The following is a 128,238-nucleotide window of genomic DNA, read 5'->3' as shown; positions in this document are numbered from 1 at the left end:
TGCCTGAATGGGCGGTTGGAGGCTGAAAAATACATTTTATGTATTTGTATGTATGTATGTATGCATCTATCTCTCTCTCTCTCTCTCTCTCTCTCTCTCTCTCTCTATATATATATATATATATATATATATATATATATATATATATATATATATATATATATATATATAGACATGCATATATAATTATGTACACTACTCAAAAAACAAAAGGAACACTTAAACAACACAATGTAACTCCAAGTCAACCACACTTCTGTCTAATGGAACTGTCCACTTAGGAAGCAACACTGATTGACAATCAATTTCACATGCTGTTGTGCAAATGGAATAGACAACATGTGGAAAGTATAGGCAATTGGCAATACACACCCAATAAAAGAGTGGTTCTGCAGGTGGTGACCACAGACAACATCCTCCAGCATGACCGGTTTGGCATCGGGTCAGTAATTGGTGTGGGGTGGCATTTCTTTGGAGGGCCGCACAGCCCTCCATGTGCTTGCCAGAGGTAGCCTGACTGCCATTAGGTACCGAGATGAGATCCGCAGACCCCTTGTGAGACCATATGCGGGTGTGGTTGGCCCTGGGTTCCTCCTAATGAAAGACAATGTGGCTGGAGTGTGTCAGCAGTTCCTGCAACACAAAGGCATTGATGTTATGGACTGGTCCGCCCGTTCCCCAGACCTGAATCCAATTGAGCACATCTGGGACATCATGTCTCGCTCCATCCACCAACGCCAAGTTTCACCACAGACTGTCCAGGAGTTGGCGGATGTTTTAGTCCAGGTCTGGGAGGAGATCCCTCAGGATAACATCTGCCACCTCATCAGGAGCATGCTCAGGTGTTGTAGGGAGGTCTTACAGGCACGCGGAGGCCACACACACTACTGAGCCTCATTTTGACTTGTTTAAAGGACATTACATCAAAGTTGGATCATCCTGTAGTGTGTTTTTCCACTTTCATTTGGAGTATAACTCCAAATCCAGACCCATAACAGATTTTATAGTATAGTTTGCTGAATTTTTAATCACTGGAAACAGCTTAAAAAAATATTTACCATTTGTTTCAGTACACCTGCCTTTATTAACACTGTTTTGAAGTTCAGTTTTGTTGCCCATATATATCAAAATGCCAGCAATATCCATGGGATGTACTTGCCCAGGATGCAACCTTCAGTTAATGTTGAGATTCATGACATTTGCACATAGCAACCGTTGTTAAAGGCATGATGACAGGCTGTCTCCTGCTTTCAGGGAGAGAGAGAGACTCAAGCAGGAATGAGATTGTAAGGGCTGAAGACAGAACGCTGTGATGAGTATTTGCACTGCAGTTAGGGATGACGTGTTGAGAGGGGCCTTGCAGAACCCCACCACCATCACCTCCCTCCTCCCCCGCCTCACAGGGCTTCTTTGGCCTGTGTATAATTGATGAGTAGAGTGAATAAGAGATGAGTTTGTGACTGTCAGTCAGCCTGATGGGGACAGACAGAGCTCAAGTTTGGCTCTCCTCATCTGGCTGATGATGACAATGATGGTGACGATGATGCCTGTTCTTCTTCCTGGCCTGCCCTGCACCGTGCATCATCATTATCGTCACTGCCACCTCTTTTGGATGGCAACACATAGACAGAGGGATGTGCCAGGAAAAAAGGAGAGAGAGGAAAAAGGGCAAGTAGAGGAGAGGAAGATAAAGAGTGCAAGAGTAGGAGGTAGATTAAAGGACAGAGGGCAGAAGATCGGAGTGGGGGATGGTCCAGCAGAATCTGCGCCAAAGTATGGCGAAAATGACTTTACAGAAATAATGACTGATGACTATAGCAGTCATCTAAAGCTTTTCATTAAAGTTCTGAGGAGGTGGAAACCGTGTATAATAGAACGCTCCGCCAGGATAAACCTTTACGTAAAATGATCAAATTAAGCAGACAAAAGTTTTCTCGTTTACATTTTTTTCATTAAAAAACAATCTCACATCTGAGACAACATGCACATTTGGTTGGAAGCTTGTGGGATGATTAAAGGTAAATACATCTTTGAGGATTCTTCCATTAGAGTCAGGCTGCCAGAGTCTTTGGGATTTAGTTTGTTATAAGCCCCTAAAACCCACGCTTTGATGGGATAGTTATTAGACTCATCGTTGGTCTAGTACACTGCAGGGGTTATGACCTCCACTTTGCTGCCACACTAAGCTGATCTCCCCGAGAGATTGAGATGTATGTCAGAACCTATAGATAGGAGCAGGGAAGTAGAAACAGCCAGTATTTGCCCCTCATATCCAAGTCATTGTTTGCAAATGAGATGGGGGGGGGTTTCCTTCAGAAAACTGTGCTGCTTTTAAAAAAAGGTGGCTAAAGTGACAAAAGCTTCTCGTGGTTTGTGTTGGCTTGAAAGATTAATATATATTGAAAATAAAGACACCAACAATTTAATGTGATTATTTGCAGATTAGCTTAAGATTTCCTGGCTATTTTTTTTTTCTTAAAAATGCATATGCATAGTTACTGAATGCGTGCTAGAAGTATTCCAGTTGTAAATGAGGGCAGAGGCACATCGTACTCCTTTAACTGCTAAATATGTGTCGCTCGTAGTGATCCAGTAATGACTGCAAACATGCAGGTGACCGTGTGTTACCTGTGTGGACAGTGGCGCGCTGCCTTGGTATGAATATATCACTGGGCTCGTCCCTGAATCATTTTAAATCCGTCTCCCCTTTTAATAACCAGCCTGCCATTCTGAGACAACGATTTACATATCAATGTGTTCTTTCGGAGAAGGATTACTAACAGAGATTGGACTTGTTACAGATTTAATAGGAAGAGGCGTTTTGCAAACGACTTATGGAGGAATGTGCTTTCTGTCTCTGACTACTGATGCGTTGTTGTCAGTGTAGTGTCCAAGAAGCTTCGTTCAGCTACAAGACAGGGTTTAAACATCTGTCAAAACATAATCGGAGCAACACTGCATTATGTTATCAATGTTTAGTTTGAATATCCTCTTTTTAAATATATGAAAAAAAAACCATTTGGACGACTTAAAGTTTGTTTGTTACATATAAAAAGGCACCAGTCAGCTTTTGACAAGATGTAATTTTCCAGTTTCAAGATCCTGTTTAGTTTTCTCTGTGTGAAATGGGCCACAGTCAGATTAAAAAAAACAATGATGCAAGGAAGCAAGATGCAGCTAAATAACTGTTTTCTAATGAAAATGTTTATTTGTGGATTACACCTAATACATAAATGAGGATATGCAAATTAAGCTGATGTTTGCACGGATAGTTTATGGAAGCTTTTGGTACATTAGATGAGTCTAAAGCTGCGGTGAAATAATTGCAGCCTGCCTTGTCTGTGTGCATGTGTTTTATGTGAGAAAGTTTTGCCATGTCTACTGTTTTATTGTAACAGCTTGCATGCATGCGGCTGCCCTCTTGGCCAGGTCTCGCTTGGAAAAGAAATCTTTAATCTCAATGAGACAAACTTGGTTAAATAAAGGCTGGTGATTAATAGAGAAATACTTGTCACCTTCTGTGGTTTTTCAGTAGCTGTAAAGAACACAGACTTATCCACAAATACTTGAATGTTTCCATTTATTTATTTATTTTACTGTATTTCCACACTGTCTACTCAGAATGGAAAACTTGATGTAAAATCTGCTGCCCATGAATTGAAAGTGAAGCCATATGGAGCCAAGAAATAGTTTCCAACAAGCAATATATTTAAAATGTTAAATTTGTTGTTTAATTGCATGTAAACCAAACTGAAATGAGTAATATACCAGGTACAAATCAATACAGTAGACAATACGTTACCTTTCTTCCAGTGTAAGTCCTGTGGAACAAGGCTTTAAGAAACAAGACTGTTTCTCTCTAAATATACTAGCATCCTGTACCAGTGGCGGATCTATAAACTTTTAATAATAATAATGCATTTTATTTAAAAGTGCCTTTCAAGTCACTCAAGGACACTATACAATGAAAACAGGCATTAAAACAATAAGAAACAATAAAAACAACATAGAACTGTGGGACAGGGTGATTACAGGGAGTATGCTTTCTTGAACAAGTGTGTTTTGAGGATGGATTCGAACAGATGTAAACAGTCAGTGTTACGGATGTCTGGTGGGAGGGCATTCCAGAGGTGGGGAGCTGAGCAACTGAATTCTCTCCTTCCCATGGTACTGAGACGGCTGGAGGGAACAGTGAGGTGGATGGAGAAGGATGACCTGAGGGAGCGGGAGAGGGGTTGACAATATGAATGAGGTCTGACAGACAAGGAGGGGGGGTGGCCTTGAAACTGTGCAGAAGAATTTTGAATTCTATTCTTGATTTAACAGGTAGCCAGTGCAGTTGCTGTAGGATAGGGGTGATGTGGTGAAAAGAGGGAGTTTTGGTGATGATGCGTGCAGTGAATTGCAATGGTCAATATGGGAAGTAACAAGACTGTGGACAAGAACAGAAGTAGTACAGGGGGTGAGTGAAGGTCGGAAACGAGAAATGTTCCATAAAAGGAAATATGCAAAATGAGTGATGTTACTGATGTGGGCATGAAATGGTAATGTGCTGTCGAGAATGACACCCAGGCTCTTAACTTTGAGGGAGGGGGACACAGGGATGTTGTCAATACACAAGGAGAAACTTTGAAAGTGTAGATTTTGTTCCAATGAGAAGAATTTCTGTTTTATCGGTGTTTAATTTAGGAAATTGGAGGTTAAACCAGGATTTAATTTCAGATAGGCAAGTAGTGAGGAAAGAGGGAGGGAGTGTGGAGTTTGGTTTGCTAGAGAGGTAGAGCTGGGTGTCATCCGCGAAGCAGTGAAAATGAATATTAAATTTATGGAAAATATTACCAAGAGGAAGGAAATAGATGATGAAAAGAAGCAGCCCCAGGACTGAACCCTGGGGCACACCTGATAAAATGGGTGAAGGATAAGACCTGAGGGTCTTGATTTGGATGAACTGAGTGCGGCCTGAAAGATAAGAATGAAACCAGTTGTGTGGGAAAGGCCGATAGAAGACAATCGGTTTTGGAGAGTAGAGTGAGAAATTGTGCCACACTCAGATCAAGAAGGATAAGAATACTGAGAAGACCAGAATCAGCATCCATGTGGAGGTCACTGGTGATTTTGATAAAAGCTGTTTCAGTACTGTGGCGGGGGTGGAAACCTGATTGGAACTGCTCATACAGGGAGTTTTGGGTCAAGTGGGTGTGGAGTTGAGCAGCAACTACTTTTTCAAGAATTTTAGAAATGAAGGGAAGATTAGAAATGGGACGGAGGTTATTTTAATTGGTGGGATCTAAACCAGTTTTTTTTTTTTTTTTTAAATAACAGAGTAATGGTTGCAGTTTTAAAGAGAGAGGGAATAGTTCCAGTGGTTAGTAGGAGTGAATGATGGCAGCGATCAGGGGGAGAAGAGAGAAAATGCAGGATGAGAAATCAGGAATAAGATGTTGATGGATCTTGAAAATTTTCTCATTGAAAAAAAACGAGGGATGAATGAATTTCAGTCGAACCGAGAGAGGTTAAAACCTTTCCACAATCTAATCTACAAGAAAACAAGCATGTCTGCTGTTGTTCTGTAGGCTCCTGAGATGCATGCTGTTTCTGATTATGCTTAAATCAAGCTGAGGTCAGATGACATGAAGGGATTCAGTAAAGATTGTTCAGGTAGATATTTGACCACAATAAACAAACCTTTTGTTGTCTTTTTCTTTTAAATCAATTCATATTTCCTGTATTTAAAGTGACACAATCAAACTAAATCTTTCCATCATGTAAATACACAATGAAACATGTCCATGTAAACATGTCAGCTGGAATCTCTCAGACTGATCTCAGAAATATCTGTCCATGTAAACATGGCTAGAGATCATCCTTGGTGTAGGATGTAAATATGTCAGCATCTCTGTTAGGAAAACTGAAGATGGCAGCAATGGCGCTGCACAACAAAACATCTCACAAACATAAAAATGTAGAACTTTTACTGTTCTGAGAACAGTTAAAGCTCAAGTGGTGACAACATTGCTTGAATGTTCTTTAATGAAAAAGTATGTTCCTACCAAGTTTTCCACATAGCCATCTCAGCACTGTTAATATTTTTCTGTGTACTGTCACATTTTCTTGCCAAAAACGCATAAAAAGAAACAAAGTAAACCCCTGACGAGTTTGCACTGCAAGGTTGTGACGTTGCAGATAGATGGTGGAAGTGGCTGGCAACTGGCTGGGATGTCATACAAAGTGGTGAGTTGGCCAGCAGTGATCAATCGTCACTATTTGAAAGGCTCACAGACACATCCCAGTCCTCGAATGAACATTAACAGTGGGGAATCCAACAGGGGTGGAGTTGGTGAGTGAGGAGCTACAGCCAATGAGAAGACAAGACATCGGGCTGGGGGCACAACCGGATGAGTCTTGGATGAGGAAAATAACGAACAAGCACAACCAGCAGGAGAGGAGGGCCGTCTACCCAAGCAACTAAACTGAACTTGGTCAGAATAGTATAAAGCTCTTACAGCTTGTTGTCCTGCCACAGATTAGAGCACAAGAGAATTCTGTTTGCTGGTGTGAAGAATCCAACAAACCTACACTGCTGAGATGTTGCAGGTTACAGTTTGGCATAAATTGCAGAGAGAATTTATCTTTACCATAAAGCTGCTGCTACAAAGAATAAATGAGGAAGGTGCTGATTACGTGGCAAAGTGGTGCAACCAGGAACTACGGAGTCCACAGCCTTTAGACTATATATTTAGTGCTTGGCATAACTGTCTCACGATTACAAGTTAAATAAATAGTTATGATGTCAAAGTGCAGTTAGAGGTGTCCCGCTACTCATTCCTGTAATAAGATAAAGATCTGCATCCTCTGGTATGAAAGTGAGCAACTGACCAAAAAAACTATACAATTGTGCAGCTTGTTTATTTAGTAAGGCTGTAATACTCTGAAATACTTTTTTTGGAAGAAACTCAGTTATTTACTTTTCAAACTACTTGCAGTAATTCCTTAATTTAGTGTGGCAAATATTTATAGTAACTAATGAAGCAAAGGAAGAAAAAAGTTTTTTGACAGAATAAGGTGCCTGATAAGTCAGGATAGTTTCTGTATAAATTAGAGAGAATCAAAATCCTAACAACTAAAATAAATGCAAGTTGAGTGGTCTGGCTAAATATAAGTCATAAAAAATCCTGGGATTTTTGGAATTTTAATGCTCAAAAACTTGTCTAAACAATTATGATCTGGCTTCTTCAATCTGCAATAGCATTGTGGTAACAGGACTATCCCAGGACTGCAATGAGGTGGTCCACAGAGAATGTTCCCTGAATATTGTTTTATGACCCTCATGACTTTTACAGCTGCTGTAAAAAGGCTAACTGTCACGTTTGCCTTTTCCTGCTTTCTTTACCAGGAACCTTCCAGCGTGCTTATTGTACATCAGCCCTTATAATATTCTACAGTGCTGAGAAAATGTGGTTCCATTTTCAGCATAAGCATATGGATTGCACAAGTAGTAACCTTTTATTGTGCTGCAACGTTGGTCCACATAACTGATGCGACATCTGCAGCAGTGAACCAGAAAAGACAATATTGCTCGTGAAGTCACAAATTGTTAAAGAGGCAAAGTTGCAAACTGCTTTTCTTTGCATAGATTAGTAAAGTCTCTGTGGATTGCCAAATGTTTTGCAAGAATTTTTTTTTTTTTTTCCAGTTTTAGTCTCCCAGCATACAAATGTATTAGTTTAAGCCCTCAACCACCGGGGTCCATCCCAGGTCCTTACGGAGACGATGACACGGTCCTCTGTAAAAATGTTTTTTTTTTTTTTGTTTTTGTTTTTGTGTGTGTGTTTTAAAGTCCCTGATGAGAGGTCTCTCACGGCCCTTGTGGATAATAAACAGATACGGTTAATATACATTGATATTTAATTAGAAAGCATTGATCCCTTCACTGATAGCATAACATTGAATTAAAAACATATTTCAAAGTAAAGTGTGAGCAAACAAACATTTTAACAATTTTGACGTTGAACAGGAAAATCACAAAAGCTTCCACTGAACCAAAATTACAGAACACTTCCACCAAGCCAAACACCCAAACAGGTGTAAAAACCACTTTGCTCAGCATATAAATACAATACCAAGTAGTTTTCTAAGCTTTGGGTAATTTTCAAGATGGTAACACAGCAAATAATAAATGTTTAAACACTGCGGATAACCCAGGAAAAAAGATGCCATTGGCTCTTCGAAGTAAAACTGGAAACTCTGTCCAGTTTTTGCTCTTTGGTGCTCCACCAGTTGTTTAACATATCCCACTGGTGTAAAGAGGTTTTCAGTCTCATCACATCCACAGCTTGAATTTGTTGTCAAGCTGAGGAGGCCAAGAAAGATAACAAAGCAAATACACGAGCAACACAAGTCACAACGTATCAGCAGAGATCATTTCGGAATGTTCCAAAACTCAGACAGGAAATTTGCAATAACTCATTTTTACATGAGAAAAAAAACTTATCGTTTCCAGCTTCCCACAACTCATATCACCCAATTAAATATCTGAACTGGAAAAAAAGATCATACGAGAAGAGTTGAAGAAAGCGTTTGTATAAGTTGCTCAGTATAAACCTTTGTCATTACTGACAGCGTCTCCAGACTCTAACAAAGTTAAGCCAAACAAAATCAACACAGCGCAGCACAAGATAACAGAAGCGTTATGACTAACTACCAGCAACAACACAGCTTAATCTGCAGCTGTCTTGCATCTTTTCTTCTAAACTCCAGACATCACAACTGTGAACTACTCAGCACTTCGAGGGTGTTGCCAGTGATGAGCCTTAAAATATTCGTGTACTTTCAAATCTTCTGCATATATTCATTCATTCATTTTCCTAAACGCCTAATCCAATTCAGGGTCGCGGGGAAGCTGGAGCCTATCCCAGCAGTTTTTGTTCAAAAAGCGGGGTATGCCCTGGACAACCCTCCAGTCCATTGCAGGTCCTTCTGCATATATGTAAAGGATATTATCAACAGCCCTTTGTTTAACTTCAGGAGAATAAAACGGAGACATGCTATGGGACCTACTGATTGTTGTTGTTGGTGTCATGCACGTCTGCCCTTTGCACAACCTCTGGGACTGGGTGACTGACATTTCTGCTAATGCCATCACATGGATTGTGCCATTTCTGTGAAGACATGGACAGATGCCACCCTGCACTCACACCACTCTGACCACCACAGGAAACTCAATGTCTGTCCGTGTTTCCCAGTGAAAGCCTGTGTGGGTAGATTTTCCCTCGTCCTCTGTGGACCTTGAATGTGAAATATTGAATTATTCAAATGATCAATGAGTTCAGGTGACTTCATAGTACATACGACTGTACCGCATGGCTACACCAAGCATCAAACAGATTTTACCCGTTTCATTTTCCTTGGATTCAGATGGAGCGCAGACACGGCACGTTGCGTGTCAGAGTGTCATTTACAGCTAACATTATGCAACGCCTTGATTTCACACAAATCCCGTTCGTTAACAATACATGATCCTTTTACAGCAGTCCTGGTGGTGGAAGGAATGAGAGCTTGCAGAGCTCAAGGACTCTCTCTGCTCTCTGATACACTGCATTCTCCCTCTTTGGGGGGAAGGTGGTAGTTGGATATGAAGCAGGCGATTCGGCAAGCAGTTTAGTGAGGGGGTGGGGGGGGGGCTGAGTTTCAGCTGAGTGCAGCGTTTTCTCTCCACTCCCTGATGGGTCCCAGATGTTTTTTAAAGCCAACGCTCTCTGCGTTTGTTCCCCTATTATGCCCCTCCCTTGCCCCCCTTTCAGTCCCTTCTTTCACAAATTCTGTCCTCCTTCTGTCTATACTTCCAGTTTTCCCTCTCTTCAGAGATCGCACCCCTGACAAAAGTGCTTGCTTCACCCTGTCTGATCGTAATCACCCTTCATCAAATAAACAACTCTTCTACACACTCTTTCTCGAGTGTTTCTCCACCTTTCCCTCCCCCTGTATTCCCTCTCCTCCTCTCTCCTCTCATCTTTCATCAATCTTCTGGTCTGTTTCGAGGGAAAGGAAACGGCATGCTCCTACTTTTGCTATAATACACAGGTCTTATGTTTCTCTTTTGTCAATATTTAAACACGGAGTGAAACACCTTTCCTGTTGAAATGTGTTCCCCATGAAGAAACTGTGTCATTTCTGCACTCCTGCTCTTGTATGATCCATTCATCTGGCCAACTAATCCAGAGCAAGGCAGAGGGTGACTCCAGACATTGTGTTTGAGAAATGGAGAAAAGAAAAAGCAGTTTGGGTTGACTTTAAAGAGCTTTATTTGAACCGCTCCTTCACAGGACTGAAAGAGATCAGCCATATTTGTGTGATTGCACTTTAAAACTTTTCACGCTTCAACTATACAACACACATTTAGTTGCATGCGCATCTTCATGTCAGTCATTTTTCTTTTTCTTACCTGCTTCTTCTGTACACACGAAGAAACAGGAAGCAGTTACTCACTGATGATCTGCAGTAAAAGGTGCAGCAGGAATAGTGGACAATTTTAAAGAACATAATAAATGTCTAATAATCTAATATTTAGCGTAAACCTCAGGCCAATGAATGCAGGATGTAATGTGCATGCCATCTCATCAACTGTGGTTGCTATTTGTCCAAACTGTTTACATTTTATGAGGAGAATGAAGAAGTCATGAAACCCACAGAAAAGATAAACCATGAAACGACCAAACTTTGGCTCAAGGTTTTTTTCATTATCAATTACGTCTGAAGCTGGGGTTTTTTTTTTTTTTTTTTTTTTTGTCAAAATTAAAGTGATATTTGTAAAATTTGACAAACAAAAAATGTGATTTGCAGGTGTTTCCATTGAACATTGTTTAGGGCTTAAGCCTCAGTTCTTTCAAAATCTTGTCCGAATCCTGAGATTTTATGAGAACTGCAGATTATGCAAGGTATCTACGTAACGTTACTTTGGGGTTTTTGCTGCGGAGAATTGTCTTGGGCTGTTCGAAGCTTTTCTCCCTCATTTCCTTTCAAAAACTCTGAAATTTGCTGTTGTTTGTTCCGCACCGCTCAATCTTTTCAGGAAATGAACTGGCCATGACCCCTCCCCCACGTCACGTCCAGGGTCACGTAAATGCAAAAAAAGTGCTTCCATTACACTTTTGCAATATATTTCACTACTGAAACGTAATGAGAGCTTAAAACCTTTTTAACGACATTTGAGACTTTTATTTTCTAAATGTAGGTGTTTCCATTCACGTTCTATTTTTTTTTTTTTTTTTTTTTTTTTTTTTTAACATTTATTAGATTTAAAGATGCAACACTGTTATATTTAGTTTTTGAGCAGTTCTACATGTAATGGCAACACAGTTTATGCGTGGGTGCAGCTGTGACAAGAGATATTTACCATGCAGGACCATCCTGAGTTTACAATTACTGATAAATATATCTCCACAGACTTTTTCTTTTTAACTAGTTTTACTCTGTTTTAGACCACTGAAGTTTCATAATCATATATTTACATGTGCCGCTCTTTCACAGGCCCATGTCCCTGCCTGACCCCCCACCATCCAAAAGACTTCTAGATTCAACTCTGACTATTGTCTTTTATATGGTGACCCTGAAGTGCGAAACTCTACGATAAAGCAGAAAACCCACAAGACAAATTTAAAAGAAGACAGCGGAAAAAAAATACTAAACCTAAACCACAATAACTAAACAAATAACACATTCGTAAAAGTCAAAACACATTACATTTCAGAACAAAACAGCAACACAGCAATTAAAAGTCACAAGCATGTTGGAAAAAATGCAATATTTAAGAAAACACAACAGCAAAATTAAAACAGTTTTCCCAACAGAGTCCATATTGAAGAAAATGCAAGGAGTAAGAAACATTAATAAATAGATTTAAACACACACACACACACACACACACACACACATGCTGTATTTACTTTTCTTTGTTGTCGTTTTTCTTCTATTTGGGGACTCTGCACCTTTAAGGATTTTGTTTACAGTTGACACGGTTGTCTCAACACATCGCTGTAACAAAATGACATGAGGGACGTCTGTGACAAACTGTACAACTTGGAGCTCTTCCTCTCTTTCTCTGTCTCAGTACAGGTTCCGTGAGCGTTCGCTGACAGACAGCAAAGTTGACTGTAAACACTGATCTGCTTTGATGACGCACGACTTATCGATATGGAGAGGAAACTGAACGCAGCAGCTGCCTCACAAGCAAATACATGCCTGTGATACAAATACACAGTCAGCCACATTGAATTTAACCCTTTAAAGCTCGACCTAAGAACAACTGGGCAGATAAGTCCAATTTTTAAAATCAGAAGTCTTTATTTGACCCTGTAACAAAAGACATTTCCCATCACTTTATGGTAGAAAGTTTGCTGAAAACCCTGTTGTACACGGTATGATACTGGCAAAAACCACAAAAAGCAAAAAATGATAATACTTTTGACAAATCCCATGGTAAATGTCTCAGAAACGGTATGCATCAAATAAGATACATTTAGCTTTATAGTGTTAACATAAATCCAGATGCATCAATGCAAGCCCAGCCATCATTCAACTCACTGCTTCTTGCTGTACATCCTTTCCTTTATTTCCCGTTCCTCTTAAATTCCTTTCAGTTTTTTTGTTTATGTAACATTTAACCCCCCAAAACAAAAATGAAAGAGAGCAATGCGATGGAAGAATTCTACAGGGAAAATTTTCCTCTCCAAGAGTCGGGTATGAATCTAATTATTGTACAATGGCGCCTAATTAAGCTCCAGCACTTCCCCACTGCCACGAACATTCCTCCAGATTCTTTGAATCATTTTTGTTTACTATAGAAATGCTAATTATCATGCGATGAACTGTGGACCTGCCTCTTTCTGCACCTACATGCATAATTTGTCTGTCTCCGCAGACAGCCCCCTTCTTCCTCTATTACCTTTTCTATTCTTTGTAAAGACGTTTGCCTTGCTGTTTCGGTGTCTTCTTACTCTCGCTGATCACCACTTGCTGTAAAGAGCCCTTCCCATTATGTCCTTTCTCTGCTCTCTCTTCCATCTGTATTTTTTCCTGTTCTCTTTAGTGTCACCCTGGCACTGGTCCCACTTTCCTCCACTAAATGATCCGAAGCACCTCTAGTCCTTTCCCTCATTCCTCTCCCTGTCCTCCCTCTCCATCTCCATCCTGCTCTCCCTTCCTCTGGCTCAGCACAAGCCGAGTGACGTACGGCACTGCTGTTGGGAAGAGATAGCAACCTGGACTTCAGCTGCGATGTAACAAGGTTATTCCAAGCTCTTTGTATGCAGAACTCCGACCTGCTTCTTGCAGACACACGTGAGCTCGCAGAAATTTGCAGCAGCTGCAGCTTCCTGCACAGAAACACAGAAAAACAGCTACCTTGCTTTTACATGGAGAGGTGCCATGCATGTGTTTTTATTCTTCATGCTTCTAAACACTCGAACCTGTCATCAGTGTGTACATCTTGGCATGTGCCTGCTATGTACAGGTTAAATGGCTTACATACACAGTTTATACACATCTGTAATAATTCTGAAAGTGAATAACAGAATCATAGCTGAGTATTTTGTCTTTGTACAGCAGTTGTAAATTTTATGATTCACTTAATAGTTTGAACTCTTTCTTGAATAATTGTGTATATTGAACGTTGCACAGTTGTGGAAATGAAATCCAGTTTTTCTACCTTAAACTGTACGCTGTCCAACGCGGTTTCACTCCTGAACCCGAAGCCTCTTATACACCAAAACCAACAACAGTCAGGAGAGGTGTCCTGTTGGATCTCCCTGCATTGCTAGGGTCTGAACAAAATAATGAAAAAAAAAAAAACAGCACATAACAAACAAAAAACAGGACCTCAAATTGTCCTCAAAGAGCAGAATAACTGGCAACAGCTGAAGACTACGTAGATGAAAAAAATGGAAACCCATGTGCTTTGTATTGTCAAACCGAAGTTCATTCATTCTCCTGACCACTTAGTCCAATGAGGGGTCACGGGGAAGCAGTCTTCTGGGCAACACCTCACCAGCCTGTTGGAGGGCCACACAGAGACAAACAATCTTCATAGGGAGAATACACAGGGAGAACATGCAAACTCCACACAGAAAGGCCACTTTGTGTTCTTAATGTTCTTGGCTACCAAGCCCCCAAGCTGAGGATCGAACCAGTGACGTTCTTATTGTGAGGCCTTCACAACATTGCCATGTTTGTAAAGTGTTGCTTCTTTTGGAGAACTTAAAATGGTGAATGAGAAGAGTGTCTTTTCCACCTGCACACTCATTTGAAAGCTGATCCTTTAAGTCAAATCAGTCGTAAAAAGAGCTAATGGTGGTGACTATGCACAATGAAAAAGTCCCCCAGCACTCCAGACGTTGCTCAAAGCTGGTTGCCGGTTTGGGTTTACAGCATATAATAGCTCTGCAGGTCATGGACGAAATAAAGAACTTTAACAAATAAACAGTCAAAAATGGTAAAGATTACAAATTTTTCGGACTCAATATAATATTTCTACATCTGTCTTCTTCAGTCAACATGCTCACATTCAGCATGAAGTGAGACTGTCAATTAAGTGACTTCACATTGTTTATGTTGTTCAAAATTTTACTGTCAGTCTCGGCTGGTTGTTGAAAAGAATAAATAAAACACAAAAAGCTTGCTGATTAGCATGACACTGCAGGTATTCTGCCATCATCAAACAAACGTAATGTAAAATATCATCTCACAATTTTAATTCGATATTTGGATACATGGAACAACTTCACATTTTCAAGACTTTTTTTTAATATGGCAAAATTGCTTTTGTTATATGGAGCACTTTTAAGTTATAAGTGTTTAATAAATAGCTTTTCATTTGAATTCATGTGCTGGGATGTCAAACAAAAACAAAACATACTTTACTCACCTCCTACAGTGTGGTTTAAAAAGCTTCAGGTTTTAGTTTGAATAAATTACTCAAGCGTTTAATCGGTTTTCGTGATGGTTTCTGATTCAGTTTATTTTCTGCTGCTTTACCTCCGGTATCAAATCACTGATTCTTAAATCTCTGACACAGAACAATAAAAGACAACTAAAGCAATCAGTAGTAAAACTGTATTCACCCGACTGTGATGCAGTGAACCATGAGGGAGTGAGTGAAGCTCAGTCACAGAGACAGATAATGGAGAAATATCCCAGCTGTCAAACCATTAGTGGGGTTAATTTGGAACCAGGGAGCACCACTGCTTCACAGTCTGCAGTAATGAGAGCAGAGATGTGCTGTGTTGTTTTCACATGTGGGCAGTGGACCCAGATTATCCATGATGGATGATTAGGGAGGCACCGACTCGTGGACATTTATTTGATCAGGACTGTCAGCGGGTTCTTTTCTTTATCATTGTGTTTTCTTCATCCTTCTGTCATTCTTTCTTTTTTTAACTTTATGATTCACTTTTTTTGTCTTTTTTTTCCAGGTGTTGTACACAGAGTCTGTGGGTGTGCACATGTGCCTGTGTGTGTGTTTCTGTGGTTGGGTGGTAGGTGGGAGATAGAGAAGGGGTGGGTTTGTCTGTTTTTAAATGTGTAAAGCACTTTGTGCTATATGAAAAGTGTTAAATAAAGTTCAAATTTAACTGAATTACTGTGTCATGTCCTGTCCAGGTTAATATTTATATCTTTTAATACAAAGGTAAACTTTTATTTTTTTTTATCTTTCCCCCTGAGGTGCAGTCAGAAGTACACCACCTCTACAGGAAGCTCAATAGGAAGAACTTTTCTTTCTTTTTCTTTCTTTTTTTTTTCCAAATGAAAACTTTAATCCCCGATTTCACATTCATGGTCACTCACAGAGGGAACCAGAGTCCCAGACTGATTAGAACTTTAACAACCAAGCAGAAAAAAGGGGGAACTGGTTCAAAATCCCTTTGAAGTGTAAAACCAGGGAATGGTGAAGTTCATTGGGTGTGGGTGGGATGACATGAATAAAATTGGACAGCCCCCTTTTTTTTCCTTTCTATTGAATTCAAATGAGGCCAGCTCTTAGATGTGTCGCAGAATTTGGCATCGCCACTGATGGCAGAGACAGCTGTATTGAATAGCCTCCTTCTTCATTAGAACTAGAAAATGTACCCAACCAGAGTGTTTTGATCATCCTGTTCTGTATTATAATTGATTCTTCTCTTTCATCAGTTTAATTTTCACCACGTCTTTCTTTGATGAGTAAAAGCCATCCTCATTTTGCTCAGGATGCTGTATGCAATTAAACTAGGCTATATAGATCTAGCATCTTCCCAGAAGTAGGACAGCCAGATGCAGGGAGATGTTTAGGCTGGTGCGTAGGTCTGAGTACATACAGTATCCGAGGACAATAGAGACAACAAGATGCGCTTCCCAGACGTACTACAGCAGAGTGCTGGAACTGATGCAGCTCCTGCTGTTTCCTTTGTGTTTGCTAGCTTACGTCAGGCAGCCATGATGCAAGATGGCAAAGGACAGGAAGGTCATAACAGATATTGCATTACTGCCGAACACTACTTTGAACATGAAATTTGTTTATGTCTTGACACATAAAGCCTGTCAGGATACTTGGATTCTTTTGAATCTGTGACCATTTAATCACTCTGTCCTCTTCCCTTGCTGTGGGTTCAGTCTGAGTTCTGTGGGAAAGGGGGGAGTTGTATGATTTAGAAATGCTGAACGCAGAAGAAGTACATACAACTGACGGCATTAGCGTACATCTAGCTATCTTAATCGACAGGCATGGTTTGAAAAGTTAGAAATAACAAACATGTAAAGACGGAGATCTTTATACTGTGAGTTTCTGTGTTTATATTTTAGTTCTGTGTTCCCTTTTTGTGTCCAAGCAGCAGGAACATTGAACAAGTTTGGTTCACAGAGCCGCTTCTACAGAGTCTTAAATGTTATTTATTGAACTTATGTGTGAAACACCAGAAACTGTCATGACAAAAGATAAAAAACAACAACTTTCAAGCACTGAACAAAGTGGGTTGTAAAAGCAACCTTCTTCATTGCTGGCAGTGAAGCCTGCAGAGCAGTGTGTGTGATTTTCACTCTTCTGCCAACCAGTCGGTCATGACAAGGCTTCAGTCTTCGTGTCCGTGGTGTGAATACCTCTTTGGTGGTAACAATGATGTAGCGTTCACACCACAAAAGACAAAAAGACCTTAAAAATACATTCTCCTGCAGGGAGACCCATTGCTCCCATAAATCTCAGAGAGTCCCTAAAACGATTTGGTCTAAGCTCCAAATCAAGTTTAATTGTTAATAGACTCAGGACTATTTAGTAGATAATGATGACTTACCAGAGAATAGTCTTTTAGGGTCTTTACCAATCACCAGGTAATTTAAAAATAACAACGTATGGCAAACTATAGCAACTACTCAGTATTGTGCGAGACCGTTTTATGGTTATCTTGTAATACACAAGTAAATTTCTTTCCAGATATAAAACATCCACAAGGTTCTGGGTGTATGCTCTTCTTTGGCAAGACACTTTTCATTAACCCAGTCATAATATATAAATCTATGTGTTATGCACAAATATACACTACTGTCTATTAACATTATCAATCAGCAATCCAGTAATAACTTGGAAAATGTTTGGAAAACACTTGAGAAGGCCGAGAAGTAGGAGACATGGAGATGAGTTCCTGAAAATAGACTTTTGCTCTTTTTATTAATTAACGGCTGACCTCCACAGTTCATCTTCACTTAATACAACCCTGTCAGAAGAGATTTGAGAAATTTTCGTAGGACGAAAGCCAATCTAAAGAATAGCTGAAATTTAATCACCTAAACAGGAAGTTCTTCTTGGAGTTAAATGGTGTTTTTTTCTTTCTTTCTTTTAATGATCTTATTATCCTGTCACATCTTATAGTCTGTGGTACACCTTGATGTTGCTGAAAGCGTATCTTAATTCTGGTTCAGATGCAAGTTATGTACAAATTAGCTAAATCTGCATTCATACGTGAGCCTGAATAAGTTGCTGCCTGCTCCATGTCAGCTGGAAGAGAACAAAACAAACTGAACGACTGGATTGGCAGGAATTGTAATCGCGTCAAAAAGTAAATTTTGAATATTTCAAAGGTTCCTCTTCCTGGATCTTCCTCACAGTGATGTATTACCAGGAAGCAGAGTCACGTGGCAGAGCAGCATATAGGCAAAGCGCAGTCAAAACATTTGCTTGTTTTTTGGGATCTTGCACGTGCAACCACGGTCACATGACTCACCACTCATCCAACCGTAAGTGAAAAGTGAAGAGAAAGCAAGGACAGGGACGCTGACCACAAGCCCTCAGCGGATGCGCCAGCAAGTCTATAATTTCCTGCTTTCAGCGATAAGTTTGAAACGAGTGATTCGAGTTATTCTCCAGGGATCCACGCTGTTAACCTCATGGGGGAGGGGGGGGGAGGGGATGGGGGGAGAGTGAAACTTTGGTACTTTACTGTGATCAGAGGAGTCTGTGGCTGCACAGGCAGAGCCAGAGCTGGGAGAACGATGTCTTCATTTGCTGCACATCAAAAGAATGTTTCTGTCTGACTCTAAAGAGGACAGGAGAGATTAGTAAGGCTCATAACATAGAAGAGACGATCATGTTCTCAGTTTTCTTTGGATCCCTAACTGCCTGATAAAAGGCTGTGAACTAAAGAGACCTCCCAGTTTTAGTCTGTCATCTATCACTGATGTCTGAGCTCCTTCCCAACTTTGTGTATTGAATGAACATTCATGAATTTCACACTAATTTTTCTTTTCTTCTTGCAACAGTAGAGCCAAAAGGGTATGTAGGCCTCCTGTTCTGACAGCAGATTAATACTCCATGTTGTGTGGGCGACTGATGTTTCTACAACAATATGATCTGTTTGTTGACCTGTGCATTTTCATCTTGCATTACAGATTGTTATGCAAATTATGAACGTGATGCAAATACTGATGTAACTGATTAGAGTTAGAGTCCGAATTATGAAAAACACCACAAGGCTCTATATGCTAACAGGTAGAAGGGTTTATATGTGCTCCATATGGGCGAGGGCGACAAGCCCCCTGTCACAGGGAGAAGTGAAACACAGTGCAAGCAGCGATTCATACATCTGGATAAGCTGATCCACGTTGGAGCCATCAGCCTGGAAAGGGTTGTTCAGACCTGCAGACTTCTCAGCCTTGTTCAACTGAGCAAATGGTGCACAGCATGGGAGCACTGGTGTGACTCTTTCATGTAGTTTTAGAGAATAAAGAAATTCCTCCTCTTTGCGTATAAACCATGGGAAGAAGTCTGAAGTCTCCAAACGCTGGTAAAAAAAAAAAAGTCTGATAAGCTTCAGGTTGAGGCATGTTACCACTATCAGTCACATCTGGGACTTTAAATGTCGAATAGGCCTAAAAACCTGACTGCTGTGGTGCATGGACAAAACCAGTTTTCCTACATCCAAATTCATTTTATGCACCGCTTCTATAAATACATGGAATACTTCAGTGTATCATTTTGTCAATTCTTAAATGATACACAAATAAAATTGCTAGAAGGAAATATTATGATAAATTCTTTTTATGTTTCCAGCTTTTGTCTCTTCTTCTTCCCTATATTTGACTTTCTAATTGGCTGCCACCCGCCAGGTTATCAGTGATGGTGTAGTTAACCTTCTGGTGTTGTTGGCATGACAGTAGAAGGCCAAACCCAGCAGTATCTGTGACAGATTATTGCTGTGCCCTCAGCACTGTTTATCAGGCTGCTTCTTTTTTACTGCCTGCATCTGTCAGCTGCACAGTAGTTAAATACTAAAGATAAAAGCACACATTGCAGGGCCCATGTAGAAACAGCGGCACAATAGATTTATTATCCTCCACCAAAGATATGTGATTCTCAGCACAATGCCACATGCCTTCACATGGTGTTGAGTTGTATGTATCCTGGTGAAACAGCTGTGTCACGTCTCTGATATTGTTCAGGATCTTCACCTGGTCAGCCGACGTTGCGGACTGTAACACATGTTGCTCCGCTGTTAAATGGGCCGCTGCTGCTTCTTGCTCATTGTCATTACGTGTTATGCTGTTAGGGAGTAAATCTCATCTGTCCTGCCTGCAGTAAATCTGTAGCTGACACCATCGTAGCTTCTTTAAAATGTAGAGCCAGCAGTTCCTTTCTCTGTTTGACTGACATTTAGAGATAACAGCCGCTGACGGAGGACATGTTTGCGCCCAACTGCAGAGAAGGAGGCTGGAGAGCCGAGAATAAGAGAAGGCACAAAGATAGACTAAAGAGATAGCGAGAAAATGGGAGAGCAAAGAATCTTAAAACTGTGATAACCTTAATACCTTCTCTGATGACATGCGCGCCTATCTCTGACTGGGTTGATTAGGGTGACAGCATCTTTTGCTCATCTGAGTCCAGCTCCTACTTGCATGTCTCTAAGACTCTGAACTAGGAGCATATAAAGAAGAATTTCTGGTTATATCAGTGTTTTGGGACAATATCTTTTAAACAGCTTCAACAAGTTTAGATATTTATTTGGTAAATTTCAGTTGAGATTACTCATTATAGAAAATAATCTGCCTTAGTAGACAAGTTGAAGTCAATGCAAGTGAACTAAATCACTTATAATAGAGGAGAGAAGATAGAAAAATGATGTATTTGTGGAATCAATGTGCAGAGAAGATTTTTTTTTGGTCTTTTCTCTGAGCTGTCACAAATCATATTAACACATTTTAACTGTCTGTATATTCACAGGAGTTCAGGAGCAGTGTTCGTCATGTGCTTGATGTCGTATCAGTGACGTTCATCCGGTCCTTGCCTGTGACCACAGTCTTTGATGCCAATGATTTGGCTAATGAATGGCTGCAGTTAGAAAAGCTGTAAGTGGCAACATGTTAAACAAAACTCCAGATAGAAATGAAATATTCTGTCATTGTCATGACCAGTGAAGGCTTTAACATTAATTTTAACATCATGTTGTAGCTGAACATCTATGAAGGCTTGTGGCTCTATTGTGAAACCTTTTCGGGTACATTCACATCAGCCTTTCTGATCCGCGTCCGTTTGCTCGGAAAATCCACTTAGTTTGGGGAAATGGAAATGTGTCAAACTCATTCGGATTCAGACCAAAAAAAGCGGACTCAGTCTGCCTATAAACGCAGGTCTTGGTCAAGCGGACCAATTAAAGGCAGTGGACTAGCAAAAAAGTAACTTCTTGAACTGGCCGTACCATTGCATTGTGGGTAAATACATAGCGATGGCATTAAGGGTCCTCCGCCTTGTTTGTAGTTCATACTGCGCCCATTGTTGCTGTGGATCTCTGCAGGATAAAACAAACTAAAAAACCCAAAACAGCGATAGTTTCATGCTTTATGTTTCACTCACAACAGTTTTCTTCTTCACGCGGGTCTTAGACTCTCGCCAAATAGCAGTACAACGTAAACTTATGGTGAGAATAGGGATATACTATTCTAATGGTTTGGCTCGTTTCACCAAAGTGCAGCATGAACACACTTTGTACAAAAGTCACTTCAAGTTTTACTACACTGATACAAAAGCATAGATGTGTTTGGAGGGATTACTTTTACAGCCTGCCTGGTTGGGCTGTTTTAAAGTTTAAAGTTTAAAATGGAGGGTTAAGAGAGTGTTATATTTATTATTCAAAACCAACCATTGTCAAACCTCTAAGCAACACAAAACAAACAGCATGCAGCATCACTGCAATCCAAAGCAGGCACACTTTATGCACAATCAACTGGTGCGACTAATGAAACCAGAAGGAATGATTACACCCATGCATCACCCAAAGACTTCTGCTGACCCGCCAAGGTCAGTGAGGAGGTGGGGCGTTGCACCACCAACTCAAATACTCTGACATAACACAACCCTGGCACTTTGGTTGCTCTAAGGTTAGAAAACAAGTCATTCAGTGAGCTGGTCACATTTCATGGATATTTACCCTTTACATGTTTATCTGCAGACTAAACTTTAAATCATGATACATTTTCTGTCTTTCAGAAGTTGGAACTGCAGCCCATTTTTTTTCTCTGCTATTTGTACAATTTCTCATTCATCACAGATCATTTGAGAGCAATGAGCTAAAATGATGCTAGAATTTTGTTCTTGATTAGAAAATGTGACTTCCTTTTGACATTTACATGATGTTGTTTCAGTTGGAAATTGCTGACTTCCATCTATTTGTTCTAATGATGGAAACTAGCTAAAGCTGAAGCTGGTTTAAGGCATCTTTTCATCATGCTTTTACACATTGTCCCTGAAAAATAAACTCAGAAACTAAACTAAGGCATCATTGACAACACATTACACATATTAATTAAAAAAAAAACTTAACTTCTGCAAAAAGGTTTTTGTATATATAACACATCTAAACATTAGCTTTTAAAAACATGAAACAGAACAAAATGGAGCAAAAGTAAAAAAAACAGTGTTTGAACTGAGAGGTGAGGAATGAATTACCATGTGATTCTGATTTGTCTAATGCCTATCAGCTGGCTTTTATGTTACTCAGACAGCTGATAATAGAAAGTATTTGAGAACAAAATTGCCAAGTATTCTGACAGTTTGTTGTGTGGTCTGAGCTCTCAGGTTACGTTCTGTATGCTCTCCCATGCAGTAATAATCTGCTTCAAACATTATTGAGTTTTGTCTCCAGTTTCTGTTTGCATAGTAGCATTAAGTAAATAGACCGTACTTATATAGTGCCTTTCTAGTCATATGTTGACCACTCAAAGAGCTTTTACACTACATGTCACATTCACAAACACACACGCACATACACTTATAGCAATTATTATGCTTTCTCTGATTACGGGTATTCATACCTCAATAGACACATCAAGAGGCAAAGTGGGGTTTAGTGTGTTGCCCCAGGACACTTTGGTGTGTCATCAGCTGAAGCCTGGATTTGAGCCTCCAACTTTCCCCGCCTGTTTGTTCTACAACCACCTGGAAAGCTGCACGATTAATATCAAATAAAGCACATTTAGCATTGGAGAGGGGTGAAGTTAGCTCTCATGACCTACTCCACACAGACAAGGCTGAAGATGTGACTAAATCTGCAGGATTGTGAGCAAAGCAGACATCATTAAGATCTCAGAAGCTTATGTAAGTGCACTTTTACATCAGCCATTAAATACAAGTGGACTACAAAGTCACAAAATAAAGTCCCTTCCTGCATTTGGCGTAGCATTGCATTGTGGGTAAATACATAGCGACAGCGTTAAGGGTCCTCTGCCTTGTCTGTAGTTGATACTGCGGCCATTTCTGTAGTATACATGCATAAAACTAAATAAAAAATCCAAAACAGTGAGGATTTCATCTCATGTTTAGCTCACGAGGGGAGGAAATGGAGTTGTTAGAGCCATGTAAAAGTCATGTTTATTTTGTATGTTTTTGTACATAACATTATAATGGAACCGTATTTTGTTGTGATAAGTAATGTATTATTTATCCTGCTATGGAAAATTTTGCTAGGTTTTGTATAGTTTTAATAATATTTTGTCTTTATATGTTTTATTTAAATTAACTATTTTAAGCTCCTTTTAACGTCCTGCATTAAGACCATGAAGAGAGAGTGTGCTGCGGAGTGCGCATGTTCAGTGGTTTTGTAAATGGAGCAGGACGAGGAGCTACAGTTTTTCTGACCGTATAGAAGAAAATAATTTTTATATCTTTGTTTGTTAAAGTAGTTGCTGTAGTTTTGTGGAAAGTTTTTTTTTTATTGCTTGTTTAATAAACAGAGATAATTTTTCTATCCGTTTGCTTCGTTTTTGTTATGAGTCAGAAACCTCACGTCCTGCAAGAGTGGCCAGAACAATTTCTATTATGTTGAAGTTACGGTGCCACTACAGGAGTTTTCTTCTTTACGTGGGTCTTGTCCTCTCTTTTGCTAAATACTAGTTCAGCGCCACTTTTGGTGAGAATAGAGATATATTATTCTCACGGTTTGGCTCGTTTGACCAAAGTGCAGCATGAACATGTTCTCAGTCTACATGCATACACCCCCCTACAACTAAGCCGAGTCTCCAATCAGACTGGGTCTAGCAGACTATCCTGATATCAATGCACCCTTAAGTTGTGAAAAAGGAGCACTGTATGTTTCCTTTAAACAGAGATACAGTGTTGTACACGGCTTATTATTGGTCATGTTTGTGCTTGGATTTCTTTACAGTTTGTTGTATTTTAGCATTATAATGTATAAAATAATTTAATCTCCTACTTGAAAACATGATGAATTCACTGAGTTAGCTCATTATTAATACTTTTTAACAGTGTTTTTTTTCCTTACTGTTTTAAATCCAGGAATTTAATCTATAAGTATTTAGCTGCAGACAACACGGAGCAAGCGGTATGTGATTAAAATCCTCCAGACTGACCACAACCACAGCTGCCTTCGCCACCCCTACCACAGCCAGTCTAAGTAATAGATCACCTCCAAATATTGTTACGTAACCTTTAAACAACTGCACATTTCCCTCTTTGCCTTTTTCTTGAGAGACATGGGGACCACAAGCGTGCCTGGAGGCCAGATGCAGATGATGGTGTGTCAGTCTGCGGACCCATGGTCAGGCTATCATGATGACATTTACACTCCAAGAATGTCTGTAGCTTTCACTCTCAACTATTTTTCCATCCTCAGCTTCAACAGCACTGGCTGATTCTCCTCTGCAGAATGTGGATTGCTATGAAGGATTGCTTGTACAGTATGTTTGTTAAACCACAGCTCCTGCTCATTAGAAAGGCATTTTTTCTCGTCTATGCAGCTCGTTAAATTCTTTATAAAGCATGATGTACAGTGCAGGTGAGATGTGGCATAAACCTGATGGAAGGATTTTAACTAAATACATTCTGTCACAGGTCAAACTTGATGTTTTAGATCTGACAGTCCCTACAGTAACATTAACATGTTGGAAGAGGAACAGCTGACACCGTTCAAGGAAGTGTAAGTGAGGGCAGATAAAACGCAATTTTTTCACGCATCGCTGACTTCCCACTGGATCTCCTCATGACATGAAGATCTTAAAGAGGTCAAGCTCATCCACTGGCTTAGTCTCACCTAGTTCCAGTCTCTCCTGGTCTTTCTCCTGTCATCCTCTTGCTGGCCTTTTTCTTTGTGTTATAAGCCCTGATATGATGAGATGATGAGGTATTCATGAAAGAAATATTTAGACTGATCACAAGCTTGAGCCTTCGCTTTGAAGCCCAAGATGGCGGTGTTGACAGCAGCCACTAGAGCGACTAATTAGGCTGTGGAGACGGCATCTCCGTGAGAGCTTCTCTGATGCAACTCAGAAGGAAAGCTGCTAACGGCACCACAGCAACACTGCAAAGATAAACCACTTTGAAAGAGCTGACCTGGAATTTACAGTGTTTTTCTTACATCTCCAGCATGTATTTACAGTAAAAATATAATCGCAACTCTTAAAACGAGGAGCCAAAAGAAGCTATTAGGCTCTGAGTTTATAGATTTGATATTATCAATGTTTTTTTTAATCGTTCGTTTGATGTGCGACCTTTGGAACATAAATCTTAGTCCTTAGATCTATCTTAATAAAATATCTGTGGCAGGAAAGCGGAGTGACTCTTGTCTGTTGCGTCAGCTTCCAGTATGAGTCTCACTCTGCAGGCTTGAATGAATTAAACATGGACCACGGCCATTATAAATGACAGGTCAGAACAGCCAAATAAGGATGTTGGAAAAACAATGCGACCAGCAGAATGTGATGTCTGCCAGCTCAGTCAAAGTTTGTTAAGTGTCAGCAACTATAAGACTGGAGCAGACACATAATAACTGAAATTCCTATGAGAATCACAGAGCCACAGGAATACATTCATTCATAAGGTAAGATAACAATTTTGATAGTTCGCTAGCTCAAGGTATCATGACTTTAAAATTCGCCAACTAATCATTTAGTTTATGAAAGTGAGAAATTTTGTCCTGCAGTTTCTGAAAACAAATGTTATTTATTAAGTAAATATATGAAAAGAAACTACTTTTACTATTGCTAAATTGATAACAACCCCAACAATGTGTATAGATGCCAACGGAAATGTAAACACAGTGAAATTGTGGGATTAAACTCTGAGATGGAAACTTTTTGTAATCTGTATCTTCCTTTATATTGACTATTTCGGCAACCAGATACACATTTGATGCTATACTTACTGATATTTTAGTATAACTATGTGTACTTTTTTATCCCCTGCACTAACCATACTTTAAATCTTTAATGTTCAAACTCAAAAATAAAAAAATAAAAAATAATGAAAAAATCTTCCTCTGCATTTTTTTAATTTCCTTGGGACAATTAGAGGAAGAATTAATGTTCTCTAACAAATGACTGAGATAACTTTTGATACTAATATTTACATTATAAAAACAGTAATGAAAACCATGTGAAAGCAGATGCGCTGCAGGTTTGCTTCCATAACTCTTTAATTAAATATAAACAATCTCAAGTTCAGTTTTATGTTTTTTGCACTGTCATATAGTTTTAGGTTGCATATGAGGGTGCTTTTAGCACTGACTGAGTTATGTTTATTATTTTTCACTTTGAAAAAAATTGCACAAAAAATACATAATAAAAGAATAAACCAAAAAACAAAACGGGCTTTTCATGACATAATCGACTTGGCGATTGCACAAAGTTTTTTATATACCTAGTCCTTTTCTTTTCACTTATTATTATAATTTGTTTTTTTTTTTATTCTACCTCTAACAAGTTTGTTTCCATATAGCAAGAAGAAAACTGGAGCAAGACAATCTGATAAATGGATTGAAAACACCCAGGATGCTGAGATCCTTTACGGAACAATGCAGTAAAGAATTCTCATTAATATTTAAGATAATCTCAAATTAGCCAAGAAAAAAATAAATCTCTTTAAGATGCTTAAATCTTTATAGATAAACGCTGTACCCTTTTTCACTTCTTACTTATGGAATTGACTTTGATTTTTATGGAATCGGCATGTGTGCTTCTGGTGCCTTGCCATTTAAGTACATTATTACTGCTACCAAAACTGCGGAGACTCACAAATGTAAAAATGTCAACATTTTGCAAAAGTTGGGGTGTTTTGTAAGGTGATAAAGTATAGAACGATACATAAGACTGTTTTGTTTTTGATGCCGATAAGTTAAAATCATGCACTCCATGTATTTAGTAACAAGCTACTGCTAGCAGCAGCTAATAGTCCCTTTAAAATCAGCTGAAATAAATGATGAAACAAAGAAAATTCTTGGAATATTGGGCTGAAAGAAGTGCACCGTTACCTGCTGGTATGATTTATGTGAAGAGCAACGACTTCAATTTAAAGTTGTTACCATGGAGCTTCTTCACTGTAGGCTAAAAAATAGCCATCTCTGTCATTTACTATACCAAGTAAGCTGCAACAATGTCAGCACTGTTTCTTCCCATTTGGTATTTCCTTTTCTTTTCATTTCGTTTCTTTTCTCTTCTTTTCTTCTTTTCCTCCATTTCAATGGAAAACAGCAAGTTGAAACATCCACAATTGTCTTTGCTTGTTTCTCCTCCTCCCTCTCCCTCTCCTTCCTCAGACAACACATTGGGATTCACAACTAAAACACATGAGGCTAAAAAGTTTGTCCCCTTTCAGCTACTCTATTCAGAGATGGCAATGCAACATGACAGCCTTCTGTTGGGTGCGTCGCTGCCTATATATTTATAAATAACTCATTCTCAGCTGCTGGAACAGGCTCCTACTTCTCTGCGACTCTTCATCGGATTAAGCGGTTAGGATAATGAATGAATGAATGAATGAATGAATGAATGAATGAATGAATGAATAAATCATTCTAAGTAACGGGAGCGATTTCATTTGGATGCAATTGTGATTTGACTTTGATAAAAATACTTGTTTATAAAAGAAATACTGAGTTTGCTAATAAAAAGCCAAATTAGTCCCACACTCTACCTTTAATGACTATAAATTGTGGAGGATCTGGACTGGCATGCACATTCATGACCTCAACCCAACAGAACACCATAAGTCTGGAAACTGTGCACCAGCCCATGAGTTAAAGCTGTTGTAGCTACAAAGGGGAGGGGCGAACTCCACATTAATGCCTATGGTTTAAATGACTGACATTCTTGTGCAGACACTCCAATACTTTTGTTATTATAGTGTATGTCAGGTTTTAAAGGGCTAAAACTGAATGATGATCAAATAGGACCTATGTATCAGTTAGTATAAAATTGTGAACAAATGAGACTATTTTAATGTCTTTTTGGGGGGCAATAAGCATAATTTAGAAATGACATGTGTATAATGTTTTCAGCTGAGTGAGAAAAATGATTTAGTTCAGTCCAAGAGGGATGCTTGACTACCACTTAGTAGTAGTTTAACTGAAAAAGTAATGAGACTTTTTGTAGTCCTTACTGCACGTTGTTTGACAAGTTCACTAAATAATTATGATTACTCTTTTTTTTTTTTTTGCATTCATTAGTGTGTTGTATAATGAAGTTTTGGCAGGAGGAAAAATGTAAAACTGCTTCAACTGTTTTAGCCTCAAGCATCCCTTCTTTCTAAGTGTGAACATGTTGCCCTCTGGAGTTTTGTGGATCCCAACTAAATAGATAACTAGCGCACTGGCAAGTTTCATTCACTGTTTTAGAGACCAGAGTCTGACTCCTTCCCCACCATCCTGTTTCCTCCTGTTAAGATTCACACTGTGTTCAAGCTGTATGCTATTATATTTAGCTTCTTTTGCTAATACTGTTAAGTAATTAAGTTTCAAACATTAGACCATTAAAAGGAGACAAACCTCATTACGCCTATTTTCCACAGTTGGCAGAATTTGTTCAGGCAGAATTTAAATTGTAGGTGAAAACGCAGCTGAGATAAGTTGATATGACAAGGCTATGAAGGTAAATAAATGTTCAGTTTCTTTCCAAATGAGAGCTCTTAATATTTTCTTTTAAATGTTTAGGTACAGCAATCCCATAAAAAAAAGCACAAACAAATCCACAAACATTACAGCAGACGTTTAAAAGCTTCTGATGTAAAACATTTTCGTTCAGAGCACCTGCTTCAAGGACTCAGATTAAATCAGGGAAACAACATTTGTAACAAGCATGTCAACATTGTAACTTTTTTAATAGTCAGACAGTTATTTTTCAAATGATCTCATCACTAAAAGTCTGGAAATTTGGTTTTGGAGGTTTATTTCTTTGTTGTATTAACATTCATTGTAATAAATTGTATGCTAAATGCTGCATGCTTAAACGATGGCACATTTACCCTAAGAATGCGTTTGCGCTATGAGCAACAGTGTTGACTATGTTGATTAAAGAACATGCTAAATCTTTTCTGCAGAGGTTGATGAAGCAGACCAGAGAAAGGTAGTTTGTACCAATCTTTGTAACGTCAAGTCTTCCTCTGCAGCTGATCACAGAACAGTTAAAATGTAAAGCTCATTTCAACAAACATGTTTTTAGACCAAGGCAGACTCAAAGATCGCAACAGTGTTGTATTATCAATGAAATTTTCAAAATGGAAGTGACTTCATATACCTAAATTTATGACAATTAAATACAATAAACATGATTTTTCTGTTTTTCATTAATAAATGTCAACTATGGTATGTGAAAAGTTTCGCTGGTCGGGGTGTAACATTAAGTCAAAAAGTTCAGAGTTTGATTTTTTTCACAAACAGAACTCATAACTCACCAGAGGACAACTACATATAAACTTCTGCTGAATAGATATGGAACAATAAGGTTTGAAGCAGAATGCTGTCATGCTGTCCATGCAGTGTTGCTAAGTAGTTGTTAGTGCGTTAGCTCTCGATTCACTGGTCCACTCACCTATGGTTATGAACTGCAGCTAGTGATCAAAAGAACAAGATTATAAAAACAAGTGACCTCTACAAGTTACCTCTGCGGGATGACTAAGGTCTTCCTTACAGACGAGCTCAGTTTAGAGTCATTCCTTCTCCACATCAAGAGAAGCCAAATGAGGTGGTACAGGCATCTGGTCAGGATGCCTCCTGGACATCTCTCTGGAGATGTGTTCAGGGCATGTCCAACCGGGAGTAGACCATGAAAGGACCCTGGACAAGCTGGAAGGACTACATCTCTCTGCTGGCCCTGGAATGCCTGAGGTTCCCACTGGACAAGCTAGCAAAAGTAGCTGGGGCAGGAAAGTCTGGGTTTCCCTGTTCAGGCAGCTGTATACGAACATGTATCTACTTAGTGTGTTTGTGTGAATATATCTTTTTGAATTCACAATCCATTTGTGACAGAGATGTAACTTGTAATATGTTATTTGGAAACTGACCCATCCCTTTCAATCTTTTATTTTACCTTATCTGCCTTCAGTTTCTATCACTTTCCCAGCTATAAATCTGCCCCTCACAAAATACTTTAAAAAGCATCTAATTGTACACTGCAAACCAGAAATATTTCTGTCGATTACTGCACAGACACACAGGCCAGCTGGAAAGTTTCCCTCATAGATTTGGCATTGAGAACAAATCAGCAATCAGATAAAACATTGGTATGGTGGCCGGGTAGGGCTCAGAAATGGCTTCCTTGCACTGCAGGGTCGAGGATTTGATTTGACTTCTTTACATGTTCCTTGGCACCCACAGAGTCAGCGTTTGGATCATCAACACTTCACTTCATTTTCTTTTGTAACATTGTTTTACATCTCACTGTGTGTCCTGCAATTTAGGCATGGCTGCATCACTTACATTCTTCATTTTCAGATAGGCTATCTCCTTCTAGAGTGGTCTGAAAGGAAAACAAGACCTGTGTGGGTGTGGGAGCTGCAGTCTGCTCTCGCTCTTCACTGTCACAGTTTAGTGTTAGCTTACGAAGTCTGTCAAAATCCCTACAGCCTGAACCACCTATCTTGGGAGATTTTGTGTGTTGATGTTACCACACTGTAGGAATACATACTATCCCTGCAGGCATCGGCTCAATACTGTGCGGTCACACTTGATTTTTACACAAGTAAAGAGGAATAAATGCTACAATTAATCTCAATTAAGATGAGATAATCCTGACAGACCCTGTTAGTTGCATCTAAGATGACCTTAGATCCGAAGTGATAAAGTCTTTTATCATGTATATGTTCATTCCGCTTGAATTCCAGGCATTCTGTGCATGCTGTTTCCTTGTCCTGTCATGATGAACATATTGTATGCTTAATCAAAGCAAAAATGGTACATATTATGTGGTCTTCCATGTAGCAAATGTTTTTACAGGTTAAATAACACGAGTTTTCAACAATAACAAAAAAAAAAAAGATTGAATCTATGTTTCTGACTTGTTTTAATGACACAAAAGAAAGAGGTAAAGTGACAGAGCAAGAGATAAATGAAGAACTTTTACTGGCTGGAGGGAGCTCAGAAAAGAGCCAGGATGCAAAGAGAATGCTGGTATAGAATCTGCCAAAGTTGAGTAGTTCTGCTTTAAATTAAATAAATCAAGTTATACATAACAATTGTTTTAAAAAAAATATGTGGTAACCTTTGCATAGAGTAAATGCAAAATGTTGTTTGGCAAATGGGAAGCTTGTTGTTAAATGTGGGTTGTGTGATAAGTTCTGTCAGTTCAAGGAGAACTTTGACCATGTGATATTTCCAGGTATGCACTGAAATATTTCAGATGTTAATTTCTTAATAAACCTTTATTTGGGGATTTATTTTTACAGTTACTTGCTTTAAGCATGTCTATTAATGCCTGTTTGTTTGTCAGCAGATTTATTTAAACACTAAAATTGAAACTGCATGAAAAGTTTTGAGAGAGATGGGCATGGTCCAACTTACAAACAACTTTCACAGTTGATCCAAATCCAAAACTTTTATTCAGTTTTGGTGAAAGTATGCATACTTTCACACTACATTTGCTTATCATTTGTGAATATTCAAAACATCACATTGACCTTTGTTTTTTTGGATTGTGTATTGACTTTCAAAGCAGAATAGTGGTATTAAACATTTCACCATATGTGTTTATTATTGGTAAATTATACACATCAGCAGAATACAGAGGGGATGAAATTACTAGCAAAGCCTTCCAGCTGGTGTGGATTAAATAAATGCCAATACTGGTGTCAGTTAATAAAAGACTGCTGTATTTTTGTGTTTGCAGAGCAGATCTCAGTGGCACATTATGCAAAACAAATGCACCATTCTCACACCTTGTGCAACCAGTTTGACTGAATATGGTGAAAGTGTACTGTTGTCCCATGGCAGAATCATCCAGCCATACCATATTTTACTTTTGTTATACTGCTCCGTTTGTTAGAAATAGTAATTCACAACACAACTTTTCGAGACAGGTCATATAGCAGTAAAGAAACATGATTTGACAGTGTTTTCCTTGATTGACGGACACTGACATTGACCAGCTAGTTTTAGGTGCCATTGATATATAAGCTGCCAGAGTAAGATGAATACCCTCATTCAGTCTTTGACTGTTTGCTTACCTTGGGTCATCCTATGCTTGATTAAATCACATGATGTCAGTTCCTCCAGCAGAGCACAGAACACAGTTTCTCCTTCCTCGTGAAATGGAAACTCCATGCAACTTTTCTGTCAGTCAACATGGATCAGCAAAATGTTGAGCCAAGGAAACTGAAATGTTTTTGTTCATCCCAGATGGTTTGCCTGATGTTGAAGCCGAACATGATGTGTATATGCCCTCAGCTGTAAGGACAAACAAATGTAAAACGTTCTCATACACATCCAAATAACTGTAGTCTTGGCTTGTCACGCACACTAAACTATGGTTACTTGCTCATGCATCAATCCGCAGGCATACAATCCCTTAACAGACTTTATCTTTGGATTCCTGAGTGGTTAGTTAGTCTGAGGGCTTATCTTGCCTCTGGGACCAAAGTCAGTGTGTAAGAAGGAGCACTTTCCTTGTGTGCTGGCCTAATAATAAGCTACGGTCACTTTTTCTTCTCCAGCACAGATCTGATGAGAGTAAAGGCTGATGGTTTCTGCTGTCTGCAGTTATTTTGCTGTGGAAGCCTTTTCATCAAGAAGACAGTCCTGTTAAGGACAGGTGTTTCCAAAAGATGCCGGGAAAAGTCCACTACACATTGATTTCTACAGCAAAAGCAAAGGCAAAATGTGACTTGAGCTTTTGAAGGTCATTAAGCTGTGGTTAAACTTCTCACTTGTAGATAAGATAATACTCTATAGCCTAGTTAAGCAGCCTTTTTATAGGGTTGTTTAAATTTGTAACTGACACTTCTGATGAAATATATACTGCGTTATGTTTTTATAATGTGGTACATAAAAAGTAACACAAATTTGTTAAAAAGAAAAATAGATCATGATGCATCTGTCATGGTTCTCAATTTGATCAATTGGTTCATAACTTTCTGGCTTTATACAGCATAGTTGCGGCTACTCCCAAACTGTCTATTCTGATTTTTCTGTGTTGGTGAGGCTGGAATGCTAACTTCCTGGTAAAGACATCACCTAATTTCAGGTGACTGTAACACACCATTAATTTTCATGGTTGGCTAGCTCAAACAGTGTGGGGGGTATAAGTACCTTATAGCACACTACAGTTCAGACCAACCTTTTAAAGCGGTAATTTTCTGATAAGAGACTAATCGGAAACAGACATAGCATACATACAGTATTTTCATACCCAGGAGTGACAACCTGTGGCCACAACACAGTGTACATAACCCTTACAAATGAGCACGTTAGCGTTAGCTACCTTTAGCTCACCCTTCATATCCTCTCATTTTCAGTGTGATGCAGCTCTATGGCTTCCCAAACTGTTCTACTTCCCCAAGTTTTGTCTTGTCTCCAGTGTCCTCCCCTATTTTTTTTTTTTAATCAGAAAGGCTATAAACTGAGCAGTGAGTTCAATTCCATCCATGTTGTGAGGAGGTACTAACTTCAGACCACAGTAATGAAATGTCAACCCCGCTCACTCAGTTTCATGGGCGAAGCTGACAGTTTGATAACAGTCCTATTATCTCAAGATAATTAGAAGATTACTTTCTTTTTTTTTTAAATCTCCACATTAATTTTGAAAGAACAAAAACAGTCAAGCTTTCATCTGCCACAATTGTGCCTCCATATATTTCTATTTTTAATAAAATAACAACACATAAAAGTAATTATTGCTCATTTTATTAATGAATTAATTTTAAAATGTATTTATGTTAGTATTTGTTTATTAATTTGAATAAAATGGCTCTCCATACCAATTAAAGCTTTAGTAAATATTAATTTTATTTAGTACTTTTTGGTACTACAGATTGTTTCATTGGATTTCTGATGATGGTTTGGATGAATTATTAAATCAATAAAAGGGCTTGACCTTTGATATATTGAAATAGAAATAATGCATTATTAGATAAAAATCAGATTCACAATGAAGACTTATCAGAGTGTTTAGAAATTAAAACAAAATATATCTTTTTCTATTTTTGTTTATTGTTCATCATTTTATCTTGTCTGACTGTTTTATATTTCATTAACCTCTTTTTATATGTGATTTTTCTTTTATTTTACTTTTCATTCTCTCTTTTTTTTCTACATTTTTTTCAGGCACTATGGGATACATCCGCCATGAACATCCAGCTGGTAGGACAGTGAGAAGAACAGAGCAAGGCACAGGTCTGGCAAAAGAGGGTGTTTAAATTTTAAAAATTTGCCTTTTTATCACTTTAATTATTGAACACTCACAGTGAGCGGTGAACAAGTTGTGCATAATGCAGACCCTCAGAAAGGTTCCAGCAACATTTATTCGGAGAAATTTGGCCCCGTGTCTGTACTTGGTGTAGTAGTCATTACAAAAAGAAAAATAGGACTTGTCATGTACAGGACAAGAAAACCAGAAATGTTTTGATGAGAACATTCAGTACCAGTCAAAGGTTTGGACACACTTGCCTATTAGATTTATTAGGAAAGTGTTTCCAAACTTTTGACTGGTTGTGTATATAAAGAGATAACAGCCTTAAAACTTTTAAAACTACATTTTTTGTCACATGTCCTAAAGCTGAGTTAAAACCATTTAAATTGAAATGAAGAATGTGATGCAGTGGATAGGGATGATTAACATCCCTTCAAAACTCTGATTGGTAAATCTTGAATTGCAATACTCCAAATCAGGAAAGCTGGAGCCTATTGTAGCAATCAGCAGGGGAGAGTCATGGTTACACCATGGACAACCATTCAAGCTCACGCTCGCTCCTATAGGGAGAATTTAAAGTGATCAGTTAAGCTAACATGGATGTATTTGGATGGGAAAGGAAGCCAAAGTAGTAGTTTTTGTTTTACAAAAACCTGGCTAAGTGTGTACATGTTCTTATCTAAAAATGCCAAGTTAAAACCTTTTCCTGCTTTCTTTCTTACTTTAGATAAACCAATGACGTATTCAGGTTCTTGTAACTCGAACCATTAAAGAAAATACAGTGCATATGTGCATATTTCAACAAGAACACACACCCCAGCCTGCTTTGCCTTTAAAGGGTATCAGAAAGTGTTGGTACAGACTCTCTGCATGCGACACAGTGCTATAAACACATTTGACACAGTGTATGTTCAGCATATCCTGGGGCACTTATGGCTGCTGTTAAAACAAGACAAACATCTTTTACTCAAAATAATATAGAAGGCTGAGCACCCATTAACAGAGGAAGACAAGTGTTACAGCGGCTAATGATAAGATTTAATTAGCGTATGTTTCATGCTTAAAAATACAATCATAAAATCCTAAGTTTCATGGTAAATTGAACACACGTCCTCATTCTTTGTCAGCGCCAAATCTGGGTTTAAACATCAGTAAGAGAAATCACTGACACCAACCAGGCACAAATCACTGCAGTTATAGATTAATGCAGTCAAATGCTTTAGCTGAGCTACTCCGAACAAATGATATTCTGTTTATGTTCATTTCCATGGTAATGAAATAATATATAGAGATTTCAGTGTTTGACTAAGTTGGAGAACATCACCTCTTGTGTGAATGAAAAAACAAACAAAAAAGGAGGATAATCTTGATGGGATAAGAAGTGTTCTCTCACTTTATCAGTTTGACTTCCAACAGGTTCTTCTTGGTTTTTGGTGAAACGCTTCCTGCTTGTTTTTGTCCCAGTGAAGGTAAGGGTCTTTAAAATGTTGCACTAACCCTTTATCAAACACTTTTTACACTTTCAACCACAGAAAAGAGTGGTATTGTATTAATGCAGAATATTCCAAGACTTTAAAACTTAGATACTTTTTATCTGAAATAACAGAAGTTATACAGTAATCAGTAGTCAGCATTTACTGTTTTTTAAATTTATATGCTGAGGACTGATCTCCGCAAAGAAGCTGGGATAGCCTGATCTTCGATGACCAACTTGGGGAACTTAGTGCTTCTTGGACTAACGTGCAGAGGTTTTCAATGTCTAATGAAATGTGCAAATATGATCATTTTCCTAATAAAGGGTAATGCAATACAAGGCAGGGTCATTAGATGTGGTCACATCAGCAGTGTTTGGTGCTCAAATGGGTGGGTGAGCTAAAATGTAAAATGTGCTAATTTCTAACCTGTTACAAGCTAGTTTGTTATAAGTCTACATTTTATAATTGACATTCTACATTTTTCTCTGCAGTTATTCACAAACGGCTACAGAGTTATGCTCCACTGGAGAGAAAGACAGTAAATCTGTTGAGAATCAATTTAGTAAAAGCTCTTCATCGTTCCGCGCTCTGTCAGTGGGTAAAGAATTGGACTTGGTCTTAGACCGAAAACACAAGTTTAAACAGCCTAAACAAAGTCGGGAGTGTGGCACAGCAGGAAATTATTTGACACGGGGACCTTTTTCACTACAGCACTAAGTATACATGCACCAGTGCATCCGTGTGACCAGAGAGGATGAGCAGTGAAAATGGATGAAGAAAGTTCAGAAAGTGAAGCTGTAACAGACTCTGAAGTTGAACATGACAACAGAAAAGAACATTTGGTGACAAAAAAAACAACTGTACCTGTATCTGTGAAAATACTTTTTTAAAATGTGGGGCATGCAAGTATGCATCTTAGGCTGATTGGTCATCCTGAAATCTTACCTGGAGTGAGATGAAGGATGAGTGGTTGTTCGTCTGTGTGTTGGACTTGGAATGGATTGAGTCGTACATCTTGTTTAGAAAGGGATGCACTGAAATGGATGGATGGATGGACGGATGGATGGATGGATGGATGGAAGGATGGATGGATGGACAGACGTTATTCTCACAATAATGAAACTGTCTATTCTTTGTCAATATATAGCAGAAATTCATTTGTCAGTAGAAAATGTGGTTCAAACTGAGTTAAACATGAAAAAACAACCTTAAAAAAGTGAGAAAAAAAAGTATGTGTAATTTTGGTTACACCTCTCAGCACATGTCCTCAGTAAATAACTTATTTATATTCCGTTTGGAGATTGACATTTGGACAAATTTGTAGATGTAATTTAATTACATCTAAAAATTTGGAGCATCCGTAGACGTGGCAGTCGCATTTATAGAATATTTTTTCTTTAAGTATTTTGTAACATTGCCATCTCACAAGTATCTTTGATGGATTTATTGGTATTTAGATATGCCCCACATCTCTCAATCTCTCAACGATGGGAGAGCAGAACATAAACACACTTGTCAAAGATGTTATCATCTATCTTCCTATTCTTCAGCATGAGTTCATATTAAATGAATACAGATCATTTCTCTGAAGAAGTTGGCACAGACAAGTCTATGAAGCTCAATATCTCATCCCTACAGGTAATTTTTTATAGCCATGTTGTAATGGAGTCTATTTTAAAGGAAGCCATTTTATTTTTCTTTCTCCAAGTTTCTAATTTCTAATATGAACCAGATGATAAGCACCTTGTGACATGAAATGGTCTCATATCTTTCTCTTTCATTTTAATATATTTACGTCCCAAAAAAGACCTAATTGTGTCCAAGCACAAAAGCCAAAGGAAATATCTTCATGACAGATTGTCAGATGTTTGTGTGACACATTGTTGGCTACTACACAACCCCCCCAATGACCTCACTTTGGTCAACAATGGGTCATTTCCCTATTTCTTGACCGACTTTTTCACAGCTGATCAAATGGATTGATGTTGTTTTTGTTCAAATGCTTCTGTCTCAATGACTTGATTTATTGTTCTGATTTATGGACTTAAATCTTTCTTCATCTTGATTGTTTTGTCCAAAACGCAAGTTGCTGTTTTTCTTTTGGAGGGAATATGCAGAGTACCAACCTGTGATAGCTTCTTCTTCAACTGCACAGCTGAGATTTTAAAGCTTAATATTCATTTGTGCTCCTTTGAGTATGATTTCAAAGAAGATATGTTATGTTTGAGTATGTATGCTTCAATCTCTTAGACTGTAATTTTAGTACGAAGATCTTTTCGGACAAAGAAAATGATTACTTCTGTTTTGGAAGAAAAGCAAAGTATGCTGGAGTGGTAAAACAATTTACAGCACTTACTGCACTCAACAGGCTTGTGAGAGATGAGGTTCATATTAAATAGTTTTGTTCCTTATTCTTTCGGTTATCCCTTTTCCAATGTTTGGGTTTAATCAGATGACAACCATAAGCTGTTGGTGAGGTTTCTCATTTTTTCCAGTTTACTTTACAAAGTCTTTCCTACATTAAATAATGTCAAACAACCACTGGAAATACTGTGTGGAACCTAATAAAGTCTTCTGTCCATATACACAACTTTTAATAGGAGATTTCAGTTCCATCCTCCTGAGCTAATGAAGAAACAAAAGTGAATGTCGATGATACTTTATACTCTCTATTTAGGAGCTGTTTCATTAAAAGTCTCTGTTTGGGGTATCAACCATGTTGCTGTTTCCCATAAAAAGTTATTGATAGATGGAGGAACACAAGTGCAGAGTGCTAGTTTGTAAATGGAGGCTAAATCTGCCCTGCTTCCTCTTAAGGGACCACACACTTTATGGATTACTTCCTCCTATTCTCTGGTCCAAGAACAACGTAGCATGTGCCGAGTCCGTGATAGCTGGGAGGATAAATGGTACAAACAGCAAAAGATACATGGCAGCTTAAAAGCCTTTGTCCCAAATAAAAAGTTACCAAGAAACACAAAAGGAGAGGAGCTGTCAGAGTCCAGAAATGAAGGCCAGCCATGTAAGATCCAAACTGATTGGACAGAGACAGGATGAAGCTGTAGATCTGAGTGTCTTTCGTCTTTGTTCCTTTTTTTAGTTTATCATAGAGCAAAATCATCTTTTATGAAGAACTGCATGAGAAAGGATGAAGAGAAGTAGTTCTGCCAGGTTATTTGAAGGTTGGAAAACTTGATGTGGAAAGAAGAAAGTTGACTCGCATGTCTCACTTGCTCTTTCTAAGTGGTTCCCTAAATTGTTCTGCAGGTTTTCGGCCTCAATAATTGTTTGTGTCTGGTCTTTGAAAGACCATTACCAGGTACTTGAGATCCTTCTGTGTATGCAGTCCTCCCTACCCAGTTAGACACATTCTCTCCTAGCATATTTACACTCCACAAGAATGAAGCAGTCCACCAGCCTAGGCCATGGTTTAGATTATTATTGCTTGGAATCGGACCTTCTCCTTCTCATGCAGACTCAAACCCCTACTTTTAAAAAGAATTGTGAAGCTATGAATAAACGAGATGAAAACAAAGAGCTGGAATAACTGGAAGCTTTGTTTAAAAAAGTACAAATTTTGAAAAAAAAAAAAAAAGTCACAATTCAAATGACCATTTTAACTTTTCAACAGTCTGCTAGTGCTTAAGAGACGAAGACCTGTGGGCCTTCAAAGATACTAATATGGTTTTAGTGATATCATTACAGTTCAACACTTGAATTTCTTTTTGTACAGTTATATGCAACTGTAATAGATGCAGAATATGATTGGACAGTGTCCCACTACAGAAGTAAAGTCTTCTCTGACAGAGACGTATGACAGCACACATTGCTCTAAATCTATGTATGTCAGTGAGGAGTAACGGTGACTTGACAGAAGTCCAAGCTGGTGATGAAAAGAATTTAAAACTTTTATTTGTGACTACAAAAGAGGATGAAGAGACGATAGGAGTGATGTGAAGGCAGAACAGAAGATGTTGAGAACAGAAACACGAACGTATGGGGTGGAGAAAGCGAGACAAACAGGAAGTTGAGGAAGTGAAGCAAGTATAAGTCTCTCCGGGTGATTCTCCAGTCGCTCCTGAACTTAAATGAACACACTAATTTGTTTTCATTTAGCATTATATGCAAAGGCTTCATGAGTATGTTTGTAGTTTACAGAGCAAAAATGGCCAAGATATACTGTATAACACACATCTGTTGTTTCCTTTGGCCAGCGTAAATCCCTGGCTCGAGTAAACGTTTAGTACCAAACATATGCACCACGTCCCACGCCAACCTGCTGCCACTCCGTCTGAGTGAGCTGCAGTAGCGGAACAGCTTTGAAAACTTTCATCTGAAATATTCAAAACTCACACAACCCAACTTTTCAGACTCCTCTGAATATATATGCAATAAAATGTGTTGCTCCTTCCCCACTCAAACCGTGGAATTGCATTATTCATCTGAGGCACTGTTTCAAGTTTTTTCTCCCTGCTGCAGCAGTCCCACCCACACCAGTGAATTAAGTACCCGTCTTCTAATTCAGTTGCAAAATTTTGGCCCATCATCTGTGCACTTGTTTCATGCTTTTGTGCACAGTGGAGAATCATCAAACTGTATTTAGGTTATCAAGAAGATGGCATAGACAGACTGGAATTTTTAATGATGTAATTTGTAAAAACAGCATCATTTTGACAATGAGGCCGATTGTGGGTTAGAGAGATAAAGAACATGCAGTGAGTGACCCTGCTTCAAATCGACTGAGCTGCTGAACCTGTTTTTCTTTTCTAACCTCTATAGTCTTTTGTTTTTCCATGGTATACAGCTCATTTCTGCACGAGTGAATTTGGTGTGGATTGGGCTTCCTGGCTGGCAGAGGAATTTAATTGTTTCATTTGTCCAGATACTGACAAAGTGAGAAGACACAGCAGGCAGCCTCTTGTCACTGCTGTTTCTTCTTCACACCGGTTCGATGTATCAGAGTTGTTACAAATGAGCTACAATGGAAGCAGGATCACTTTTTGACCTCAGCTAAAAGGAAACTTTTCATTTTGCTGTACTTGAAGAGGATGCGGTAACTGAAGCCTAAAACTGGCTTTAATACCGAGTTCTCTGACTGCAAATCAGACTAAAAGGCTGCAAGCTAGAACCTGGGCTGTAAAATCATGCTTGGCCTGAGTACCCAGATTGTGCGCCCTAGCAAATATAACTAAAAAACAAATACTGCTGAATACTACCACAAATAATACAAATCAAAAGTCCTCAACTGTGTTTTGCTTTGCCAGGAAAAAGTCAAAACTCCAGCTGCTGGTTACTCTCCTACAGGAAAGATCTCACATGTTGTCAGGCAGAGAAATAAAAGAACTTCATTGTTATCATAATTTAGTTTTTTTTAAATCAGATATTAGATTTCAGCTTAGCTAAGTTTTTTCTTTAACTCTTCAAATTTGACACTAACATCAAGGCCAGAAAAAGTGTTTCTCTGTGTTTTTTCTATTTGTTTTGGACAAGAATAAACAGAATAAATGTTTTTTTTTAGCAAATAGTTGAGATTTCAAAAATAAGTAGTTAATAATAATGTAATAACAGTGAAATGGTTTAAATTTGAAACAGCAGTGTTATAACAACACCTAGTTTTGGTTTTAAATGCCCAAACAAATGGGTAGAGATGGCTCAGGCAGGGTTATTACTACATAAAAAAATTCACTGCATCTTTACCTCTACCAAATGGTAGACCAGGACCTTAAAGGGTTAAAAAATGTGGAAACAAAACACACAGAGTTACAGCCTATTGCCTGTTCCAGCTGTTCCCTCTCTGACAGATGTGATTAATGACATATTCTTGCATTTGTTAATACAACACCGCAGCTGTATCATTCTATTGGAGAAGTTGCTCCATTGTTTAGCCAGAGCGTGAGGAAGAGGATGGTTGGGTTGGACGGATGGTTGAGAAGGAGATTGAACAGTTTGTTTAGTCGCCTTCTCTCTATTACGCCTTCAAAACTGTCCGAACTGACTGTCAGCCTTGTTGATCCTGCTTCTTCAGGATCGTATCACACCTATTTTAGCTTATCTTCTGTTTTAGAGGGGATTTTGAGATTTTATTGTTTGGGTTGAAAGACCCCTGTTATCTTTCCAACCTTTTAACACGACCCACCTCCTCTAGAACCTGTTGTTGTCCTTAAGGTCCAGGTTTAAACACAGACATAACTGACCTTTTTCTGCTGTTGGTCACCTTCCCCTTCACATCGAGACCTCACCAACAGTGGACATTTTGAAAACCCATGTAAAAACCTCTTTTACAACACTTTGGCCAAAGTCTGTAGTTTTAAACGCGCTTTTAAATGAACAAGACTTTGAGCTGACCTATCCGAGTCTATTGAATCTGCTGGTTCCGATGCAGCTTCTCCAACAGACAGCAGCAAAGAAAAGCATGCTGGAGACAACAGACTGATAAGAGATGTCCATCATGACTTATGAGATGCCTTTTAAATATAACATAACATGATAAATATTTCCCTGAATGCGTATCGGCAGTCAGTAATCTCGTCAGAGCTCGTGAAATATGAGCAAATGCCATAAGAGTTTTACTAGCAAGCATTTTTATGAAAGTGTTAAACTGTTCCACTGGTTAAGTGGAATATCAGAGGAAAATCCAAACTAAAACAGCAACGACTTGTCCAGATTGCATGTTTATTAGCACTGGCTCTCACAAACCCATCCACTAAAGCCCATGTGAGTGTGTGTTTTTTTGCGGTTGCATGTGCTCATGCCATATATGGACACGTGTCTCGGTGTGGCATTTCATAACCTTTCTTTGAAACATGGTTTGTTGCAGTCAGGCATGTCTGGAGAGTCACCGTCATGTTTACAAACAAGCACAGAGAAAAGGTGAAAAGCCTCGTCCTCGTGGTGAACTGCAGTAACCTCTGGGTAGGGATCATACTACAGTGCGTTGTTTGAAGAACTTTATAAAGTTTCCTAAACTTGGATAATTCTTCACATCAATAATTGTCAGTCACTTTTATCCACTGGTTGACTTAATGACACAGTTTCATATCTACATGTGGTATATTTTTACATTACAATAAAAGAGTTAGAAGATGTATAGTATAAGCTCTCGCTCCTGTAACATCTTTAGTATCGATGCGTCCCTAAACTGGAATATTGTGGACATAACTCTTGATATGCTTTGATGTTCCCTCTTTTTGTACTCATATTTAAAATAAAACAGACTAACTTGAGTGTCTTTAAAGAGAAAGAATGTTTGTTGACTCCTCGGATACCCTGCCTATGAGGCTCGTACTCTGCAAGTTTTCCTTTAGCTGTGTATACACAGACATGTGCGTGTGTGTATACATGATGGCAGTGGTATTTATGTGTGTGCGTGTGTGTGTGTGTGTGTGCCCAGAAATGGGTGTCCATCCTCAGCACCTCAGTGGAAACTTGGGAGTGAGCCAACTGCTGCCCATGAGGGCTGGAAAACACTGCAATAGATCTCCTACTCTGCACTTGAGTGCAAACACAATGTAGATTTGCTTCCATCACTCCATTCAGCTTCTCTGTTCTTTCTGACTGTTTAAACTCTGGCATGTTGTATTTGATACACGGTTTAAACAACTCCTCACTAACATTAAATAGCTCATTTCATCCTTTGCATCTGATAGTGATCAAGTGCTGCTGTCATGCAGCCATTTTTAATATACCAATAACTGAAAGTTACAAACAACCCCAACAGCCCAAACTCTAAATGAACAGTAATGTTTGGCATCTGCTCATTTTCACATTGAACAAACGGAGAAAATGAAAACATCAGCATGAAATGTTTAAATGGCAAACAACTCCATTAGAGAAGCTGCTCCAGAGGCCAGTGCAGGTGTGGGCAAGGTCTCCTCTGACAACTGCCCCAAACACGACATCAAAACCAGATGCCTGATGAATTGCTCCTCATAAAAGATTCCTGTTTCACAATAGACCGTGGCATTGCCTAATAGGGTAAGACGGTTATGTGTGCGTCCCCCTGTCGTTAAAATTCCTTTGAGTAATTCAGAATGGCTTCTAGTTCTGTTTGCAGAGAAAGAAAATTTCACAATGAGCATGTCCCATGATGTGAGGTGTACTGGAGGATTCGCTACAACTGAAGACGGTGGTCGTTCGTCTTCATCTGCCACCGACTACAGAAGAACCAGAACGTGATGCTCCACAGTGTCCGTTTATGGTCACTGACAGTTTACTGGAAGACGAGACCAGCTGCTGGTAATTCACGTTTGATAACACAGTCCCTTTCGATTCATTTCCCAGCCTATAAGATAGTCAAATTCACTTTATTTGTCATAACAACACACACAGACATCAGTTTTAATGGATGACCTTTTGCTCTTTACTTGGTTTTTTCAAAAAACCAAGTAAAGAGCAAAAAAAAATAAAAAAATAAAAAGAAGGAATAAAGGACAAACTTTGCAACAACACGAGAGCTGCTGCTTTCTGCCTGACTTCACCTCCTCTCATCTGTTGTCTCCCTCTTATCTTTGGTCAGTGAAGAAGGATTGTTCCTGTCACCCGCAAAATAAACCGCTCAGATAACGCAACATTGTTCCAACTCTCCCAGGCAAAAGTTACCGCTGGGCTTTGATAAGGTGAAGGAAAAATGTTTGTGACAAAAATCAGGTTGCACTTGGAGCCAGCAGCTGTCCTTGGTGACACCCTGCACTCAGAGTGCTGCCAGGCACTTGGTAAACATGTGCTGAGAGGTGATGGACAGGAGCTGGCCTCCCCCTGCTCCTATCGCTCCCTGTTAGCGCTTCTTCTCTGCCCCTGCCTCTCACTAATCACAGCTGACAACGGATACACAGTGTCTCCTGTACACCATAGAGTCATGCTGACCTGTGTCAGCTCGGGGTAATGAGCAAAGGTAGAGAGTGGATTGTGGAGGGAAAATATGAATTAGCTGGAAAATAAAGCACAGCACCCTTAACCTAAACGATGTTATTCTGTCTGCACAGAGATGCTGAAAAAGATCACGTTTAGAAGTGCTTCTTTGCATGAATGACAAGCTATGATATGTGCTTTTTTTTCTTTCTTTCTTCTTTTTGCTAAAGATGAGGGATGGTATGTGGTGCTTATATCCAAGGCCGGATTATCCAGTGAGCATTATGGGCACAAACCCAGGGGCCCACGCCCATCTGGGGCCCAGTAGTTTGGGCATAAAACAAAATGTACATCAAAGCCAGGTCGTTACACCACAGTGTCCAGTGTGTTGCTATTGGTACCATTGGCTGAGAGATGATAGAAATGTTGTTTCACAGTGTATCATTCACAATTTTCACAAGGTTGCGGTGGGGAAGGGGGCCCCTGGAACACTCTGGGCCCCGGGGCCTGTGCACTTTTAATCCGGCCCTGCTTATATCTACTTTATTCAGAAGATGCAATCCTAGGAGACCACAGCATCTTTAAGGGGACACCCCATATATGCAAACGCACACAGAAGGTCTGCTTTGCTGAAACATTGATGGCAACTTCTCACAGTAACGTAACCCATCATCAGTGACACTTTAAGTGGTATGATGTGATGAATATTTAAATGACCTGGTGGAGTGGGGATCTTAGGGGTCAAGCTCGGGGGCACAATAAGCCTTTTTTTTTTTTGCAGAAAAACAGTTTGCATGTAGCTGCCACTTTTTTCCCGTCAGTATGGAAGCACTCCTCTTTAATTAAAAATGAATTCACGTCAAGGCAGTTTAAGAGTTACTCTGGTAACCTTAGAGCATAAAACAAGAAAAATACTACATTAAAACCCCAAATCAAAATGTACCAAACGAGATGAAACATGGTGTAAAATGCCTGCTCCTAAACACACAAGGTTTCTGTCGCCAAGAGAGGACATTGGAAGAAAATATAGGTCAGAGCCATTTTCCATCGATGTTCTGCTGTTGAAGAAGCATAAAAAGAAATAACTATTAACAAATATTATTCATGTAATTTTCAATAATAAGCTATCCTTTAGAACAAAACAACAACAAAACTCGGAGATGAGGTGAGGACAACGCCTGCTGGGCTGGCTGAGGAGGATTTGGGGGGTTTCACTGCTGCTCTCTGTGTGGAGCAGGAACTTGGGGGTGTGAATTCGCCGAGACTCGCGGCTGGTTGGAGAGCTTGTGACAAACACTCCAGATTTGCACGTCAAAAACGCCGAGCAACAACCTGGCGGACACTCATTCCAACTGCTCAATTCCCTCAGCTGCGTTTATTCTCGGAAGCACAGAACGATTGTATTATTCCAGGAGGAACCGGGAAGTGGACAGACAACTCGTTTATGGCTGAATGGTCACGAAGTGGGGCTTGTGTTTTGAGAAGACTGTTTGTTGCTGCACAGACGGGGCCGCGGTGGCGTCACAAAGCAAAGAGAATGACAGAAGAAGTCAAAGAGACGGCGCGCCACAAAGGAGGGCAAAGCGGGACGTGCGTGCACAGAGAAGAAGTGCCCTAGATCTGTAGAGCTTCAGACTTGTTCTGTCATCCAGGCTTCCTTTTTTTCATGCAGTTTGGAGCAGCAGTTACTCGTCCTGCACCTGGAAAACAAAGGCACTGCATTCCCCGGCAGCACATGTCCATGCGTAAATGGAGAGACATATGTGCGTATTCCCTCTACTTTTTCCAACGTGCCTACAATAAATGGTGTTTGTTTTGCCATTAAATCCAGTCCTGTCTCATGGCCACACTGCTATAGATGCTTTATCGACTTCCTCATACTTCATATCTGCCATGAGTGATGGCGATGCCTGCAGAGGCTTACGGCACCGGTGCGCAGAGCAGCGCCTATGAGAAAAGCTTCAGCGCACCGGATCGCAATGGTTATGTGAAAACATGTGTCATCCCAGTGTGCCGTGACCGAGACTATGAGACGTGGGTGAGGCTAATGTGCACGAAAATATGGAGTTCCCAGAGACTCCGGAGTGCTGTGTGCGTGGGGTCGCTGTCTGTATTTCTCGCCTTGTTGGTCAAATGTGCAGACTGGAAAGCTGAGGCCAGCAGCCGCGCTGACAGCTCACTCTCGCATTCACAGTCTCCTCTTCAGTTTGTTTCAGGCTGCGTGGCAGAGCTGTTGCAAACTTGCTGGAGTGTGGTTTCGCCATTGTTCACTCTCGTATGTGCCTTCTTTTGGGTCGGCGTGTACTTAATCCGCTGTGGGGTGCTAATCCAGACCGCCCTCTCCCTCCTGACCTTGTGCCACCTGGGCGAAATAGCGGCGTGGTCTCTTCTGGACGGGACAGATGAGCAGCTGTTTTCATTCACGACAGCGGCCGTGGTCGTGCTCATCTGCGTGGCCATCGGGGCACTCATGGTAGCGCGTCTGAATCAGGGCATTTCGGTCATCGTTTTCATCAGCATAGTCCGGACCGTCTCGCTCCTCTCGCTGCACAAAGTGCGGGCCACTTGGAGACCGTACGTTGCGTACCTGCTTGGAGTGCTGGGCATCCTGCTGGCGAGGCATGCTGACAAGCTCCTTCCCAGCCAAGGGAGACACAAGGAGGGCTGTACCCCTGTGACTGGAGCCAGGGAAGAGATCCCTGTATTTAAAAGGCGCAGGAGGTCCAGTTCTGTGATAGCTTCAGACATGGCGCACAGTCAGCCCAACAGCAAGTCACATCGCCGGACCTCCCTGCCGTGCATTCAGAGGGACCAGGTAAGAAGTTTCTGTCCCATTCAGATTTTCTCAGACTAAGATATCTTCTTCTTTCCATGATGAATTCAGGCTTTGTGGAAAAGGGAGAAGGAGGCGCAGTGACTATGCGGTGAACCAAAAGACCCTGATTAAAATGTTCAATTTGGATTTTATTTACACTTCAATTTTCTATTTATTTATTTATATTTCTGTAGACATTAAAGATACGTAATCATAACTGAACAACAATATGTTGTCACAGATAGTTGATTAGACATAATTTCAAAAGTTTACTGCTAAACTACTGTAATACACCTAACCATTATTATTATTATTATTATTATTATTATTATTATTATAATTATTATATGTGGACAAAGGGCATACTACACATTGTTTGGGGGAGTTTCAAAGCTTCCTTTGCTCTGCTGCTCTTCCGAGTCACTTTCAGATATTTTCCCAGGCGAACATGAAACCCCTTTTACAATCTTTTCTTTTTTATTTTGTCTCCACATCCACATTCTTCAGGTAACATCTCAATTGTTTTTAAAGAAAAGATTTATCGCAATGACATGGAGGACAATATTTTTTGCAAACATAATTAAATGATGCAGACTTTACACTATAGTGATGCTGCTAGAAAATAACCTAGAACAAAACACAGTTGTTTATTATTTATCAAGTGAGACTCTTTCTTTTCAGATGAAGTGGCCAGTTCAGTATTTGTTACTAATGGGATGCTATTTTTGAAATGGTGCTTTCAAGTGCTGATGACAAAGCGGAGCTGAGAATATAATGTTAGTGATTCATCTCATCCCTAATTATTTATTTCAGACATTTTTTCCCTATGAACCGTGAGCTACTGTATTCTGCTTTCGGCTTTAATGCTATTGTATAATTTACAATTTGCCATTCTGTCCTTAAATCCCAGGAATGGTGTAGGATTGGGTTTGAAACCTCTTCTGATACTGATACACATGCATACCCATGTTACAAGTAATTGGGGCTCAGAGGAGGAAGGGGCTCCCCTCAAACAAACCCGTATCACCTCCTGATCAATGAGCATGCTAAGCATGTGAATTAGAACCAGACTTTTGGAGTGATCAAAGCTCGTGTTGTGACCTGTGACTGTGGTTGGGTTGGGAGATGAGATGCTGCACTGTCGGCCCAGCCACTTGAAAGATGACCTCAGCTCCTGGGAGCTACTTAGTGTTGCCCTGTGCTTGTTTGTTTTTCCTTGAGTAAAAAAGACACACATAAACACATACATCAGAAAAAACTCAGATATTGCACTTTCCTTTCACCTCTTATTTAGATTTGATGTTGCTGATGAGTCTTGTATCTTTATTAATTTGATGTGTTGCTGTGGCCTTGCTGGAGAGATGGACTGAGGACTGGTCTTTGTCTTTTAATGTTTGACGAGCTGTAAAATGTGTGGAAATGGTGTGTGTGTGTGTGTGTGTGTGTGTGTGTGTGTGTATAAACATGCATGTATGTAAATGGTGGATTATTTAATCCCTGCAAATAAAACTGGTCTCTTAAATGCATGTTAACATATGGTGCATGTTTTTCTTCATATCTTATATCCTGATATCTTCGGTCACATCAAAACAGTTTTTATTATTTTTATTTTTATTTTATTTTTATCTGTCATGATTACTGCCATACTGAAAGATCATTTATTGATTATTAAGCAAAATAGAGATAAAAATGAAGCCTTGCTCTTTCTGCCATGCCTGGTTTAAGACTTTGTTTCCTTTGGGAAATCAACGCTATGTGACTTAGAGAACAACAAAAAGCAACTTTAAAATCAAGACATTTCTAATTATATTTGTTGTTGTTGACATAAGTTTATGATAATCTGATATGATGTCCCAACCCCACACCCTTTTCTTCTATCTAGCTCTCTTTTATGTTGTGTTCTTGCATGTCTTATGTTAAATTGTTATATTAAAAATGCTTGAAATAAAATTGGAAAAAAAATTAAATAAAATCAAATGAAGTTGGAACAGATTTCAGCAGCACGACTATGTATGCTCAGCTTTTTTTGTTCTTTAGATTTAGTTTCTTTTTGTCTCTCAGCGACGTATCATTTAAAGTTAAGCAAAGTGGAAAAATCAGACCAGCAAAGTTGAGAAAACAACATGTAGGAACTCAAACATTTCCACCACCTCTTACTCTCCTCGGCCATGCTGGAGCCCTCTGCTGAAAGACCATCTCAATTACAGCTTTTGTAGTTGTTGTCGTTGTGGGACATAAAGACAGCAGAGCTCTGACTGTACACCGGGTAAAAAGTGGGTAATTTATAAGAATTTCCGTGACAAAGCCTGAGTGATCCACCGTCTTTTTTCTTCATTTCTGTCGGAGCTGCTGAGGAGTTGACTACTTGTAGCCTGCCTGTAATTGAGACACACATGGCGAGCATATGCTGTCATTACTGTGTCTTGTCTGTGTGGTCTGTAAAGTGTAAACAAGCCCATGCTGATCCACGCTAGTCATCACCTCACTCGCACTGGGCTCTGGGCTCCCTGAGGCTGGGGGTCAGACATGCTTATGGGGGATCAGAATGCAGCCACCACATGGCGATGGGAACAGGATCCTAGCTAATGGTTTATTTAGCTACTTCAACTGGATAAAAAAGAAAAAAGATTTGATTACTTTTTGATTTTACCAGTAAAAATTCACAAGAAGCATCTCCCATACACGTTAGAGGCTTCTGTAAAGTGTTCTTCAGATTGATAGTTACTGTGTAAGTTAGAACAGTTGACTTAGAAATAAATAACATTCTCACAAGCCTTAAAGAAAAAGATTCTCCCCAGTACATTTGCAAAGCCATGCTCCTAAACTGTGCTTCAAACTTTACTCTGTAGATTTAATAAACATTCATTTTCTCCTCTTTTGATTACACTTCTGCCGCCAGCGTCCACCAGCTCTCCAAACAGGTCCATTTAGCCAAGCTGGGGTTGTCCTCCCCATCAAGAAAGTCATCATTAGCTGATCTGATAGTGGTTAGCGATGGCCTCTGTGAATTTGTTCTTCTTCTTGGGTTAATACAAAATGACAGCCCATCTTCTGCGTTGCAGCTGGGGGATATTGAACTGGAGGACGAGGTGTGGAATTGTGGTGTGGATCGCTTTTCGCAGCCCAAAAGGAAATTTGAGTATCTCCTGCTGCAGACATCAGCACTGTCACAGACCTTCCTCCCCTCACAAGCAGAGGAAAGAGCTCTGCAATCTTTCCAGCTCAGATCGAGTGTTTTTACAAAATTTGCCTTGAGCAGCAATGCTGCAGCGGAGCCGCATGGACAGGGAGTGGGAGTGGGAGTGGGAGTGAGCCACTCTTCTGACCATTTTCTTTATAAAGTAATGGATGCCACTCCCTGTACTCTCAGGAACTCCACCCCTTTGTACAGCGCTCTGCTCTCTGTCCTCTCAATGACACCAACACAAATATTATCCCAACCAGTGGAGGAAATTCTTTCTTAACTTGGATGATAAAGATATTCTTGAAATCTATGATAATGACTTCCTGTGGAACTGGATCCAAACACAATTACTGCTGCTGTTGTAAATGCTTCCTCATACTCTATTTTTGCTGCACCATCCATAATTGAATTGTGTTTTAGATGGAGGAGGTTGTTGATAGCCTGCAGGGCAATGATTTACCACCGCACACTCTCATCCTGAGTTGCTTGTTTGTATTCTAAACACACGGCCTCATGGGATATGATGTTTTTGTTTGGTATTTTTTTTACTTTTCTGACTGGACGTGCATCCGGGTCAGAAATGGTCCCACTGAAAGTCTCCCTTAGTGCTTGGAAAGGAAGCACGGACCCGCATGGGGTTGTGTCTTATTACTGGACAATCAACTTCACACTTGAAATCCCCATTCAGTCCCGGAGCATTAGCTGTGCTATGTGGGCGTGAGGAGGAGGCAAGCAGTGGAGGAATAGGGATGAAAGTAGGTCATTTGAGGTTTTGTTTAGTAGCCAGACAAAACAGCAGGCTTACTCTTACCCCCACCTTAAAGTTTTGCTTTGACTGATGCAGCTTTGCAACTTTTAGCATGTTTGTGCTCCAGATTTGTGAGTGGTACCCCTGCCCCATTAGCCACATCAAACTGGCTTTTAGCCCACAGGTATTTCTGGATAAGTTGGGTTTATAAGTGAAAACCTGCTGGTGACTGTTTTTTTTTTTTTTTTTTACATAATTCTGCCTGTTTTGCTTTGCCTGCATGGAAAACAGGTAACTGTATTAAGTGGTTAAGACAGTACACATCTTCTGAAGTGTCTTAATTATTTAGATTTAGAAGTACTGTCAGGTTTCTTTTTTTGTTTTTGCTTTTAAAAGACACAAGTTAGATATTTTGTAGGACTTCCAGTAGTTTTGTCTGACTAGGCAAGCATACAGGCACAGGCTGCACTTCACCTTTATCCTACATACAATCCATTCAACATGTATCTGCCCACTGCCTTATTATATTATCTGAACCCCAAAGTGATCTTGTTCCAGTTTTCCCCAAATATCTACAACCAAGTTGGAGTGAAAAAAAAGTGATCATCATCTGCAGCAATAATGGTCGAAACTACTGCAATAAGATCTAAGTTATAATAAAGCAGAATTATCCTTTAAGCTCTACTTTACACGGCTCAGTCATCCCGTGTCCAATTCTTTCATTACATTCATTTGCAGCAACAAGAGTGGCTCATATTCTCTCCCTGAATCTCTGATCATTTAAGCCAACTGAACCAGAGAGTCGGGACTAAACTGAATAGCCCTCTTTCCTCTTCTCTCTACCACTGGCAGGACTGCACTCTGCTTCCCCACTGATTACCATGGAAATTGTGGACGTCTGTGCGTGCATGTGTGTGCGGTGCAAGCAGCTTGATGGCTGCCAGCTGCTGCAGGCTGAGAGGTTGAATCTGTTCTGAGAAACATGGAGGGCCTCAAACCACAGACGCAACCTAACGCAGCAGAAACTGCTGGACAGGCACAGGCCTCCAGTTCTGACACACATTGCTCATATTAACACTTCTGCTTCGGCTTACATTTGAACAGAGTGACACAACCTGCAGTGAATTATGCATTTTCTGTGTGTGTAGAAGGGTAGATTACACGCCGTTCTTTCTTCTTTCTGTTCTAGACTGAGGCGATTAAGTCACACAGGTATTCAGAATTTCTACAAGGTTTAGAATGTTCCCAGCATGAAACTGTCTTTGAGTAGAGTGTGAATGTCCAAAAGTTTGTTGTTTATGAAGCAAGCATGAAAATGTGAGCATACGTTGCGTTTGCCTGTGTTATGCTCGGTGTTCGCATGGATACTGTGGAACAAGAGATTTACCACATATTCAAAGAGTGTGGGATGCAACAGTCTAGCCACTGCAGACACCAAATCTCAGATGTTCAGTGCTTTGATGTGTTGGTGGGCTTTCTGTCGCTGCAGCGTCATTTAATGGTTGAAAAATGATGTTTTTAATTAAAGTAAAAACTAGGGCTGGGCAATTACTCGGATTTTAATCTCATCCATGATCTGGGTTTTCAACTATCATAAATTATTATTATTTTTCTCTTTGCAGTTTCCTCTCCTGCTGTCTTCAGTTGCTAATCGAGCGTGTCTGGCATTGCACCGCTGTGCTGTAAACCCCTCCCACAGCCGCTTTGGTTTCATGCAGACACTGTTGCCAACTTGGCGAGTTTCTCGCTAAATCTGGCGACTTTTTCTTTAAAAGTGTAGCGACAAATCTAGCAACTTTTACAGGAGTTATTAGAGACTTTTCTGGTGTTTTGGCGACTGACTTGAAGGCACATATTGCTCTGCAGTTACAGTGTGTTCAGACCAAACGCGTTTTGAGCGTCCAGAGCGGCAGGTTTCCATGTAAAGTCTATGTGGAGGCGCGGCAAGGGGGCGTTGAGCTTTCTCGCGTCGCGTTTTGAGCGTCGGGGTTCTGCGCCGAAAATTTAAGAAGCTTTTTAAGCTCGACGCGCGTTCCACGTGGAACACGCGTCAAATGCCGGAGCTGGGCAAAGCTGAACTTTGCCGCTTGACGCAGGGCGTCAACCAATCAGAGCGATCAGCTCGCAGCTCTTGGAGGATTCCTGTATGGAACCCAGACACGGACTGAGACGTCATTACTCCGTGCAATATTTAGGATAACCATTCCTTGCTAAAAAGCTGAATGTTACTGATTTGGCAACGTAGCAGGATACATTGCCTAGCAACGCTTTGTTTGGGGGTGGCGGCTCTCTGCTGAGTGCGGCTCTCGTTGCACTAACGGTGACTATCACTGCCCTACGACAACGTTCTATCGCTTTATTTATTAAATAAAACCATGCCGTCGCTCTACTGAATCCGCCATCGTTCAGACTGACCGGAAGGAAAGCGCCGCCTTTCCCTCGCTCTTTTCCGCCGCGTTTGCTGCTCGCTGGGAGCGTTTTGGGCGTCTGACATAATAGTGGCAGTTTAGTGACCAGCGTTGAGCATTGAGCGTTTTGAGCGTTTTCGATGCCCAAAACGCGTTTGGTCTGAACACACCGTAACTGTAACGGACGAGCAGCGGGAGCCTCTCCCCGTCCTAAAGCACTCCTAGGCGGCCAGTCGGCTCCGGCTGCAGGTCGATGTAAAATAATTGCAGTAGATTGTGGAAGTTCACTACAACATAGTTTATAACATTGTCAGTGAGAAATGGCTGCATTATTTTTGTATACATAGTTCAGAGAGTTAAGTCACTGTAATATCCCTCTGTTAAGGGGTGTTACCATAGCAACCCGTTAATCAGCTGGTTCAGATCAGCTGTCTTTTAACAGGAGAATGAGAGAAACACGCTGTAGCCTGACAGCGGTTGTTTGGCATAAAACCTACATCGAGACCAACATAAAATAGTTCTTATATAAGCTGTAAAAGCGGACTAAACGACTCTGAACCGTGCATTAGATGGTATAATGTCCAACATGGAATCGAAAACGCCACGACGCACAGCATTGTTTAAAAATACTGGATAATTGTGTTAAATAATCGAGATCTCTGTTTCAGTCAAAATAATTGTGATTATAATTTTTGTCATAATCGAGCAGCCCTAGTAAAAATCAACAAGGAGAAGAGTGATTGTTCACTAAAAATTCTTTTGACTTTTTAAAGCTATTAATTGAAGAATAACATTAAACTGTCAACAATAATATAGAATAAAACACTATCAAATCCATGTTTTTTTTCAGGAATAGAGCTTTGGACTCACTTGCCCATCCCATAATTCCTGTTTAGGGTGTGTTTTGTCCCATTGTGCGGGTGGCCTCCAAAGCAAGAAGAATTCACACAAATGCTCTAATATCAACTTTTTCAACAGTTATTTATTTTCAGACAAACCAAGTTTATACCAAATATGTCTAAACACATTCAGTCCTATGAGAGGATTCCCAAAATATTACAGTCTAGAATGAACAGAATAAAAAAAAAACTGAAATATATTTCCATTCATCCAAACAACCCTGGAGCAAAAGTTTAGGCTGTTTAAACGACATACACAATATGGGGTATGACAGCTTACCGGTAAGGAGAAATAGATGCAGCATCTCAGGCTTTTATGTGTATTTATCATCTGAAGGGCTTTTTCAGTCGCACAAGGAGCCCACCTTTACGACAGTAATCCCTTACATGAAGGGACATTCCTGTGCTCACCCCGTGGCTACATGAATAGGAATGTGCAGGTTGAGCAGGAGCCTGAAGGACAGGCTTGTGGGCTCATTCAGTCAGCCCTCCCCTGACCCCCTTTGCACACTGTGACTTGAGCCAACACCACCATCCTAGGCTGTCACCAGGTGTACAGCTGGCCTCTGCTGAATGAATGGACACTCTCACATTGCCCCCGGGAAGCGTGTGCTGAAGAGTGTGTGTGCATGTTCGTAAGAGGAGGTGGAAGCGGAAGGTAGAGAGGGGAAAAGTGAAGCCCTAAATGTTGCTGCAGAGAGTGGAATGTGTCCCAAACAAATGGAAGAAACAACAGTTTGTTTCCCTTTCACTGTGTTCATTTGGGACAGCAGTGTCCCCAACATTGATCTCACAGCCTGTTATCTGCGGTTCACAGGGGAAGTTCAGTTTTTCCCTCAGGTCCAGCGTGCCTGTTGTGTCTGTTAAAACAGAGCGGGTTGGAGTTACTGCTGCTATGATTCATTCAGTATGGTTTTCATTTAACAAGCAAGGACCATTTAGAACATTTTGAGCCTGTCCTACTGGAGCTGTCCAATAAATCCAAACACAGTCAGCAATTAATTGATCATATATTTTAATAGCACAACATGGGAGGAGTGTTTAAGTGACAGATGACAATTTATCCATCACTATGCTGGTTTTGTATAGTTTCAACTGGATAAGCTATTAAAGATCCTTTATTTAATTAAATTTCACTCAGCATAACTTAATCTCTTAACATCCAGTCTTCTCTATTTAGGTCCAGGGCAACTGTAATGACATAAAACCAACACGGGTTCAAGTTTTAGTAGAAATTTGCCATAATACTTGATGACATGGAAAACAATCCAAGTGTATCTTTGTAAGTTTTAAGTTAAATTTAAAATTTAAAAGCAGTATGGTTTTAATGAACAGGCCAGATAAGATATTAGACTTGATAAGTAAAATGATGCATAAACTTTTACATTGGAAATAATCATTTGAATTTTTATCTACTTCCAGTTAACATTTTCTTATATCAGTCTTTGCTATTTTGGAAGTTGCCTATCAACAAAACATCCAGGGGACACCCCAAAACATTTTCTACCAGTTTACACTTTTCTGTATCATGACCTAAACCTTTAAAGGCAGAGTATGTAAGATTTCAAGGTGATTCTTTACACCACCAGGTGGCAAACACCAGGTCATGAGCAAAACCACAAAATGTTACCTCCACAAATGACCACAGGTTGGCAGTAATGAGCAAAACTCACCCCTCACCCCTCCTCCTTGACAATGGGCTTATACTCACCCTACTGGTGGAAAAAAAGTACTTTTTTTTTACTGGTCAGAAAACATTCAAGAAGGGTCTTTGTCATTAATTAAACTTGTAATTTAATAACGCATCAAATATGGACAGACTGGAACCTACATGTTTATAAAACTATCTAATTATGGTTGTAGTTATTTTTTTTAGTTAATTTATTTTGAAAATATTGAAAATCTTACATACTCTACCTTTAAGTACTCTCTGCAGCTCATGTATCTTGTCAGAAACCCATTTCAAAACAAGTACAACGTTTTCTATGTTGCAGTGAAAAAAAAAATTAATAAAAAAGAGTTTCTATGTGCCAAAGATTATGTTTTTTACAAAAGTCGTTATCCATCATTAAAATGCTCATAAAATCCAGGTAAATCTTTAGAGGAGTTGCTGCTGACTACTCTGCTGGAAGTGTCCTCCAATGTTTTCATATAACAGATGCCTAAAATACTGCAAATATTCTTTTTTTGCTTACTGGTATGTTACTTGCTACCACTTGTTGCCTTGTCATTGTGGATATTATTAATTTTAGATAAATGCAACTCTGATATTACAAAGCAATCAGACTGATCTGCTTTTCATAGTGGTGTACTGAAAACACACTGATTATCATGTTATTTCTGTATTACGTTCTGCATCCTTTTTGTTCAGACCAACAATCCCAGTATGCAGGTTTCCTCACCAGAAAATACAACAGCACATTTATCTAATTTTACGTAGCAGTAATTTTAATGCACTAGCTGATTACTGGAAGTACATAAGTTAAATATTGGAAATGTGAGAGTACAAGTTTGTGACAGGATAGATGTAAACTAACTTAGCACTTACCATTTTCTTGGCTTGAAAACTCATACTGTTTGAAGGCGCTTTTCTTTCTCGTTAAACGTCGACATATTTGTAAGGAAAATGCATTTGCAGATTGCACATTAAAAACACGTGAAATGCTTTCTTCCAATGTAAGATTTATCAAAGACTACCCCCAGAATTTGGGGTAGAGAGGATATAGTGGCCCATCTGCAGTCCTGGCCTCAAACCCACAGAACTCCTATGAGATCGGCTTGGGCATGCTGTTTGAGCCAGGCTGACCACATTGGCTGACTTGTGAATTCGTACAGAAGATTTGGCAAAATTTTCATGGGGACAACCCACATTCTCAGCTCTGCTGCTCATCCTACAAACAACTTTTCCTCACAAATGTAGCAAAGTTTAAAGGGTAAACAGGCTTTTTAATGGCATAAGCTGCACAGCTATCAAGCATTGTTGCATACAGAAATAATTGAAACACAAATTTTCTTACATTTTGTGCTAAGCTTACGTTTAAGAACTATACTTTAGTAAGTTAGTTTACATTTATTTTTAACAAATCAAGAGCATTTGAAGTTGCTAGGGAAAAAAACCAAACCAAACAAATGTAAAATCATTTATCTGTCCTTTACATTTAGAGATATGATGTAAAATATATTATAAAAAACCTTATTAAGCTTAAAAGTAAAATCCTTTGTGCAGAGGTGTTTTGCAGTTTACTGAGCAGGCTGCTGCTCCTCAGCTCAGTGGCGTGGTGCAAGGAGACGTGTTATTGTAACCTGTGCCTGGTGAGCCCATCCTGCCCCTCCAGCCCACTGCCTCTCTGGCTCACCATGTCTGTCCCTGCAGTCAACAACGCTTCTGCTGTTCCTTACTCAATGCTGTGTTTTACTCTCCAAATATGTGAGAGAGAAAAAAAATCCGTCCGTACATCTGTCTGTCAGTGAGGTTATTTCACCCCTTGCAGTGGTAAGAGCGTTAGAATTTAGGTCAGGAGCTGTTTTCTTACTGTCATTTTCAATTAGTTGGATATTAAACACATAATGCATAGCTTCAGTTCTTTGCCAAATTTGTATGATGGTCTATGGTGTCTATATGATTTAGGTTTTTAGTGACATGAACAACTAGCTTTGTTGGAGTGTTTACCAGTGTAAAGTCATTTATGGAATAGTTTGGTCACATTTCTTATTTCTTATTATAACTATCTTGCAAATAGAGACTGAAGGGTCAGCTGAAAATGAAAAGAAAATAATACGTGGACTTTTAATACTGTATAATACTATGCAACCCCTCACACATGTGCTACATCAGGCTAGTGATATCAAGATTGATATGATGTTATATATCTATCTTTTGCCTGGAGTCAGTTTTGACTTAAGCGGCATCCTCTTTGATTTTGCTTCTAGCTGTGTTGTGCATGCTGCCTGAGATGCATGGCGCTTCCATGCATAGCTTAGATGCCCATTTCAACTCAAAGAGAGCCAAATTTGCCAGCAAACTGCTGATGCTGGCTCAGGTCATGTTGTTGCTTGTAACACTTTATTTAAGCTGTATTGGTAAAATCCACGGAGATTAATTTTTAAATGAACTATCAAAGTAAATATGAAAGTGATATTTGAAAAATATGTAGTCGGTTTGGTGACAGAAACAGAAAGTGTTTTATGGCAAAGCTATAGCATACTAACTTGAATGAACAACATAATTAAGTTATGGCTATTTGACAATAATGCATTATCAACTTGACCAATGTCCAAATCTTAGACATCCATACTATGTGTCTCTAACTCTAACACTGTAGCTGATCACAAGAGGTTACAGGGTATCATTGTAACAAACCATCTTCTTAGTTAATATTTAATAGATTTTGAGAAGGGCGTACATCCCCCCCAGGGTCACCATGGAGACGGCAGAAGTGATGGGAAACTCAATCCTTTTTCTGAGTAAAGTTCGTACGGGTCAGTCATGTCACCCAGAGTGGACGAAAATTCATATGCTCACACAAGCTCCAACTGCTCCCAGTTTTATTAGTGTCATGCAGCGAAAACCACTGATTGAGACTGTTAGCACTGATTACCTTTGTGAGAAAAACATAATATTTATAGTGAATAATGTCTTTTTATGCTGTCACTCAGAGGCTACTGTAGCAGAGTAAAAAACCTTCAACACATGGGCGAAAAGCTCTCAAGGTAAGAAAGTGCAAGAGTGCTCCTGCTGGGCTGGGACTGATCAGTGGAGGGTTTGTTCATTAACGACATTTAGCGGGGGAGGGGTTGTGACAGCCACGGAAAAGTGACATTTTAGCTGAAAAAAATTAACATAGAACCATTGCTTTCCCAGCTCATTCAGAGATAAACTTAATATATTTGCACAAATGCAGTTACAATAGTAGCCACAAGTTAGCTACATCCTGTTCTTTGCTGTAAGCTAGCTATTAGCATCAGGGACTAGCAAGTGGACTAGTTAATGGAGACAAAAGGTTGTGACTCATAAGTTAGTAAAATGTTTCTTGAGTTTTAAATGAATCACTTAAGACTTGCACATCACTTATAGGCAGACTATTACATGTTTTGTGGATTTTGTGGTTTTGGAGGGAAAAATTAAGCACTAAAACTGTGGTTGTATAGCATTCCTGGTGTTTCATCTCACTTTGTTATTTTTTGTATTGAACTATTAAGTTAGGCCAGCCTAATGAGCTCAGTTATTCCATTATAATTCTTCCCAAATCTAAAATTAAATAGAATTAAATCAAAATGATCCATAATAAGCTACGTAACAGGGCTAAAACTTAGCCCTACTTGACCACAGATTAATATATTTTCCATTTATGTCACCAAATAGGTTAGAAAATTTTCAGTCAGACACATTTTTACTGTTAGGTTTGATATAAATAGTCAATGTTTTTATAGTGATGTAGGGTTTAATATTCTGGGAAGAATATTTTTTCTTAAACAGAAATATGAGCTCTAACTTTAAGGAGAAACACAATTCTAATAACTATTAAAAAAAAACATACATGACATAAAGGAAGAAAGCCTCTCGGTCCGAAATATTTTCACATTCAGGAATATCTGGAATATTATACATTTTCTGGGCTCAGAGCAGAAACAGCTGGTGTGTCAGACTCAATTTTTATTCCCCTTGATTTATTCAATGTATTCTTCAAACCAGGCAAGGGTTTACTCAAGGGAGCATATTAAATTTATTGTTATTTAGCGTAAGTTTTCTTTTCAGCTTGTACAGTTTCCGTTCACCTCTTTATTACAACACTTTAGACTGAGATAGATAGAACTTTAATAATTCTTGAAGTGAAATTCAATTAATGCAAAGAACAGCAATGAAAAAGCTGACATTGTTTAAAGAAACTTTAGATTAATTATTATCCACAGCTTTTCATGCATGTCATGACATGCACTTTTTCGTTTTGTAAAATTTCTGTTTTGTAAATAGAGAATAGACAAACATTTGTACTCATAATAGAGCAGTCTGACTTACAAAAGTAGAGTACGTTTATAAGGTCATTTAGATTCGTTTCTGCACACTCTTTCTCTTTATGATATTTTCCATAAGATGTTGTCCCATTCTGGGTGTTGCATTCTGCTGGTCTGAATAGTTAATGAAGTCCCCATACATCTGTTTTAGTCTCCTTTCTCTCTGATCTGTCGTATGAAAGGGGTTTGTTTGTTAGTACCAACAAAATCCGTCTGAAAAGTTTCTCCTGTCCTCTTGTTCAGTTTCTCAATCCCCTGTTTCTTCCTCATTGAACAATTAATGCTTAAGATTCCTTTCACAATGTCGTGGTCAGACGTAAAATTAACATTTAAGAATTATGAGAGATTTGGCTGATGATTCATCCAGACTTCAGAGAGAGAGTTTCCATTGTAAGCATGTGGTGATTTTGGCAAAGCTCCACAAACTGGAGCGGCAGAAGGACGTTTGACGTCATCTGGAAACGTGACCCACTTCTCAAGAGGAGAGGAGCCTTGGGCTGGTTGAGCAGATGTTGCACAGATGAGTCTGCGTGTGCACATACACTCACCAACACCTACTTTGTATGCACACACTGTGTTCTACCTTTATTTTCCATTAAAATGACCACAGAAAATGAATAAACGTCACAGGATCTTTTGCTAGATCTCATTTGGGTTTGTGGTTGTTCGCGGGAGTGAACTGATGTGGTTGTCTTCTTGTGCACTGGCAGATGGGGTAGAGCGTGATGAACGGGAGCTGTTAGTAGGCCATTTAGGTCATGTCTGGCTAGTTTTCTCTTAACAGGTCTCAGAGGGTTAGAAAGGGGCCTGAAGCAGACCCACACTACAGTATGTCTCTCGGCTATATCGCGCTTGTTATGTAAGGTGGATGCTCATCTCCCCACAGGCTCCATTAGTATTCTTCATCTTCTCATTTCCTTTACCATCATTTCAGATGTTGTTCAAAGTCTTTTCCTTCTGCTCTGTCAGCTAGCTAGATGTTTCAGAAGCTTTCTATACATCTTGGATAAGTGCACCCTTTATTGACATGGTCAGGATGCTCATTGCAACAGAGTAATGCAGAAGTGAAGCCTTTTGATTGACATTTCCTCAAATATTTCTGGATAATAATTGCAAAAGATCTGTAATCAATATTGTTATATTAACAATAAGTCACATAGTTACTTGCTGGTGTAGCCACAGCATGAACCAGCAGAGAGTCCTTCCCTGACTGCAGTCTGCACATCCAGCTCTATGGAGTGATTTAGCATAAATTAGCTCATAGTTTTGGTTTTCTGCTTTGCAACTTTACTGTTTTGGTTTCTTGCCGGGACACACTGCTGTTTTGAGTGAAAAAATGTTCAATTAACTGACTGAACAATAAAAGAAAGTTCCAAAATGAGCTGAAAACCTGATTTAACTGCGAGGAGCCAAATATTTCCTTCATTAGATGGTGGAGAATAAAAGAGAGGATGTTAGCATAGAAAGTTAGCAGTAGTCATGGAAAACTTTATTATTTTTTTGTTTTACCAAATCAACTTAAAATGAGACTCTCACCAAAGTGAACTGGGCTTTTCAATCATTTTATTAATTGAATCAGTGACATTTGCACATCTGCTTTACCTGCTCCCATTTCTGACTGATTCATACCACTAAAGCATAAGACACAAAACAAATGTTCTATTGTGAATAAAAGAGTGAGTGATCAACAGATGTCAAAGGGGAAACATTTATTCTTCTTTCTCTAACTCACTTTAAATTAAACACAAAGGCAATTGTAAATGCATCTTAGTCCTGCTAGATAATAATGCCCCCTCAAAAAAAGAAAACACACTTTTTTTTATTGTTGATATTTCAATTCTTTCTCTTAATATGGCAAAAATAATTTTTTTCTCTAATTTCAACCAGTAAAGTAATGTAAGTCCAGAATTCAGTAGGGACTTTCTGTTGTTTTGTCCCTTTTATAAAATGATCAATGCAGCAACAAAAAGATGCAAGTTGGACAGTAAAGTTATATCTAAACAGTGGAGGGATTGACTAAATATCTTTCTTCTTTAATCTGCTTGTTATCTATCTGAGACAAAAATCATGTGTAGACAGATTTTTTTCTGTGACGTCACTCCGTCTATTGGTTGAGAGCAGCAGAACTTAAGCTTAAGGGAGAGAGCATGAGGGGCAGCAGCTGAGAGCCAGGAGGGAACAGTAATTTAGATGTACTTTGTCAGTGCAGGATGCAGTGAGTGAGTAATTGTGTTCACTGATAATAGAGCCAAACTGCATACTGTGAGTTACCTCTGAGTGATTTGTACTTGTTGTGAGTGACACATAATTAATCTTTATTACTAGAACTGCTTCAGTTGTAACTGTGGACAAGTCGCAGGGTTAGAATGGAGAATTAAGAGCAGTTTCCCCGACCAGAGGTCAGAAGGGGACATTTCCTATGCTCTCAAAGTACCACGCACTGTACCTAACTAAAAGATGTGTCTTCCTCAGATAATGCTGTAGGTAATAACTGTTAGAGCAGCTAAAAACAGCAACAACCAACTGACTTTTGTAGATTCTGTCAATTTCCACGTTTCATGAAGGTAACATGATAGAAGGAATGCCTTTAGCATCCTGTGTTCTGTTGTCTTTTATGTTTCCATAGCCCTGTCTCCTGCCACATCCGCCTTGCCAGATCAGGGCAAAAAGTTTGAGACTGAGAAGCAAAAATCTGAAAATGTAAAGTGTAAAGTCTGAATGTGAAAGAAAAATCTGAAACTGTAAAAAAATGTTATGACTTTTATTGTAAAGATCGGAATGTGAAAACTTAAAATCTGAAAATGAATATGGAAACTCAAAAAGTGTGTGTTTGAATGTCTCAACTACACACTATATATACACTTTGATGGCCGACTCCACCAACCACTATCTATCTATCTATCTATCTATCTATCTATCTATCTATCTATCTATCTATCTATCTACCTATCTATCTATCTATCTATCTATCTATCTATCTATCTATCTATCTATCTAAACTTAGGCCAGCTGTGTGTGAACCGTATATGTGTGTATTTTATTTAAAACACTCTTAGACACACACACACACACACACACACGCGCGTCTGCGTACTTTGCCAGTTGAACACTTTGTGCATCTCACAGTGTCACGAAACAAAACAACGTTGACATCCTAAGATGAAAATAGGTTGTTGAGTGTGAACTCAGTCCTCTGTGGAAGAAGGTAATGTTTCATCTAAAACCGCTAAACCTGATACATACATCACCATTTGTGGTGTAACCAATCTGCTCCACAATTTGTGGGAATGTCAGAATTCCTGCTTATTAAATCAAACACACAGTGTGTTTGTTTAAATACACCGTGTGTGTGCCTGTATAACGTTCATATGAATACAGCTGGTTTGAGTGTCGTATTCTCTTTACCAGGACCCTGTCTGGGACAGTTTTTACAATTACAAACGTTTTGTCCTTTAGGATTCATAAAGTAATTTTTCATTTTTTTCCCAGGAATTCTTACAATTCTTTGAAACACTTTTGATGGATATTCATTCATTCATTCATTCAGTTTCCTAACTGCTTAATCCAATTCAGGGTCGCGGGGAAGCTGGAGCCTATCCTAGCAGTCTTTAGGTGAAAGGCAGAGTACACCCTGGACAGCTCGCCAGTCCTTCGCAGGGCTTGATGGATATTGTTGGATTGCATTAGTCCCCATAATGGGGTCAGAGACTTTATACATTAAAAAAAAAAAAAAGAAAAAGAAAAAATGCTTTGGTTTACTGTTTGCAAACCTGAAAATCAGTTTCTGATTTCTGAGAAAAATCTGGAGATCTGTTAGCAAAGTCAAACATCGCTCCCTCTTCATGTCGGTGCTGAGCTCCTGTGTGCACCACCGATGTGATGATAATGATGAGTTTTTCACCTAGCTCAGCTTCAGCAGCTCCATCTTCTTATTTGTTAAATTTTATACCGGGAGAGGAGTCAGAGCTCTCATTTTAGCAGCTGCTTGGTCAGGTCTTATTTGTTTTTGTGTTCACATAACTGCAAACCAAACATCTCACTTCTGTTGACATCTACAACGTACCCTTTAACCCTGAGAAAAGGAGCTATAATTTAAAGATTGATTAAATGGAACACCGTTACGAGACAACTTAATTTACTGTGACTAGAGCATATGTCAGTGGCTCCATCTTATTGTGGTTGTTGAGGGATGCCGAGCTGAGAGCAGAAACCAGTAACCCTGCATACTCATAAAGGATTATTCCCACTTCACTCACACATGCACGCTTACTTCCATAAAAGAGACCAGACCTGTGATTTTGCCACAGATGTAATAAGCACCCATTCATATACTTGTTGGCAGAATGTTAAGACTGATTCAGGGGCCGCTGGATAAAAAGGTCAGCGGGCTTGTTTTGAGTGAGTGTAAGATTTCCATCATCACACTGCATGCTCTAGCAGGCCCAGTCCAAACTACACAAACAGCGTCTCTGAAGCCCTTGACAGCCTTGATTCCGCCATTAAGTCAATAATCTACCCTCACTCTCTCCTTCCTCTCCTCCCTTTACAACGACCTGCTGTTAGTTTACGTACTTCCCTTTTTACTTACCCTCAACAACTCTTATCCAAACAGCAGCATAACTTTCCTCCTTCTGTGTTTCTCTTTCTCCCACCATGCCATTTTCCACATTTCTACACACTTACAAACACATTTCACCCTGCATCTTTCCTTGTTTCCAGACAGTGGTGAAACACAGTAAAGGAAATGTGTGGAACGTCAAAGTCTGCTTGCACAAAGAGAGGCAGGGACACACACTTACAGCAGGAATTGTTCCAGGAAAGTGGCATCTGTGCAGCTCATTAGACGGGGATTCAGTGGACCTGTGCAGGCCCTTTTACATATAGTGGTCATCTGTGGGGAAAGGATGTGGAACAGGTCACATTTGAAAGATGCAGAGATGAGATGTTGGGCACACAATTTTGCTTAAAAATGATGCCCTTCAACTGGGCCCTGGTCACGATGCGCCTGCCAAGCTGCTCATATCCGCAGGTCCTGGCTACAGGTAGCAGCAGCCAGTCATCCTATGAGCTGCAAAGAAAGCTTCCCCCTCTCTCAGACCATTGGAGTCTCGACACATTCTCACACTCCTTAAATCATAAGCTCTGAAAAGTTGGTCGTTTGTTCAAAGGAAGCCTGAGGATCATGTTTATGCAGTGTGGTAAAGAGTAAATGTTCTTCTGTAGCAGCAACTTATTAATGACGGTCCTCCCGAATGTAATAGCTCTTCATATGAGTCATTTGAGTGAAAGTGTATGCGTTTGACTTTATTAAGAAAAGAAATGAGTAAGGAAGAAATAAGGGGAGTGGGCTGTTTTTTTTTTTTTTTTGTTTTTTTTTTTTTTTATAAAGCTAACTTGTGATAAAAATAAATGGGGCGCCTTTTCAGCAAACATTGCAGCTCCAGTATATCTGTAAATTTGTTGACTTGCTCAAGTATTGATCCACTCCAGGTCTATTTGATAACAATTCACAAAGATATGTTACTATTACAAGCAAACAAAGCACAATTTTTCGCCAGTGCGCCATAGTTTCTTTTGTCTGAATGAACAAAATACCTGTCGGTCAGCCATTTCAAGATGCCCAGATCATGGAGAAAACAGCACAATAAGTTCTTTTTTGCAGTTGTAGGCCCCTCAGGAGCTGCTTTTACTGCTTTATGTTCAGCTTGAACTGTGAGTCATCATTGAGATCCATTGATTTTAGGGTTGCGTCAGCTTCCCAAGCTTTTCATGCAAAAATTGAATTTTTCTGAGAAGAAAATTCCCACATTAAATCTTTATAACTTCCAGATACACAAGTTAACATATAATGCAGTTTGGACTTTGTTCTTGCCTCACATTGACACTTAATGTAGGTATATATTAATCTCTGTTAGAAACTTTGACATAAGTAAGTTAATGATTCAGCATCTGTCTTCAACCCAGAACATGATCAGAATTCACTCTAAATAAAGTTGTGCTCATATTTATTCATACCCTTTCATTAAAGAAGGAAATAAAACAGCTGCCTGTAAAATAAGCTGAAATTGACGAAAGTAATAATAAATAACAATTTTATGAAAATCCTTACAGTATTTTCTAATTCTGGTTCAATAGAAATTTTTTTTAAAAGCAAACAAATAAGATAATTTATTACATATGACATCACTCATAAACTAATATTTTGTTGAACAATCCTTTAATGTTTCCGCTACAGTCAGGTGTTTTCTGTTCCTCTCAGTCAGACTTCTGCACCTGTTGACAGGTATTTTGTCCCACTGTTCAACAGCAAAGTGCTCTAATTTGTCCAGAACCAATTTGTTTGTTTGATTTTTCCTTCTTCAACTCAATTAAATGAAAAAAACAGTGTCTTATATTACTAAATTATATTTTTGCAAATTTTTAGTTATTGCTCCTTTTTTAAGTCTCCAGTTATTTGAGTGACTGTTGTAAATTCAGCCTTTTCTTTAATGAAAGCGGATGAATACATATGAGCACAACTGTATAAAAAAATACCAATAAGAAAAATTACTCCAAAACTAAACAAACAACAATCCAGCATAATTATTTCATCGCTCAGATTATTAAAAACCTGTAAAGACAATATAGGGCTGGTACAAACAACTGATTTGACTTGGGTGTTAAATCAGCATTTTTCTGTTCCAGTTGTCTTCCGAGGTCATTTTTACAAACATGGTATTGTCAGAAATTAATTGGTGACATAATTTTTCTAAACGAAGAATTCATAAGCTGCACAGGATCCCAAGATTCCAGATTTAAAGCTGGCTGCTCCCAGTACCACCTGTAGTCCATTCTTGTCTTTATTAAAATTTTTCCTCCTATGTTTTGTGGCCACTAATAGTGTTCATAGCACCACAGTGTTACTGATAAATTTCATACGCTTTAATAATCATTGTCACCAGAGTTTACGGGTGTCTTCTTGCTGCACATCGTTACCATTGGTTCATGATTTTTCAAGTTTTGTTTAGCATAATTGTAGATGCTCACAAATTGGCCAATATGGAGTTGTCTGTTTTTTTCTGAGCTGGAGCGGCAGTCGCGGCAGTCGCCTGGTAATGGCGTCAGCAACTCTCGAGCACCCAGAATTACATGACAACAGAAACGCACCATTATCCACACAGAACTGTGTACTGATCAGCAAAATCCATCCACTGTGACATATATGAGAGGATAAGACTAATGTTATGCTGTGGAAAACAAACACATGTCTGATGTTGATATTTAGGGCGGTTCTAAATGCCATAGGCATACACATTATTATTAGTTGGGGAAAGGGGGTGAGGTGGGGTATTATTACAATCTTTTTTGTTTTGTAATAATTTTTTTTGTGTGTTTTATTTTTATGCACAACATAAAATATGTGATGAAAATAAAGAGAGTAAAGCTAAAATAAAAATTTTATTGTCATAACTTCACATCTAGATAATTCTGCAATTTACGTGTTTGAAAAAGTTTTTATTCTAATTAAAACTTTTGGGGTATATTTAATTTGATAGCTCAGATTCACTAGTGCAGTGAAAGCTAATAAAATAATTTGCAGAGAGATGGAAATTTTAAAAGTTATTTGGTAATAAATTACAATTAAAATCTCACTCAGTCTTGTTGCTTTGGTCAATGTTCGGAGAGTCCTGCATCTTTGAAAGCGAGCAAGTGAAGAGTGAGCTTTTAAAGCAGAATGTTCCTCCTGGGTGGTATGTTATCGTTCACAATGATGCTACGAGAGGCACAGTCCCCTGGGCGGATCCTGCTCACGTTGTTTGAAGATGTGGTGTGTCAGAGCACCTGGTCAGAGCCTCAGGCAGCGGATGTTGCTGTGCATGCTGCATGAATACAAGACTCATTAAGTTCACTGGCCTGCCAGATGGACTGCAGCTTGTTTCAACACGCATACACACTCACCCACATGCACGTGGTATACATACGCTCACACTGTCATGCATAAATGTACACATGTGTGCTTGCTAATCGGCGCACAAATAAGAAACATTCACTGCAACATACAGTAGGGTGGTGGTGGGTGGGGAGCTACCGGGCTTGTAAGCCTCTAATAAGATCATCTCAGATATGGTATCACTGTAACCAAATTAGTGATGATGCAGAGTATAGTATATCAGGTTTTGGCCAGAGCTCAGTCACATTTGTGGTCAAGCAGTGACATGGAGCACTTGTCCCAAATGCAATAACTGAACTTGCGTCATGGACATTAAGGACAGTTAAAAATACAGATACAGTCAGAGGCTGGATGAGGCTCACACATGTAACATCATGTTCAAGTACACACTCACACACACAAAGACAGAGTTCATCATTTACATCTCACTGGAGCTCTTGAAGTCTCTCAGCTGCAGTCACATCGTGCCATTTTATTTATTCAGATTTTCAATCAGATAAATTATGAAAACTATCACGACACAGATCGGTACCCATTGATCATATTGTGTGAACATTAATGAAATCAGTGGAATAGTACAAATGTATTGCCAATATGTTGCAGTTATAATGCATAATAACTCCAGCTTATTGTGTCTTACTTTAAAAGTCTTTAGAAATATTTGAATATTCAGAAATATTTAAAATACTGCATTGAAGACTGCTTTTCAGCATGTTTTTAAACTGTTTGAAAGTGCTTTAAAAAAAAAAAAATTATATATATATATATATATATATATATATATATATATATATATATATATATATATATATATATATATATTTATACAGTTGTGCTCATATTTATTCATACCATTTCATAAAAGAAGGAAAAAACAGCTGCCTGTAAAATAAGAAGAAATTGACTAAAGTAATAATGAATAAAAATTTTATGAAAATCATTACATTATTTTCTAATTCTGGTTCAATAGAAATATATATATTTTTTTAGTATAGTGCTTTGCAAGAAGGGATACGGTCAGTTAGATCAACCTGATGTTGTCCACGTCACAAAACAATAAAATACGTGATGAATGTATGCGGCCTGACGTAAGCGAGCACATAGTATGTTCTATAGTGAACTCAGTGGGCAACTAGTGCCATAAAGCGGGGGCTCCACTGGAAAAAGCCTGATCTCTCTTGGTTACAAACTGTGACGATGAAATAGTACAGCACGTCACTATTCGAGAGGATACTAATACATTTTTAATGTAACAGGAAGCCAGTATGCAGTGCATGCACATTAATGGGTCTGTCCATAGTGTTTGAATCATGCGGAGGTGATATTTAACCCTTTACAAGTGATCTTATTCGTTGGAAAAGTGTTTTTGTGTTATGAACTGGGCATAGCTCAGAGGTGAAATACCCGACTTGCTTCTCGAATGGATAAAAACATAAATGACTGAAGTTGCTGCACACCATTTGATCCCCACTTCTACCAACTTTGTAAATATCACAGCTTCTATGGATTGTGGACTATTTAAGAGTATAAGAATAATTAAAATTACATTTCAGTTGGTGAACTCGTTGAACTGATTCAAACAAGGCCTTGCATGTTCTTGCTTCATTCAACATGAAGATTTTGTTTCTATAACTCCTACATACAAATTTGAGGCAGGTTGGTTGTAACTCCTTACAGCACTGCTGTCACAGTTTTAAGCTTCCCCCATGAAAAAAAAACAAAAAAACAAACACAGTTACACTACATTATCAAGTCTGCCAATGTAAATGGTGGTGGCAGTTGGACACTATTTTTGAGAGAAATGTTTGTAAACAATATTTTTTGTCCTATCACGTCCACATTGGGTTGTTGTTGTCCTTCTCAGTTCAATACAAACATGTGGTCCTCCCACCTCACATTTTCTCAACTCTGGAAAACTCTTTCCACAGTCAGGACTCACCTAATGGTCTCTGTAGCGGGAATGTATATGACCTTAGTAATGGAGTCTGGATCACATATTTGTCTGGGGATACTACTCTCTGATTGGTCCATGCTTCTTAATTACCAGAATGACTGTTTATCCACTCTGTTTGCTTGGATCCTTATCAGCCTTAACAGTGTTTTAACTCCCAGAGGAGAATGTGTGGGAGATGGTGAGAGGAAGTGTGCACGTGTGTGTTTGTGTGTGTGTGTGTGTGTGTGTGTGTTGTGACGCACGATGGCGTACATGTCAGCGTCAGTGTTTGATGTACTTTGTCTGACATGGGTCAGAGTGTGTGGAATGCAGAACATGCAGATTCTGTTAGTGATATCCTGGTCATGTTTGTGCTCCCCCCTGGTAGTGATGCAGAGCTGGAAAACTGGTCCGAATGGCCACAAACTGGACACTTTTAGTGCTTGCAGATTGCCGTTAGGGTTAGGGCCTCATTCCTAAGCACTGAGGCTATCAAGCACACTCTGAATTAGCCCGTTTTCCAGTCCAAATCAGGAGCCCTTGTAAAACTGTGATGACTTTATTGAGTCTGAATTGTAAAAATGTTCAACGTATCATCAGGCTGCATTTTATTTAAGAGCAAGCGAGAGTGAGTCGGCACTGTGTGTGTGTGTGTGTACATGCGTGCAAATGCTTTAGTTTGTGTTTCTAGAGTGTATGTGTGTGTGAGTATATTAAAGTATATGTGTAACCTGAGCTGTGGCCATTTCTGTGTGTGTGTGTGTGTGTGTGTGTACATGCGTGCAAATGCTTTAGTTTGTGTTTCTAGAGTGTATGTGTGTGTGAGTATATTAAAGTATATGTGTAACCTGAGCTGTGGCCATTTCTCTGTGTGTGTGTGTGTGTGTGTGTGTGTGTGAGTAATGGTCCCCTGTTTTATTGGCTCCTTAACAGACTCTATGAGTAATCACATAATGCGCTCTCTGACGTCAGGGCTGTTTCCATGGTAACACATTGCTCCCCACTCTGGGGAAGTGTGTTCATTCTTTACCCCCTCAACATACACACACACACACACACACACACACACATCTCAACCCAAAGCCTTCAAAGCTTCGGGTTAGGATGGAGACATTACTCCTCCAGCTGTAATCACCTCCTAACAAATAGTTTTACAGTGTGGTCGTATGATTAGCGCCATGGACTTTACTCTTTTCCATTTTCTGCTCCCCCCCCATTCTTTTTTTCCACTCCTATCTGTCTATAGTACCACTCATCATGAGCCTTCTGCTCCCTTACTTTATCATCCTTATTTTAGTCATCCTCTGTCTCCCTGTTCCTTCTCTTTCATGATTAACCCCAATTTTCTTCTTGTCTTCTCCTTCTCTGCCCCTTTTTTTCTCCATCGCAAGCACTGTAATCCCCAACAAACCACCTCTCATATTTCCATGCCAGATGAATTTATTTTTCTCCCCGACTTTCACGCACCGTTGAATTCCACTGAACGACCGACCCCTCTCGTTTCTGCTGGCTTTTTCTTCCAACGCCTTTGCCTCTTCTTCTCTTTCCCCTTGTTCTGGTGAGAGGACAGGTACACACGGTGTAAAACACGCTCCCTTGTGTTTTCTTTCCATCATTAAAGTAATGCAGTTCCAGCCGTCCCGGGAGTGCCGTAGCATGATAAAGTAAGCTCAGGTTTAGTGTTTAACGGAGTGCAACAAAAGAGTGTTGTGGCAAATTAACACTTACAGAATTAGATCTTTTCTGGTGGACAGAACAACAGAACTGCTCATACACAAACCAAACCACGGTAACAACCTTTTAAGCACAATTATAAATAACACATGCATCAGCTCTATAAGGTCTGACATTTTCAAACCTTAAAAAACATGCAAACAAACAGACAAACAAACAAAAAAATCATTAAAATGTCAATAATCAGGCCAGGCGGGGTCTCTGGTTGCCAGTCAGTCTGTCTGGCCAGTCAAACTTTCACACAGCTGTTAATGGCTTTGTGTTATGTTGTTGTTAAGAGAAAGGGCAGACTTAAAGTGTTATCATGACCCTCAAACATTGCAAGGACTGAACATTGACATTTTAGCATGAAAATGTTGAACTCTATTATCCGTCCAGCCAGGAGTGTGACGAACAAGAAACCCTGACTGGTTGTCTGGGTGACACATTTGGGTTGGGAGCGCAGCTGCTGGGACTTGCTCAATGTGTCTAATCAACTCAGTTCAACTCATGAAGGCATCCCTCCTCATTTTCTAATCAATTAGGCCCTACTGCGCTCTGTCCACACAGGTGCAGGGGTGGGAGGATTTGCTGTGAATACATTACAGACATGGCGGAGAGGAAAAAGACGCAGACAGAGGAACCACATGAAGTAGTGTGTGAGTGTGTGTGACTATGTGTGGTTTACCACAGAAGCAGCCTTACCAGATGACATCCATAAAATACAGTGCCTTACTGGTCAGACTGGAGTCACAGCTGGGTTCCTGGCTGACTTGGCCTTGACTTTCAGAGGATATCTAGTGCCATACCCATTAGTGTATTGTTGCATGTGAGTTCAATTCTGACCTGAGACCCTGCGAGTGCTATTGAACCATAAACCAATGAGCCACAGTTGAGGGTGTCAGTGCCTGAGGCAAGGCCAGATTTGCCAATGCAGGTCCCCTGGTTGCCACAGTTTCGTGTGGCACTGCCAGTTCAGCAAAGATCGAACCCAGTGAAGGACAAGGACAAGGTGAGCCAGACTGGGTGGATTTATCCTCTGCAAAAAAAAAGGTGCTCTCAGTAGTTCTTAAGGAGAACATATCAAATGAGAGGAAAAAAAAAAAAAAACCAAAAAAAAAAACCCAACTAGATACAAAAAGACTGTTTCAGTCTAGAGTTGATCCGAGTTTTAAGTCTATTATAGAAAGGCCCCAGACAGCTTGTTACTGTTCAGACCTGATGCTTACATGGATCCAGCATGATCCCATCACAAGCTGCACATGAAAAGTAGAATTACAAACACCCTCAAGATGGACCAATCTCTATTCCACATTCAGAGATGGCCCAGCACATTTTTGTTCAAATGATCAGACCGCCTATTGACATGACGTGTAAGCAGCCGGGTTACCTTGCTCTCACATGGATAGCATACATTCTGCAAAAAGAACAAAGAAAACTCACAGGAGCTATTATTTACACACCACCCTCTCCTTGTTGTTAATTGTAATGTGGAGACGGTGAAGAAATGAGCTGTGAGCACAACTTTAAAGCTAAAGGGTTAAAAGTTTTAATATTATTGAAATGCTTGTCAGTTAAAAAAACGATTTAAAAAAATTTCAATTAGTGCTTTATCAGAAAGTAACTGGGAGTTACCTGTAATCTTTGCTTTGAGATGTGTTGACACTGTGCAAGTTATAGACACTACATCACGAAGGACTTTGCATCTGTCAAAATTGTTGTTTGCAATGATGTTATGTATATATGCACAGCACTTGTGTGGACAGGTAAGCGTGCATAGAAAAATATGCTACATGCTGCATGTTTGCTGCATATTTGCATGCAGAGTGGCTAACTGAGATAACAGTAATGGACACTGATGATCCATGTAGGGGACACACTGTAACAACAAAGTGGGATCCTCTTTGGGTCTGCTCATCAAAGGCACAGGTTAAAAACAAACTATATTCAGTACTTATGATAAGCTTAGTCTTTATATTTATTTATATATTCCAAAATATCTGACTTTAGTTGAATCTCTCTATGAGCTCTCAATAGCAGTGTCATAGTGTTGCATCTCATTACTGTTAATTTACTTTTATGCAAAACCGACCAGAATAAAATGTTACACATTTTCAACCAATCCACTGCTATTCATATAATTTCCATAATGTCAGTCACAATGGATGCAGGTTGTCAGCAGTATATTTTCACTTGCTACCTATCTGCAGGGATAAATACTGTGTCAGCAGAGAGGTTTTGTCCCCCCCTTTCGTTTTTTACCCCACAGGTTATCTGTACCAGATCCTTTTGGCTCAGGTTGGTGCAGCTGTACTTATCAGGTTATGCAAGGAGAAATCATTTATTTGGGGTCTGTTTCCTATTAGATTAGTACACATGTGCATGTAATAAAATCAGTGTGGATTTTTCAAATGGGACGTTTAAAAAAAAAAAAAAAAAAGAAAAGAGAAAACAAAAATCCCTTGCCACAGTAATAAACTCCAGGGTGGCCATTTTGTATTAATACAAACAGTACGGCCTTATCAACTGTGCAGTTGGAGCTGTTTATGACTTGGTTTATTGGTACCTCTCCTCTGGTCTACCTCCTTAATTAATTGAGCTACTTCCCATCAAAGTGAATTGTCCATTCAGACCGGGCGCTTTTTGAGCCAGGATTGTTTTCACAAAGGTTTGCGTTTATTCAGAGCAGCAGCAGACATGTCTTTCTGCTTTTACATGTTCCATGGAAAGTACAATTAAAGCAATCACAGATGAGAAGCCGTACCAGCTTCAGGCTACAGGCCCAGTTTACTGGATTTAAATGGGATGTGAACCTCTTCTGAACATGATTTCAAAACTAGCACCAGTCTTTCTTTTCATTGTTTGATTAATTATCCTGTCATTATTACTGATTGGACAATTAAAAGAAAAACAAGTGAATGTTTGGACAATGCTGTGAATGAGAAGTTATAAACACTCTGTAGCACATCATGCCTCTGTAATGTTTCCTCTGCTTCTTCAGATGGTAGTAAGATGAGCCTGCGCTTCTGTGGTGTCTGCAGTGTGGCGCGGGGAGCAGAATGTAGAAGGCAAAGGTCTCGGTAAATTGTTTCCTTAGCTGTGGTGTCGAGTGGACCATCAAGGAGTGGCTAAAAAAGTCTTGCAAGAGCTCTCTCTCTATCTCTCAGACAGATATATATATATATATATATATATATATATATATATATATATATATATATATATATATATATATATATATATATATATATATATATATATATGTATATATATATATATATATATATATATATATATATATATATATACATATATATATATATATATATATATATATATGAATGTCTGTATGTATAAATGTGTGTATATAGGAGAGATAAACATTTGAAAATAACAGTTTTGCTACATTATTGTTTATATCTGTCTTATTTAATCATTAAGTCTAATCTTGTTTGCTGAAGTCAATTTATTAGAGCAGACATTATTTAATGAGCCAAGATTAGAAGCTGACCAATGCTCACGTCTGCATCAGCCAGCAGCTGCTGAAAAAAAAGTGTTTTAGCAGATGTGACTGGAAAAGACATCAAACCGTTTCTGTTTGCGTCGTGACTTTATCTGCTTACAACAGTTGCTTCAGTTGTCAAGATGTCATCTGTGGACGCTGGCATAGCATTCATAATTGATGATAAGCATAAGAAGAAGAAATCTTCCTGTTTTCTTTGATCACGGAATAATGAATTTGTTATCTCAAGAAAATAAGTTGTAATTTAATAATGACATGAATAAACCTGAAGGCACTGCTCTGACATAATGTGATAATTAATTTATGATCTTGAGATTAGACTATTAAGAAAAATATCAAGCATAGTTGTTTTAACCTCCACGGTGTATAGATCTGATTTATAAAGTTATGGCGGTGTATAAGTTACATAATGTCAGATGGTTCAGCTAATAGCAATGAGACTTGATAGACATTTCTCTATTCTGCCACTTATACTGCATTTAAAACCTGAGAATATTCTGAACACAGGGTATATGTATGGTCATTAGCTCAAGACAAAACAAGTCCTCCTAGTACATGTAAGTATATATCTGTATCGTACCTGCTCCTTTTTTAATCAAACATACACAAATATGAATATTCTGTTAGCTAATTATTTGACAATCAGCACAAATACTTGAAAACAAAAAACAAATAATTTATCACACTCAATTACAATTGAAACAATATCCACCAGTCATTTGATTTATACCTTGAATATTCCACTTTTATACTTTCTTTTAAACTACAAATATCTGTGCACATCTTCAACTCTTTCTCTCCCAGGTTGTGTAATTTGACACTACATGTTAAAATGCACATCTGTTTTAAACTAGTCCTTGAAAATTGGGGTTTAAAATAAAATTCTCTCCTATTCTCTTGATCCTCTGAACTAAAAACAAACTTTCTGGTAATACTTCCCTGCGACCCTTCATCGGACTGGGCGGTTTGGATACTGATGAATATTATAACTTTGTTTAGGTGCCCATAATTTGCTTTTTGATAAACAAGACATAAATAAAACTATAAAATAAAGCTTTCAGTTCTATGGCATGGGATTATAGCTTTGAATATATACTAAGTACCACCAACAGTAGAAAGGCAAAGTCAGATGTTGCCGTATTAAAGATGCATTCCGTAACTTTCTGACCTTAAAACACTACTTTTCGGACTTGTTTGATGACAAGTATATGCTGAGAAATTGCACTATGCAACTTTTTTCATCTGGGACTCTGTGTGATGTAGCAGCAGAGTTTCACTTCACGCTAGAAAACACACTGACTGTCTTGAACACATGTCACTGATTCAGTGAAGAAATCCAAGAAGATTAAAGCTGCCATCATAAGTCTTTTGCTGGCTAGAGAGCGCTAACAGGCCAGGTAGCACGCAAGATGGATGCTGAATTAACCGTCAAAAGGCAGCGCATGATAAAATGGCAAAAGTTCTGCAGTGTATCTGTCTTTAGAAGAACTGATTCTGATAGGATCATGAAAATGTGCTGGCTAAATCTTTTTGCATGCAGTGTAAGGAAGTGATGAAAAGAGATGCTAGCACAAGCGAAAGGAGAAGTTTGCATAAGCTAGAGAGTAGACAGCAGGAAGTGTAGTCGAGCAAGAACCTATGGCGAGGCTGAACAGGCCAGCAGCGAGCCAACCAGCGAGCAATGCACTTATGATATGTAGAAAACAATAAAAAGTAAACACATTACCATTCAGATGCTTCCATTTCAATGTGACCATGCAAATGTCGCCTCAGGGCAGGTGTCATCTGTTGACAGATTTACGTTAGCATATTCGTACACCGCCATTCAATGAATGAGGTAAAAGCGAAAGAGACATTATTTGGGCTCTTCTGATGCTATTAGAATTCAATTGACGCATACCGAGAATGATCATGAACACATTGCTGTGCTGTCCTCATTGTCCGTGGTGTCTTTCATCGTTCTCATAATATGATATATATTAGTGAGCACTATCCTTTCATAACAGGCCTCCAATACCTCCAGCAGAAAAATCAAACACAAAATACTGGAGAGGCATTTGTGCATATTTATGAATATTTATGAAGTGAGTTGTTTGTTCCATGTATCCATCTCTTGACAGCAGTTTTGCAATTATTTATGGGTTTCGTGTTTTAAATGGAACAGGAGGACTATTTCAAGCGATATCTGTTCATGAGTGCTCAACTGTTTATAAAAACAGATGGCAAAATAGAGCTTATTTATTTTATCAGGGAAAGATAAATATTGCGAACACAGCCCCAGTGAATGATTGTGGCTTTTATAATGTATGATCTTTGCTCTCGCTGTCTCACAGTAACTGAGACGGTATCAGTGAGAACTGCAACTGATGAATGCGAGGAATGCAGGCTGACGTCAGTGGACGCACCGTGGCTTCAGTCACATGGCTAGGTAAACACAAGAAGCTATTGGCTTAGTGTGTGTAGGAGGCACCAGGAGCTCTGATCAAAAGGATCTAGGAGCAAAGTTTTCCTTCAAGAAAGTTTTTCTCCATGTTGTTGAGTGTGGAAAAAAAAAGACAAGTGCTTTGTGTATTTTTACTGGGATTCCTTTCCATGTTTAAACAGCAGCCTTACAGACTTATTTTTTTTCTGCCAGTGTTTTCATAGCTTGTGGTCTGCGTTTATGCTGTTCCAGATCTGGACTTCATATGCGTAGATGCACACTTTTGCACATGTATGTACACACAGATTTTTCAAGACCATCCATGCAGAGCAGAGATATTTAAATAAATGTACTGCGTGTTTGCCAGACACATGAACACACTGACAGACATGCACTGCACACACACAGAGGCACTGGCCGCCTGGGGTAAACAGACATTTATCTTAGCAAACAAACATTCATTTACTGACATGGGCTTAGTGCGAGTATGCGACCTAATACTCGTCTTGCCTCGTCTTCGTGCCGCTTATCCGGGGTCGGGTCGCGGGGGCAGCAGCCTAAGCAGGGAAGCCCAGACTTCCCTCTCCCCAGCCACATTTGCCAACTCTGCGGGGGGGATCCCGAGGTGTTCCCAGGCCAGCCGAGAGATATAATCCCTCCAGCGTGTCCTGGGTCTTCCCCGGGGTCTCCTCCCAGAGGGACGTGCCTGGAACACCTCACCAGGGAGGCGTCCAGGAGGCATCCTAACCCGATGCCCGAGCCACCTCAACTGGTTTCTCTCGATGCGGAGGAGCAGCGGCTCTACTCTGAGCCCCTCCCGGATGACCGAGCTCCTCAGCCTATGTCTAAGGGAGAGCCCAGCCACCCTGCGGAGGAAACCCATTTCAGCCGCCTGTATACGAGATCTTGTTCTTTCGGTCACGACCCACAGCTCATGACCATAGGTGAGGGTAGGACCATAGATTGGCTGGTAAATCGAGAGCTTCGCCTTCTGGCTCAGCTCCTTCTCAGCACATGTAGACTGGTTGGGGAAACTCCCATGCCCCCTCCAGGACCCCAAAGAGGGTTTAGAGCTGGTCCACTGTTCCGCGGCCAGGACAAAAACCGCACTGCTCCTCCTCAATCCGAGATTCGACTATCAGGTGGACCCTCCTCTCCAGGACCCCTGAATAGACCTTACCAGGGAGGCTGAGGAGTGTGATTCCCCTGTAATTGGAACACACCCTCCGGTCCCCCTTCTTAAAAAGGGGGACCACCACACCAGTCTGCCAATCCAGCGGCACTGCCTCCGATGTCCACGTGATGCTGCAGAGGCGTGTCAGCCAGGACAGCCCCACAGCATCCACATCCTAAAGGAACTCCGGGCGGATCTCGTCCACCCCCGGGGTCTTGCCGCCAAGGAGCTTTTTGACCACCTCAGTGACTTCAGCCCCAGAGATAGGAGAGTCCACCCCTGAGTCCCCCAGCTCTGCTTCCTCATCGGATGATGTGTTGGTAGGATTGAGGAGGTCTTCAAAGTACTCCCTCCACCAACCCACTACGTCCCGAGTTGAGGTCAGCAGCTCCTTATCTCCACTGTACACAGTGTTGATGGAGCCCTGCTTCCCCCTCCTGAGCCGCCGGATGGTGGATCAGAATCACCTCGAAGCCGTCTGGAAGTCTTTCTCCACGGCCTCGCCGAACTCCTCCCATGCCCGTGTTTTTGCCTTGGCGACAGCCAAAGCCGGATGCCGCTTAGCCTGTCGGTACCCATCAGCTGCCTCCGGAGTCCCACAGGCCAAGAAGGCCCGATAGGACTCCTTCTTCAGCTTGACGGCATCCCTCACTGCTGGTGTCCACCAACGAGTCCTGGGATTACCGCCACGACAGGCACCAACGACCTTGCAGCCACAGCTCCGGCTGGCCGCCTCAGCAATAGAGGCACGGAACACAGCCCATTCGGACTCAATGTCCCCCGCCTCACTCGGGACATGTTCGAAGCTCTGTTGAAGGTGGGAGTTGAAGCTCGCTCTGACAGGGGACTCAGCCAGACGTTCCCAGCAGACCCTCACAACACGTTTGGGCCTGCCAGATCTGACAGGCTTCCTCCCCCACCATCTGAGCCAACTCACCACCAGGTGGTGATTAGTTGACAGCTCCAACCCCCTCTTCACCCGAGTGTCCAAGGCATGTGGCTGCAGGTCCGACGATACGACTACAAAATCGATCATCAAACTGCGGCCAGGGAATCCTGATGCCAGATGTACATATGGACACTCTTATGTTGGAACATGGTGTTCGTTATGGACAATCTATGACGAGCACAGAAGTCCAATAACAAAACACCATTTTGGTTCAGAGGGGGGGACCATGCCTCCCAAACACTCCTCTCCAGGTCCCACTGTCATTGCCCACGTGAGCATTGAAGTCCCCCAGCAGAACAATGGAGTCCTCAGAAGGGGCACCTCCAGCACTCCCTCCAAGGACTCCAGAAAGGGTGGGTACTCTGAACTGCTGTTTGGCGCATGAGCACAGACAACAGTCAGGACCCGTCCGCCCACCCGAAGGCGGAGGGAAACTACCCTTTCATCCACTGGGGTAAACCCCAACGTGCAGGCCCCAAACTGGGGGCCGATGAAAATGCCCACACCTGCTTGGCGCCTCTCACCATGAGCAACTCCAGAATGGAAGAAAGTCCAGCCCCTCTCGAAGGTACTGGTTCCAGAGCCCAAGCCATGCGTCGAGGCAAGTCCAACTATATCTAGCCAGAACCGCTCAACCTCGCGCACAAGCTCAGGCTCCTTCCCCACCAGAGAGGTGACATTCCACGTCCCTAGAGCCAGCTTCTGCAGCCAGGTCTGGTCCCTCCCCTAGACACCTTTTTGCCATGGGTGACCCTACCAGGGGCATAAAGGTCCCGACAACATAGCTGCTAGGATCTTCGGGACGCACAAACCCCTCCACCAGGATAAGGTGACGGCTCAGGGAGGGGTCCTTATGCTGTGTTGTATATCTTTTTAACCACATTTGAACTAGTAAGAGTACTTTTCATTACACTTCATTTGACTGAACTTACTGTTGGGAATTAAACTATGCAACAATCTAAATGCAAAATGGATATTTTTAAATTTAATTTAATACACATCTATACCAGATTATATTTCTTTCATTTTAGTATTAATATCTCTTATTTTTTAACTTTTTTTTTTTTTGCATGTTTTTTACCCCAGTAAGGTTTTTTTTTCCCTCTAATATTCCACTCTACATCCTATGTCCAAAATCAGCTGCAAAAGTCTCAAAATCTTTTTTTTTTTTTCAGTGAACATTCAGACCAAAACAAGCTTCATGACACAAGCTTCAGGTACAAGTGGAACACATGTAATGCAGCTCCATGAATCTGAAGGCTTCTGAGAAATTGGGAACTAAACTACTGTTTAAAAAAGTTGAAACATTTTACTGTTGTGAAAATGATTGACAGTAGCTATGATCAAATATTCTCTTGCAGAAAGAGAAAGAGTAGAAATCAGTGGTAAACATAACAGAACTGAGTTATGTGTCTGTGTTTGTGAGCAGCCATCACGTCACTTTGGTGTGTGACGTGTTGTCTCAAAGCAAAAGCTGAATTTTAGAGCTGCACTTCATGGCTAGCATCAATTAGATGGCCTAAAGGCCTGTGACCCCCCCATTTCGGCTTTGCTGCTCCCTCCAACCTTCATTGTTCCAGTTTGTTAAAGATGCAAGAAATGTGCTCAATGAACAATATAGCTGTGTAACACGTGTAACCATTTCATTTAGTGTAGGAAATAATCTTTAGAGTTGTTCAAGGTAATCGCTTTTACTCAATGTACAGCAGGCCACCGTCCTTGTTTATTTGCCGTAGTGAATTTTTGGGTCTACAGTAGCCAAGAGAGGACAAATTACACTGTGGTTTTGTAAACTATTGTGTTTTTTTTTCCATTCTTCACAGCCACTGTGGGAAACAGAGTTAGTATTCAGTTTTGCTCTCAATTAAACCTTCACTATGTTATATTATTAATTCTGGAACTCTAAATAAAGTGGATCCCTACTTCTCCCATCACTTATACACATTCAGCAATCTGTAAGGGAGCAGAAGATCAGTATCAGATTGTTTTTACCATGTCTCAGAAACTGTATGTATCAAATATGATACGTTTGCCTTTATAGGGTTAAAGCATGTATCTGCTTCCAAAAGTTAAAGTTTAAAATAAATACCTGTAACAATCTGTTTGGGTGGTTAATCCATTTCCTCTTAAGCTCAGTTAAAATCCAGCATCATATCATGTAGAAGATTGTGCCAGAGAGCTTTAAGGTAGTGTTGTTTGTTGTTCACTAAGCCTCCACTGGCCCCAAAAAGGGCGTCATCGAAGAAGATGGCTTTCTGTCATTAAGCCTGCAGTGTCTTTCCCCTGAGGACAACCAGCATCTCCCATATCTTATCCTCCTGTTTGCTTTAAGCCAGGGTTCCAGGACAACTGTCAGCCTGACAGTCAGTTCTTAATAGCTCTGTGCTTTGTCTCTCATTGAGAAGCCTGCTTCAATGCACCAGTGCAGGCCATCTCCTATTTCCGCTAAAAAAAAATCATAGTCCCCACATGAGGAACTAGAGCCCTCTGGGAATCCCAGGGACAAAACAAGCAATTCGAAATTTAATGTTGGAGAGCTTTCCTATGGGGTTGACCTGAGCCTCTTCTAGGGGATCAAGCTCTGTAATGCAAATCCTTCCACCTGAAAAAAGGGGAAGCAAAGATTTATGCCCTCACAAACATACACATGCTGTTTTTTGGAGGCTTACTGCACATTTATGTTTGTACATCAGTGATTTATAAAGGATGAAGGGATGTGATTTAAAGGCATATGCTTGAGCGGACAATTGCTGTCTGTTTGTTTACTGGAGTCCTGTGGGAATCTTGATAGGATTGTAAATGCTGAAATAGTGGTAGATGCTTGCATGTGTGTGTGTGTGTGTTTGTGTGTGTGTGTGTGTGTGTGTGTGTGTGTGTGTGTGTGTGTGTGTGTGGTCCTCTCTCTGATGAACACAGACAAAACATAGAAAACAAGCCTTGCTGAATCAGTTCAGTGAATAAAAGATGAATTAATGCATGCACTAGAGGCAGCATGCATGCACAAATTCCCATACGGCTTTCATAACATTGCCTTTGACTGAACCCTATGTTCTCAGATTCTTATCTACCTCTCCCTGAATGATGTTACAGCAAAGCCTACGTTGGACCCTCGAGCTAGATGAGTGTAATTTCAGAGTTAAACTCTACATGTCATAATTGAGTTGAAATTAAAACTTTCCAGCAGTTTAGTGTTGAATGTTTCCTCTGCTGTAATATAATGGTAGTTCTGCTTTGTTTTGTCCTTTAACTGTTCATTAACTTTAAAATAAAAAAGTAAAAATAAAAATCCCACTACATTGGGTCAGGATCATTTTTCTTATACGGATCATTTTGATTATCAGCTGGTCAAGATTGAGCGTTATTACGAAAAAGTAGAAAAACACATGTGGCATTTAAAGACTAGGATCCTGTCGTGTGCACAACCCTGCCCTGCTACAGATTAAGTTTCACATTAAATATGAAATAACCGAGTCAATTGCTCATTGACATAGAAAAACAGAGTTCCCCACAGTAACCCCTGCCTCAATGCACATGAAGCTTCTTATGGAGTGTGAAATGACCGGACCAAAACAAACTTATTTCTTGTTCTTGTTGCCTCGAGAGCAAGAAGCAAGTTCTCCTTTCTCATTGGGTATGTTCAATTCAATTCAGTTCAGTTCAATTCAATTCAATTCAATTCAATTCAATTCAATTCAATTCAATTCAATTCAATTAAAAAAACTTTATTGTCACCAGGGACATATAGTCAGATAGGCCAAGGTGAGGTAGCTGTAACCTCACCTTGTAACAAGCCTTTATGTCCCATTTGTCCATCTATCCATCCATCCATCCACCCATCCACCCATCCATCCATCCATCCATCCATCCATCCATATACATCAAAGCTCAGACTTCCCTCGACCCATCAACTTTTTCTAGTTCATTCAGGGGAATTTCAAGGTATTCCCCATTGAGGGACATTGGTCTTCCCCAGGATCTTCTCCTGGTCAGACATGCCCAGAATGCCTCACTAGGAAAACATCCAGTATGCATCCTAACTGGTTCCCTGAGCAACTTCATCTGGTTCCTCTAGATATGGATGAGCAATGGCTCCACAATAAGACCCTCCAGTATGTCTAAACTTTTCACCTCTGAGGTAGACCCAAGGCACTCTCACTCATTTTGGCTGCTTATATTACAATTTCCTTCTATTGGTCAGTATCCATTTGTCAGTATTAGAACTATGAGTCATCAGAAGTAGCCATGGTGCTTGCAACCATCTTTAAATCCCAGTTTATGATCAACTCACAGGTTCAGTCACCTTTGGGGAAACAAATCAACCTCTGAGTGACAGTGTTGCTAGATCTATTTGTATTTAAGGGGAAGAAAAATCACTTTAGGCTTATTAGATGACTTGCAGTGTCACAACTCATTTATTTTGGCATAACTCTTAGGAAGAAGTGTGGTCTGGCCAGAAAGTAGCTGCCATTGTTGACACATGGCAAACTCTTTAAATCAACCAAGAATCAAACCACACAAAGCCACTGGCACCTTGCAGGCTCAACAGAGGAGAGGCTTGTAAAACAAACAAACGAGTGCTGTGTTCCCTTTGCAACTCTCCAGGTCCCTCCTGTAATCCTGACTGTACCATTATACACTAATGGCTTTGGCATGCTGTTTTTGAGATGGCCTGCCAGGTCTGCACAGCCAGGTCCTCTCTAAATGTGCAAATCTAGGCACGTACAAGCGAGGCAACCAGTGTGTCTATAGATAATTTTTAAAAATGTAATATTTTTTGTAATGAAAGCACAGACAAGACTTCTATAATGTATTGTGGATTAGCAGTATAAAACTTTTGCTTTGTCAGTTGCTATGTTTACATGGGAGTTTTGATTCCTTATTAATTCAGAATAAAAGTTAATTCTGCTTTAAACTGATGGAAAACGACCATGTAAACACTTAGTTCCTAATGCAAATTTCTATTCGGAATTAAACTTAAGTCCGATGTAAGTGGCTGATTTATTCACATTTTAATTCCAAACTAATTCCTCTGTCATGTAAACCTTAATCGGGTTTAAGTTAATTCCGGTCGTTCTGCACATGCTCGTTACCTTGTCCTGTCCCGATAACGCACGTTGTTTTGCCTCCCGTGTTCGGTGGTCTATCCTTCTTCTCTTTCTCAGTTGCTGAAAAAAGTAAAGTAGTATGCTCGTGTTGAGCTGGTACTTCAAATTTCTAATGAAAATATCGGCAAAACTGGTACTTATTATGTAGTTTCTACAAGTTGCGACTGAAAAGACGAGAAGCAGGGAGCAAACTTTGTTTATTTCCAGAATATGTCACACGTCACGTCCACCCTCTGTCCAATCAGAACCCTTCCCACCCCGCCTCTCTAAAGAGGAATTAAGTGTGGATGTGTTTGGTGTAAATCTCCGTTCGGAATTATTATTTTCATGTAAACTCGTCGGAGAAAATGTTGATTCAGATTGATTTAATTCCGAATAATTAAATCTGAATTAAAAAACATCATGTAACCGTACCCAGTGACACATTTCCTATGGTTGTGTCAGATTGTTTTTGAGGTCAGAATGTGGGGTACTCCCATTGAGGTTTTCTCTGGGTCACAGCCTCCTCATTGCCTGCGTTTTCACTCTGGGAGAGAGACAGATCTATCTCTGGTTGAGACTCACACACTGGGTTTTTCTAGGATCAGGCTAGCTGTCTCCAAGGAAATGTAAAGACTATAAATCCCATTAGTCACACGTCAGAAATTAGAATCATCTGAATAAAAATGTGCGAAGACGAGACGAAGAGTAAACACGAGCCTGATCATGGGATCTTATTAATGCTTGTGAGCATTTTCAACGTGTGATATTGTTCATTAAGTGTGCTTTGCTGGTCGCTCCATGACAGAGTGTGAAGATGCTTTTAGCTCTACATTTTCTAATCTTTGCATACACACAAGCGTGTTCCTCATTCCCTGCGTACAGCCCCCTCCCCTGCCTTTGGCGGCCCACCCCAATAGTTCTCTTCCTCTTTAGTGATGACGCAAATGGCTCACGATTACTGACCCCCACAGTAAAACCTGTTAAACATTAGCCAGCACGATTAGGAATTATTCTCCAACCTCTCCCCTCAGCAGCCAGGCAGGAAAGGATTTATAAGCGTCCTTCACTGGCTGCTACACCCTGGAAGGATGTTACAGAGGAGAGGGTGGGATGGGTTTGATGGGGTCACATGGTAAAAGGGACCCAGTTAGATTATCAAGTTTGTACCAACTTGACACTCTAACACACCCAACTGCTTCAAGTATCTGTTTTTATTCAGAGCAGTTCTAACAAATTTTGAGACGATGATGGTTTGTTTGGTGAAAAAGGGAGAAGGTAATACAAAAAAAGTAGTATAGACATTAAAGAAAAGTTGAAAATCGCATATATTTAATAATCATTCATTCTTTCATTTTCTATACTACTTAGTCCAGCTGAAGGTCGCAGGGAGTTGGAACCTTTCCCGGGAATTAGCAGGTGAGACGCAGAGTACACACTGGAGAGGTCACCAGTCCATTGCAGGGCTGTTTACTACTCATACACAGAAAATGTGTTGTTTGGTAAACATTTTAAAAATCTTCCATTATAACCTTTATATCACTCTGACAGTGACATTGCAAATTTACATTGTTTTTAAAGTCTGTTTAAAGACTGCCCCACATGCTAATTTTAGAAAGGCTGACAGTTGTAAAGAAAGTATTGCAGGCTAATTTCCAACTTGTCTGACTTGTAACTGTCTACACTTCAGAGCAAGGACTAAATAAAGAGCTCAGAATAGAGCAGAAGACTGAATAATCATAGTTTTCCACATTCAGGTAGCCTTTAATAAAGTTATTGAAATTTATACTGAGTATAATTCCATAATAGCTGTCTCATGAATGGGTTTTTTTGCAGCTGGTGTTATTATTATTTCCTGTTATCATTATCCTTGGGATTACATCCGAATATGCCCAGCTTTCATTGGAAAAAAGAAGAAGTTACGGTAAAAGCATCCCAAAGGAAAACCGGCTTAAAGACTACTAATTATGAGAACACCTCCACCTGCAGGTACAAAACAAGATTACATCTCAATGGTCAAGTTCAAACAAGCATTGTTTGCAAGGCATCTACACTGATTAAAGTGGATGCAAAGATCTTTGATTCTGGCCATGATTGCGTCCTTTCAGCTCCTTTCATTTCTCAGACCTCCACATTGCAAGTCTCAGAAGAATCTGACCTACTTTCCCTTTGTCAGCTGAAGTAAAAGTGAGTGTAGGGACGTCTGAGTCAAGCACTACAGACGTCAGTACAGAAAGCAGAGATAAAAGAACAAAGGAGCGTGAAGTAAGAAATATTCAGAATCCTCAAAGCAGTGTGAGCATGAGTGTGTGTGCATAATTTAGAGGGCATACAGTAAGTGCAAATTCATGAGTTTGCAGACGTCACTGTAATAGAGAGCATTGCGTGTTTGACTGGACAGAGAGGTGGTTCATTAAAACCCTAGCTCGATGTAAATCCTGTGCAGTCATCTCACGGCTCTTCGACGCAACCTTAATTAACCCAAAAAAACACTTGAAGATGAGCACGCAGCAGGCTGATCTTCAGCTGTTTTCTTGTTGCTGTCAAACTGTATCCTTATGGACTCTAAATTAGCCTCATAGTAAATCAAGTAAGTACACTAACAAGCTAACACAGTTATACTTAATAGACTCACACTAATGCCGTGCCTGCAAAGGGGGATAAAATAGAGCAGCTGGGGGAAAAATAAGATGGAGGATGAGAGACAATAGAGAGCCATCATGACTGAATGGAGTTATCTATCACTGAGCGATGGGATGAGGAGGTCTCCAGCTCATATAGGGCTTCAGGTTGATCAGTTTAGAAGTGGGCTACCATTGCTGCATCCTTTTCACACTCACAGAAAAGTGGTTCTCAACTGGATATTGGCTGCACCAAGTTAAACAACAAGCGTGTTCCAATAGTTTGTTTGTACTTTGACCCTGTGGTGTTTACCCAGCACCTCAGCGGCGCGGCATTTTGCCACGCTGGTGGACAGGACATTGCGATGTACTGGCATCCTTAATGCTTCCTGAGTAACACTCAGTAAAAGGACGGCTCGTCGTTTACCTTGCTGCTGCTGTTTAGCACTGAGACGTGTTGATCATAGAAAGTAGGAGATGTGTTTTCATGACATGCTGTACTACCGTATACTTAGACTATGAGCAGTTTGACCATATATACCTTTATTTTCAAGGAAACTGGGGAAAAAAATCTATTTCCCAACACTGGACCTGAGAAATTTTTCCCATTGACTGTAACGAAGAAATCGGGTGTAATAGGGATGTGAATCCCCACCACTGAAGCCAGCAATACTATACACGAATGATGCAATGAAGCCCCTTTCCAATAAGATTAGATATGAATCACCCCTGTTCACAATGTAATGTGATCCATTTATGATTTGAGAACAATTTGAATTTGTACAATGAATCACTCTGATCCGATTCATGATGCAATTCAAATTAATTTAGCAAAGACAAAGACTTTACAAGCCCACATCTGGATTCTACATAACAACACAGTTATTACTAAATCACATCTATGTATATGAGTCTCCTTGAGTCACAATGATAAGAGGGAGCAGTTGTAGGAAACAACACCATGGTGGGAAAAAATTACTTGGCAGTATTTCATTAGAGATGTCTAAACAACCAAAGGTGTTTTACAATCGGCAGCCATGTAACCATCAGTGATATCCCCTTATGTTTCTCTGGCTTTGTGTGTCAGATCTGGTGACTATATTTATTGCATACATGCAGTCTTACATATTCAAATGCAAATTAACCAAATCCACTAACCATCATAGATTCGGATTTCATAATCGTTATTGTCTTAGATGCAATAGACCACACTTTCTGAATCATTCTCAATTAGGCAAACATGTTATTTATAACTGATTCACATTTGACTTTAATTGAGTGAAAAGCATCTATTTCATGAAACGTGGGTGGAATATGTTGATAAATCTGCTGCATTGAAGTTCAGTGTCATTAACCACAACCCTCCACTGCGTTTACTTCCACTAGATGGCTGTTGTCTATGTGTGAGGTTTCATATTGCAGCGCTTCATCAATACTTTATCTCGTTGGCACATTTGTGACTTTGTTTTATTCTTGAACTGCATAACTGTTGAAACCTTTTTGTGTTGCGCTCTAAACTAATATGTAACTATTGAAACATTTTTAAGCATCTGAGCGTTTAAACACCTGATAATTTATCAGGTGCATTTATTTCCACCATTACTGCCTGCAGATTTCAGTCTTATGCTTATGCCATGCCAATCCTAGCCCTTTTGGGCAATATAATATAAATATAATTTCCTGGGGAAGCTTCTTCCCATTATTCAGTTGTCAGCGTTCGTCACCATGATTGGCACAGCAATTCAGAACAATGGCATCGGTAATGAGTGGTTTCCAGTAAATTTACTAATCTGCATGCTGCTGCAGATGCTTGAACCACTACAGTCAGTGTCGCGGAAAGTAGAATGTATAAATTTGTTGTAGTTAGTAGGAAATCCCAGTTAATGCTGAACTAATTTCACATTGTTCTGACGACATACTGACTGTGTTGAGTAAGGTACATTTAAACTCATTTTACTCAAGTACTGTTTTTACATGGTGCTGATTTTACTGCCTGCAACTTCCTTTAAGCAAGTCTGAAATAAACAACAATTTTTTTAATTTCTTTGTTGATTTTGATGTTATTTGTTTCACACAAGCAGCAGCAGTAACGGTGCACTCATCCTCCAGAATACAGTGATTAGTGTTTACAGCTGCACAGTCACTGAGAGACACACACTACTTCCATCTTCAAAAGAATGAAGCCTTTTTGTCTCTGAAAGACTGATTTCACTCACTCATAAATCAAGAGTACTACTCTATCTGATGTAAAGTCACTATTAGACATAACTTAGTCTGAGTTATGGAGAGGAATAATGAATCTAGCAGAGGGTGAAACAAAGGGCACAACTTTTATGTCGTCGTTATTTTTCCCAGTCGGTGTACTGGAGCTGTAGGACAAAAGCAAATCCATTTGGAAGTTTTACTGCTTCTACTGCCTGGAAGGCGTCCATGAAAAAATCAGGAGATATCTAAGAAATCATTTGTGTGTGGTTTTTACCTCCTCAGACATAACATTGGCAGCGGGTTTGTTAGACTGGTTTTCTTTGTTTTCAAGAAAAAAACTTTCTGCAAGATTCTAAAGACCTTTTTTTTTTTTTTTTTTTTTCCAAGTATTGTTTTCTGAAACTAAAACACAAATGTTTTACACCGTTTTTATTCTCTATTCATTCTGTCATTATATACACACAGACAAATATTTTGAGCTTTTCTAAGTGAAGATGAATTCCACTTTGGACAACATAGTCCCTCATTGCAGAGGGATATCTGCTCTCTCCAAATTTTATGCTCGACTTTGAATTTTTTTTTTCTCTGCCTTTTTTTTTGGCACATCAAAAGGCTCATGTAGACTTCAATGTAGTCTGCGTCCGTCTTTGAAAGGTTGTTTATATTTGTGCGCCTGGAGAATCTCACTGATAGCAGGATGTCCGAATGGAGCAGGACTTTGCTGCAACTGCAGGAGGCTTCACTTTAACTCTGATACCAGACCAGTAAAATCCTGTTTCAGAGTAATAAAGAATAAGACAAATAGTACTAACTGGCTAATACCATCATTTACAGTGATTTGCATCTTGTGCCTGTGTCTTTTACACAACTAAAGGCTTCTTGACTATCTTCTTAAATCAGTTTTGGTTATTTTTAGTGCATAGAAAGATACATCTTAGCTGGAGTTTTTAAGACACTTTCTAAATGTGGATCCAATGTGTTAAAATGTCTTAGCATAGCAGAAAAATTATTATCCTTATTTTCATTTTAAATGCGTTGCCTTTTATTCAGAGTGGGCATAAACTTGTTTTCTCTCGACATCAGGGTCATCACATCTTGTGCTGCATTGCTTATTGTTGCCAGAACCTTGACCAATGGATGACATGTACCATGACTACTCCACAAAGAAGCCATTAGATCAGATACTGTGTCCTGCTCGGCTATGTAAATATAAATATGTGCTTATGTTAATGTTTTTTAAAATGCCATATCACTATAAAAATATGTTTGATTTAAATGCGCGGCTACTCCCAAGATGATTTACAGTAAAGATCCTTAAATGCCCTGAAAGCCTTCGCCTCACATCAATTCACTGCCAGCTACTCCTTCCTGTGAAGGATGACTCCCAGTTTTGCAACAATCCTGGTTATTTCACAAGAAGTTTCTCTCTGAAGTCATTGGATCTCAGCTTGGAAAGGATAATAGCTGGATTTATTGATGAATTAGGAACGTTTGACATGAAGTGTGGCAGCCGGGGCTGCTGTCACTCAGCTGTAATTAATCCATTCCCACACAAAGAGATTAATGTAGATTTTATGTTTTACAAATCACGCAAAACTCCCAAGTACTTTAGCTTTAAATTATCTAGTGTCAAACTCTGATACAAAAGGTACTTTCTGTTTTATTTTATTTTATTTTATAAATATCATTTCATAATATTTTGAGTTGAATAAAACTTTTTTAACACATAGATTTAACCATAATACATAACAAAACCTTCTCTGGCAAGTATTTATAGTTCGGTCTTGACTTATCTAAATTATACCGCATCTCAATATAAGACAGTTTCTCCAAAGACATTGTCCCCAAAGCAAAACAACCACAGAAATGATTCTGTTAAGAAATGAAATTGAATGGTTATATCATTTTAATATGTGAATCAGTAACTAAGCTGGGGAAACCCTCACATAACAGCACTACTGTACATTGCAGCAGAAAACTGCAACTGTCACCTTGTGCATGCTCAGGATAGGGAACTGGATTGAACTCAAGATTCGATGCAATCTGGTGGTTTTCCTAAACTAGGCTATTTATTGTGAACTGGCTCAAACTGAAGTGTATGTAAAGTGCCCTGAGATGACATTGTTGTTAAGTGGCGCTATACAAATAAAGCTGAATTGAACTGAATGATAAACTGTTTTCTTGATGTTTTTGTTCACAACATGACACAACTTTATGACCTCCACCAACACTGTAAAATACACTAAGCTTATTAAATTGGCTTTAATTTTGAGCCTCTTACTCAGTGTGTGCTACAGGAATTTAGCAGTATGCTGGCTTTGCTTCTTATTTCTGGGGCTGAGAACGCTACCAGAGGAAAGGAGGGTTGAATGCTAACCTCTCATGCAACTTGTTCATCAAAAAATCAGGAACTGAGCTGTGAGCTCATGCATGTGGAGAGTCCCTGGAAAGTGGAAAACAGGTTTACAAGGCCTGTGGGAGGACACAGTGACTGGTAATTAGACGGCATAAAAATCCTTAGCCTCTACATGCCCTCAAGGCAGTGAATATCAGCAAGACGAAATCAGTCCTGACTGTGAGATTGCTTTAGACACATAAGCTTAATGAAAAGTTAAAAGAAGGAGCAAAAAAAAAAAAAAAAAAAGAAAAATTCAGCGTAATGAGCACTTCCATCCCCCTGATGCTCCTCCCCTTCTTTTCATCGCCCTTTGTGCCCCTCCTCCTTTCAGCCACAGCGCAGCGTGTCTGCACTAAGTTGATGCCTCTGTTGCAGGAAACTATCAGAAACAGGATGTGCAGGATTGTGGTTTGAACATGTTTCTGTCTTTGTTTCCCACAGATGCTCCCCCGCTCAGATTGGGACCACAAGAGAGGCCCTCGAGGATCACAGGTCAGCACTGTCCACAGAAAAAAAAAAAAAAAAGAAAAGAAACATTTAAGTAATAGCAGTAATGGTTAACAGCAGATAGTAATGCCATGGAGCTGAGCTCTATATAGCCAACACTTCACCTTCAACATGTTCAGCAGGATGTAGAGAAGTGTCACTTCCCACCAGAGTCATTGCTGAAGTGCTAATTTAAATTACATTATGTGATTTATCTATAAGGTGCCGTATTACCCATTAAAGGCCAAGGGAAAGGATAGAGAAAAGTCCAGGGGAGGCAGCTTGTAGAGGACAGACACTCAGCCACATCCTTGAGATAACCTTCCCCGTCTTTTGTGGAGAGGGGAATTTGCGGATGTGTTTGTGTTTAGAAATTGATGTATTGAGCTGCCATAGATTTACAGAGCAGGACTCTGCAGTACATGAAGAACAAACAATGCCCTTGGCATTGGCATTGCCATATACAGTATGAGTGTGTCCTGTACTGCATATTCTGCTATCGGGAGGATATCCTTTAGGAATAAATAGACAGTATGTCTATGCTGACAGCGTATAGCATGCTTGGATGGCAATAAATGCTGCAAGTCGTGGTTGCTGGTCAAGGATTTTCTTGTTTTTTTTCATGAAGAGAGGCCAAAGCTGTACAGCACATTTGATCTGAAAACAAATGACACACATTATAATTTTCCTTGAGATGAAAGGCTCATATAGGGGTATATATCTGTTGCTAAATCAGCCTTACAGAGAACTCTTCAAATAGCATGCCGTCTTTCTGACGTATTGTCTGAGGCTTATATCAGCGTTTTATGGAGTTAGCCAGCGAGCACATAGTTTTTGATGAATGCATTGCCTAAGCAGCCATGGAGACTCAGTGGTCTGTTTGGCCTTATTCATCTGAACCAGAGCTTCACATTCATCAGTGGAATCCTGTAATAATCCAAAACAATGTGAGAAATCAAGGCTTGAATTAGTACCTTTCTTGTTTTTGGCTGTTTTCGTCCAGCCCACCATGAACTAGGCTGCTGCCCAGAGAACCTCATTGGACTTTACTGTGCCATCACACCTCACATCAGACACAGACACGAGCTCTTGATTTATCCTGTCTGTGTCTTGTTTGCCAACACGTACAGATTAGAAGGGGTAATTTTCCAAACCACATCTTTTTTTTTTTTTTACCCTTCCAAAACTTGCGGTGGATGTTTTAGTTTAAGGATTGACAGGAAGGTTCTGCATGGAAAGAGCTATTTAAATATTTTTTTATTTAACTTGGAAACTTATTAGTTTTGCAATGTTACCAGGCGAGATTATCAAAGAAAAGAGCTGTTTTTAGAACTATGTTTTGTGATTGTTGTTCTTTGCTAAGGAAAGGTTAGAAGAGTGACCTTTGAGGCAGACAGTTCATTAAAGTTGGGATAAAATTGAGGATTTTTAGAAATCACAGAAAGCCTTTCAACCACAGAACAGCATCTCTTAAAAGGCATATCATTTTTTACAGCTTTGGCCAAGTTAGAGGTTTGCTATCAGAGCTTTTATTTCTCAGAAGCACTAACCCTAACCTTACTAAAATTATGTTCATGAGGTATGGAATGGCAGCCAAGCCACCACAAACAACACAAAAAGGAGAAAAAAAAGTTGCATTTCTTCAGTGCTTTTCTGCATAGATAATGTATCACATATCTGCTTTTCATCTGCAAAACACGCATCAGCCTCGTCCTGAGCATCCAGCACACACTTGTAGTCAGAGATGGAACTGATTTAAGATAGTGGGCCGGGTTGCTAGGTGTAAGTAACAAACTGCTCAGTCAGAGTTAGGAAAAGATTGTGGTTTGGAATAAAATAAAGACTTTCAAAGCCCTGCACATTCCTCACAAAACATCATGTGGTCAGGTACAAGTGGCTGTTTTGGCAGAGAAATGCTGATATTAACAGCCATGGTTTCTAGAAAAATAAACCGGTAGTGTCTGGGGTGAGCTGAGCATTGGCAGAGGAAGAACCTGTTTAGTTTTGGTGCATATCTGGATCGCTTTGTTTCCACTGGCCCTGAAGGACTGAGCTCATTAAACGCTCTACAGTGGCTGATCCCATCTTTACAGTCATGTGGGGGTATCCTCTCATTACATTAGAGCCTGAGGCAAAGTACATTTAAAGTAAAAAAAATAATAGATAAACCTAAAAACACTGTCTTGCATGTGCTACCAGAAATAATAAAGAAGCATTAGTAAATTTCAGCCTCATGCTCCTTATGGTGCATTCCACCTGATTCAACAGAAAGAAAGAAAGTGAGCATGAGTTTTTAAAACTGAATTGTATTCTGGATGTATTTATCATCAGTGTTTTGTTAAGTACCACTGAACTGCACAAACCTCCTTAACCTAAACTAGTACATTTTTGTCTTTTAAGTATTTCAACTGCAAATTATCTCCCTCAGACGATCTTGCTTCTGTGCCACTCTGCCATCTTGCCCTCCTGCCTAAGGTTTTTATGGTAAAGGAATTTCTGGTTCCGCCAAAATGATTATAGATGATAATCACCATGAGGGAGATACTTATTTAGTTCTATGATAGACTGGCAACCTGTCCAGACTGTGCCCTGCTTCTTGCCTGCTAACTGCTCAGAAATGCTCTGCCCCCCCTGCGCAACCAGGCACCGAAATAAGTGGTGCCTAAGTGGAAACTCCATACAAAAAACTCCTAACTGTTCAAAACTCCCCCTTTTTTAATCTTAATTAGCAAATTCAATGGAATAAAGCGAAGAACAACCTTGGAATCTGTGTAAGAAAACAAAATCAAACAAAGAAAGAGTAAAAAAAGAAAGAGTCATGCTGGTCATATGCAAGGGGTCAGTTGTTGAAATATTTTCCAGTAAATCTTAAATATAGCAATTACACTTATTTTGATTTTTAATACATTTTTTCCAAAATAAAATATGAGAAAAATCTGTAATTGTATCCTGGCTGCGGATGAGGACCTGGCTCGATGTTTGGTTTGTGAGGGGAGGCAGGCCACAGAGGAGGTGATGGTTGGTTTGTGAGGTTGGAAGTGTGGTACCTCTGTGCATACTTTTGGCTGCAGTAGCTGAGACGGGATACTCATAGTGTCTCTGTGGAGTTTTGGTGTGACTCAACCTCTGTTATGCTGAGCATAGAGCATCACCATCTTCCATGGCTTCTCCTCAACAACCCTAACTAGATAGATTCAGTCACAGACATCACGCAGCCACGGCAACAGACCACTGCATAGCACTGATTTGGAACGGGAATGCTTATTCCTGTGTTTTTACATTTGCATATAGTGTTAATCGTTAAATAGGCAGTGCAGTGTGCATGTGTGCCTGACAAAGACACAGAGTTGCTTACATTACTGTGATGTGCGTACTGAGAGTATCAAATACCTCTCTTTCTCCAGAAGACCCCTGGGGCACTTGTGCAGTCTTTAGCTCTCCTCTGGGATACATTATATTCTCACCATTGCACAATTTTAGAGGTCCTGGGTTTTACTAGAGGCTTTGAGAGCTGTATGTTTAGATGAGGGAATTGAGGGGCTAAAAGTGCACAAAGTGGCCCATCTCAGAAATTACAAATATGTGACCTCTTTGTGTGTGAATCCTATTTATAATCTTTATTCGACAGACACTTCAGAGTTTTGTTTGTTGCACCAAATGGGTTTCATCTGTCCTCTGCATTCTGCAGTTATTGGCAGAAAACATGTGGACACAGCAGGAACACCGACAGTCATATTTCCATGACTCAGTGTTGTTGCAAGGGTCGACTGCGTTGTTTGTGATGCATAAACGATTCTGAAATTTATGGCTTCATGTTTAAATACTGTAAATACACAAGAAAACACAGGACATTTTTTTGTTGCTACTATTTCATAGATGTGGTTTGACGTAGTTATGAAAAATAAAACATTGCAGTGTGACGTTCAGCTGCATATTACTTGATCCTTACACAGTTTTACATTTAAAGTTCCACGTCTAGCTATTCCAGGCCTTTAGTGCTGAGAATCTGCGTGGAAAACAACCTCGCACTCTTCAGGAATGATTGCTGGTTTGTTTTGACTTTCCCTCTGTTTAGTTTATATGAACTGCTGTACTGGTGTTAATCTATGGCGTGTCTATTGATGTACTGTTCTAAGCTGTGTTCACATAAGCAATTAAGAAGATTGATCATGAGCAACGTTGTTCGTCATAGTTTAATGTCAAAACAGAGTGTTCATGCTTGGTTCAGTATGTCTTAGTTTGTGAGGAGTCATAATAACTCCTTATTGATGCTGACAGTTAGTTTTTGCCTAATGTAGCCTGTCAAAACAAAAGCTGGGGTCTTGTGAGTGAGTGGAAGACAGATCTGCATTAACTCTGATCCCGGAAGGGCTGGCAGTGGAGTCAGATCAGTGGTTGTGTCAGTGACTGTCATTGGACTAATCTGGAACTTTTCTGGATTTTATAAGCTGCATGCTCCCAGCAGTTAAACACAAACAGAGCTGCAAAAATGCTGCATATTTGCATACTTTGGACAAATCGTTTTTGAATGGTAAAAGATCACTGCAGTTACAAACTAATCTTTTTCAAATATTTCAGTAGTTTTAACAGGATATTTGTTTAAACCTAATTTTAGTATTGCATCTGACATTTATTATAGTATTATCTGTAAAACCTCACAGTCTCTCATAATTATATATAAAATGAAATAAAACAATCTTCCAATTCATGCAGTGTGTGATCGTGAAAGAGGGGCTGTCAGTTTGTAACTGGAGGCCTTCACTGTTCTCACTGATTATGTTTATGCTGTCTTTGTGAAAAAAGATTAGATAGTCTCAAGTATGGTCAATAAATGATAAAATAATGAGACATCTTCATGAAGGTTTTTATCTGTTTTTTCCAGGCTCAAACACAGCTTTTCTTTCATGGTGTAACTTAAAGTTGTTGCTGCCACACATCTCCATCACTGACTCTGAAAGGTGGATTTCTCAGCATGTTCTCAGCAGAAAGGAGTGTAAGCCAGTGGGAGACAGTTGTTCCCAGATGTGATCTCGTGCTGCTTTGTGAATAGTGGTGCATGTGTTAAAAAGTAACTAAACTTCTACTCAGCCTCACAGGAAGGTAAAACCAGTGGTTTATTTTAAAAATAACTGAACAGATTAAGTGTTAATCAGCACTGTGTCTACTGTCAGTTTTCCTAATTTAGTAAAACTTCATCTTGAATTATTATTTATAACAGCAGCTGTAGGTTTTTACAAAGGTTTAGTATATTGCCATTAATTTCTAGTGCCGTTTCAGATAAGAAAAAAAAAAAAAAAACATCCACTGCCTAGATGCCGAAAATGATCATCAGTTTGGAAAGGTTGTGTTTACTCTGTGAGGCTTGCTTGAAATATATCCAATAAAAAAGCCACAGAGGTGGCCATGGCTGATGAATGCAACTGATCATCTAACCTGGCAGGAAGTGCTTATATAACCATATGGTTTTATGTAACACACAAAATCATCTTTTCCAGGATGTGCATTGCTGATTTGCAAGTTTTAAATTGCAAATTGTTGGAAGATTATGAACATTATAGCGTAACTTCCAGCCAAAATTCTGGTTTACTGAAAAAACATGAAAGCTACAACCTTATTTAATTATTCTATTTTTTTATTTTTTTTTTTATTTTTTTTTTTTTTTACCTTTCTGCAATTAATTTTTTTAATAGCGAAAGGAAACCATCTGTTTTTCATCAGAAAGATATTGCAACTTTTACAGGGTAACATTTTTAAAGAACACTAAAAGAAATAAACTAGAAAAGCACTCAGAGAGCGCAAACCTCCGCCAAGCACAATATTAAAGAATCCTTTAAAAAAAAATTCTTGGATCCAAACGGTGATCCGGATCACCACTAAAATTAAATCAGTTCTTCTATTTCACATTTCCAAAAACTTCTGAAAATTTCATGAAAATCTGTCTGTAACTTTTTGAGTTATCTTGAACAGACAAACAAACAGATAAACAATCGGTATCCATTGATGTCAGCATGACCTTATCTTTTTCTATTTTTATTGCATCGGGTTATCGGGGTTTTACCACTCTTATGACACTGTTTTTTCAAAAAAGGAACATAGCAGAAAAGGAGTCGATGTCTCCATGATGTCTTTAAGTGTTATAATGAGCAGTTCTTTTCAAACTCTGATCCACATGGTTTTAAAGCAGATCCAAAACAAATAGGATGTCCGTTTACTAACATTCCTGGTCAATATTAAAGTTGTCTCCACAAATACATCACTTTCCCATGCATTGGGAATGCCTGCCACAAGGTAATTATATCGTTCCCACGCAATAATAAGTCGTGGCCAGTGGTGAAGTGGTCCCTCAAGAAGTGGGTATCCTCTCAATTTTCCGCCGTTGTTTTAAAAACAGAAAAAAGTAGCCCAGAAAAACACTGTTTCACAAAAAGTGACATGGAAGACTACTCTATTTAGTTTATCCCCAAAATCCATCTGTATAGCTGCTCGTTGTCACATAATTTCTGCTCTTTGGTTTCAGGAGGGAAGAGTTAGGAAATGACTAAACCAATACTCGAACACAGACTAATAAGAGACAGGTTTATAGACTTATATACAAATACCTTTTGTTCTGTCTATGTTCAGGCTAAAGTTAACGCAGCTGATGACTAACTGCACCAGGGTAGCGTCAGTAACCTTAGCTGAGCTGCTTGGCGACGTAGGTAATGTGTAGGGATATTTGTAATTGTAAAAGCAGCATCACAGGAGGTTTAGAAGTTGGTATACTCAATGTTGACTGAAAAAGAAGTGGCTATACTCTGTATACCTGTGTACACCCTGGACTACACCCCTGGTCGTGGCCACGATTTAGTATCTCGTTCCCACACATTAGTAATGCGTGGTCACAAGTTTTTTTTTTTTTTTTTTTTAATCAATGTCACCAAACGAGCTCTGTACAGTGCGTTACACTGCGCTGTAATAACGCTCATCAGAAGCACATCAAAAGTCTGCACATACACATAACAGATGTCCTTACCAGCTGCTTCTTTAATAATCTTGCAGGTATCTGTTGCACAGTCACACTTCTTGGCCACTGTCATTTATTTATACCTGCGGATCCATCAGAGCCAGCGCTCCGAACACAACAAATAGCACCGGTTCTGCCATGAACTGCCGGTCCCAGCAGCTCAGCGCAAAAAAATTTCTGGATCCAAACTGTGATCCAGATTACGACCAAAATCAAGTCAGTTCCTCATTCATTCATTTTCCTAACTGCTTAATCCAATTCAGGGTTGCAGGGAGCTGGAGCCTCTCCCAGCAGTCTTTGGGCAAAAGGTAGGGTACACCCTGGAGAGGTTGCCAGTCCATCACAGGGTCACACAGAAACAAACTCCTCATACTGAGGAGTGCTTTAGAGTAACCAATTAACCTAACATGTGTGTCTTTGGATGGTGGGAGGCAGCTGGAGTACCTAGAGAGAATGCATGCATACATGAGGATAACATGCAAACTCCACACAGAAAGGCCACTAACCTTGTCCCAGCCAAGTATTGAACCAGCAACCTTCTTGCTGTGAGGCCACAATGCTAACCACCATGCCACCGTGCGGACCAAATCAGTTCTTCATTTCTACATTTCCAATAACCCCTGAAAATTTCATGAAAATCTGTCCATAACTTTTTGAGTTATCTTGAACACTAACAGACAAACGGTGGGTAAAACATAACTTCCTTATAGAGGTAATAAAAAAATAAAATAAAATGTGAAAGCCAGATCCCCGCTGTGCCCCAAACCCTCTTCTCATGCGCTACCTTTGCAGCTGGAGTCGGATTTTTATGTCAGAGCCTAGGCATCACAGGACAAGCCCAGTCTACATCCTTGATCTTACTGTTTGACTTTAACACTGCACTTTTGCTGGGAAAAGGTTTTTCTTTTCTTTTAGAGGTTGAGGAGTAATGGGTATCTTGATCTTCAAGTGGGAGCTAAGGAAAGGAATAGCTATAGGGGCAAATGATAAACAATCTCACCCTTCATATTTATCTGGAGTCCCCTGTAGGACCACCAGCTGAAGTTTTAGTGACGTAATGTGCACCATATTTGAGATGTACATTAGTCTAGAAACACTTATCTGTCAGACCTGGTGTCCATTTCTTCTACTTTTGCTTTAGCAGAGGATTAAGAAATAGGGATAAAGTACACTTACATGTGTACGCTTCTATCTACTCTTTACAGTGAACATAGAGTTAAGGAACAAGCAGGAGAGGATGAAGATGTAGCAGAAATAAGAGATTAGACATGTGCAATCACATGGAACAGAAAGCACAACCTCTTTTTCTCCACGGTTTATTTGTCAGGACAGAATAAAAAAAAAAACAATCTGGTCCTTACCAGGTGTTGAATTCCATAAATAAACCTCAAATGACACCTTGCCATTATTTGTTCAACAAAAATAGGACAAAGTACAGAAGCAGTGTGTGTGTGTGTGTGCTGAGCAGCAATAATTTAAAGTAATAGTTTTCTGTTTCACATTACCAGTCTTTTTTAATGTTTATTTTTGCTGTTAAAATATTTGAGAACCAATTCTAATCTTCAATCATGACCAGCCGAGAGGCCCCATCGAGAGAAAAGAGAGTCCTCCATTCTTAAGGGGGAATTTAGTTTTACTCCTCTTTACAATGTAGCTTCAGCTCATTGAGGTTTACGAACTTTCAATCAGCTCTCTTAAGGTACCACTACAGCATTTCACTGACGTAGAAGTGTGTGTGTGTGTGTGTGTGTGTGTGTGTGTGTGTGTGTGTACATTAAATCTGCCATTACAATAAGGTTATAATGAATATGGGTTGTAGGCTAGCTGGTCTTTATAAACCACATCCCTCACTAAACCCTGCTTTACTTTCATTCATTTTATAAACTGGACTTAAGTTGGTGGATTGTATTAAAACCTTAGCTGTGAATTATTTAATCATTTATGCAAAAGCAAATATTATTTTAAGTCGAATTTTAAAGCTATTTAAGATTCCACTTTCTGTTTGACATATAATTATTATTTCTTTCATGTTATTTCTCAAGTAGAACTCCAACAATTGATGCCTTCTTTTAAGTTTATATGAACGTCCTAAATTGTGAAACTGATCATAACTCTGAAGGGGATTTATTTTGGAATTTGCTTCCCAAAAAAAAAAAAAAAAAAAAAAAGTTCAAATGTTTTCTGAAACTAAGAATGTGAAGGTCTAAGACAGTGAAATGAGAAAAATAAAAAATGTGTCTTTTACGAACCCAAAATCATTGGAAAGGTCTTCACTTAGAGAGCAATTAGTACCAGTATGAACACTACACAACTCCTTTGAAAAACCGACTTTTTAACCTCAATGTCAGTGTATATTTGAATGCTTTTATTTTAGCTACAAAAGGTGCTAAAGACATTCAACCAGCTGTTACAGAGGCTGTTCAGCTGAGCTATTGACTCATGATATACCCATCAACTGGAGGCGCTGTCATAAAATACATTTTCACCTATTTAAGATATAGCACATTAAAATCTGAAACCAGTTCTATTTACCTTCCCTTTAACCCCCCTGTTGTGTTTTCACTTCAACATGAACATTTTTAATTCAATGTAAAATATCCCTATCATGTAAAAAAAAAAAAAATGCTTTAACAGTGTCATGCAGCTGAAAGCCAAATTCACATTGTGTAGTTATGCTTCTATATGCATATTATATCTCCTGTATAACTTTTTTTTAGAGATGTTCTTGCTATGTTATACCAATATTTTGTTGCACTGTGTTGAAATCAAATCCATTCGTGCAATTAGTGAATGATGTGAGCATTTTGCTTAATATCTCTTCAGTGAGTAATGTTTAACACGCCATGCATCATCAAAGATTGTATTATCTAATATCTCAGAAGGACCAAATATTTTCTTCTGGTCTTAACAAGTAAACCTTAAACCTAGGTCGTGATTTCTTTTTCACTTGACTGTAAAATAGTCATCAAACCAGAAATGTTTTTTTCTGTCCACCACAGGATGTTCCTTTGTCTTTAAACAAGATTAATTTGGTCTCATATCTGCTCATATGTCCAATTTATCAGTGAAAATGCATAATCATGATGTGTGGATCAAACACCTGGTGAGCACGTCTTTTGTGTTTTTGCTGACCAACAGGAAAAATTGTGTAACATGTAAAACAGACTAATCTGATGAGATACTAGAAAAATAAACTAGGAAACCATTTCCGTTCCCACAAATGGAGACGAATGAAAGGTGTTCACATACCTTTGTTGTTCAGATCAACCACTTGTTACGTAGCCAGGGAAAACAGAATAATTATGGGTGCCTGGCCCTGGTGTCAAAGTAAATGGGACATTCGGAGAGAAAAATCTGATAACATTCTTAGAAGGGGAAAAAGGGAACTTGTGGACTTATCTGATAAATTAGCCAGCAGCCAAGACTGACCTGTGCTTAGCTGTGCTTTCTGTACCGCTCAAGGCTCAGCGATTAGGAGTGGGTGTTGAACTTTTTACTTTACGCTGTAAAAACAAGGCCAGCTCACACGACACTGATGCCTTCAAAGCAGCGTGGCAGACCGTTAGAAACAGACGATGGCTGCTGGCCATTGGGAGTTTGGAAGTTAAAGGTCAGATTCCAGCTGAGACATTACTAACGAGTCCATTCATTAAGCATCAAGAAACACACAGCTGTGCTAAACATTTCTCTGTTGAATATTGTTCAGATGTTTTACAGGCTACTCGTATGTCAACATCCACTATAAATTACCACTTTGCTCCTCTTCATGTTTTTGCTTCTGTGGTCTAAAAAGAGCCATATAGGGTAAAAAAACAAAGTCGTTGATTTGGGTGTTTATATAAGTGTGTGTGCGTGTGTGTGTGTTTGCAATATGTGCGTGTAGAGTTCAGTGTGATATTTTAGCTATAAAACACTTTACAGACTCTACAAAATTTAAATACAACACTGTTATGTCAAAATCAGTCATTTATTTGGCTTTCTATAGAACTGTGTTGGCTTTTTGTGTGTGTTGTATTGCTAACACTGCTAACATTATCTCCATACTGTATTACAGTAATGTGGTAATGAATAACAGTAGACGATGAACCTGTTTGGATGTTTCAAACAGGAATCAAGTTAAACGGATGCTCTTCAGTGAGAAGCTGTACAACCTAACACAACAGCATGCATGTTGTTTCTACAACATACATGCTGCTATGTTCATTTTTATGTGTAATGTACATAAAGCATCAAAGCTTTCTGCACTGGCAAATGATATGTTATTGCGTCAGCATGAATTCTAGATCCCGACCAGCACTTACAAAATCTCTGTGGTGAGTTCATGTTCAAAACTCCACAGGGGGGCTCATGTCACCACTGGTTATATAGTTCATTTTGGTTTATTGAAGCCCTTGCATTATTAAACATTGTCATCAGTGATTATTTTGATGTTACCATGTACTTAAATACCATTAACAATAACATCCGTGTTCACTGACACATCCTGAAGCAGATTTCTGCTCAAGCAAAAACAAGTTTATGACCAGCTGTTAAGTCGTTTGTTGTGCAGTTTTAAGTACCACACATTACATTAACTGTTGTAGAGAGATAGCATGAAGCCAATTTGGCATGAATCAAAATTAAATGTGGGTTTTGCAGTTTGGGGGGGGTGGCTCCGTCAAACTGACAGTACTGACAAAAACAAAGGTTTTATAGCAGGACTGTTTAGGTATAAGCCATAGCAGAGATGGAGCCACATCAGTTCTCATATTTATTCAAAACAGTAAAGACAGAAATCAAACAGATTTGAATAGAATTGCAAAGTAGATTGAAAGATTTTGCAACATGTCGGTGCTCCTAGTTTCTGCCACTACAGTCTAATTATCTCCACCAAGGAAGTGGCAGAGGTTTTGTTTTTGCTGGCATTTATTTGTTTATTTGTTTGTCTGTTTACAACTTGATGCAAAACACACTGGATGGATTTTCTTTTCTTTTTTTTCTGAGAATGGGTCTTGGTCTAACTTAGATCCCATTACATTTTGAGAGTGATCCGGACCACCATCTTGACCCAGGGATTTTTTGCAGGATTATTTTTCAGTGCGAGCTAAGGTCATTTTCAGTTTATATGTATATAACTCCACAAGAAATTATCCGACTGCTTGGTCAAAAAATACAGGTAAAGTTCCCAGCAGGCTTTACAAGATATTAAAGATAAATCTGGATCTCGGCAATATCTAAAAACTATGATCCAAAATAGAAAAAAATACAGGATCTTTTGAATTTTCATCACTTTAAGAGAATAAATAAAGATATAAACGTGCAACAAACACCACAATATAGCCAAGACACTGGTTTCATTCTCAACGTATCTAGCAATCTGATCATGTATATCCTACATATAAATGAATGTAGGACTATAACAAAGGGTGGAAATCACAAGATGGGTGGAAATGAGTTGCTTGGCAGAGGCATCTTTTCTAGTTTCAGCAGCGTTTGCCAGCCAGTTCTGTAGGATTAACAGCAAAAGTGATGCCAGTGTTATAGTTAGCTGCATTATTTCCTCTCCTGGGACCTCCAGGCATAGTTAGTATGTCCACCTGCCACCAAGCGGCATCTCACATGTCTTTTAGCATCAGCAATGTTTATTTTTTTACTCCTCTGTCTCCATGTCAACAGTCATCAGGCACAACTGTCATGGTGGACATTGCAGTAATGGGAGAGGCCCATGGACTGATCACAGACCTGCTGGCTGACCCCTCTCTGCCGCCCAACACCTGCACTTCACTGCGGGCCGTCAGCAACCTACTAACCACCCAGCTCACCTTCCAATCGCTGCATCGGCCACGACCCGCCCCCTTACTGAACCCCAGCGATGCCTATACCTGCTCAGACTCAGAGGAGGGACCTGAGAAAGGAGAGAAGACATCCATACATAAGGTAAGAAAATGCGATATTGTGATTTAGTGGGAAGATATTCTGTCTCGGGGAGCTGGGGTGAAATATCAGAAGTCAAAGCTGCTACTACTCTGAAGCAGTGAAGAGTCAGATACTTTTTTTTTTCTTTTTTAAACAACTGAAATAATCCCTATATGGGCGTATAGTCCATCTTATTAAGACCAAATGATTTACACAACACATAACACTCCCCACACATGTTAATCTTTTAGCCCATGTTCCAACTAATGAGAGCTTCCTGCTCCCTGAGCTTTTTAGCATCAAATGAAAGAGTGTATTTTCATAGAGTTGACTGAAGAAAAATAGACCATGTCTACTGCTCGGAGCACTGTTCTCCCTTTCATTGCCGCAGCTGTGTCAACATGACAGATGTGCAGAGCCAGACAGTGTGTGTGAATGTGCAGATATGATGGGAGTAGTAGAGGAGAGGCAACGCCAAGCTGGATGTTTTTTTTAAAGTTACAAAGAAAGATGAGTGCGTCAACAAAACTGGACCCCCGCCTAAGTGATGCATCCAGTTCCTCTTTTTCGCAAAACATGCCAACACTCTGGGGTTCTTGGAAAGCTGGCGTGTAGAGTATGTTTACCGTGTCGTCAAGTGAACTTGCCTGACAGGTGCTCTTTACATCTTCTGAATTTTGTCGAAGTGGAAAAGAGAAGCTGCACCTGGAGTGACCAGTGAAGCTGCGGTCATTAAGACTTTCCTCCCCATTAGTGCCCAGCTCTTACTGCCAGGAAGGAAAATAACTCGAGGAGAGAAGTCAGTGAAGAAAGAAAGCTTTTTTGCCTGCTGGCTAATTTGATGCCCAATTGTGCTGCATGGTGATGCCGTTCATTCACAGTGAGCCATTTCTGCAAAACAGAAACTGCAGGTGAAGCAAACAGCATGAAGCATCGTTAAGAAAAACAAATACTAAAACATACAAATACTTGTGGGATGGAAGAGCTTGCACTTATCTCACTATTCTATTCCTAAACAGTCATGTCTGAGGCTCTCGAGTCCACATCAGCAGCAGCAGGCATCAGCTTCCACCCGCACCCCCCCCCCCCCCCCCCCCCCCCCCCCTTCAGTTTTAGTGAGAATGGCCTGGTTTTACTGTTCTGTTGCCGATGGTGATCTGTGTGCAAATCTGTGCCATGTGCGTTTTTGCTTTTGATTTGCATCTGCAGGGCTTTTTTTCTTTATAAAGTGGAACTTTGGACCCCCCCTACCCCCACCCATCCCCCCCAAATACAAAAATATCATAGCACCATTACTCTACTTGGAATTTTGGTGTAATAACAATCCAGAGAGCACTGTATATATACAGCATAGTATTTGTAAAATCCCAGTGTGTGAATTTGGTAAGCTGTGCTGATGTACATATGTAAGAAAAAAAACATCCGAAGTGAATCTAAATCAGTAGATGAGGCTTAAAATGACACAAACCATCTGTGAGTATGTCTGTGTTTGCTCTCGGTATATGGTGCCATATTGTGAAGGGGCTCTTTCAAGATCCTGGGGCGATTTTTACTAGGTCACCGTGGAGAGAACTGAGAGAAAGAGAGCCAGCCATATTCAGCATAGCTGTGCCAAACTGATGTATGGCACTAAACAGATGGAAGTATCGCAAGGGCACGAACCACCGCAAATCCATGGGAAGAGCGAAGAAAAGACAGACGAAGACAGCAACTGAGCGAATCAGATAAGAGAGATTCACAGAGAGAATGAGAAGCAAACGTGCACCATCCATATGATGTAATGAATCTGTGTGCAATGCAATACTGACACTGTCTATTAATGCACTCTGAGGAGTATTACTGGCACAACTGCTGGCACATGTTTTCATTCCTCAAAGGTAACAGTTTTGATAAACTTTGGATCCAGTGGAAAAGCATGAAAAAGTAAGTTATAATTCAACTCATGAAGTATGGTGCAGCTTATCACGTGCATGATTTGTTTCACCTTGGCTAAATGCTGGATGAACTTGTCTCATCTGCTTGATACATTATCTGGGAGAATAAATGAATGAACTTATCTTACTGGTGGGAGTACTTTTCAAGCTTTTATCTGAATACTTGGAGTTGGGAAGAGTCATGTCATCTGTACTGCTGTACTAACTCATAAAGTTGAAGTGTACATTTGCACATTGAGTGTGTGTGTTTGTGTGTGCAGCGTCTCAGGCGGAGCCTCCATCCTGGCCTTCTAAGGAGGATTTCTTCCACATGGACCACCACCACCTCTGCCACAGGACTGCCTACTATTGAGCCGGGGCCTGTCCGAAGGGACCGCAGCGCCAGCATCAAACCCTACCATGAAACACTTACCTGCAGGTAAACAGATGATGACATTTTCTATTCTTATCTTCTTATTTTCTCTCTTGCATACACTGTTCTGGTTGGAAATCCACACATACACATTGCAAGGATCGTAACAGCAGACTGGGCTTGCAATGAGGACGTTTTCTCTCACTGCTTCAGAAAGATTTTACGACATTGATTGATATTTAGTGCACCCAGTTGTGTACAAGTATCACACTGAAGACATTTAAGATAGACTGCTTTCTTCAGTTTCAGTGGTAGTTAAACTAAGCATCAATGAGATTGTCAGTAAAATAAATCTTTTAGGTTGGATGTAGTGAGGGGAGTGGTAGCCTAGTTGTTACAGAGGTGGGCTTATGTCCCTGAAGTCCCAACAGTCATGAACTGCGGGATCAATAAGGTATGTATTTATTTAGCTCTTAACTTTTTTCTCCATATTTTCTTTAATTATTGTATCCAACACCTCAGTCTCTAGCCTATAAAGATTTCGGTTATGATTAGCTGATTCTTTGTCCATGTTGTTAGATGCAAGTGTCAGCCGAATTTAAATATGTTTAAAAAAAAGAGCAAAGGGTTTCTGTATGAAATTGCTGCTTCTGGCAGCAATGTTTGGATGTACACAGTGAGAAGCAATGCTCAGGCAGAATCCATTTCCTGGCAGAGCTGTGCTTTGATGATCCTAGGGTGGTTCCCAGCCAGCTAAACCAAGATTACAGTGACCAAGTCATTTTCCAAAATTTTGCAAAGTGGCTCCAGTGCACGATCACTGCTTTTAGTTCAAGGATTGCAGAGATGTTGCTGAAATCTGCACTGGGCTCCTTAGCATCTCTTGTTGTGTCATCTATTGGTCTTTTTTTGAATTTATAAGATGCAAAAGAAAAACTACACAAATGGATGCATTCAGTGTGTCCAAACCTTTGAGTGTCCAAGCAACTTTCATGCACGGTATGAATATGCCTTTTTTGGTCTCTTACGAAATGTTAAGAACTCACCCCATTGCACAAAGTTTAATCATGTACATTATATCAGCCATTCTGTCCCAGAAAAATAATATTTTTTAAAGAAATAATACAAAAGCAATGTTTACATAAGCACCCAGCCCCCTCCGCACTCCTAATTAAGCTCAACTTGACGTCATAAATAGACATAAAAGGCATTTTAAGGACTCTGACAATAGCTAGCACAGCATGACACATGGCTTTGAAGGTTAGTAGGTCTTCCCAGCAGTGTGACTGCAGTGCGAGTGAACAAAAATGGCACAGCAGTTTGGAAAATGATGTGTGCATTGGTAGCCAGGATGGAAATATACCCCGAAGGCAAATGCATTAACCTGAATAACTAAGATACACATCAACCGTGTGCACATTAATGCTGAAGACAGCACAGTACTCAGGCTGCACTGAAGTATCAGAGTTCAGCAGTAAATGTATATGCAAGGGATATAATGCACAATGCTTGCACATGGGTGACAGAGATTTCCATGTAGTTCTGGAGAATGACGTTGAAGACGAGAGGAAGTTGGGCATTGCATGAGTTTTCTGAAGAATTTCTGGACAAACGGGGCAAACGGAATATGTGAATATGTGAATATGACCCCCCCACCCAAAACAAGTCACACAGATGCTTTCTTGAAACACAAGGACTTAATTTATTAGAGCAGTTTTGATTACTGAGTGAACTGTTAAAGCACAATTTCCTCTGATCAGAGCCCAAATTACATTCTTTAAAATTAGTTTGTGATTGCCGTGACATTATGTTTGGATAGTCTTCGAACAGCACAGGAGTGTTTGTTGTGAATTTCAAAGGTGCAGGAAATGGAGTTTCAGCTCAAAAAATTTCTGCTGTGGATGTTTGCATGTACAAGAATACGTGGGACCGTGCATGCAATATTTCTATGAACCACACAAAGCATTGCAAGCGCTCTTATTTGTTAAATATTAATAACATCTCAACAAGAGATGTTTGTGTTTCATCTGCAGCACCTTATTCAGCTTCTCCCCCGCTGAGTTTATGTCACAGATCTGAAAGTGTGTCCATGGATCTACAAATACAGACACCTCTCAGTGTCTGCGTGCTGAAAAACGGCGTATCTTATGTCTGTTCTGTTTTGTGCCAAGTTAGGGGGACAGTTTTTAGGCTGTGTAGATTTCTGTGTGTGTGTGTGTGTGTGTGTGTGTGTGTGTGTGTGTGTGTGTGTGTGTGTGTGTGTGTGTGTGTGTATAATTTTCAGATGTTGCATGAGAACTTTTGACTGATCTCTAATCTGAATCTGCAGCTCAATTATTTATGTGTTGAAGAACTTCAGAAAGCCACGTCTGATGTCTGACTCAAAGACACACTGAGAAGCGCCTGCAGGGACTCGAACAATACAGTTCCAACTGATGACAAACTTTGTATTGTTCATCTGTAAACATCCACAACAGTCTACACACGTGGAGACATGTGTGTCTCACTCTCTGTATTCAAGAAAAATTGTCCAGTTTAATATCCAAAATAAAAACGTGCAGTAGTCAGTTTCTCTGAGCCACGTGAGGAGATTTAAATCAGCTTGCTGACGCACTTTACTGGACCAGTCAGCGAAGGCTGAGATAAAACCTAATTTACTGCTTTTGCAAACTCCCTGAAACTTGTTAACAATTGTTAAAACTTGGCACTGCACATGGAAAATGAGGCATGACTCTGAAACCGCATGGCCTATTTCCCTTCTCAGATTAATTTAGAAGCTAATGTTGGTAGTGTAATTGTATTTAAAAACAGCACTGTTCCATGCTTTATTTTTTATGGAAATCTGAGGCAAAATAAAATCCTCAGGGCTGCAATGTTCAGTCGAGGGTACAATGAGAGGATAAATAAACGAGGCTACCATCGTACTTTACTAAATACAGTTTGATAGATGTAATTCTGTGAGGGTTACTTAAAATAACGTCTTTTTCAAGTCAATTCATCCATGTTTTTTTTTTTCCCATAAAAGAAACCATGAACTTTATAGATGTGTATTTTTAAATTTGTTGTGGAGACATTTATTTCTTTAAATTATAAACTGATTATAGCTATATTGTAACATTGAATTATTCCTAATAAATCGCACAAAGCTCTGCAAAATGATTATTGAAGTCATGTAGATTGGAAAAATGCTATCTGGGCTAAAAGCCTCTTTGGCTTCAGTTTTCTTTCAGGTTGTTGATTTTCTTTAAGAATCGTGAGATTTCAGATTTCAGATTTCAGAAGGCCGTGTTACAGTCGCTAAACACTTTGCGAGGTTTGTGCTTGTTTGCACGTCTCATATTCTGCGTCACTGTTCCACCTCATCCCACATTTTGTCAGAGCAGCTGTGGATTCAATACAACAAGAATAATCTTTTGCAGCCTGAACGGTCATGTTATTGTGATATTTCATCAACATAAAGACAACAGAAACATGTTTATGAAAAACTTTTGCTGTGTTTGAGTAGTTTGAGGACATTGTCATTGTTAGCATTCACCTTCTTACCTATTCCTGAGGGTACTTGCAGTGACGGTGAACACATGGATATCTGCACCCTATATTGAGGCTGAGGAAGACTCGTTCAAAAGATGTTCCTCATCAGTCATTATCTCGCAGAATTGCACACTTTTCTTTATTTTGGTTCTAGTTTCATGATCTAAAGGTAACATAGCTCCTATGTTCATTTAGGTGATTCAGGTGAAAAGTTGTCACTTTTGTGGGATTTCTGTTTGGAGCTGCATGTTTTACACCATATTGTAAAGAAAAACCTGCTGAAGTCCAGTAGAACTTCCTGGAATGACTCCAAGGGCCAAGTCAAACATTTATGCCAGTAACAAACTAAACCACAACATCTTTTAAGCTGGACTGAGACGGCTTTGCTGTGTCTGATCAAAGTTTAGCTGTTTCAGTCGAACAGTGGTTTAGGGATGTTTACAGTCAAAATGTCTCACTTGAAGATTTAGATCTCACAGCGCATTAAAAATGTGTTATTACAACTCTGACTACAGACTCTTGTATTTTTCCACTCAGCATTTATGCAAACTTGAACAAATAATCTGGTTTTAGTTAAACAGATACGCAGTGTAAACATGAAAAAAGATAAACTAACTGAAATGTTTTTGTAAATAAAATAAACTCTGTCTGCACTGAAATGAGGATACAGTACATAAAAAATCCCATGAGGCCTTGCGGCACCATCTCTGCCTTCACCATGTTTCTTTATCACATCCAGTTTTACTTTTACTTCATTTTATATGTTTTCTAGTTTTCTGATGCTGCAGGAAAACGGAGATGGTGAAAGTCTACAGTATGGAATATTTTACTATTAAATAATCCATCCATTCATCCATTTTCTTAACCGCTCCTTCCAGTTAAATATTGCAGGGAAACTGGGGCCTATCCCAGCAGTCATCGGGTGAGAGGCAGGGGATATCCTGGACAGGTCACCAGTCCATTACAGATTTTTAAATGATATTTTTTATGTAATTTTATCAAAGTAACAAGGTACACCAAGCACTTTCTTCAACTTTACCTATCGAGTTGCATCTTATGGTAGTTGAGCGGTTGCAGCTTCAACACCTGCACAATGTATTCATCTCTGCTTTTTATAATACTGAAACATGAACTGACTCATCTTGGAACTCCTTTGAGTCACTTTGAGAGAAACTAATAAACTACAGTTCTGTTAGACACGTCTGTCCTGTGCTTTCTGTGGAGTTTCCTTTCACGGTCTGGCTTCTTTGCTTCTACTTATTGACAATTTCATTGCATATTTTTAAGTTAATAATTTGCTTCCAACTTGTGACCTGTGTCTTCTGGATATTTTTTGCCCTGACTTCAACATAAAAGCCATCGGGATGAATATCTGCAGCTGAAAAAATAGACTGGTAACTGCACTCAAGTATCCATTCAGAGGAGTGATGACTGGTACAGCATCAAAATAATGTTTATCATTCTGGATTAAGATATAAAAACAGAACAGATGTTTCATGTTCTTCGTTGTTGTTTTCGTCAAGGCAAACATAATTATTTGTGTTTATTGCCAAAAAAAAAAAAAAAAAAAAAAAAAAAAAAGCTGTAGAACAGCATACAATACAGTTTATCCATGCTGTAATGCTAACATAATATTGCAAAAGCCTTCGGCTTTCAGCAGTAAATCATTTTATTTACTGCACCACATTCTGCGCTCTGTTTTTCTCGAGTCCTCCAAGCAACTGTGTGGGCTTTGTCTGTCAGTAGCTTGTTTGGGTTTGTTTGCACAATGACAGCTTGATACTTGAGCAAGTTCTGTAAATGTAAGCACACTGAGCAGCCTCTGTACACAAAGCACCGTCACCTGGTCTTATGGAGACCCAGCCGGGTAGCAGGCTCCAGCTACCACCACTTATGGTGGTGTGAGTGTAAACAAACACCTGGGTCTCTCCCAGTCACCATAACCCCACAATTAACACACACACACACACACACACACACACACACACACACTTAGACACACTATCACAGCTGCTTCTTCTGGCGCAGGTTAGAGAAATCCAAAGTGCACTGAGGGCCTCTTGATTAGTTTACTGAAGTCTCCTCTGTGCAACACTCCAGTTAAATTTTATTCTAGCCTTCTGACTCCCACCCAGACGCCTAAAATAAAAGAAGAGAGCTGCTTTGGCTTTTTATTGTTAAGTTAAAATCACCATTGCCTTCTAACCTGTGATGATCTCTGAGGATTCAAACACAATTTCTCAAGCTAAACTTTATCACAACAATCACAGTTCATGCTCTGTGCTTGTTTATGTGTTTGGCCAAATATGAAGTAATTGATAAATTATCTAGAGATCAAACAAAACAGCTGCCATATCACTTGATGTGTAATTTGTCCTCGGAGAAACTGTTGGAGCTGAGCGAGCACATGGAGGGGTGGTTGGATGAAAATGAACACATGGCTTTAATTCCCTTCTCGCTGCTCCTTCATCAGATCTCGGCAATCTTAATTTGGACATTAGACTTCTCTTTTTCTCCTCACTTCTTTTTCCACCATGTCAGTCTTCAGTGACGTGCAGCGTCAAGCAGGAGCACCAGCTTCAAAGCTACATTATCGGACTGTTATCGGACAGGCCTCGTAAAAAGGCAGCAATGGATACCTTCCATTTTCCTCAGCCCCGGCCACTGTACTGTTATCTCCTTCACGTCATCTGGCTCCAGAGTAGGTAGATTACTGGAAGCAGAAATAATGGCTGCTGTGTTTATCGTGGCTTGGACACTGTCCGTTTGGGCCCTGAACCAAAGGTAATCTGTCAACCTGCTGTGAGTGGTTGAGTCTAAAATCTGGGAGGAAAATGCATCAGAAGGGAGCAAGCAGAAGCCAGCTGAAGCGTTCTGTGTGGTGTCAAAGTCTTGGGAAGGAAAACTTGCTATGTGGCTTATTATTTCACAAGCAAGACAACAAACTTACGTCATGTTTTCTTTTCAAATTCAACACTAGATTACTTCAAAATATATCTTTTTAATATTTTAAATATAGTTGGGCAAAGAGTTAACCTACTTAAATGACAATTTTTCTCGACATAGACATAATAGATTTGAAATATCTGAAAAGTTGAATTCTTTGCAAAATTAATACTTCTTTTTCGTGTTAGAATTCAATTTAAACTTTTGTTGTTTGTTTTTAAATCTCTGCACAACTTGGCACCCTCTTACTTGAGTGAATTTCTTACTGTGCACAACCGAGGCAGATCTCTGAGACCAGCTGATCAGCTCCTCTTGCATTGTCCCAGATCCAGATTAAAGACATGAGGAGACAGAACCTCTTCTGTGGCAGGCCCAAAACTTTGGATTAATCTCCCTTTGCACATATGAGCTGCGACTTCTGTTGACAGTTTTAAGTCTTTGCTTAAAACATATTTCTTTGCACAAGTGTTCAACCCAGGCTAACAGAGACTCTTTATTAACTTAAGACCGAATTGTTTACTGATTTTTAAATTTGTGGTTACAATAGTGTATTACTGTACTGTTTTCTGTGTGTGTTCTTTTATATTGTTCAGCACTTTGGGAGCAGTGTTACTGTTTGGAAATGTGCCATATAAATAAAGTTGACCTTGACCTAGAGAAAATGTATTTATGGAATTTAAGGATATATTAGACTTCAGTTTGTGTATTGATTGAATAATCAAGAAAAATATTTATCCCTAAATGATTATCTTGATATATATTCCTGTTTCCCCCATGTGGAAACAACTGCACAACTGAATTCTTTCATAACTGTGTTTTAACGGTCACAATTAGGTTACATAAAGACTGCGGTTTTAGTTAAATGAAACCGAAATCTGCAAAAATCAGAGATATTAAATCAGGAAATGTTGACTTATTTGATTTTTTTAATGAAGCATATACTCTCCGAACTGTTTTATTTCTATTTTGCTAACTCTGCAGGCAGGATTTTTCCTGCACACGTTCACATTCTTCCCCAAAATATCAGTCACAACTCATTCTTGCATAATAGATGAATGTTGTTTCTAACAGACAGGGGTTGAAGGATATATACACTGGAATGTGTATTATGTTTTCATAATGCTTGTGTTCATCTCAATGGGACAGTTAAATTACTGTAACTACAGTTTTGTTTTGTTTTTTGTTTTTTTCTGTGTTAAAAGCAGAGTTACTTGATACCTGACTGACAGATTCCTCTAGTAAAAATGGCCAGCCTCCTTATTTACATTCTGCGCTGGAGGCTCAATGTCAGTCGTCGAGGTTATTCTGCTGTATTAGCAGAATGCTGAAAGTGTCTGCCAGCTCTTCAGCTTTCATTAAAACTAAACCTTTTTAAGCCAAAAGCTGCTGTGTGCCCGGACCCCCTGACAATAATGTTCTAACTGTTCAACAGCCAAACTATCAAACTATTTTATATTCCACACCTGCTACGCATTAGACACAGTGGTCCAACCTGGCCACGCAAATACAACAGAACACCCTTTGTTAGGGCCCCAGGACCATTATACTGGGTGGGTATGGCTCTAAAGTGTTCCAAAAACACTTTATCAGAAAGAGATAGACACACTATGGGCCTTTGTGCTCCCTATAACACGATGCGCTAACGGCAGGCATTTCCTGCTCGCAGAAGGCAGGTTTTACAACATTTAGGGAGAGGTATTTTAATTGTAACCCATTTTTGCCTGACAGTGAAAAAGTATGAAAAAGTTCTGGAGAGCAGCTCAGGAGGCTCTCCATGATGACTATCCCCTTCTGTGAAAGATCACATGTGCTGTTGGATTCATGAAGAGGTCACCAAACGTGAGGATTGTCATCTGTCTGCAGGAGTGTGTCTAGCTGCGGCTTGTTCATGTGGCTGACAACCGCTCTGTCATAAAACTCTAAGAGGGTGGGCTTGTTTGTTAATGAGTCATTTATAACAAAGTTTTGTTGTTTATTCCCATTGCATTGTGTTAATGTGTGCATCCATTATTTTCATTAATGAGGATTTTCTTGCTGCATCTGTATAATGTCTGCTGGACTGCACAGCAGGAATCCCATTAAGCTTTTTTTTTTTTTTTTCTTGACAACCGCAGACTGGTTAGTCATCAAAGACAGATGTGGTGAGTGGCATTGTGCCAACTTCTTTGGCTGCAGTTACAGAAAGCAAAGTGCACATCTATGGTTTTACACTGCTATTTTTTTCCTGTTAATTTTAAATCTCAACTAATTTAGAAATATCTTTTGCTCTGCCGAACCTAAAAGCTTTGTCAAGATGTTTCTCCAAATCAAATGAAAACCACCTCTTGCTGTACAATAGATCTTCTCAGACATATTGGAATAAAACTCTCAGAGCAGTGAATAACTTGGACCTTGAAACGGCATACTTCACCATAAAATGTAATGATTTAGAAATGTGGGTTCTGGCCTGTCATCCTGAAAGAATTGAGAGGAGTCCCCACAGTTTTACGAGAGTAGATTCGTGTCCCTGACATAAGATGTAAACTCCCACAAAGTCATACTGCCTTGTCAAGTAAATAGATAATATCCTTTTTATATGTAACATGAAATCCTTCTTTTCTACAGTTGTGGGAGACCATACATCAGACTGAACCATGGGGAAGGCTCTATAGACAAGGGTGACAGGATACCGCGATCAGGTACACTTTTTTTTGCTGCCATTACCACTACCTTCGATTTGTGTGGGAAGTGTGTGTGTGTACATGCATGTGTGTGATGTATATGTTGTAACTTTGCAATGTGCTGATAATGGTGCAGCAAACATACTAACAACACTCAGAATAAACAATGAGCAATAATAATTTTCTGTTCATAAAACTTCTAAGTTGGCTCCATCAAATAATAGGTCAGAGTGAACATGAATGTTAAGATTAACGTCCACTAGATGATTCACCAAGAGAAATGTTTCTGCCTAAGTTTGTCTCTGGGAAATTTGTTTCTTCGTACATGGAGTCTAATGTATAATATTTGCAGTTTCTGTGACTGTTCCAGGTATCCACGTTAGTGATGTGTTGAATAAATCTTTCATTCTGTCTCATGTGGACTGAAAGACAATCCCTTCTTGAAATTTCCAATATCATTGATTTGAGTTGATCTGGTCCTCCTTACAATATTTTGCTAAACTATTGGAGTTATCATGGAGTAGGAATAAGGCACCTCCTTGGTTCATGTTTAAAATGGTTACTTCATATTCAGTTTAACATTTGAAGTTAATAGAGAAAAAGCAGATTGTTTGTATTTTATATTTAGTTTTATTTTGAATATTAAATGAACAGATTCAACCTTCTCATGATGCATTATTCTTTGCAGCAGATAATATTTATCCCCTTAATGTTCAGAAACATATAGTTACTTAAAAAAAGGAAAAACAGTCCCTGCAGTAAGTTAAGTGAACATTTTATAGGGTTCATAGGTAGCTTGGAGCCTAATGAGATTGAAATTAGTGACATTTAATTAATTTGTCAAGTTTGCTTCTGTGCTAAATGAAAACAAAACCACCCAAAGTTATCTGCTTTTTTTTTTTTTTTTTTTTTTTTTTTTTACTGATTTACAGGGAAATGCACAGAAATTTTAGAAGGCTCAGACATTTTAATGATTGAATCCTGTTTTTTTTTTCTTTTGGTTTCTGTACTAAGAAAGGACAGACCCATTTTTTGCTGGTTATTTCATGAAAAGATAAATATATTCACCTGCTGGTACCAGTGCTCACCTGTCGTAGAAATATTGTACTTTAAATATAGATACACAAATTCCTCTGGTGAAAATTCTACACCCTATGAACACTTGCTAATACCTGTTCAGAGTTTGCTATGTGGCAGCAAACCACATGCTCGTCATGCTTCAATAATACACAACTCCTCATCTGTGAGACCTTTATTTTGGAAACCTTTTTTTTTTTAAATCGGTGTTAAAAGAAGTGAGGAGAAGGGGAAATGAGGTTAGCATAACAGAGGAGCTAATCAGAAACCAGATCACTTTCAGATAAAATTTATTGTGGATTTTACATCCGGACAGTCTGAAAGTAGTTTGCTTTTCTGTTAATAGTGGAGGACCAAGTGGTTGTGTCATCAGACTATGACAGCACCCACGAAGCCAACAACAGTGACAGCAGTGATGTAGCACACACAGAGGAGGACACAGAAGAAGGGAAAAACCCCTCCCAGAGTGTCATCCTCCACCCACTAATACCTCCTGAGGTAAGTCTCACACACATAGTGTTTCTCCAGTAATAGCAGCTTGACACATTGTGCAGGCAGTGAACAAGACAGAATCAAACACAGCTGTGTATCTTTTCATCAGTGGAGAAATATAAAATGTTTATGATCTGCCACATGAACAGGACAAATCAATTCTGGCACCAGAGCCACTAGTCATGAAAGATTTGGAGCCTTTGACTAGTCAGCTTAATAATTGGAACTTCCCGATCTTCGACTTGATGGAGAAGACGAATGGGAAATGTGGACGGATCCTCAGTCAGGTAAGGACAAAGACTAAACTCAGAGTGTCAATACAAGTCGTGGCTTTCTTTAAAGATTCGGATTAAAAAAAGAAGAAATGAAGAAATAAAAATAAAAAGCCTAACACAAATCAGTTTTAAAAACTTATGATGCATTTTGTGACCTTTTGTTTTGCAACAGTGGGATTTTAGAGAAGTATTGTTATTTAGACCAATGTCTTCAAAGTGTTTTTCAAGACGTTGGGATAGGGCTAGCTGCTGGGATATGCTCCCGCCTAGCCACAACCCTGCATTCAAGCCAATGTAGACCGTGATGGATGAGACAGAAACATCTTGTAATAACTGTATAATCCTTCATTTGAGCTGTAAATTATTTTCCTTTATTAACTATACAAGAGAAAATTTTCAGCCAGACTACATATGATATAACTGCAAAGTAGAATCTCACTCCTACAAAACTGGGATTATTCATGTTTACATTGGAAAACCTGTCATTATTATAATGAAATAATGTTTAATTAGCTTGACTCCATGAAGATGATGATAAAATTACCTGGACTCTATAAGCCACAATGGTTGTGTTTCCACAAGGTTGTCATGGTGCATAGGCTGATTTGCTGAAGAACATTAAAATAAAAGTAAAAACTGTTTAGTCTAAATTCTTTGGTCAGACAGCAAAAGGATGATTTCTGTTTCCTCAAACGGGGTCCAGTTTGTGTGAATCAGTAGCTCCGACACACTGAGTGCACAGTCCTACATAGCATGAAGGCATAAAGAGTTCATGTGATAGAGAACAAGTGAGGAATGATTCAGGATGGCACACAAGAAAAAAAGAAGCAGGTTTGTCCCCATACAGTACCAGTCAAAAGTTTGTCAGAAGCAGAATCAGAAAGACTTTTACTGCTATTGTCTTTGAACAGTTCACAGACTAGGAACTTGTTTGGTTATAAGGTGCTGAATAATAAAAATATGAATAAAAACACTGAATAATAATATAAGATTAGAAATACAGCTATTTTACAACTATTTTACGGATAAGGTAATGCATGCAGAAAAATGAACATATATACAAACAAAGTTTTTTTTTGTTTGTTTGTTTTTTTTTCTTAAAAATATTTAATAAAGTAAAGGTAAAGGTAATTTTTTTGTTTTCATCTACCAAATAAATTAGAATGAATGTGTGTGAAAAAATAAGTTATTAGTGATTATATTTGCATCAATTTCGGTTGAACTGAATTGATGTGATCAACTTATCTTTACACACATAACGCATTTTGACTTAGTAATTCCCTGCTATTGAAGGCAGTTATTGATGGATGATGTGATATTGAATCATTTTACATGTAAATATTTACCGCTCCTGATCCTGACAGTCAAACTTTTGTTTTGCAGGTATCTTACACGCTCTTTGAAGACACTGGCTTGTTCGAGACCTTTAAGATCCCTGTAAAAGAATTCATGAACTACTTCCATGCCCTTGAGAACGGTTACAGAGACATACCGTGTAAGTTTTAACATGTTACAGCTCGATGTGTTTTCCTGTTGCTTTGGTTTAAAAGCTGTAATAGAGACAGCCGCCACTAGATGGAAACACCATACACTCTTTGCAATATTAGTCTTATGTGGCTGCTCATTATGAATCTTTCATGATGTGACCCAAAACCCTAATTGGCTCAACCGTGCACCCTGGTGGAGTGGATGAAGCTCTGAGAATGTTATTTCTTCTCTGTACAGATCACAACAGGGTCCATGCCACAGATGTGCTCCATGCAGTCTGGTACCTCACCACGCAGGCTGTGCCTGGGCTTCCCAGCCTCATTACTGACCACGGCTCTGCCAGTGACTCAGGTGTGTCTGTCAGCACTTGCATTCAGGCATTTACACATCCTGTAGGACATTTAGTGTGTTAAAGAACCAATCAGTCCACAGACTGTGTCAGGAGGAGTTAAAGTCAATTCAAACATCCTTAACAACAATACTTTTTATGTAGCTTTCACTTTTCATATGTGATTCGTGACTTGAAAGACTTTTTATGTACAGACAAAACTTTTTTATTCCAATTTTTCACTTGCCTGCGGCCTCACCGTGAGCCATCTTATTAATGTCAGATCATCCAACCTGCAAAAAAATGCATGTTCTTATCCTACTCGCAGGTTGTCTTATCTCACTCGTGCTTTTGGCACTTGCATTTACGTAGCACACTATTTGAAGTCTGGACTGGCATGAAATTGCAGGCAGATTAGAGTTCCCCCTCACCAATATTTTCATAACCTCATTTGCTTTACCAGAGCCATGTCTTTGATCCACATGTAAGTGGATTTGAACATTCAAGTGTGTGTGTGTGTGGTTTAGAGTGCATAAGTAGCACATGCACATAAAGTCAGAGTATGTGTGTTGTGTAAATTCTGCCACCCTGCTCCTAAACCTCCTCACTCTGTCTGCTCCCCTGTGGCTAGACTCTGACAGTGGAATAACACACAGTCATATGGGCTTCCTGGTTTCTAAGACCTACACTGTGTCAGAGGATGGGTACGGCTGCCTGTCAGGCCTCATACCTGCTCTGGAACTCATGGCCCTTTACGTGGCTGCTGCAATGCATGACTACGATCATCCAGGGCGGACAAATGCCTTCCTCGTGGCCACCAGCGCCCCACAGGTACTTTAACTACAAAGACTACTGGGTAGCTTTGAACTGCATTATAAATGTGATGTGAACTGTCAGACAATGTTGTCAGATAATCATCTCCTTGATGATTGTCTGAATGAATGAAACAGAACAGCTGTGATGAGAGTGTTTGTGTGTTTGCAGGCGGTGCTCTACAATGACCGCTCCGTTCTGGAAAACCACCACGCTGCCTCAGCTTGGAACCTTTTTATGTCACAGCCAGAGTACAACTTCCTTGTCAACCTGGACCATGTTGAGTTCAAACGTTTCCGTTTCCTGGTCATCGAGGCCATACTGGCGACTGACCTGAAGAAGCACTTTGACTTCCTTGCTGAGTTCAATGCCAAGGTATTCTGATCGATTTACATTGATATATACACATTTTGTTCATAGCTGGACAGTTTAATATTAATATTAGACTAAAAATAATGATAATAAAGTATTTCTCCATATGACATTATAGCATAATCATTTATTTTTCAAGTAATTCATTCTTCAACAACATCCATTGTCTGATACAGACTAATAATTAACACTATTACACTTCATTTCTGATGGACTTGATTTTGGTTGTTTTTTTGTTGTTCTGTAGGTTGTTTTCTGTAGAGTTGTTTCTTGCACATTGGTTCTTTTAAAACTGAAGCTTTAGGGAGACCAAGTGGTTTTCCACAAACACTTCTTTCTCTACCTTGCAAGGCCAGACTTTCAATAAGCGCCCTGCAGCATTCTGAGAAATCATTCAAGTGCAACCACCCAAGCCTTTTGATTGGGTGGCTTTGTGTTCCTCCATTGTGCTACTCAATGTCTGTAAGACTTTGCTAAGCTGCTGCCTTAGCAGCAGAATACAGCAATGCCTCTTACAGCATGCAGTACCGCTTTTCCTTAAGTAAACAGAGTTTATTTTCTGTGTGTTTGTTGTTCAAGAACTGTCAGTAGAAAGTTGGATAAAAGGTCGTCAACATATCTGCAACAGTTTTTAAAATTTGAGAGGGTCAAAATCTGAGAGGAATTAGAGATTTCATTGTTTTGTTACACGGTTTACTGTTTGAAAAATGACAGACTTGCATGTCAGCTCTGTTTTCCCAATAAATATAACTGCCTGAAATAAATAAACAAACAAACGAAACGGATAGTCAAGCAGTGCTACCATTCATTATGCCCAATGTGAAAACTAACGTGTCTGTTAATTCCACAGGTGGGCGATGATCCGTCAACAGGCATTGACTGGTCTAATGAGAATGACAGATTGCTGGTCTGCCAGATGTGCATTAAACTGGCTGACATCAATGGGCCACTGAAGCACAAGGATCTCCACTTGCAGTGGACTGAAGGCATAGTCAACGAGTTCTATGAACAGGTCTGTAAACATTACTCGATGGGAATGTTGGTCTTAGTTTTACTTATTTAATCAAAGGTCAGTTTTTACTTTTTATAGCAGCATAATGGATGATTAATTTAATAAACTCATCCTGATGAGCTAATTGGTACATTCTTGAAATGTTGACGTTCCCACTGTATGGTGAGTATAGATTTGATTCATGTTTATATATATGTAGAAATAAAATCACTGATTCTCATTATCATTGACCAAAGGAAAAGAAAAAAGGCTCACTTACACACACACACACACACACACACACACACACACATATATATATATATATATATATATATATATATATATATATATATATATATATATATATATGTATAGTGCCTTTTTTCTTTTCTTTGTAAAGAAAAAGTATATTATATAACTATATATTATATATACATATATATATATATATATATATATATATATATATATATATATATATATATATATATATATGTGTGTGTGTGTGTGTGTGTATAAATATATAAATATATATATATGTGTGTGTGTGTGTGTGTGTATAAATATATAAATATATATATATGTATATGTATGTATATAATGTACTTTTTCTGCAGTAATAATAACATTTTGCATGTACTGTAAGAATGAATTTGCCGTATGTAAGATTTGTTTACAGTAATTGTGGCCTAATTTTTTTTTATGTACACTGCCCTCAGCCTAATTCCACCCTACATTATGCATCCTCTTGGTACTTATGCATGGCTCTTGTTTCTGTTAATTGCCTCTGGGTTATGCGGACTATGTGCAGGCTCTTACATAACCAGCTACTTTATCAGGCGGCACAGTCTGTTTGACACAAACCTCTGATGGGCCAGACGAAGCCAGTAGGGGGTTCAGCAGGAGAAACATTCTTGTTGCAAGAGTTATTGTGTTGCTAGCTGTGGTGAGACCGGCAGGGAGCCTAGAGAGCTGCCATTCAGGTGGTGTAGATGTCTCTGAGTGTAGCTGACTGCATCCAATACCCTGAAATGCACTCAAGTGCATGAAAACAAGCCAATATATTTAGTTTCATAAAAAGCAAATGACTGACAATACTCATTACAGTATAAAATATATTTACTCTCAAACATCTGACACAGTGATCAGCAAAACATTGATAGCTCAGTAATGTTTGCCCACCATGCTGAGAAGTTGTTGAAATACCTTTGATTATGAGTTATTGACATCTTTAATCAGGTTTGTTGCTGTATGATTCTCTGGGATAACGGGCGCTTGCAGTCATTAACATTTTAAGTGATGTAACAACACCTAATTCTTTTTAATTTCAATAGTTGGAATTATTTTTCACCACTTGTTTTTAGAATGTTGACATGGGGACAACAGGGCCTCAAAGCCCTACCTATACTTTTCTGCTGATGGCTGTCAGTGTTAGTCTAAAAAAAATCCACCAAATCACACAGTTACCAAGGCAACCAACAAACCTGGCTAAGGCAATTATTTGTTCTTTTTCTTTGAGAAACCATAGGCATCACACATGCTGTGCTTCTCTTCATATTCTTTATGTTTATGATGCCTTTATGATTTACATGGCCACTCTTGCCTCAGTTTAAATAATAGACACATTTTTATCATCCACAGATGATGCCGTGTTTTATTTCATCAGTCTCACATTAAACTACCAGAACGAAATGGACAAATATGTCGTTTTAAATTAATATGAAATCTACTGGAAATGTTGCAATTATGAATATAATCTGGAGAATCTTTGAACTGATTCAAAGTGATGCGTGGTTAGGTGACTTGTTGAGCTGTTCAGTTGGTGCAACTCAGCTGTGATGTTGGCTTCACATCAATGCTACTTCTTTACGTTGGCCTCATTCTATTGGAAAGATGTTAAAAGAAATGTGATATAAGATGTTAAGGAAATGAGATATAAGATGTATTGTGCTTTTTCAGCTAGCAGTTTTACATGACTGACTTGTACTTCACATAGGGGGACGAGGAGTCCAGCCTGGGCCTTCCTGTCAGTCCTTTCATGGATCGAGCTGCGCCCCAGTTGGCCAAACTTCAGGAGTCGTTCATCACGCACATTGTTGGACCACTGTGTAACTCCTATCACTCAGCCGGCCTCATGCCTGGACGATGGGTGGAGCCTAATCCAGAGGAGGAAGCGCCAGAGATTGAAAATGAGGAGGAGGACGAGGAAGATACTGTAGAAGAAGACGCTTCCACCAGCTCAGAGGCATCACGTAAGAATTATAATCTGAAACAAAACCACAGTGGAGCCACAAATACAAACTGCAAGTGGCCAGAAACATGCTTTCATTCAGTCCATACATACGTTTCTGAACACATCCCATGTTTTCTTTGTCCTTCCAGAGAAAGCAACTCCCAAGAAGAGGAGGAAAGTCTTTTGCCAGATCACCCAGCACCTGCTGGAGAACCATGAGATGTGGAAGAAGGTGATTGAAGAGGAGGTCCAAAATAAGGGTCAAGGTGGAGAGTCTGGACATTTGAACAATGTAGCGGAACCAATTCTGGCTATTGATGAAGAAGAAGAGGAATCATGCAGCAGAGAGGAGCAGGTAGAAGGAGAGCAGCCAGAGGAGGCAGTGGAGGAACCGGGGTGGCTCACGTCTCCAAGGGAAGACTCTCAACCGCCAGAGGATGTAGAAGAGGGGAACCCACAGTGAAACCCTCCACGGGAAGCATGGAGTCAGTCAGGACAGAGATGTGAAGAATTTTTTTTCGTATCCAATTGACTGACTTCTACTTGTGCCAGCACATCACTTAGACACAACACTGTAGATGTTTGGGAAATGCGTGCCTATACAGACAAACAGGGTGGGATATTTCGTGCTTTATACATTTAATCTCATGCCATTTCACCAAACATTGGAATGGGGCTTACCGTATTGCAATAAAGGATTAATCGTGGACTTTGGGATACTGACTCTTTTGCTACTGTCAAGAGAAGAAGAAACGGGGTTGCACAGGCTTCAACCCAGCATGGTGACACAGGACTGCAGAAATGTGCTGCCAATTTATACATAATTATTTTCTGAATGCAATTATATATAGACCCCCGTTATTTGTGCTGCTTGTGTTCAACTTTAGCTTTTCTTTTTCTCTGTTTGGTCTGATCCAGGCCACAGTTTGTCTTTTTTTTCTTTCTATATGGATTATAAAGGGAGTGAGTCAAATGAGGAACAATCTTCTTCCCCTTCAACTTGAGACTAAACTAATCCTCCACTCATGGGCTTTAGCATACAAAATCAAAAATATATATGTTCGCATATTACATTTTATGTTTGGCAAATGGCATGCTTAATGCCATCAAGTGGAGATATTTTAATCTAGACTTAAGACTCCTCATTGTTTCTATTGTGTGTTCCAGTGTGTATAATACACTGAGCTCTTTTACACACTTCCTCTGCTGACAGCAAAGACTAAATCAGCTGATTATCTTATTTTATAATAACATTTTATAATAAATTTGACGTCATTGTCCCAAATATTGCACTCAGGAGACCTGCTCCGACCAGATATAGCAGGTTATTGGACATCAGTCAAATATAAGAATGCTAAATACAAGGCTTAGATCACATCATACAGCTACTAAACTGAAACATTGAAATTATAGTTATTGAATAAGCATCCCAGGATACATTTTTTTGGAGTTGCTGACAGACATCACCATGCTGTTTCCATAGATTTATGACTCTGAGACATAGACTGTGTATAAAACATGGACCTAACCACCAGGGCATTGGGCATTGGTATGAAAACTGCTGTTTTGAAGTCTGGAGAGTGACACCAGGCTGTCGCCTTGTTTCAACAAAAGGCTTAAGCACAGAGTACAGAGTGATGTTGACACCAGTTGAAAAAACATATACATTTTTGTGGCTTAATATCTTTTTCAGTCATATAGTTGTTTTAAAAAATACCACCAGCACACTGAAACCAGGTAAAGACATTGTGATGACTTGGGGAAATTCATTGAGAGTTGATGTTCTTTGATTCCATTGATGTTTTAGAGCTACTACTCAGAAGCTGACAGTGGCATTCGACTCTCTTTAATTGTGTGCTTTGACTCGGGGCCCAGCGGTTACGTCCATCTTTCTACGCAGACTGTGAGGTGCTGTGTTATACTCTATTTTTACTGTTTGTCATCTTTTCAAAAACTTGTAGATGATGCTGGCTTTAAAAACCTCAGGAAAACGTCAGCTGCAGAAATTCAAGTCAACTTGTGTCACATGAGAGTACATAGAGGAAAACTGACAGAGACAGAAAGCTAGTTTAGATTATAGCATGTTAAAAGAAGACTGAAGTCACCACCCCCACTTTTTCTTTCACCTTTAAGCAGTGAATCCGTTTGAGACCTCAGGGAGACATTTTTCCTCTTCCAATGGCAAGACACTGTCAGCAAAGTCGAACGTGGTGCTGACACATGAGCAAATATTTTCTGGAGAACTTAAAACATAAAGGTAAAGTGGTCCCATCTGCCATGACATAAGTGTAAACATATACTCATTCTTATTACAAAACCTACATTCAAAATGACATCTCAGCTTAAAATGCCTTAAAATCATGTCAAGTGTTTTTGTCAACCCAACCAGT

General features: G+C 39.5%; 1 protein-coding gene across 1 annotated transcript; it reads left to right on the top strand.

Moving 5' to 3' along the window:
• Positions 1–46,851: 46,851 nt before the first annotated feature.
• LOC306771046 (cGMP-inhibited 3',5'-cyclic phosphodiesterase 3A-like) lies at positions 46,852–126,311 on the top strand (the record flags this gene model as incomplete). Its single annotated transcript, XM_079260075.1, has 14 exons — positions 46,852–47,766; positions 93,411–93,461; positions 106,114–106,374; positions 108,548–108,705; positions 117,721–117,794; positions 119,200–119,351; positions 119,495–119,632; positions 121,004–121,115; positions 121,346–121,459; positions 122,068–122,267; positions 122,421–122,624; positions 123,472–123,633; positions 125,612–125,867; positions 125,998–126,311. 14 exons carry the CDS (start codon positions 46,852–46,854, stop codon positions 126,309–126,311), a joined length of 3,111 nt encoding a protein of 1,036 aa, XP_079116201.1.
• Between the last annotated feature and the right edge of the window lie 1,927 nt (positions 126,312–128,238).

The sequence above is a fragment of the Telmatherina bonti genome (assembly GCF_933228915.1).
Source record: "Telmatherina bonti genome assembly, chromosome: 2".
Classification (NCBI taxonomy): Eukaryota; Metazoa; Chordata; class Actinopteri; order Atheriniformes; family Telmatherinidae; genus Telmatherina; species Telmatherina bonti.
The sequence above is the reverse complement of the archived record's forward strand: the minus strand, read 5'-3'. Positions and strand labels throughout refer to the sequence as shown.